General features: G+C 40.2%; 1 protein-coding gene across 5 annotated transcripts; it reads left to right on the forward strand.

Moving 5' to 3' along the window:
* The first annotated feature begins 14,920 nt into the window (after positions 1-14,920).
* Positions 14,921-80,958, forward strand: IGF1 (insulin like growth factor 1). Of its 5 annotated transcripts, none has more exons than XM_036492459.2 (5): positions 14,921-15,226; positions 20,259-20,415; positions 66,501-66,682; positions 67,786-67,837; positions 80,758-80,958. In XM_036492459.2, the coding sequence occupies exons 1-5, from the start codon at positions 15,164-15,166 to the stop codon at positions 80,781-80,783; spliced, it is 480 nt and encodes a 159-aa protein (XP_036348352.2). In that variant the 5' UTR covers positions 14,921-15,163; the 3' UTR covers positions 80,784-80,958. The 5 variants fall into 5 exon arrangements, with proteins under 5 accessions (XP_036348352.2, XP_004589655.1, XP_004589656.1 ...); XM_036492460.2 differs by lacking the exon at positions 14,921-15,226 and adding an exon at positions 16,979-17,062; XM_036492461.2 differs by lacking the exon at positions 14,921-15,226 and adding an exon at positions 19,311-19,457.
* Positions 80,959-144,179: the final 63,221 nt, after the last annotated feature.

A 144,179-nucleotide genomic window follows, 5' to 3' on the forward strand; every position in this document is an offset into this window, starting at 1 on the left:
TACCTGAAGAAGGATCTGAACAAAAAGGTCTTACTCGATTAAAGCAAAATGGACAAATGGTATTATATTAGCCAAGAAGTTTCTGCACTGCAAAGGAAACCCTCATAAAACTGAAGAGGCAGTCAGCAGAGTGGGAGAGAAGATATTTGCAAACTTTGCAGCTGATAAAGGATCAATATCCAGAATCTATAAGGAGCTCCAAAAACCCAACAACAACGAAACAACCCAGTTAAGAAATGAACAAAAGTTTTAAACAGACATTTTTCAAAGGATGAAATTCCGATGGCCAACAGATGTGGAAAAAGGGTTAGGGATCACTAGCCATCACAGAAATTCAAGTAAATACCAAATGAAGTTTTACCTCATCCCACTTAGGAGCCAGCAAAATGCAGGGAGAAAAGATGCCCTAATCCACTGTTGGTTGGAATGTAAACTAGTTCAACCACTAAGGAAAACATTATAGAGATTCCTACAAAATCTGAAAATAGACCTACCAGCCATCCTGCTCATTGGAAGTTACACAAATGAAATCTGCATACAAGATTATGTTTATAGCAGTTCAAAGCACGACAGCTAACATGAAATCAACCCTGATGTCCACCAACTAATGACTGGATAAAAGAAATGCGGTATGTATACACTATGGAACACTATCCAGCCTTAAAAAGAATGAAATTCCATCTTTTGCAACAAAAACGATGTAACTAGAAACCCTTATGCTGAGTGAAGTAAGACAGTCCCAAAAGGACAAATATCCCATGTTTTCAATGTGATATCTAAAGGTAGAGTATGAAAACGTAATCTGTATGAGCAAAATTGGCATTTTGAGATTTGATTATTGTTTGCATCCTTTGATTACACCGTTGAAAAAACAGTGTTTTTCCCTATCTGCTATTTGTTGAATTCCTTGCTTACTGGAGTATTAAGCCTGTCATTGTCAAGCCAACTGAAATCATGTCACTGTAAAAATATTTTTTAAAAAATCAGGAAAGAGGCAAATGGTCTCCGCGCTCCTTGATCTGTATTGTTAAATACATGGAATTTGTTGATCTTACATAAATAAAATATTTTTAAAAATTTTAAAGGTCTTGGTGAGTTAACCCTAGCTTATTACTATTACATCATCCCATTTGTCCTCGTATCATATTTTTTCATTAAACATAAAATATTTGTGTTTATCTATTTCTTTGGTCTTCACTTCTTCATAAAGGTTCCTTATATTAATCAGATGTATGTGCTTTTCTCTTGTTAATTCGTAAAAAAGAAAAGGGGTTTTTTTGCCATTCTTTATTAAGATCAGTCAATATTATAATGACTTCTGAAAGAAAGTCAAGCATGTCAGATAAAAATGGGTTCCTCTCCCTCACCAAAGGACCAACTTTGATCAATTCCATTGTGTCACCAAGCTAACCATCACCATATATATTACACTATTTGACCCTTCCTGTTCTAGTTTATTTGTTATACTAAGCACCTTTAAAATTAGAAATAATTCTTTATGCTCTTGTTTTCCATATTTCCCCCAGACACACAAATATATGCATCTGGCAAATAGAAGGACACAATAAATATGTGGCTAATAAGTACCTGATACAAGCCTGGTGCGATGGCTCAGCAGCTAAATCCTTACCTTGCAACCACTGGGATCCCATATGGATTCCAGTTTGCGTCCTTTTATCCTCTAGCATCCTGCTGTGGCCTCGGAAAAGCAAAGGATGGCCCAAAGCCTTGGGACCCTGCACCCACGTGAGAGACCCAGAGGAGGCTCCTGGTTCCTGGTTTCAGATCTCTCCGCTCTGGCCATTGCAGCCACTTGAGAGTGAACCAGCAGATTGAAGATCTTTCTTTCTCTCCTTCTCACTACAGATGTGGCTTTCCAATAAAAATAAAATAAAATAAATAGATAATACATAAATGAGTTAAAATCCAAACACTCATTCATGTTATTTTTTTTCTTAATGTAAGAAAGCCACCTTCATTGGATCCCTGTGGAACAGCTATTGAGTAAATATTAACTTAAGAATTACAGATAGTTAGGGTGCCAGTGTCCTGACATAGAAGGTTAAGCATCCTACTGTGGTGCTGGCACTGATTTGAGTCCTGGCTATTCTGCTTCCTATCCAGTTCTCTACTCATATGCCTGGGGGGAGCAGTGGAAAATGGTCCAGGTGCTTGGGTTCTTGCATCCACATGAGCGATCTGAAAGAATCTGAACAGCCTAGTTCCAGCCACTGCAGCCATTTGGGGGAGTGGACCATAGATGGAAGGCCTATCTCTTTGTTTCTCTCTCTCCCTCTCTCTCTCTCTCTCTCTCTCTCTCTCTCTCTCTCTGTTTCTCTCTGTAACTACATTTCAAGTAAACATTAAACAAACTAAGAGATCTACAAAAATATTGTATGTTCTCTCTAATATAAGGCAACCTTCACGCAAAATACAAACCAACCAGATATATAGACAAAAAAGCATATGCATATATTTTTATACTGTCTGATGGAGACTAGCATACCAGGAAGCAAGGATACATTGCAATAGGTATCTCTGCTCCCAAATAAAATGAGGAGTCAAAATGAAACAACTAAATAGAGCTTGACAATATGATATTAGATTTTCTGCCTTTGTCTATACTTACAGTGCTATAATGCACTTTTGATAGCTGAATGTGAAACTTATAAAGTACTATATTATGCTAATAACACAGGGAGAATTCATGGGAGGGAAGACGGGAAGGGAATAAGAGTAGAGAAAGAGAGGAATGCCTATAGCTACAAAACTGCATCGTAGAAAATCATAATAGTAAAATATTTTTAAATAAAGATAACTAAATTCTTTACCTCTGCCTCTCTGTTCCCTTTCAGTCCATACTTTGATGAGATACATTATTTACTCCCTTTAAAACAGCAAAAATATAAGAAGCAATTTTCTGTAAGACACAGAGCTCAGTTTATAAGTGTATAGCCATTTAAAATTATTTGATTAATGCATCCTTCATTATATGATGTTCCATGAAAGGAGAGATGGTGTATGGTTTTTCCCACTATTAGATTTCTAGTTCTCAGTGTATTGTGTTATGCTCAATAAGGGTTTTTAGAGCAAAGGAATAAATACATGCATAAAGGCATATCATTCACGTGTATACATACATACAAAAAGAGAAGATGTGGATGAAGTTGCAGGAAGCTCACAGGGATGTGTCATCACATGAAGCTGGTGCAAGGACGGGGACACACGAGAGCAGGACGCCTGACCAAGAACAGGTGGTAAATGTGGCAGAATTTTCTACCAAAAGAGTCGGGGTCAAAATGGTGGTGAAGCTCCTGTAGCAACCACAAAAGTCAAGCAGGACGAAGATAATTGTAGCAAAATAAGTAGTATAATTTGGCCAGGACAGATGAAATAATGTACTTCGTGGTAGGTTTTTTTTGTTTAGTTCAGTTTAAGCTGAATTGTCAGGGGATTAGAATGTTTTATGGATTCTGTGATATCCCCTTCCTCCCCCCAAAAAATGTATGATTCAACACATCAACGTCTATGATAAAAAACATTGTGAAACAGATTCCTACAGCGTGAAGGTCTGACTGTTTTGTAAAGAAACCCATTAGAGCTTGCTTAGAATTAATTCTTTTTGAGATTTTGAAGTTTAAGCAACACAATCAGTAAGAGCATCTTTTTTCTGAAAGTGGAGATCGTTGGATAGCCTGCTTTTGTGCAATTCAGTTTCTTACTAAGCTGGCAAACTAATCTGCTCCTGCATTGATTTATTGTGTTCCCGGACCATTCTAGCATAGGTTGAGTTGCAGGTTAGGAACGAACAAGGGGTAGTAAGGCTCAACTGGAAAGAAATGTCTCAGAGTGGAAGGTCCTATTGTATTGTGCTTGTTTGGTTGCTTGTTCTTTCGTTTCCTTCTCAGTCTTCTTTCATCCCATTGCTTCTTTGTATGTTTGTTTTACACATGCCCACTTACTTAATTGGATGGGTGGAACTTGGCATGATAATTCTAAACATCTTCAAGGGAGTTTCTGTCTCAATGACTGAAAGCAAACACCTTGGGCAGGGAGAATGCTGCCACTTTGCTCTCAATGAATGGCTGGGATATCGTGAATGCCTGGAACATACTCAGTTGCTTTACATGATCACTAATAAACCCAATCCCATTGCGTTCTCTCAGGACTATGAAAAAAAGTGTTGACATAATCAAATCACACTTTTTGGCTGGTTTGTGTAAGGCATAATTTCTCCACATGACAATGATTGATTGATATATAATCGTCCCATTTAAAGGGATGATACAGTTCAAGGCAGCCATGTGAGCTCAGCCTACCATTTCTTGACCAATTTCTTGACCAATTTCTTGACTTTGCCAATTTGCTTGACACTGATTGAGTTGCATGAATCTATTCTCTAAGTAATATAGATTAGTAGTTCCTAAAGAATGAGTTTTCTGTAGCTTGGATGACCCCAGCTTCAGTGGGGGTAGTTGGATTGGCTCACTAGTGAGTTGATTCTTGCAGTCATTCATTCAGTAATGGCTTTCCATTCCCACAAAAAGATTCTTCGGTGAAGGACAGAGCACTGGGCCTGTTTGGGACACAGGTGTCTTTGAAATGGCCCTAAAGGACGCAGTGGAGATCCTGTAGAACTGTTCTTTATAAACTGCAGAAGTGCGGGTCTATCACCACTGACACTGCATGCTGAGGACCGCTATTACCTAATTATCCCTGACTACAACTGGCATCTGTTCCAAGTTCTTCCCTCCAACTATAAAAGTTCTCCTCATTTCCCAGGAGCTTTGGGTTTTATGTCTTGTTTATTTTGAGTTCTGATCCTAAGATTTGCTTGGGTTTGGCTTACAAGCATTCCTTGCCCCAGTATGCCTGTCCATTGGGACAACACCTGGTGAATAGCCTGTGGTCCGAAAACATTTGCTTTACCTTCCAAACCTCCAAGACAGAGGGAGTTAAGAAAGGTCAGATGTTAGGAATTTTGGCCTAGATAACCCTTACTTGGAAAGCCTTAGCTTTCCCCCAATTCTACAAATGCTGCCATTGCCTCTGGATGCTTCCTTGCTTTCCAAAGTAGTCAAGTGAGCTTAATAATTTTAGCACTTTGCAAAGGTGCTCACTGATTCTGAAGGTGGGACTGCCACCTTGATGGGAACCCAAGCTGGGAGGGAACCCACTTGGGCTGGCAGTGTCAGGGCTCCAACAAGGCACAAATCTGAAGTCACTGTTTTCCTGGTAAAGAATTGGGATTGGGCCAGGCATGGTATCCTAGAAGCTGAAGTCCTAGCCTTGAACATGCTGGTATCCCATTTGAGTGCCAGTTCTAATCCCAGCCACTCTGCTTCCCATCCAGCTTCGTACTTGTGACCTGGGAAGGCAGTCAAGCACAGCCCAAGGTTTTGAGACCCTGCACCCATGTGGGAGACCCAGAAGAAGCTCCTGGCTCTGGGCTTTGGATCAGAGCCCAGGTCCAGCCATTGCGGCCACTTGGAGAGTGAAGCTGTGGACAGATCTTCCTGTCTATCTCTCCTCCTCTCTGTATATCTGACTGTCCAATAAAAATAAATGAATCTTAAAAAAAAGAAGCGAACATCATGCTGAGAGGAGAGATGCTTTGATAAACACTAAGAAGCCATTCTGGGCTGTCACAAGAAAGGCAGGTGCTGCAGAAGAGTGTTTTGGATGGCAGGATGTGAGCATAGGCCTTTGAGGAGACAGACGCTGGATGCCGTAGAGGAAGCATGAGACGCAGGATAGTGTCAGAGAGCCGACTCCAGCCAGCAAACCACGGGTGGATCACCAGGAGTGATGACTGGGGGAGGCCAATTCAGTCACCAGGAGTTCATCAGTCTAACATGGAACACTGCTAGGCCAATGGAAAGGAAGGGTATGAATTTTAAAGATATCTTACAAGAAGGTGGAAGAATGGGAGTGATTGTAGCATAGGAAATCATGGGAATGGGAAGTGATTGTAGAATGGGAAGAATGGGGAAGTGGATCGTAAACAACAAAAATGCAAGCCACAGACAAGGTGACACAAAAGCCCAGTTGCCTTGAACTGTGAAGAAGAAAACATATTAAGTATGCATCCACACGACACACATGCTCCAGTTTTAGCTTGCAATAAGGACAGATAATGTAGTACCCATTGATGAGGAGTTTAATGACTTTTTGAATAGTTCTCCTGACTTTAAAATATAATACCTGCTCACTGTATTAAAAATGCAGAAAAATGTGAATAAGGTTAAAATTCACTTACATCCTGCCAGACACAGAGTGGTGCCTCGGAGACCTAAGCACTTGCAAAACTTCCCTCTCTCCATTTACTGCAGGGCAGATCACCTACAGACACCGCCTGAGAGAAGCTTCTCCCATTGGCCTAAACAGCAGCTGTTCTTAAAAGAGAATGAACTTTGTGAATTAGTTATCACAGGTTAGGGAAAGGATTTAATGTTTTATCTTTTGAGGCCTGCCTTATTTCACTAAGCATAATGGTTTGCAGTTACATCCATTTAATTGCAAAAGACAAGACCCCATTCTTTATTATGGCCAAGTAGTATTCCACAGCATACAACCTCTATTTATACATGTGATGAGTGGTAGATGTTTTTACATTTTATACATGCATACTTACACTTTTTTTTCTCTGTTCTTTGTTACTGTTAACTGTTTTCTTCCTACCTTTTATGGATACTGTAACTTAATAAAGTGTTAAATATAGGAAACAACAAATAAATATAGGAAAAGAGAGAATGAATGCAATTCTTACCATCTGGAGACACCAGATATGTGCATGGGTTTCAGTTGCATGGTGTGTGTGTGTGTGTGTGTGTGTTCTATACATGCTTGTTCCTCTTACTGAAAGGAAAAAAAAAGCAAAACCTGGTTTATTTTCTTGCTGCTAATCAGCCGTCTTTTGTGAAATATTGCTGACATTGCTGAGACAACTGCTCCCTGATTTCCTCTTAGCAATGTTCAAGAAACAGGAAGTTTGGGAAACAGAGGCTTCATAAAAATGCACCGAAGGATAACTTAGAAATGGAAGGCATCACCCATTGAATTGACTTGTCTTTTTTGCAATTGAGAAAAAAAAACTGCATTACTCAGTGTTCATGGTGGAAGACCAGCGAGGACGCCTTTGGAGCCACTGGCACAAACGGCGCAGATATGTGTTCAACCACTATCTCAAGTGCTTCTTTGAGTTGTTTGTACTGAGATTAACATTTACATCTGTAGTCTTCGGGTAAAGCAGATCACCCTCCAAAAAGCAGTGGGGCTTCACTCAATCAGTTAAAGGCATGATCCAGGGAAAGACAGATTAGAGGGAGGAACCAGGGCTTCTTCCAGGACACAACCTCCAGATGCCAACGCCAGCTCTTCTGGGTCATCAGCCTGCTGGGCTCTCCATCAGATTTTTGACTTGTTAAGCTACCACAACCATGTGAGCTAGTTTTATGAGGCAGACCCCAAGAGAAAGCAGACTGCACCTTTAGAAGGCAGCCACCTTTAATTTGGACACCGAAACTGGAGGCTGTGCACCCTGCTCCCAGGAGCCCTGCTCTCAGGACTGCCCTGCAGGGAGATAGCAATGCTCTGTTGAACCATAGCACCCACAGGAGCTTCCCCAAAACAAGCCCTCAGTGCCTCAGCCCCTAAGGGGAAAATCTCAAATAAGTATTACCTTTTCCTTAAAAAAATAAATAAAAGTAAAATCTACTCCTCTACCCCGAACCCCCATGTAAACACTAAAATTCAATCTTTCAAAATGGAGAATCTGGCAAGACCACAGTATGCTCAGCCTGCCGTTGTGGTGCTGACCCAAGACTGGGCAGATGGACCTAGGTTATAGTGGAAGAAGCTCTGCCAGTGCCTGTTGACCCTGCAGCACCATGGTGTTCCCAGGGCTAATCGCAGATAAGGTAACATATAAAACTGGGTGTGCAAAGCAAACAGGAGGGACGTAAGACTGGTTTCCAGTCTTTTAGGATGTAAAGGAGGGGGCTGAGGATAAAAAGGATCCACCGAGTGCATGGTCCAAGTCATGCCCCATGTTCCTGCAACGCTGACACATCCCTGTGTAACTTTCCTCATGCTGTTCCCTCTGACTGGAACAGAGTTTGCTTGTGTTAGACCATCTTAGAGGTGAACTCAACTTCAATGTTTAATTCCTATGCTATTCTCTTGGGAAAGGCTTTTGGAATGTCTCCAGGCCTTCTGGAATGTTCCCAGGGAACAGAAGGTCCTCAATCACTAGAAATATAGCAATACATTGGATGGAGGCATCTTGTAACAAACAAGAACTTTATTCCAGGCTTTTCTTTCATGGCCATGTGTTGGCTTTCTTAACACAGTAACATTTACCCTGCACTGAATCCCATCATCAGACTTGCAAATGCCACTTGCGTGTTGTTTTCCATAGCTGTTGGCCACCTGCGATATTATTTGCTTGCCTTTAATATGCTCTCTTACACTGAAATTTTTAACACTCAGAAACATATGTTTTTAAATTCAGTTTTTAATATATCTATTTTAATTAATTGCCCTATGTGGAACGTATCCTTAAAAACAATACCATAAATGCAAAACAGTATTGTTAAGCTATATTACTAGGTTCCTATTTATTATTGAACAGAAACTGCCACCTGCAAAGATTTGGAGCTTAGTAAATGCGAGAGAGACATCAAAAACAAACTAGTATTGAAATGAAACTTTCTTCCTCGTAAATTCAGGATAGAAAGAGAATTTGAGACCCTGGTACAATGGCTCAGTGGTTAAATCTTTGCGATGCAGGTACTGGGATCACATATAGGTGCCAGTTTGTGTCCTGGCTGTTCCACTTCACATTCAGCTCCCTTTGCGAGCTGGTAAAGTAGTAGAGGTTGGCCCAAAGCCTTGGGACCCTGCACCCACATAGGAGATTTAGAAGAAGCTCCTGGTTCCTGACCTCACAGAAGCTAAGCTCCAACCACTGCAGCCACTCGGGGAGTGAACCAGAAAATGGAAAATCTGTCTCTCCTTCTCTCTGTGAATCTGCCTTTTGAATAAAAATAAAATCTTAGAAAAAAAAGAAAGATAATGCCAAATGGAGTTGTTTCTGTGCCTAAATGATACTTTAACACGTCATAGCCTGATGGTAGATGTTCGAGCCCACATTGGAATGGAAGGGTGGACAGGGAGAAGGTACTTGGCCCTGGACTGTCAGCACCTGTGCTTGTCTCCTTTAATGAGCCATCCAGTTTCTATCCACCAAACTCCATCTCAGGCTCTTTTTTTTATAAAGATGGGTGTATTTATTTGAGAAGCAGAGTGACAGAGAGAGGGGGAGAGAGAGAGAGACAGAAAGACAGGGGCAGAGTCCTCCATCTGCTGGCTCACTCACCCAGTGTCTACAACAGCCAGAGTTCAGCCAGGCTGAAGTCTGGAACCAGGAACTCTATCCTGGTCTTCCATATGTATCATAAGGGACCAAGTGCTTGAGCCATCACCTGCTGCCTTGCAGAGAGCACATTAGCAGGAAGCTGGACCGCAAATGGAAGAGGAACTCTATCCCAGACAGTCCAATATGAGACACAAGTGTCCCAAGCATGAATTTAACCCATTATGTCACAATCTATTATTGACTGATTTGAAAGGAATATTCGGATCATTTTTCTAAATATGTAATGATGGAATTGATCACTTCACTCCAAGAGGTTTTATGATGTTTTTAATAGTTGGCCTTATCCTCACTTATTTTTCAGACTTTCAGTCTCTCCATAAAAGCTCACACCCACACGAGGAGTTGAGCATCATGTATAAAGAAGACGTCTGTGGCTTTAAGATCTATCTTCCTTTATCCCAATCCTGAAGACTCCCAGATCCTCACCAAGGAGCACCGAGGACTACAGCCCTTCTGCCAAGGAGACCACGGGGAAATGGAGTGCCTTCGGAGACCAAGAACTCTGAGGTCAACCACCCCCATTTGGATCTACCACATGGGATGAAAGAAGCCCAAACCCTGCCTAGCAGGTTCCAAGGTCATCGGAACAACAACCAGGATCCCTGAGCGGTCCACAGAAACAGAAGAACAGTAAACTTCCTTCGGGACTAGAGAGAGGAGCTTTCTCTGGTCCTTGCCTGCTTCCAACTTTGGGTCCCCACCCCCCTCTCGTAATAACCATCAGGAGCACTCCAGAAACCCCTCAAAACAAACAAACAAACAAAATGAGAATAGATAGACAGAGAACAACAAGGAAAGCTTAGAACCAGACAGGAAACGGTCAGCGGGGATGCACTTATACCTCACTGGGTGGGACACAAAGATTAGTTCCTCCTAACTGGGGTATGGAAGATTTCTCTGCACACCCCTCCTAAACATGCTCACCTAAACTGTTGACATATATCCTGTTAGAATTATAGAGTTAGACCACCCGAAAAATAGCCAGGTTCAGCGAAATCATGCTTCAATGCTATAAACTGCTAAAGACTAAAATTAAAATAGGCATGAGACAGCTGAATAGCAATCTAAGCCATTTAAGGTGTATAAAATACGGTTGAATGTAAACCAAAACTGAAATGTCTATGAAGAAGTCACAGGTTGTGATTGAGAACCTGCATTTTCCTATTAACATATTGGTTAATCAATACCATGTCAATTAATGCCACAATGTTGTAAATGGTTGGAAATATTATGTTGGGGCTTTTAATTGATTGGAATGATACTCTGCCGGCTCTACCTTCAGACCAGAGATGGTCTCACCAAGAAACCATTGAACTTACCAGGACAATAAGATGCTGGACTTTATGCATTGGTAAATACCTCCAATGAAAGAATGTCAACTGAATTTGAACTATGGAAATGCAACAAGGTGGAGCAATCCACCGTGGGGGGAGGGTTTGGGGAGGGGCGGGGGAGTCCCAGTGCAAAAAAAAAAAAAAATGTATCACATAATGCAATGTAATTAGTTTTAAAAAAAAGGAAATGCAATAAAAATATATGTTAAAAAAAAGATCTTTCTTCCCCCTTTATACACTTTATGCTTTCACTCTTTGTAGGATAGAGTGAGTCTAATATCTGCCTTACCTATTTCACAAGACTTGATCAGTTTTCAAACGTATCTGAACAGAGCTTCCCAACACCCCCTACCCACTCCAGACTACACAACCCTCAGTTGAGATTGCCTGACAGTTTCCCAGAAACCCACTAGAGGGCGCGCACATTTTTCAATTCCCAAAGAAGGCACCTACGTGGGTTGTACCCCTGAGGTTTGGAAATGATTGTCTCCTTTTCCCACTTTGAATTCAACATGGTGCAAGTGTGGTGAGCTCTCAAGTTCTCATTCCACTAACCCATCTTTACCCCAGGCAGTGACTTCTCCTCTGCCATAACAAAGAATTCTTTTGCTCACAAAACCACAACAATTTCGTTTGTTTCCAGCGTTTGTCCTTTTGACATTTTAAAAGAAATAAGATCCAAGTCTTGCGTTGAAAAGAAAGCATTGATTTCTTTAGTCAGAAGAGTTTTCTCTCCTTCCGGTTACCCTAGCTGTGGGGCAAATGATTCTTTGAGCTAAGCAAGATCTTTTGGGGATGGGATGGGGAGAGGGGTGGGAATTCTCCCGGGGCAGATCTTTCTTAGCTAACGTCAGTTCTCTTGCTGGTGGTTGGCTTTTGAGGTCTAGCCTTCTCCTATCACGTTTACATTCTGGATGGACAAGCTGTTGACCTCAGACGCTGGAGAATGCTACCAGACGGTCCCCACCAACCACAGTCCAAGAGAAAGAGCCAATGATTTCCCCAATGATTTTCCCAATGATTTCTTTGCCTGGTAGATTGCCCTGAAACCTTAGGCCTCGCGCTGTATTTGATTCCAAAGTCCCCTTATCTTCAAATACCCATTGTGGGCTTGCAGGTTGTGGAGTCAGCAGATATGTTCATGAAATAAATTTCTGACAAGTCCTGTTATATTGGATATTACGTTGCCTTTACGATGAGTTCCTCTACAAGGAAAAAGGGGAGGCAGGAAGCATGATTTGACCAGATAAGGTGGCACTGCGGTCCCCTTTCCCGGAACCTCAGCCAGCCTTCCCTTTAGGGAAATGAACATCTTTTGTTTGTTTGCTGCTGCTTGTTGTTTTTTTAAAGGTGTCAAAAGTCTTCAGAGGCTGCAGCTTTTATGCAAATAAGCTAGTTAGGAAGGGCTCTTGGAGAGTTATTTATGTCTCGGAGACATTACACATGTAAAAGGTGAAACTGTGGATCCGAATTTCCAGGAGTGGGTGTTCTCGCAACGAGCGCATCTTTGCCATTCGTTATTTTGGAGCCAACCAACTCCCATCTCTAATTGTCAGATTTTTCCAGGCAAGAGACTGTAAGATGTTTAGCCATTGGAGAAGACCCTAAGCATTTTCCATCCAGGGGCACCTCCTGACAGGAACTTCACTCAAGCTCTGCATTTCCCGGCACCTGGGACTCTCAGGGAATACAGGCAGTTGTTTCCTCCTAACCAGGTACAGCTTTCCATCTGTAAAAAGTAATCACGTGGCACGTTTATCGCCCTTGCCTTTCATGTTGCCCTTCTGGAATTAGCCAAGAAGACGGCCATTTCTCCAGGAATGACCACCCTGCTTTGGGGCTGGCTCCCCTCTGCAGAAACACAAACCCTGCTCCAAATTGAAATCTACATTAATCACCTCAAAAAATGACTTCCTCTGTTGGAAACAGATAGCCCACAGCGGCTTGCTTCCGCAGCACAGCTGAGGACAGTGACCACCCACTGGCATTTCAGTTTCTGTGATCGTGACAAAAACTGGAACACACATTGAAACCCAATGACCTTTTAGAGTAACTGGGGTGATATAAAGCGAACAGGGTCTGTGTATCAGTGTTGCTGGTGTCATGGGATGGCAGGTGTTCTGTCCCCCAAGCAGCCTTTCTTACAAATGAGTCCAAGGATAAGATCATCTGTGCCCAGTGAGAGCACACCAGCCAGGTGGTGAGCTTAGAGACATGCCATGGTGGGGCCAAGTGCTGGTCTGTCTGTCCCTAGGAAGGTACCCAGTGGGAAACAAAGGACTCAGAGCCAAGGTTCTACCAGTCCCCGACTCTCCATACCTGGAAAGCAAAGTTCTTTCTCCCCTAAGAGACAAATGGGATGAGCTGTTTGATTTTGTGCACGGTGTCATCAAAGCCCCTTCAGAAAAGGGCCTTGCTTTTTGCAGAGGGTATGATCTATAAAAGCTGCAAACAAGAAGGGTTTAGGATCAGTCAAGTCACAAATTAAGCATGCGATGGGAGTTTGTTCAAAGACTCCTTGATTATTATTTAATGCAGGGGTTACTCACATACCTACATATGCCCAGACGGCCAACTGTTGATGATTGGATTTTATATACTCTTCCACTCACCATTGACATGTCACAACTTTGTGCCACAAACTTCTTGTAACATAATCCCTCCTTCCCTATCTTGGATTTTCAAAAAGGCTTCACTTGCCCGTCTTCTCAGACAACCTGCCACTCCCTCCTCCTGTGTACTGTTCCTAGAGCGAAACGACCACGCACTCACCACACGACAATTAAATTTTCCTCTGCCATTCAGCTGAAAGCCCAAGGAGTCTGAACCACGTCTGCCCCTATTTCGTTTCTCTGAAGCCCACGGAGGAGGTGGCACAGTCACAGATCTCTGACCTGTATTCCTGAGAGGGGAACATTGCTATAAGGTATTAACCATGCAGAAGATGTCATGAAACCCAACCCTCCGTAAAACCCAAGAAGTTCTCCTTTGAAAGCATCCCCTCCACCCATGAGCCTCTGCCAGCCGGGGACAACAGAAGCAGCGAATGTGCCAGAATTGTCAAGTGCCCTTTCAGTGACAAACAAGACACAAGATCCAGGGAGTCCCACCATCTGTGAAACTGTGCCTACGGAGACATCCAGGGAGAGGACTATGCCTGATCTGGGCTTTTGCAACCCTGTTTCATAATCCACTTTCTTATCAACTGCCTCACAAAACCAAAGAGAAATAGGTACAAATTGTATTGACTAAAGATCAGAACTTGATTCTCCCTGACCAAGGCAATATACATCAGAAATAGCAAAACAGCTGTCTTGGAAGATGCTGCCAGCCACTCACCCGGAAGCAGGATTTGAATGACATCATAACTCCTGAGAGGGCAAAGCTAGCCAGCTTCTGTTGTTTACAATGCACACAAATTGGAGAAAGAACACACATAAATACATAGCACATACATACAGAAAAAAATTGAATATTAACTTTCTCTTCCAATGCTCTCCCACACCCCTGAAGTTTTGAAGGTACAAAAATGAAGAAACAATTTTAAAAACTAGTTCACTTTACAGCTCAGCATAATCTTTGCCTCATCATGGGCAAAAAGCATGGGCCAGTGTCCTGAAAGAAACCAAGCCAATGCCAGCTGCTCTCTGTATAAGTGGGTTCTAGGAAATGAGAACATTTCCCTTTCCTGGCACCTGTTACAAGGGGTCACCTGACCTCTGTGTTCCAATCGAGTTGACCCTGGTCATTTCAGGTTATAGTTGTAGCACTTGCTAGAGGTGGGTTTTTTCTTCCTTACTTACTTCTATTGCAAAAAAAAATTGCCCTAAGATTAAAAAAATTGTTCACCCATCCCCCACTTAAAATGTTTCTAATACTGGTAAGCTGTGTTAGCAGACATGTGTGTCTCAGTGCCCAGTATAAAGTTGTTCAGAAAGCAGACCCTTATTTTCTATGGCAGCCTAAGTGTTTTCATGCCTGCTAACCGTGTCACTAACACACATTCTTTTGAGAGAAAAAAAATTCTTCAGTGCTCTAGTTTTAAAATGCAAAGGTATGATGTTATTTGTCACCATGCCCAAAAAAGTCCTTACTAGATAACTTTGCCAGAAGAGGGAGAAAGAGAGAAGGCAAATGTTCCCCCAGCTGTTTCCTGTCTACAGTGTCTGTGTTTTGTAGATAAATGTGAGGATTTTCTCTAAATCCCTCTTCTGTTTGCTAAATCTCACTGTCACTGCTAAATTCAGAGCAGATAGAGCCTGCGCAATGGAATAAAGTCCTCAACATTGAAATGTGACATTGCTCTCAGCATCTCCCATCTCTCTGGATTCCGCTTTGCCTCATTATTCCTGCTAACCAATTCATTTCCAGACTTTACTCTTCAGAAGCCATGGGAAAAATCAGCAGTCTTCCAACTCAATTATTTAAGTGCTGCTTTTGTGATTTCTTGAAGGTAAATATTTTTTTTTTTACTCTTTGAAGTCATTGGGGGAATTTAAATTGGGTCCTGTTTTTCTTCTGCCTAGAGCGGGTCTTCACTTTAAATTTTTCATTGTTTCGGAACTGAGAGTTATTTATAAAATGCTGAATGTGCAATTTCATGGAATCAGAAGAGACAGCTCAGAGAGATGGATGCATTCACACAGATATCTATGAATAGAAGCTAGTGCAAGGTACTTATGTTAAATCCGCCACTTGCGCAGGGCTCCGGTGCTGTCATTGTGGAAGATTTCTTTAAATCTCATCAATGGCTAAGGGTTACAGAATGTGCAGAGGAACTTTGGGATCTCCCCCCCCCCCTCTTTCTCTCTCTCTCTCTCTCTCTTTTTTTTTTTTTTTTGCAGGTGCAGATGTTTTATTTTTAAGATCTTACTGGGATGTGTGTGTGAGAGAGAGAGAGAAAACTTGTCAGGACTTTATTTTACAAGACATGCCTCATGTAAAGAGTTATATTTCAGATGATATTAAAGCTTTTAAATACGATCTTTAGAACTAAGGTCCTGGAAGTCTCTGCGCTTAGTGCCAGGAGAGTCAAACTTACAATGAAGTTCAATTTGCTCTCGTGAAAAAGAAATTCTTGACAACTCTTGCTGACCGTGCATATCCATACGATCTAAACAAATGCATACTGTGTGTGGGAAGCTCACGCTTTTGTAGCAGCCGCTTGTCCAGCTTTTTTTCTCCCTGGAGCGGACTTGTCATGGGCAAAGTTTGGACTGAGGGTTTGTGTGTTGCAAATGTCTGATTTTATCTGCACTGCCAAGTCTCTTTAGGTAAATCTGGCTGTCGTTTTCAGTGCACTAACTTCTCGTTTCCGATCACTGGCCCTTGTTCAAGTTTCCATTCTCAGCAAAATTATATCCTTCATGACTTGTGTTTTTCCAATTTGCAAGCACTTTAAAGTCGCTGTCACTGGCTCCTCCGAAGCGACTGCCTGAGGGCTCAATTCATAAAACGTCCCAGCCACTTAGTGCAGCATTCATTCGCTGCTCTCACAGACCTCATCGCTCGGATCTTAGCACAGAGAGTAGCTTGGGAGTTGAGGATACCCATTGTCAGGCACCTGACTGCCGTCTTGGAGATGCCAACGCACACTCTGGCCACCTTGGGTTGCAACAAAGGCAGTCAGTACATATACTGCCTAGGGGATCTGACAGCTGGGGGGTTTGCCTGTCTGCTTAGTGGTCAGCAGCCAGGCTGTGGAGTGTTATATCTATATTGACTACAAGTTTGTGAAATCATCTCCAAATGAACTTTTTCATGCTGTGTATGCTGAAACGTTTCAGGAGTGGTGGTGCTGACAATAAGTTGCTAACTTTTGACTGGACTTGCAGCAGGAAGTGGCTGGAGTGAACTGCGTGTTTTTTCAAATGTAATTCAATCAGCAAAATTGTCTAGAGACAAAACTCAGGAGCTAACCAGCTGATGGTCCTCTCAGTGTCAAGGTATTTTCAAGGAAGGGAAGAAAGGAGCAGGCTGGAGCTGGGGTCGCCCTGCTGGGCGCCTACAGGAGCCACACAATAGAAAAGGGTGGTTTGATGAGGGTGGAAGGGATTGACTCATTTCCCAGCTGTGCAATTTGTTCATGGTTGAATGGACAAAAAGCAGTTTACTGGGGTTTACATTATACCTGCCTGGGTGTCCAGATATAACTAGATGCTTGCCCAAACCCCACCCACAACACAGCGCATGCTTTTAAGTCTTTCGTTTTCTATTCGCATCAGCCTCATAACACCCACCCTAACCTGCTGTGAAAGACCAGGGACAAACAAAAATGATTGCACCTACAGTGAGTATTTTCTTATGACTATTGCCCTTAAATGTTACTGGGCATTTGTACTGCAGTCCAGACATCTGGACTCAATTGATATTCTATTTATTTAAGATTGAAAGAGAAATCTCTGGATTAGTGAATGATTTTTGAGAGAAACAATATTCATTTTTTTTCCTCTTGCTGGCTCTTCATTCTTTTCCCCTTTATCATATCTGCTACTCCTCTCTATCAGCAGGCCTTTTATATTTGGCAAAATAAAAGGCCAAATGAATGAGGAACATATGGGGACACTTATTTCAAACTTTTAACTTTCAAGCAAGTTCATTATTATTTTCTTTTGTGGGAACACGATGTGATAAATTCTCTGGTTCTCTGTGGGTGGACTGGACTGTTCCCTAAACCAAAGGAAAATGCACTAGAGGTTCTGTCTGGTGCTAAGACTCTAAGTACTGATATTTATCTGACAATATAACTCAGCAAGAAAAAAAAGGAGAGATGAAAAACCTAAAATCTTAATTTGTTAATGGAAGAGATGTACAGGATTTCTGGACTTTCATCTGTTTTACCAGAAGTAACTGTTACAAATAAGGATTTGGCACCTGATGACTAAATTTACTAGTGCTATGTGTTGGGATGCCCCACCCCCATCCGGGATGTCACAAGAGCTGAAGAACCTGAAGGCATCCACCATGGTAGGTTCTTAGCTTTCCAAATGATTACAGAGTCCACCAGGAAGGGAGGGATGGAGAAGCAGGACTACTGACATGACATATATTCTATGGCTGGCGCATTGCCAGAGTGTGGGGCATATGCTGTAAAGTCAGATGCAGGTCTGCTCTTTTGGAAGGGGCCATCAAATATAGTTGAGTGGATCTGTTAAAGTTCTTTCTGCAAAAACTCAAGGGGAAACCTCCAAAGACTTCTTTTACAGCTAAGACAAATGAACACTGGGTTATAACTTGCTTCTTGCAGCCCCAATATCTTTGGCATTATGGGGGAGAAGGGCTTCATGCTGAGGTCCTACAGTGAAAATCAAGGAAATGTCCAGTTGAGCTTTTACCTACTCTTACATTTTATGTCCATTATTTATGATGATTTGCAAATAGTGGGTGCTTTTCATCTTCTACTGTTTTACAAGCATTAAGTAAATATTTATACTGTGTTAACAAGATATGGAGTTGGAGGGTTTTTTTTTTTTTCCCAGTTGCTGGGCTGAAGGGCTGGCCACAAAAATGGAAATCTTAATTAAAATGATGGAGCAAACTTTACCACCAGTGCAGAGCCATTAAGTTCAGAGTTCATGCAGGACAGGCAGGTGGCCAGAAAATAAATGGCTGAGTCTGTTTCTCCAAAAATAATGGCATTGAATGGACCTGTCCCTATGGGGAGGTTCGGAAAAATGGGGGGAGCTTAATAATTATGGCTTCCAGCTTTAGTCAAGAACGCTTTTAACAGGGTACTTGCCTCACTTCCTGTCAGGGGTTCTTCCAGTGCTACTGGAAGTAGTTGCATCTGAGAACAGTGAAGCTGCTCACCTTGGGAGCTTCCTGGAAGAAAACATGTCTCTGTGACAAGTAGCAACATGGAAAAATTTAAGGCTCACCTTAGCTCTGTTTGACTGCTTGGGGGAGAGGGGGGTGACTGGAGCCGGAAGAATCTTGCCTTTGGCAGGTCAGACCAAGTCAAGTAGATTTTGCTATAAAATGGATACAGTGACAAGCAAGTCCCTCCAAAAGATGCAGTCAGAATTCCTGTGCATAAAAATAAAATTAAAAAGAGGCTCAGGTTTTGAGCCCAATGTTCATACAGGAAAGAGACTTTTTGCACCTGTGTGCATCTGGCATTGGACTTGCAGCAAGGGGCTCCAGACTGCAGGAGCAGCAGCATTTACTGAGTGTGGAGGGTCAGAAGCAATATCCTAAAGTGTGGCTCCTGGACACACTCTCTACTTTGAACTAAAAGAAATCCAAAAGCCTTGGAAGCCAAGTCTCTTTCTGGCTTTTTGCAGCCAGAAACTCCCAGCAGACCATAGAAACTAGAACCCCTCCTCCTCACAGCCAGACACTAAACCTCCAAGTGTTACTCTAACCTTTGTTTGCCTTTCTGTGTAAAAACTGGCAAAAAAAAAAAAAAAAAAAAATACCTTCTCTGATAGTGGGTCCCAAGCCACTCCCTTTAGAAAGGCTCATGCTCCCCACCCAGGGATTAGGACTGTTCCATGGGGGGATCACGAGAAGTCAGAGGGAACAAGCATTGCTGGGTTTCCCCACCTCAGTCTCCTAGCATTAGATCATACCCTTCTGTCCAATCACAGCTCTACATGACTGTCCATGCTCCATTGGACCTAAGCATAAAAATCAGAGAGCTCCCCTGGATCTTTGGGTCTTCACTGTGAAGTCTCCTAGTTCAGGTAAAACTTTGATTTTAAAATGTTGTGTTTTCTCATATTTGTCTTTGGTTATAGGAATTGCTTCCCATGACCTTTGTGGAGGGTGCTCCTATGGAAGTATGAGTCAATTTTATTTCTAAATCCTGATTTTTCTTTTTTCTTTCTTTCTTTCTTTTTTTTTTTTTTTCCTGTTTCTGCTTTTTCCTTCTACTTGGGGTTGGATTAATTGCTGATATTCTCCAGCTAAGATTTCTCTGTCTTTATCTCTCTCTTGCTCTTACAAGAAAATATAATGATGTATAGTGTTTTGACAAGTTCCTTTTTAACCACAGTAAATTCTTTTTCCTCAGTAGCATGGGCATCATGTCCTGATTAACTTCATACTCTGTTAAATAATGATTGCATATGCTATGTGTGGATTGCCAAATTTTAGCATATTTAAACTAATGAGCATGTATGGCTTCAAGTCAGTTTTGCTGACAACATAATTCAGTCATTCAAAAGTTTTAGCAGGATTTCTGAGCTAGAAGTGGTTAATACAGGCATCTTTCATTTTTTCATGTAAGTGTTTCAAGCTAGTTTATCCCCGTTAGTTGTAATCAGAATGTCCGAAGCAGGGGTTCGGAGCGGTTTGACGCAAGCCTGTGCGCAGCCCGTGACCCCCAGCTGTCGCGCACACACTCGGTTGCACTTGGGTGCCAGGTGGTTCCGATCAGTGTCAGATTTGGAAACCCGGGAAATGCACAGGCATCCGCCTCCCACCCTCACGCGCCTCACAAGGACCCAGGAGGAGCCCTGACCCTGCTTCTGTTTCCTTGGCAGGTAAAGATGCGCATCCTGTCGCTCTCGCATCTCTTCTACCTGGCCCTGTGCTTGCTCACCTTCACCAGCTCCGCCACGGCCGCACCGGAGACGCTCTGCGGGGCTGAGCTGGTGGATGCTCTTCAGTTCGTGTGTGGAGACAGGGGCTTTTATTTCAGTAAGTAGCCTTCTCTGCCCTGCGCTGTTAAAGTCTGAAGTAGAAGGCTCTGTGGATTTACAACCGCAGAGCGTTGTGTGAAGAACTGAATGACTGCCGTGGCTGGCAGCCACCCTCAGCCTCTGAGATTCCTCACCTTAAAGTAAGCATAGAGTTTCAGCGAGGCTGTGGCAGGTTTTGCAGATTTACGATGGAATTTTCCTCCTTAACAGTTTGTCTTTATTTCTCATGGAGCCTTTTCTCAACTGTTACCATTTACCCTTGCTCTTCATGCTTTCATTAAAAGATGGGGGCAGAATGACGCTGGAGTGTTGAGTCTGAGAACTCGGTGTGCCCTTCGAAATCTGTGGAACACGTTTAGGGCTGTTTTTAAGTGTATGGAATTTGGAGTAACATGGTAAGAACTTCCCAGTCAGTGAGTGCACCAGGAGAAAGAATAAAGAAGACACATCCCAGGTTTCTGTGTGTCCTGTGAAGTCACCACGAACAGCTAGACGGTGAACTTCACTCAAAGGCACCTTTGCATTAAATCTGCAGGTTCTCTCTAAAGACATGCCAAAATGTCATATTCCTTTTCCCCTCTGTGCTAATTGCCCTGGATGTGTTTGTTATTGTCGTCCTTTGGCACAGCTCTTCTCTGGACTCGCCAGGGACATCTCCATCTGGGCAAGGGAATCTGACAAGTGTAACATCACTTATCTCCCCAGCAGGTCTCAGGTGATTAGGAAGTTGACGGTGAAAAGTAGACAGCCAAGCCAAAGCCTGCAAATAACAAAACAATAGCCAGTGATCCCTAAAGGAACTGGTTGCTTAAAGAACCCACCTTGCTTCACCATCTAGAATAATTCAGTGGAAGAGTTAAAGCCAGATGCTCATTCTGTATACTTTGGAATTGTAAAGGGTTCCAGGAAATGGAGCATGAATCATCTTTAAAGGTTCATATCACTCAAGTGTAGACAGCTTACCTCAGCTACCCACTAAGCTTTCAATAGCGCCTGTGATGACTCACACACTTGAAGTTGCTCTCATTTCCCCAAATATGAACCCCTCTGTGGACAGGTGTGTGTGTGTGTATGCTGGGGATGGACAGTGTGCACACCAGTCTGGAGGTCAGTAGGGGGGATGTGAAGGAAGAAGCTGGTAACCGGCCTGATGGTCTGTGCTGGCCTTGGATTTGGCAACAGTCTTTAAATGACTAGTGACAGGCAGCCAGAAGCACTTTCTGCCATTTAAATGAGCAATTCTCACTCACTGCTCTGAGCCAGCGCTTTAATTAAATGAATTCATTTATTTTCTGGCAATATAGCAATTCTATCCAGTTCTGTCTAGCAGGGCAGATGAATGAGTTCATTGGGTGGGTGCTTTTCCAATAGCATATTTGCTTTACTTTTTAAAAATCCTATGGAAGGTAAATGTGTGATATCAACCTGACCCAACAGGGATTTGTAACTCCTCTATAATTTGCTGCTACTGGTCAGCATGTTGTTAATGAGTAAGTGGCCCTCACTTATTATTCACTAAGGGATTTTTTTTTTGGCATTGACAATCTGTAAGATTTCTTCTCGTATCCAGTTCAATAGGTAATTGCCAAGCCCACAAGTGTTCCCTGTTATATGCCAGATTGACCCCTGAGGCTCAGCATGACATGCTCCAGGATTTGCATGCCTGGTGCATGGAAGTTAGATGCCATGCCAGTAATGTTTGCAGTAGATGATGAAAAGTAAGAATGGAAAGAATGACTTGGTTTTAAAGTAATGCTATGATCCTTGTGTATGCTCACACAAGCATTTGAGAGTATTAGACAACTGTCACAAAAAGCAGTTCCAAGGCACTGAAAGGGTTCAACACAACAAATGTCAGCAAATATTTTTAGTTTTATGTTAATAACTTGAAAGGAAAATGTATATATAGCCATTTGATGTTTAGAGTATGCCTTTGGCTAGAAAGCGGTTTTGTAAATCATGTGTTATTGCCATGAAGAGGATATGTTTCAGATGTTCTGCGTTACAAGAGTTCCTTGATTTATGTCAATACCCCGCCTGACATAGACTCTCATGAGCAAAGCTCTTCTTGTTAGCTTTTTAATAGACTGGAAAATCCTCCTTATCCAGAAGTTCACTATTTAAGTTATTCTAATTTAAGTCAAAACATCTGCTACACAGAAGAAAATATCCTAGAAACAAAAGAAAGGTTGGCCTAAACTTCAAGGAACCTCACAGTCTAGTTGGGAGGTTAAAAAAATGCACGTAAATATTACTAAGTGTCATGAGAAAAATACTCTTGGGGAAATAGGTGGTGTACTCTCTGCTTTCTCTGAATATTCTTTTCCGTTTTTAGCTTCACCTTACCAAGTTCTACCCTCACATGAATAACACCTCCTCAATGGACTCTTTCGTGCCAAAGGCCATATTTTTTTAAATACTTTTGAATACCAGTATCTAGTTCAATGCCTGGCACACAGGGTAGTCATGCATATTTGATTATTCAGCTGACAGAATTGGATTCAATTTAATATAATGGAATTACTTTGGGGGGGTTGTCATAGGAACCATCAAGAATTAGGGTTATCAAGTACTTTCATGTTTGCCCAAGTGTTTGATACAATGATCCTTTTCTTAACTGAATAGAGCACAAACTGACTTAGAGGCTATATTTTGGTTATTGTCAAACTACATTGATGGTCTGTTTGTGTCTGAGCCAATCATTGTTACTCTTGTCAACAAATTATATTGAGTTTCCTTTTGTCCCCTGAGATTTACAATGTGTAGAGAAGTCAGCTCTTGGCACTTGGAGTCTTTGAAATCCTCTTTTTGAAGAAAGAATTCTTCCCCACTTTCATTGCCTGTTTGGTGACACATTTTTTCAGCTTTGTTTTCAAATATTTGTGGTAGCTATGCCTTCTATTGTAAACTGCTTCAACTCTTTCAGAAGTATGGATATTTCTTAACAGTAGGAAATGCTTTCTGATCCTGGTTTGAATTTTCAACTCCTCAAAGAAAATTGCTTCCCTCTGAATTTTTAGTCAATCCAGAATTTTCAACAAGGAGAGTTTTCCAATGCCACTAGAAATATTCTAAGTAAATATTTTGTTCCTAGCTCCTATTTTGACAAGATTGACAGTGCTGAGAGTGAGCTCCTTCTGTTCAAGCCCAAGCTCCAGCAGAGCACAGAGGAGCAGCCTGCTGCATGGCTGTGCTCTGCACATCTGCCCGGCACACGTGGAACAGTTCATCTAGAACGAATGCAGCTTCCCCTCACATTTTTGTGAAATTAAATATCCTATGTAGAGCTAATTAATGCTTCTTCTCTGAGTCTTTGAGCAAGAGAGCCTCTCAACCAGCCTGGTGCTGTCCTAGTCCTTGGGGGGGGAGGGCGGACAAAAAAATGGTGATTTAATAGAGGTGAATGTACATTGAGAAAGAGCTTGCTGTTGTCTCACGCGATGCATGGAGCCCTTGCAGGGCTGGCTCCCTCTGAGTTTGTTTTGCATGAAACACAACATGAAGTAAAATGAAATAGGAGAAGTTAAGCTTGTCATGGACATGAATTTTGACAGCCATAACGATTAACCATTTTGACAAGCTGTTTAGGGGCTTGTAGAATTTCTCTCCTTGGAGATACTTGAAAAAAATGATGGACAACCAGCCTTCTTGGATGGTTTCAATTAGGAGCAACCAAAAGAAAGAGAACTTCTGGGGTCTTTTTTAGTTTTAAGAGTCTATAAACAATCCTTTAAATAAACTGTATATGTTTGACCTCAGTGGTCTAGGAAAAAGGAGAAGTAAATCAATTAGAAAGGAAACTTGGATATCCCTCTAGCTACTCCAGATCTATAGATTTTGTAAAACATACTTCCAATGTGTAGTTATTAAGAACACATTTAAATAAAAGAATGATGTTCTTCCTGTGTTAAAATATATTGTTTTTACAAAGAGTTTAAAATGCGGTAACTTTTCTAGTTTGAGATTATTATTACTAACTCAAGCTTCTGTCCTTAAACTGCTCGCAGACTTGTCATTCGTCAGCTGTATGACTTGTTAGCAGGTATTTACACTTCCTGGGTCAAAATGTCTTTGTGGAGCAAGGGAATTTTGTCAAAGTAAATGAGCTCTTTTAGCTTTAACAAACCAAAAGTCTAGGTGACAATTAACAAGGATTTGTTTCTTTTCAAGAAAGAGGAACCTTGGATTTAAGCCGGGACCAAAGAACATTTAGGCTCCATTATCTTCTGTACATAGTTTCTGTTGGTCCCCAAAGATAGGAGATTCCACCCACTTAAAGAGCAGGCAGCTGCTTTGTTTTATTTTGCTTTAAGTGGGATTTAATCCTTCAAAGATACAATAGAAACTTGGAAATAATGAAATGCATGCAGGTCAGCTGACCAAAGGAGTGTGCCACAATGAACCCACACTACCAGGTTTTGTTGTTGTTGTTGTTTAACTTTCTTGGCAGGGAAGACAGTGAGTAGGCTCATCTTATAGCTTCCCTTTACTCAATTAGAACAGGAAAGTACAAACCTCTTGGTTTTTTTTTTAACCTATTGGTTCTTAAACCTATTCTAGTTAAAGAAGGGTGTGTGATTTTAGGCACCCAAAGACACCTTCATCCACTAAGAGCATTGTTTTGAGTAGGACTGAATTTGACTGGTAGCAATTACATTCCTTTTCTTGATATTTGTTAACTGCCAGTCATTCATTTATGTAGTTGTTGTTGAAAGTTAGGAATATAATTACAGTATGATAAAGCACTTTGAAACTAATTGGCACATGTAGAGTTTGCCCTTATGATCTTGGTCTCTTTAGTGCCATAAAGCTAAAAATGCAGAGACATCATTCAAGAAAGCTATTCTTACCATTGATCTTTAAATATGGCCAGGAGGATTAGTATATACAACCAAGGGACCACTAAGGAAATAATCATTTCTGTGCCAGGTTAGAAAATCTATTGAATCTTTTCTGGCATGATAATATCCTTCCAAATCCCTTCTCCCAAGTTGAAGAATTATGAGCAGGAAAGCAAAGAATTCAAGACCAACAGCAAGATGTCTATTGCCAATTGCCCAGGGCTTGAACCCCAGTTCTACAACTTTCTGGATCAGTGAATTGGAGCAAGTTATTTAATATCTTTATTTCCTCAATTTTCTCATCTATAAAATGGGAAAATGGGATCTGCTTTACAGAGTTGATGTGAAGTTTAAATGAGTTAAGAAATTAGAATATGTTCACTTGGAATGCATTCTGACATTTAGTAAATACCATACACATGTTAGTTATTATACTTATTCTCTTTTGGGATCCATTTCAGAATGTGTAGCAAAGGTTGAGGTATCTGAACAGTCCAATTAGTTATATGTTCATTTTCTTTTCTTGGCAGCAGCTGATGAAACCTATTAGTTGTATTAGCAGTTGTGTAGTACTATTAATACTAATAACAAGAATAATGTTTTGTGTTTATCCACAACACTTACTTTTACAAAATCCAGTTGTGTCGACTTTATTTTATCTTTACCCAAGTCTTGCTTCATTTAGCAAATAAGAAATAGGAGACTTGGAGATTTTCTGAATTACTTTGCTGGATGGATCCCAAACCAAAACAACAACCCTTGTCTCCAAGAAGTGTGCCCGTTCAGCCCTTCATGTGTTTAGCAGCTCAGTATGTTGCAGCATAAAGAGATGTTCCAAAGTTCAGTCCAATCCTTTGAGAGATCAACAGCAGGAATACCAGGGTTACTCAGTCGATTTTTAACACTGACTTAAGTGTGAGATTAAGGAAGAGACCCATGCAATAACCCTACCTCTTTCTGGATAAATTCAGGAAATGCTAACAGGATTCTTTGGGGTTCATAAGAAAAGTCTTTGATTACAGGCTACTGATGTGCAAGATTCCTTTCAGGTAGAGGCTTGGATCCCACTCAGTAGAACACTGCAGATCACATCTGAGTACCAGAATAGGCAGTGTGATCTTGGGAAGGCTGTCTTCTAGACAACTTCAAATTCTGCTCTTTCTGTGACAGTGAATCTCAAGTGCTTCTTTTCCTGTAGTTTTGTTAATCATTTTCCTTCTCCAAAAACATACGGAATAAAAGCTGCTCGGTTGGGTAAAATATCTTTCTTTGGATGCTATGATAATTGTGATAAAGGAGAGGGGGTGACAAGGCACCAAGAACCATATAACCAGCCAGGTGGAAAGACTCTTCCCTACCTAACCATAACAAGAGCTATGGACGTAGTCAGGGATTTTAGTCGCAAGTCTTCCACCTGTGCAGGTGTCACTTAACCTGTTGTTTGAAGACCACTGGACTGAAATGCATCCTATATTCAGCAACTAGTAAGGTAGACATCTGAGATCCAAAAAAAAAAAAAAAAAAAAAAAAAAAGAGTTCTAGCATTTTGCAAAGTTGATTGACCTCCAAACACCTTGTCCAGGCAGCATGCACCATGCCAGCATTTCTCAGGACCTCCATTAAACCAGACTCCTCTCTCTCCAGAAGCTGTGCTTCTCATTTCATGCCCCACACCAAATAATTAGACACACCGGAAAAAGCACAATGTCTCTCCCAAAGAGATTTTTCATTGTTCTCAATGATGGACTGCAAAGTGTTTGCTCTTTTAGGCAGCCAGACATCTTTGACAACAACAGTGGCAAAAAAAAATCATTTTTGTGCTGAGCTGCTGCCCTGGCCGAACTCCACCTTACACCTCTCCATGAACCATTAGCAGACTCATACATACCAAATAATGACTTTTGGTTGCCTAGAAAGTTCAAACTCCCAGCCCTTATTAGCTGTTAGTCTAAAGAGATGACAACATAGCATTTTGTTTTTCTTTGTATGTATGTGAGATTGTGTTTAAAACATAGTAAGGAGCTGTTATTTGACATACAATTGCTGAACTACAGTAAGTTGTATGCCTATTTAATGCATTGTTTAGTCTCATATTGGCTAAAGTCACTGAAAGAACACTTGGCAAGCTTTGGTTTTTCATTCTTGGCATAACTACCCTTCTCTCTTTTTTTTCACTGAACTTTAAATAACAAGAAAAAACCCTCCACTTACTTTACATCTGGCATATTGCTTTATGCAATTGGTCAGAACCTTTACATGTGACCTTCTGCATTTGTCCTAAGGTAATTAATGGCTTTGCAATATTTGATCAGCAAAAGCATGGACACAAAGAGAAATTGTGAAATCAGCAAAGACCACACAGTCTTTTAAATTAAAACCTTTTGCATTAAAAGCTCAAACTTTCTGCAGAGATAAGGGTTTCTAAGCCAAGAAAAAAGAAGACACTCTGAAACCCAGGGAAGACACCCAAGCACCCGGTTATTGATTAAGTATACATATCTCTTATGTCTCCTCCTTAAAGCTATCTCACTGTTGGAAATAAATAAAACTGAGAGATGTTACAAGTTTGGAAATCCCTAAAAATAATTTTATCAAACACCAAGACTAAAATCCAGATAGATGTGGTATATCCTATTCGTGGTAGTTAATTAGTAGCAGAAATAGGAGATACTATTGATTCTGTTTTCATATCCCAATGTAGTATTCTTTCATCTTGCACTAATTAACCCTGTCCTGTCAAAGAAAGTCACCTGGTAAATCATGTAATCTTTAAAGACCTCCATTCAAGTTTATCCAAATGGCCATAAATCTTGGTTTATCTTTCATTTCAATAAACTCACCTGGGACTTAACACATTTTCCTTCCTTGCTGTTGAAATTTGAACAGATTAAAGTGACTCTATGTCTGACTCATAAGTGGTACACAAAGCTTTCACATATTGTATGTTATACGATTCTGACTCTCTGGTCACTCTCTCCAATGTCAACTTGGTAAAACTGCTTTGGAATGACTTAGCAAAGCTGTACTCCTGCAAAATCTGAAGCAGTCTGATGAGTTATTGGATCAACTTTTTTCTGGAGATTTCCCTAATGGTCTTAGACCAAAAGAAATTTACACCTGATTGCTTTCAGATTTCTTAAAAAATACTCCACCCATCTTTTCTCATTTTCTTCTTTTATCTGCAGTCTTCCTGAGGTACTGGAGAAGCTGGGTGAAGGGCTTTCAGAGAGTTGGCCAGGAATAGAGGTTATTCTGTGAGTCCTGCTGGAAGATGGTACTGCCTCTGTGCATTTACTCTGATGAAATGGCTCTTTCCTCAGAGGCAAGCTATTTAGAAAACCTGACCTGAGCCAACCGCACATTAGCCAACTCCTCAGCATTCCCCTCAGCAACTGGGGGAAGGAGCACCACGAGTTAGAATTCTGGATTCAATTGACTTGAGAACATTGTATACTTCTTTGCTCTCTCCTCCCTGAGCCTATCTCCAACTCCTTCATATGACTCAGTGGCTTGTTTCTCAGCCCTACTTCGGTCCTGTACTGCCTACTCATGCTTCCCTTAAGTGCCACAGACAGAGGCTCTCAACCTCAGCATTATGGGGGAGGGAGGAGGGAGGAATGGGGAACTGTCCTGTGTATTAAAGAATGTTTAGCAAGATACTTGGCCTCTACCCACTAGATGCCAGTAGTCCCCTGCTCTTAGTTGTGATCATGAAAACTATTTCCAGGCATTGCTGAATATCCCAAAAGGACATAATTGCCCTCAGGAGATTTTAAGGACCACAGTACTAGATGAGCATCCAGCAAAGAGGAGAGAAATTGTAAGTGAAAGTCACACACCAGCTATCGGTTACTGATTAATCAGAAGTCTGTGATTGCTTACCCAGCATAAGCAATGAGAAGAGTCATTGGGGTTTTGAAACTTTTTCTCCAAAAATAAAAAAAGGCTCTTCCTATAAGCTATGCAAAGATATTTGAAGATACCATCTCTAACCTTAAAGATTTGGAACTCATTTATGTTAGTTCGAGAAGTTAAGGCAGGCAGAAACATCCAGAGAAAAATTGTGTGCTTAGGATTTGATTGTGACCATCTGGAGCAAATGAAAAAGAAGCTGGGTGTCTTTGACCTCAATATTTGTGGCCATTCCCTTCTCAGTCACATAATAAATAAATGCTCAAATCCTTACCCACGAAAAAGTCTGGTTCCAAGGTAGTAGCCACAATTTTCCTGCTCCTTTCTTGTGCCTTTCCTCTCTGAGTATCATCAGAATCATTTTGTTGCCCAGTGACAGTCAGAAGTTCCATGTTTGGGCCTGACCCAGCTTCCCTCCTGGAAAGCTCAGTGACCTTGGAGAAGCCACTTCACAATGTTGGGGCTTTGTGAATGGGAATAAAAACAATTATATCTCAGAGTATCTCTGATGCTTGACTCTACAAGGATGTGGAATTGAAACAGCTAAAAATTGAATTAGAAACTTTGCCTTGCCCCCTCATCATGGCCCCAAAATTACTTAAATTTTTTGGCATAAAATGTTAATTATAATCTATATAAGTTAATTAGTCACTGTATCCTAACATTCTTAACTAAAAAGAAAAGCAGGCTAGGAACTCCTAGTCGTTTGTCACTTTGTGTTTAGACCACCTAAGAGTTAAAAAGTACATTTTCAGAACATTCACTCAGTATTACCCTTCCTGTGTTCTCACTGGACAAAGAGCAAAAGACCACTTTCCCATACTGAGCTTGCTTAGATCATTTTTCTCCATGAGGTAGCTAGTTAGTCACTGGGATACCACACAAGGACCAAAGATTCCTGTTCTTTCAACTCAGCTATTGGTGAATTCTGCTGAGCCTCCAGAAAGCAGTGCTCAGCGGACGGAATATACTCACTAATCAGAAATTTCTATTTGTATTCTCAAGTTGCCGATCTAGACTACTTCCTTTGCACCTGACTTAGGGGAATTGGATTTTTTGTTTCAGCATGACTTTGATGACAATGAAACGGAGTTTTATTTCCATATGGACCAGGGACCATGTGGTCTTTCTATCTCAGGAACGTCTCATCCCATGGTTCCTAGACACAAGATTTGATGCAATAAGGAAACTTTTGAACCACACAATCAAGTCCTGGTTTGTGCTATGAATTTTATTTCTGTTTTATTTTAAGCTCTTTTCCAAAAAGAGGGAGTACATTTTAACATTTTTTTTTCTATTCACCACAGCATGAAGCACGGGGAACTTAATAAATACTTTGATTTGATATTGACAAAATCATTCCAAAACTGCTTCCTTCTTTCCAGAGCCTAGAGTATAACCCCCCGACTTTCTGTTTGCTTCTGCCGTCATTGAAAAATGAGGGGCAGGAGGAAGGGGGAAGTCTACAAATCTACTTCAGATGTTGTCTGTTGGGATCCCTTCCATGCTGTCTCATGGAAAACTCCTAGCTCCATAGGAAACTAATGCTAGTTAACAGAGAAACTTCAAAGGCTACATTTAGTTTGGCGATCAGAACTTCCACTCAATTCCTCTCTTATTTTATTTATTTGGAAGGAGTTGTGACAGGCAAGAGAAGGTATGAAGCAAATAGTACCTTCTGGGCAAAGAAATCCTGAGGTAGGCAAAACAGCTAGAGCACTAGCCTTTAGAAAACACTACAAGCAGTTTCTATCTGCAAAGCAGAACTGAAGAATTCAAGAGCTAGAAAGAACTATATTCAGCAATCTTGTCCAGTGGTCTTACTTCCCAAATGAGAGAACCAATGTCTGGAAAAAACCATGATGTACAGGAGGTCACAAGGTATACTTGCGGGAAAGCCAAAACAGCAATTAAGTCATCTCACCTTCAGTGGAAAGCTCTTTGCTTCTAATATTTAGCCTTGATGAACTCACATAAAGGCAGTATTCATAGCTATAGTCCATAAGTTGAGAGTGTCATGTTCTTTACATATAACACATAGGAATAGTCTTTGAAAATTCAAGCACTTAAGCATTCATAAAAGCTTCCTCCGCCCAATTTCAACCACTCATTGGTTACCAATCATAAAGTCTCTCTTTCTTAAATATGATCAGATTAAAATCCATAAACCCTAGTAAATGGATCGGAGACTCTTAAAAAGTAAGGACCTGATTTCTTTCTAGAGCTAATTTTGATTTGAAATTATGTCAGCTGGCTGACTAGTTGTTGCATTTTATATTATCTATTATTAACTCATAATTACCCAAAACAAAAGGTATTGTTGATGCGTGATCTCTGTCTCCACACATTCCTAATGTGCTAGTCTTCCATAAAGGTCTTCCATGAAGAAGCTTAAATTTTCCTACGTATTTTGAATTTTATGTTTCTTTCCATTAACGTTTCCAGCCATTCATAGGCATATTTAGTTTGGCAGAAGGTAGTGGTGACTCATGGAATGAAGAAATTTGAAGGCAAAGCTACTGAAAATGGATCTAATTTCTCTTTGGGGTAATTTGGGAGCGAGCAATTGATAATTTGTCTAATTTTTCCTGGTTTCATCAGCTGCCACGCTGCCAAATATTTGTTCCATATGGATGTTTCATTATTCCTGAAACACGCAACACATTTCAGCTGCAACTATATCTAATGTGGTCAAAGGGTGAGACTATTGTTGGCTTATTTTCTCATTGTTTTTGGCTGAACACCCTCAATCAATGGCTATTGAGTGAAAAACCAGGATCATATTGAAACCATTTTGAGTATGTTCCTTCCTATGGATCCAACAATTTGTGTGTCTGTCACGCATGGCAAATGTTCCCTATTAGAAGAATGAGTATGTTTTCAGTGTACACTCAATTGCCAGCTAATTGCATTTACCTTATAATTCCATTTTCTCGATGAAGTGTAGAGATATATTTGGCAAACCAAAAAGTCCTTTTTTTTCTGCTGATTTTTGCCTCCCAGGATGGAACAAATGTTAGAGGATGAATTCTGAGAAGATGAAGAAAACACCCATACAATAAGCATCATTTACGGTTTCCTTTAAAAGGGACAATCTGTGGACCCTGACTCATAAGAACTTTCAGACTTGTGAAAGATATTAGTGTCACAAGTCTGGTTGGCATTTCTGTAAATTATTGGTCCTTTGTGTGCAATTATTAAAATCTCCCCTCCCACATAAGACAGATGAGGTTTCACTAACGTTCAAAAGCTCCATAATGTGCAGGCTAAAGACACTGAGGACTTCTGAATGGTTCTAAAGCACTGGGGATTTAATGTTGTAATGTCACTCAGGGAGAGAGAGACTTCAATCAATATAATTATGTCAATGCCCCCTCATTGTTGCATCATTACATTAATACCAACAGCAATAAAGGACAGAGAAATCTCTCTCCTAAAAAAACCTGGATTTTGTTGATGACTTTGGCAACCAGAATCTTTTGTTTATAATGGGCATTTCAGTTTAATTGGTAGATGCTCCAAGGAGGTGCATGCCAATGTTGCACAGTAAAAAAAGAAAAAAAAAAGCTTAGTGTATGGAGATGTATGGATAGTTAAAGGAGCACCAGGGTTCATCAGAAGCATAGCCTCAGAGGACCCAGAGACCCCAAAGCAGCTCATCAAGTGCTAATCAGATCCCTAGAGGCTCTTAGGACCCCTGGGCTAGAGAACAGTTAATGGGCACATGTTAATTAGTGTTTCTCATCTGATAACAGAGAATGCAAAATAGATAGCATTGAACTTTCACTGAAGAGTTGAAAAATGATGTCAAGGCCAAGCTTTCTCCTGGTCACTAACAATTTAGAGGCTGATGACCTGCCTCACACTTCAAGTTGGGAGAGCTTTTCCTCAGAGGAACTGTAGACCTGCTCTAAGGATAACCCCATGGCCTAACTTTCTGTGAACTGGAAATTGGAACTCCTAATTGCTGTGACTGCAATTTCCAAACCCATCCCTGGGGCCAGGAACTGAGCGCCAGTGCTTAAGACCTTGCCAGTTTTTTTTTTCAATAGTTACATTTTTCAAGAAGAGCCAAGAAAGAGTGCTTAAAAAAAAAAAAGCACCACACTTCTAATTGTATTCAGTGGGCAAGCACATTGCTTTATTTTTTCATTTTCAACCAGGTCTTAACATTATTTATTGTGAGCTTGATTTTATTCATCCCTATAGGATTCCTATTGCAATCTATGAGAAATCGTTTTAGGGCTAGAAAAAAAATGCATGTCAAACACTTGTGGGGAGGTTTAAGCATAAACACCAAACTGGTTTGTAAAGAGATACAGTTGGCTTCCAGCCTTCGCTAGACCCATTCTGGAGCTTAACAAATTGCCAGACCTACTAAGGAAGGTCTAGGGATCTGGAGGACTTGCTTTGCAAAACAAGATCATCTCACGACATAGCAGGTCACAGTGACTGAGGGCCAAACACCAGCATAAAGGGAGGGATTTGAATTACAGTCAGGAAATCTCAGGTTTACTCCGAAATCTGACACTAAATAATTTGGTCAATTTGATGACTTGCCCTCTTGATCTCAAAACCTGTTGCCATTGAAATCATATGAAGGTGAACCAAGAAAGTCCACCTCTGAAATGCGATTATTGTGATCTCTCCTCCCAGTTTTTCAGGGGAAAAACAAGCCATCGAAACAGTAGTCACATACATTCCCCTTGAACTTTGGGTACTTGCCACTTGTTGTCTATTTTCAAATCCAGAATAAGCTGGTATTAGACCCAGACCAAAATTATGCATTTAATACATTTAGAGCTAAGTTATTTTAATACAATGGTATTGGTAACTCCTTATGACTCTATTCTATTCTATTCTATTTCCACCCTAGCAAAATATGTGAAAGTAAAATTAAAAAAACCAACCAATTTAATTATAGAAACATCATCTTGGTCACCTATTTTGTGCTACACATTATCCAAGGAAGAAAAAGCCACACCTTCAAAGAGGTTTTACTCAAGTGTGCAAGGACCCAATCAATATGAACTATCCAACCTCAAGCTTGAGTCAAATTTCTCCTGTCATTCAATTCATACCGTCTAATGGATACTTTCTGATCAGGCAAATATTCATGATGCAAAGGTTGACAAACACACAACCCCTCTGCTTGGAGAGTTGATACTCTAGAGCAAATGTCACAGGACGGGTTCAGTCCCTATTCAAACCCATCTGAATACAGCCTGGAAACATTTTGTCCCATTCACCAATTTAATGTCTGAATTATAAAAAGATAGAAAGACTAATGGCTTCTCTTGAAAAACAGAGCAGCCAACCTGGATTTCTGGGTACACTGCAGAGCCTTTCATGTAATGTGTGCCCTGTCAGCCTGTATTCTCTTGTTTACCCCCTCTTGCTTCAGCATACAGTGAGTGACCCATGCCACTCTGGTTCCATATATACATGATCTTTCTGGATTTACTTCTTTATCTTTCTCTTCTATTCAATTCAGCACACAGTCTTTGTTCTGCCATAGGCCCTCCAATAATCACTGCATTTTATATGAATAAGACCCAAACCTTATCTTCTTAGCTCTCCATAGTTACCCTCAAACATAGCAAGAATACAGCTCAGCTGAAAAACAAACAAGTGCACAGTTGAAGGCAGAATCCAGGACTGAATAAATGGACATTCAATAATTTAGAGATCATCAAAGGGGTATTTCTTCAAGAGCAAGTAGAGATTTTGGCCAGTGACCTTGTAAAACAGCCAAAGCCAGATTCCCAGCTAATGTAACGGACAGGTTATGCAATCGCCCAGAGTGTTTAAGACAGTGGAGACCATCAAAACCAACTCCTTAGACAAAGCAAGTTGTAGCATTATAGTTTGTTTTGCACCAAGATCCAGAGCAGCTGTTACCAATTCCCTGGAAGATGACACATGTGTCCCTCCTCCCAGTCCCATCACTGGGTCCTCCTCATCACTCACCAAAAGTATTGCAACAGTCTCCTCAATGATCGCTCTGTGTCCAATCTTGCTTGACACCAGTCATCCCACCCATGAGATTAATCTTTCCAAAGCGCAGTTCTAATCACTTTATCCCTTTTCTAAACAACCTCCAGTGACCATCCATGGCTAAGTAAATAGAATCCAAACTCTCCAGTTTGACAGGAAGGCATTTTTTTAAAGGTCTCTATCTGACTTTCCAATAATATTTCCTAATGTTTCCCTACAGCAGTGCGTAACAAACGGTTAGTCTGTAGGTCGTATCCAGTCTTCATAACTATTTAGTTTGGCAAATATAATGTTTTTATAAAAATTTGAGTTATCAGCCAATATTTACTAAAAGGCTCTTTTCTTCATATTGGCACAGGCAATTTGTTTTATTCAAACTCCTACCACTTTTTGTTGCTTTGCTCTGGCCTACATCATCCCTCACACGACTTGGTGTAGTCTTGACTCATTGACTCAATTCGTTCTCTGAGTTTACAAATTCCCCCTACATATACCATCATCCAACCCAGATTATATATTGCTGAATGAGTTATTTCCCTGGACTTTCCCAATGTTCCTCTCTCAAATGTCACCTCCTCTGTAAAATCTTCTACCAGATGTCAACTCTTTTTCCTTTGAAGAGAAAATCAATCATACTGCCCTTCCAGCATGAAGAATCTGTTCAAGTTTGTGTTTTTTGGTGAGTGTTCGTGCCTTATACCATCTGGTTGACTATAAGGTGAAGGGTACACTTTATTCATTGCTGTCAGATCCCATTTAGTCCTTCATACACAGTACAGTCAATGTCTGCATGGAATTAAGTTATCCATTTTTCTTTTGTCTTACAGGCCTATATTAGGCATGTGTGCCCGTAAGAAACCAGTAACTCATTTCAAATGCAGACATGACTTAGGAGGAAGGCCCCCATGGACCTTTAGGCATTTTCAAGCAGGGAGTGAGAAATGTTGCAAAACATGATCCTTTCTGTTGGAAGCTGGCTGTGATCTACAGATTAAAACACTATTGTATGCCTCACAAGGAGCATCAACAGTAAGACCTGTGGAATATTCTAGTTGTATTAGAATTGCAGAAGTCAGTCTATTCCTGGGGACCCAGCTAAAATGGTGATTTGAGCCAATGCCAGGAAGAGTAAAAATGCCCTAGGAGAGAAAACAATGAAACACGAGTAGCTCTGCATGCTGCTTTCAAAAGCATCCATTTCTAAACATCCTGAGAACCTGGGAAGGGGCTCTTGTTTCTGTTCGCTCTGGCAGAAGGACTCTCAACATGTCACAAAGAGTCCAATTTTAGGCTCCAAAGCAGAGCCAACTTAATGAATTAGGGTTGGAATGACCAGCTGTAAAATGCCAGCCTCTTTCAAGGGAAACTTAGCCATGATTTGAGAACTACTGTACACCCAGCAAAGGGCTAAGAACCAAAAGAAAGCAGCAATGAGACAGCTGGAGAATACAGCTGTATTAGCAAATGTGTACCATGTCGCCATAGCATATAACGGCGAACCTTAAGGTAAACTATAAACTGATTCAGGAAGCAAACGTAAATATACGTAGCAATAAACATCATAAACCTATACATTAAGTAAACAAAAATGTGACAAAATAGTATTCTCACTTTTTCCTAGTCCTCCTAGACATGGAATGCCTCCAAATGGGTTTACTGAATTTCGTAAGGTGTCTCTGAAACTGTCACTCTCTTTCTATGTGCACACGCGCGCGCACACACACACAAACACACACACACTGAGTCCTGTGAATTCTCCTGATATTTAGAAGTGGGAAGGATGTTGTCACCTTTAAGCATTCTCCGCCTGCCTGGTCCTCAGATGGGTAGAGGCATGAATGTAATCTGCAGCATGAGAAAAGCCAGAAACATTGTGTGGGGGGAATGATGCTTTCATTTTGGATTGATGCAAAGTTCATGAGAGCTGCCCTTCCCTTTGGTAAAGAAGCTTCCAGTCCAGTCTTCCCAACCCACATTAGCTAACAAACACTAATTCTACCAGGGGCATCAGACTGACCTTTCTCCTGACCCTCTGTAGGCCCAAGTGCAGATAGGCTCCAAAGCAGAAACCACAGGCACTGTTGATTCCTTTTCTTTCACACACAGATTCCTCAAAATAGAGACTTTTTCTGAATTAAACCAAAGTCTGATTGTGAGTGTCCGGGCATATTTGAATAATATTTATTTTGCTAGTCGAAAGGCAATATGGGATCTAAAAGAGAGTTCTGAGAATAAGGTAAGGAGAGCTGGACTCTCTGAAGATCTTAGAATTAGTTGTTTATAAGCTAGGAGCCTTTGGGCAAGTCTGACCATTGTAATTGGGTACAAACTGCCCTGTCAATCTATTGAAAGGAGTTTTTGTGGGCATCAGGAGAGGTAACCCCTGTGGCTTACCACAAAGATCTTAGGGAACCGAGGCCCACCATAGGTTTCAAGAGATAATCTGGATCAATTGTTGTTAGAATGCAAGGAGTTGTAGGCTAGAATACCTTCTGAAATTGAAAGTGGGTTAGTCAAGATGGTCTTCACACACTTTCCACAGGAGCTTGGGGACTATCATTTATTTTGGGGTCACTTTTCATTTCTGTGCACTGCAATTGCAAGGACAAAAGTAGGAGTCACTGTATTGCTGGTCAGTGTTTTGCGGAGTCTGGCTTCCCATGAGTAGGGATAGGAGGTTAATTAAATACATCTCTCGGGCAACAGAAATGATCAAGGCTGCTCCTGGCACACAATTGTTACAAAAAGTAGGCTTTTGTTTCAGGAAAAAAAAATCTCCCATAGAGAAACATGGAACACCAACGAGAACTATAAATAGGACTATCATTTATGTCAATTATAAATAGATTTGCTCTCTTTTGATCAGACATAATGCTAGCTGAAAATCTGTAGTTGAACAAAAATGAGGAAAAACTCCCGACAAAATATTATTACATGGTAGTAGATGTGATGCCTTCTCTTCCTAAGGAATTATCTCCACTTTTCCCTAAATGAACACCTTCTTTCTATTTGCATTTAGACTTCAGTTAAGTTTTTGAAGTCCAGATTTTGATTTTCAGTTAAGTTTTTGAAGTGCAGTGTTCAGACTTCATCAGTGCCTTAGGCTCTCTCCTTCCTTTCTAGACAATACATACACCTTTCTCTAGTGGAAAGTTTGAAAGGATGGAATATCCATGCTAAGAATTCAGGGAGGGCAAAACTTTCTCCCAAGACAGCCAGCATGACCCATTACACAAGATGCCTTTTTGCTGAAGGAGAGAGATCCTTTCACGAGTTACTACAGGCATGTGGACCCCTAGTAAACGCATGTCAGCAGCAAGCTAAGTACCAAAGGGATAAAGGAAACCCTTAGTAGAGAAAAGGCCCCACTCACAGGCAGGTGCTACTGAGCCCTATTCAGAGAGGGAACCATTTTTCTGTAGCTCAAGAGCAAGGGAAATTACCCAGAAGGATCCCAGCTCTTTGACTCTGGCTAGCCAACTTCTTGTCCTCTGCTGGTATCCATGACTCATCTCTTCCTGGGGCCAGAGAGCAATGGCAGCTTCCCATCAAGCTGTCTGCTAGGTTCATCCTGGGACGAGGGATTGTGGATGGAGCGGCACAGTGCTCCAGGCCTTTACCAGGCATGCTGGAAAGCAGTGGAATGCATGTCTCTTCGCTGCTAGCAAGAAAGGATGGGGAGCCTTGCTCTAGTCTACCCAAGTTGCCTTGGAAGCTTTCAAGTTGGGTTCTCCAAGGCCTGCCAGTGTGAAGGAAAAAAATCATGGGTAGAGATGGCTGGAAGCAGATACGATGAGAAGGAGCTCCTCTGGGAAGCTGCTTTCTCGATGAAATGGCTTCAGTGGGGGATGTTTTTAAAGAAACTTAACTTGTCAACTGGAAATTCACTGCCTGACCTGAGATTCAGGGGAGATTTCTGGAAAAATACTAAGCAGGGATTTGGAAAGCCTAGGTCCCAACGCATAAAGAAATATATTGAATATTTTTAAAGATATAAAATTCTTAGAACCGCTGGACAGGTTTCTGTGTGTGACCGCTGTCTTCCAAGCGGCATTGCTCAACAGCCCTACTCCCATCAGAAGATGACATCATGCTGTTGTGCAACTCATGGTGTCACTTTGCTAACTGCACTTGCTGTGCATCTGACTACTGAGAAGCCAGTGGCTTTAAGTTTTGAGTCAGAAGTTCTAAGCAGAATCATTCCCGTGAAACTTAAACCCTCCATTCTAAAAAGTCAAAACACATTTGGATCTTGCGAATTGAGAATGCCAGGGCCAATATTTTACCCCTTTAATCAAATCCCAGGAATGGCATGGTGGGTGGCTGAGGCTATGTTATCCCTTCTCCTTTCTTCTTCCCCCAAACTCCTAAGCCAAGGTTCTCCAGGCTTGAAATTGGGAAAGTAGCTCCCAGCCTGTGTGTTCAGCCCTAAATCTCATTCATGGTGGAGTCAGACACAGTGATACCAGGGGGGTATGAGCCTGAAAATGCCAATGTGCTGCCAGACTAATAGATAAATGGCAAATAGGCAAGGCTGCTTCTTCCCAATCACCTCTGCATTCCCAATCAAAGACTTGGAATTCTATCACAATCTGATTCTCCATCCAACACTAGCCTCTGACAATTGCCTCCTTGATGGGTTGGATCACTCCTCTGGCTGCATTTAGGAACAATTTTCAAAATTGAAGCAATGAAATCCTTTTCCATACTTTAATAGACTGGCCTGGAGTGTTCTTGGGAGCTTAAAGAGGAGTGTTGAGTCCTGGATTATTCACAAAGTGGCAATGGCCTTCATTCAGTCTTGGTTAGGTCAGACACTGGCACATGCAGGTGATCATCTACTGTTAGTATTGATCTTGTTCATTCTGTGCTTCTGTCATCCTTCAAGGAAATCTAAGAAAATCAGACAGATGAATTCTCCTTTGCCCCTGGTGCATGTCCTCTCCTTGAAGGAGAACGAGTGAGCAATATGAGTTAGCTCCAGTATTCCCCAGGCTTCATGATGTACTCTAGAGACTCAGTAATAACCGGTCTTAGTGCTCGGCTTCGGGAGGGGAGGTTTCAAAAATTTGATGCCATGTTTGTAAAGTGCCATGAGCACATGCACATCATGGCTGGTGTTTACAGTAGGCCTTGACAGGTAGAATTTTGATAGATTCATTCTAGACAGGGAAACTACCCCAGTGAAAAAGCACAGACTACAGGGTGCAGAGTGTATTTGCAAGCATATGAGACAATCTGTAGATGCTTGCGTACTATGTTGGCAGAGAGTAGTGGTAGATAAGCTCAGAAAGATAGGTGCCAGGATCCACTGCATGGGTGACCAGGGCCCCAGCATTTAGACCTTCTTCCATTGCTTTCTCGGTGTTTCTTATGTGCATTAACTTTTTTCATCATCAAACTGCGCTGTAAGAAGGGAGTCATTGTCAGCACTTCACAGGTAAGGCTCATGAGGCACAGAGAAGCACACAATGTGCCTGATAACAATTTGTTTTCAATACAGCAAAACCAAGGTTTTAACTGGGGCAACTGACACAAGCACCCACACCTTTGCAGCCCACTGTCCGTAATGTGCCTTTATGTTTTGCTTTCTGTTCATCTCCTCTTCGCTAGTAGTGAAAATACTGGGTAACTGTTAGGCTATGCTCATTTGTTCCTTCCTTGGGGGGAGATCTATTTCATCTGCAAAAACTGATCTTTTCCTACTGCAGTCCCCTCTTTCTTTGTATACAGAGTGACTGTCCCAATCATGGTTATAGTAAAGTATGTTCATCTGTGCACTCCTTCAGGCCAGAATTGATACTGTAATCCTCTTTAAACCTTCAGAAACTGGGACAGTGCGTTGCATGTACAACATGCTCAATTAACATTGACTGAACTGATTTGAATACAAGGCCACAAGCTGAGGCATGAAGAAATGTTCCTGATCTAACCATACCTCTTTCAGATCATCTTTCCAAAATCTAAACAAAACAAAACAGAAAACTAAGAAACACTGAACCCCACAGGGAATTCTCCCCACTCCTAAAAACCTAAAACCCATAACAAACAGTTTGGGAAATCATGATGCAGGCAATCTCGGCCACAGACCAAACCCGCTATTCCAGGTTTAGCCTTGCTTGGCTGCAAAAGAATACTGGTGGCAACAGAGCTTCCAGACGCACAAAATCGGGCCATGCATGGCTGATGCAGCTTACCACAGGCTGTGAGGTTCCAGGCTTTCTGAGAAGGCTCCCTTCATCCTAATAAAGTTCTCAGCTTCTCAACCCCCAAAACTCAGACTTCCTGAGGGAGATTCAAAAACACCCAATTTAATTAAAACCTTTTATTTTTCACATTGAAGTCACAGGTTTTCACGGGGTGCAACGTGTTGCTAACCCAGCAATTTCCAGGCTAGACTGTTCAGCAACACAGGTGCTGTTTTCCTTTTAGGGCCCATGTCCTTAAGTTGCTTTTCTGCACAGATGTCTCCAGGGGCCAAACTTCCCTGGGCAGGTTCCAGCCCAAGATCTTTTCTTTTCAGTTAGTTCTTTTCTGGCCCAAATGATTTCTTTCTCCCATAGGTGAGGTTAGCTAAGAGGAAGATAACACTATCTTTTTGTTTGTCTGTTTGTTTTTCTTCAAGTATCCTTTTAATATTTACCATTAACTTATCTCCAATGTCAAAAGAGTTAACAATAGCAGTAAGAACAATAGAATGGTGTCAAATAAGCATATGTTGTGATCTACATTATTCAATGAACAAGATTGACTTAGCACAGTTTCAGCACTACAGATCTGCAAAGTTTAGTACTACATTGCCATTGGTACATATACAGATACATACAAATATTTACTGAGCACCTATTCCAAGACAAGCTCTCTCTTCTATAATAATATGATGTTGAAGCAGACTGGCAGGGTTCCTGTGTTAGCTACTTAGAGTTTAGCCAGAAAAGCGCAGATGGATGTTACTGGAAAAGACCAAGCAAGAGAGTAAATGTTGTGCTCTAAAAGTACCTGAGAACTCTATGGTATATTCTACAGGCTTTCCTCCAGCTGAAATGTGTCTCTCAGCAATCTACCTGTTTCTGCTACAGTGGGCGTCGTTACACACTCACTTCTAGAGCAACTAGCTTTGGATTCTTTATGGCAAAGAAACACATTAGGTCCAGGTTGGGCTCCTGATTGTTTTTCCTTTTAATCCCAGCCTGTAAGGCAGGAAACTTCAATGGTGTGACTTTTGGGCTTCCAACTGTTTTCTTACACATTGAGACAGTCATGTGGCAGGTATGCCACATTCTCTTGTCTTGGGAAGCCCCACAATTCCTCAAGTGTTAAGGAAAGGAAACCATAATGCATCTGTGGTCGTGGATGTTGGCACCTGGATCTCAAATTTCTGGAAGTACTGGCTTCCTGCAAGTTCATTACTCATTCTGTATAAACAAACAAAGCAGACAATAAGAAACATTCGGTCATTATCACATTATTTGCTTGAGAAATACTAAAATGTTCTGTAGAAGGAAAATTAACAATCTCTTAGAAAATCAAGTGCATCAAGATGTCATAGGTTCTGATACAATTTTACTGATGAGACCAATCTCCACCCATGGACCAGTTGGTCTAGTCATAGAAGAGTATGAAGTAAACAGACTAAAATAGGTGTAGGGAACCATGGGTCAATTCTATATATGACACTTGTGACTCATTTGCTATAGCATTGATATATGTTTTGATATTTGCTTATTTTCTCAGCAGTAGCCTGATTTTCCAAAATGCATCTTTCTATTCCCTGATGTCATTAGATAAATCTGCTAAAATAAGATCTTCTGAAACCTCTTTCAAGGCTAAACCTTCATGACTCTTTACCCCTAGATCCCAAATCCTGACTCCAATTAAGAGATTTAAGAGAAATTATCCAGACAGTCTTTATAAAACTCCACACACGATGCTACTGTTGTCCTATTAGAACTGAAAAAAAAGCAAAATTAGACACACAGGGGCAAGTGTTTTGTGCAGTGGTTGAAATGGCTGCATCCTATAAGTAATGCCTGGGTTTGTGTTCCATGCCTGCTTCCAAGTCCAGTTCCTTGTTCATAATAAGCCCTGAGAGACATCAGTTGTTGATCAAGTGTCTAAAGTCCTGCTATTCATGTAGCCAAATTGTAATTCAGACTCCCAGATTCAGCCTGGCCCAGATACGGCTGTTGCAGGCATTTGGGATATTAAATCAGTTAATGGAAGACATCTCTGCCTGTCTCTCTATGTGTCTCTGCCTTTCAAATTATTTAAGAGATGCACAGACAGAAGGATACTAATGAGCAGCATGTAGATGCTGAGGACGTGAATTCAAACTTGCAAGAGAAGTTGTATATATATATATATATATATATATACACAATGACATATATATACAATGACTATATATATACAATATATACTATATATATCAATGACTTGAAGTGGGTAAACATCAGTATGCCCCTTGCCGGTGATTACTCTTATGAAACAGCCACAGTGGCCAAATTAGGTGGTGCACTGCCTTGGCCTTCAAACAGAAGGTAAAGAAGATATTGTCAAGTGCAGATTGGCAGTATTTTATCAGGTCCAAGTCAGCTACAGAACCACCAGGAGTCCATTTGTCTTCAACTGGAACATTGTATAGAAGCCACATTTCCGTTTGTGCTAGAAAGCTGCTGAAAGAATCAGAGCAAGAGGGGCTTTGCAGTAAAAGTTAGAGAGACAAAAGGCAGGTACAGCTCCCAGCACACCCAAAATTCACTTAGCTCTTTGTGCTACTCTTGCACTCTTTGTCATGGAATAATCTCCAGAAAAGTTTTGTGAAAGTAAAGAGATTATTTTTAAGGCTTGAGCAGCAAATGAATGAACTGGGCAAGGAAAGCATAAAATTTAGCAAGGAAAAAGCTAAAGGGTGACAGGGGAATAATATAAAAGCCCTGGAAAAGAGTGCTTCTTCTTTAGAAAAATCTATGTGAAAATTCACACCTGTAAAACAGATATACTCTGGATTAATCTTCTCAAAATAAAACAATTTTAAGTCTTCAACTGGTGACCTCACACTTGACTTTGTTGAACGTATTATTCTTGGGAATTTGTCCTCTATTTACATTGCTGGATGAGATAAAAAAGGAAGAATTCGGTGTTCCTTGGAGGTCCCTCTACTTACCTACATTTGTGCTTCACTTCTATCAAGTGGCTATAAACTAAGATCTGGAAAGTTCAGGTGATCCAGATGGTATGAGATTGTGCCAAGAGTAGACAAAGAGTAACTACAGAATTATAGGGTTCGAAAAGACCTTTGAATTCATCAAATCAATCTGCTGAGAAGGCAGTCTCTTTTTTGACATCCTAGGGAGGCCTGTGCTTAAATCCTCTAGGTACAGGGACAACAAACAACTCCCTCCCCTGTTCTGCAAACAGAAAATCCTGGCAAGGCCACATCCTGCCAGTCTGTGAGATGTCTGTCTCCCTCACGAAAGGAGAGCAAACTGCAGTGACTCCTCACCTAAAGCTTCTTACTCTGTACCTACTAAGGCACTTGACCTCATTCTGTTTTGAATTATAATTATCTATGAGTTATCTCCCTACTGGATCATAAACTTCTTGAAAGCCACACACTGTATTTATCCATCCATTTTCACAGACTACACGGTCCTTAAGGAATTGTCTTGAATATGGCAGGCAACTCATACTTCTCCCTGCTTTTTAAAGTGCATTATTTTCAAGTTGACTTTCAGTTTAGTTGTGCAAGAAGAGTATTTAGATTAGAAATCACATCGTCACAATTCATTTAAATATCTGGAATTTTCAATCTATAAAAAGAATGCTTGACCCATGGTAGACAGTAAAAAAGTTTCTTGAGTGAATTGATGAGTGGCTGAATCAAGGAATGTCTGCTCACAGAGTGCTCCTCTCTCTCCTGTGCAGTTAAGGTGGCATTGGTTTTATTTATTTGACCCCGGCTCTGTTGTTACAGCCCAGTATTGCTGAGCTACAGGTATCATCATCACTTTTAATCCAACACTGATGTAACCTGTACTTTTGGTCTTTGTAATCACAACTATGGGGGCATTTCCTAGAAGCGAAGAGCTGCTGGACACTTCGAAGTAAAACAAAACAAGACAAAACAAAAACCCTGCAAATTGGGCCTCTTCCATATTGTCAAAGCACAAGAAGGCTCAAGCTCCAAGCTCTGTTCTTGACCACTCACCACTCACAACAGCACTGAGACCTTCTCTAGAATTAAGGGCAGCTCAAGCTTGATGTATGCAATTGATCAAGTGGAGTTATGGTAGAGACATTTAAGATATCAGCAACATGCCAGTAATTTATTATATTGTTCCTTCTACAAGATACTATTACAAAAATACTTTGTGAATAAGTTCCAGGAATACATTGACTTAAACAATACAGAAGTTTTTTTTTTCTTTCACATAGTAGGCCCAAGAGACATAGTTCAGGGCTGATGAATTCTATGCTGTACAGAATATCTCTGTTCCACGAACTCCACAAGGATCCAGCTCTTTCAAGGTTTCTGTTTTGCCATCTTTTCATCATGGCCCTCAAACACATAGCCCAGAATGGTTGCTTGAAGACCCAATATTACACACAGCAAACAGCAAGGTTCTTAAAAAGCAAAGGAGATGTTTCAGTTGTTCTTTAAAGAAGAATAAGTTGAGGAACTAGATTGGACTATAAGATGTTGGACTCTATGTTTAGTTTATGCTTGCAAAGAGGGAATCTCAACTGTACTTGATCAGTGGATATGCAACAAGGTGGAATATTCCACATGGGGGGAGGGTGGGGGGAGGGGTGGGGTGATTCCCAGTTCCAACGAAACTGTATCACATAATACAATGTAATCAATGAATAAAAAAAAATAAAATATATATAAAAAAAGAAGAATCCTAGAAACTATCCAGAGATACTATCATTTATATCTCATTAACTTAGGCACACAACCATACACAGCTATAGAGTATAGTCAAGATCACAGTTTCTATTGTTGAAGAAGCAGAATGGATAACCATGAGCAATGACCAGGAATCCCCACCAGAAAGGCCATTTCTGAGCTCTTTCAATCATATAACTTAGATGCTCGAAAGCAAGACACTGCACAATGAAGTTGATCTAGAGTCAGACAGAGCCAGACATCAACATGTCAGTGTTACTTAATGAACTGTGTGATCTCTGAACCACCTTCTATGATATCAAAAATGGAACAATAACTTCCTTTTACATCCCTAGGGGATGAGATTAAATAATACAGTACCTGACACATAATAGATGCTCATTCAATGTGTATTATGATGATGATTTTACTTGTGTACAAGGATAAAAGAATGACTCTGCCCCAGGGTTTAGAACAACTTGTGCATGAAGCATTAACAAAGCTTCTGGTTGCCATATTTCATGAGCAATTTCACACCCCATCCATTACCCAGATGTGTTAGAGAAAATGAGCAAGTTCAAAGGACCATCACTTATCCTCAATTGCCCTTTCCTGTCTGTGCTTCTAGGATGATACTGAACAAGACAGAAGCAATTAATAAATTTCTCAGAGACATAAGGGGTGACAATTAGAATCAACAGACCTAAAAAGTAGTCTTACATACAAAGATCACCTATTTTACTTCACCCTTTTATCAGGTCAAGAAAACTAACGTAGAAAATCACTGTGGGGAAAGTAATCCCTTTGGTATCATTCACTGTTGCATAGCAGGTAGATGAATTAAGAAGTATACCAGGCTTTATTTTACATTGTTTCATGCTAAGTTTCCCCCAACCCCACCCCAACCCACCCCAAGAAAAAAAATTACACCAAATTCGTGATATTGGCTTCTCTCTAGGCAGGAAGTTGTAAAATAAAATGAGACACAACTCAGAAAGGTCTGAGCTCGAATTCTTTTTGGCCACATAGAAGGGTGACATGGAAAGAAATTTTTCAGGTCTCAGTGTTTCCAACAGTCAAGTGGGGATATCAGTGTCCATTGCCTAGAACTGTTATAACAGCTGGTATATACGTAAGCCAGATGTCCCTTGGTTCACCAGTCTCCTTAGGTTGTACTTTTGTCTAATGTCCACATGAATCATGCTTCTCCCAGGTTAGTCCGTTCCACAGAAGCTGCCAACTATTGTCTACTCCCAATCATTGCTCATGACTCCTGAATCTGACATCCAGTCATCTCTCCCTTTTGTTCTAAGTAAGCTACATTATAGGGAAAATCTGAAAAGAAGAGAGCCATGAGAATTTTGCAGAAGCAGTGGGCTTAAACATTAAAAGGTAATCTTCAACTGAGGTTGAAGATAGCCCTAACCCCACATTTAACTGAAGTTGAAGATAATGGAGAACTTGATTATCTCCTGGATCAAGAGGAAAAGAAGTGTAGACTTGTCAAAAATGATTGCCAGATGTTGAGTTCAGGGAAGCAGGAGAATAATAGCACTGTCACGGGCAAGTGCAGAGGGGAATTTTATTTTCCTTGATATTACGTTGACTGACAATGAAGGCAGAAGAGGTGGCTTTGGTTGTAGAGATATTGAATCATAGTGGAAAGTTCAGAAGAGGATCCTTTAGGAGGCTGCTTCAAAGCTCTCAGAGAGGCACACGGAATAGGCTTGCCAGTCTGCCAGTACAGGTGATCACTCAAGACTGACCTTTGCAAGATTAAATGTATAAATCACTTTTACACAGAAAGGAAGAAAGTTGCCATTTTAGAATCTCAAGAAGGCTAGGCATCATCTCCCTGAAAATCTCCTTCCTTTCGGTCAGCACTTGAGTTTCTCTTCATTGTTATTTCTGTAACCGAAATTTCAAATCACAGAAGCATAATATATTACAGTTGGCGTAAGACTTATATTGTTACTGGCTCAAATGCCCAACTTGCATATAGGGAAACTGACCTACTGGAGAGTCTGGGTGACCTCTCTGTGCTCATTCTAGTTCAATCATGCTGCCAAGAATCCTACTATTCAAATTTCTGCTCTCCCTTGCTCATTTTTTCATCTGCAGTTCAACTACTGAAAGTATGGTTTTGGACATTCTAGCCACCTTAAAAATGTTCATCTAACCAAAGTATAAACACAGTAAGAAGATAGTGTGGAGTAAGATGTCAGAAAACCTGCATTTGAGTTCTATGCAAAAAGAACTGACTGTCTGACCTGGATAGAGACATTGAATCTTCCAAGTTCTCAGTTTCCTCATTTGTGTAGCAAGAGGATGAGTCTGGATTAGCTCTGCAAGATCATTCTGCTCATGATTCTTGGAGGACTCAGCTATCTCCAACTGGGTCCACATCTTCCAATCCCACACAAGATGGAGAAACAGACCATCCCTGCATTTGGGGAGGCCTGGCAGGACAAAAGCTGCCCTTTCTCTGTGGGGGCTGGAGAAGGGAAGCAGCTGAAGCAACACTCTCCACTTCCTCCTCATTCAGAAGAGAACAATCGAGCTCATCCCAAGGGAAGACCTTCGGATCTGGACAATGTGGGGTCTGTCTAGTGACGGGAATGGAGGATTACTGTAGAACAGGGGTGCTTAGCGGTGGTGATTCTAAACACTGAATCAAAGATAGAAGAAAGGCCAAGAGGTCTATAGGTCCTGTCCCCTGCCTCTGTCTAAGCTTTCCAAGGCAGATGGTTATCATCCTACATTTATGGATCTCCAGGGTAGTAATTGCTCAGCTTCCCGCAGTGCCCCGGTCGGCATGCTTCTTTCTTATAATCAAGAAATTCTTCCTGATGTTGAAGTGCAAATACTTTCAACGCCACTCCAGTCTATTGGCCCTTGTCTAGTCCTCAGTGGAGATGAGAAAGAACACTGCGTAATAGAAGCCCTTCTTATACATGGTGGTGGTGATTAACTCACCTCTCAGCCTTTTCATTTTAGAGCTAGATCTTAACTTTATTTTCCACACAGTTAATCATCTTCTTTTTTTACTCCTAGCTGGACCCTTTCCAGATTTTCCAAATGAGTCTTAAAATAGGAGGATGAAATCTGAGTTCCCACTCTAATTAAAACCTCAGCGATGCCAAGTTTTGTGGAAAATTACTCTCTAGGCTTTCATTTCAAAATTCCCTACACACACTCGCTTCATATGACAACTTGCAGCTTCTCACTCATGCAGGGCCTGCAAATATTTTGCTATAGTGCTTGTTTTGTCCATTTCCCAACACATTTCTGTTTATAACGACTCCATTTCTAAATTGTGAAAGGTATTTTAAAATTTGAATCCTATTTTCCAACATTTGAAGATATTTTCCTGACTCAGCACACCCTGAGAGAACATTCTATTCTATTGTTTGTCATTGATGAAGAAATCTTGATTTTTTTTAATCCCAGAAGGATCTGAGTACCACTCATTTATTTTGACACCTAAAAGCAGAAAGTCAGAGCATGAAAAACAATGCAGAACACCCCCTCTCCATTTGCTTATTCTCCAATTATCCTGTGAGCATCCAAGAGTAAACACTAGGGATTCAGAGTTTGGCAAACCAACTTCTCAATCTGCCCATCATTGTGGTCCTACATTTAGACAAAAGGAATTCTTTACATCCTTATTCTCTACAGAACTATTGTCAAGGCTGTGGCTATAGCAGAGAACAAGGCTCTCAGCCTCACAGATTTCACATTGCAATGGGCATGGAGGAGGAAGAAGACAAAGTACAAGTCAGCCAATAAGTAAACAGGCTCATGCCAAACCTTGATAATGTTTTGAAGGAGACAATGGGATGATAGACTTACAGGAGGTGGCTACCTTAGATAATGAGGACACAAGCGGCCTTCCTGAAAAGACCTTGAACATCTTGTAGCTTAGCTGAGTTCTTTTATTCTGAACCAATCCCCTTTAGTAAACCAAGCTGCCTCAATCTGTCTTCAAGACCCAGAACAAACTTTTGCTTTGAAGTTAATGGTTGATAATGCACTATTCCTTGGTTAATTATTTGTATTCCTGAAAGACTTCCTCTTTGATGTTCTTTAATCAAAAGAAGAGATAAATGGAAGGAATTTCAGGATGTAATTGTCTTAATTCTTCAGAAAGTTAATCTACATTACTGAAAAACAGGAATCATGGTTAACTGAGTGTGGGAGAGTGGACTTTAGTCAAAAAAAATTCTTTATGGAGCTTCTTCACACCCTGGAATGTGCCAGTGAACTTTAACACTCCCCAGAATGAGATGATGTTTCCAGTTGTTTCCTAAGCTTTGTGCATGGAACCTCTGGAAGAACACCCTGACGAGCCCACCTGAGGAAATGTCTAGTGTTGTTGGACGTTGGAATTGACATTTGGAACGTGATTACAGATCACAAGCAGCCTCTATGTAGGCTGCCCCTGGATTTCTCAGAAAGGCACAGTTGAAAGAAGCAGGAGTCCTGAATTTGTCTCAGCTTCTCTGTGACACAGACCTGGACTTCAGTAGTTTTCTCAGCTCATAGAGCCTTCTGAAAATTTACTGAGTATCTTAAGTTTCCTTTTGCTCAGAAATCCACTAACACTTATAACTATATACCATACAGCTCCCTACCAGCACCTATCCATGGACTGCAGGCCTTCTAAGAACCCATCCAAGTGTTAAAATTTGAGTACATTTCCACCTTCAGATGATGTAGGTTTCTTGGTGCCTGCTTTTGACTGACATGCAGACTACTTGGCAACAGACCAATTATCCTTTCACTTCTCAAGATTTCCCTTCAGTCTAGGTGACCAGTTCAGTGCTTATACATACAAGAAGATTTAATAAGTTTGTGGGACAATGCAATTAAAAAAAACATAATGTGAAATTTTAATGAACTTTTTTAAAGCTCCCTCATATGTCTAAGCTGGTAGCAGACTTCTCCTCAAAGGGTCCTGATTGATAGAGATGGCAGGACAGGATGGGGGAGACATCTCAACACAGTGGGACCAGGCAACCATGAGGATGCCTGATGAACTTCTCCATATGCTAAACAGCTCCTTTTCCCTCTACTCTTTCCCAGAAATAGATAAATGAGGAATACAGGTGCTGAAATAACCTAGCAAAGCCACAGAAAGAAAGTGCCTAGAAAAGAAATAGTGGAAAACCAACCGTCTTCTTTAAAGGGAAATAGACTCCAGGTCCTGCAAGCATGTTACAATCAAGCCAGCAGTGGCCCTATCTACCCTCCTCATGTTCCCAATATGAATTCCCTTCCTGTTGGGCATCATTTGGTTTAAAGATAAAAGAACCTCTCATGCAATCTCACAACAAGGGCTTGAAAATTAAATAGGCCATCATTAATTATCTTTCTGTCATTTCTGCATGGAAGCAATTGGATTAATTTACCACATTTCCCTCAGTGAAAATTATCCAAACACTTGCTAGAGAAGTATTGATCATTATATATGCCTTGAATGCTACACAACAAATTATCACTTTTCTTTTTGAAGAATTGGGTGCCCTCTGGTTTGTGTAATACGAAGTCATCAGTGAATATACCACTGATACTACCCTTTCTTCTCCTTTGCCATGAGTTTTGAACGCTGTCTGAGAAAATACTGTGATGATGTTGTGCTGAAGGCGTTCTCAAAACCCAGCACACCTTTTTGGCCTCTCTGCATTACCCTAGGAGGCACAGAAAGGGTGAAAATAGAAAAAATAGACTTGAATCCTCATGAAGTCTGTTTTATCAGCCAAGTTCTACAATTGAACAAACTGGCTTGAATACCAACCTGACAATTTTCACAGCTTAGAATTAGATGAAACTAGTTACTTCAAAAAAGGCAGCTTTTAATATCAGAGGACGTCCCTGTGTTTCTAGTTTTCCATTTGGCTGGGGAATTAGCTAAGGCTCTAATTTCCTTCTCTGGGACCTAGCTTGTTGTCTTCAGGTACTAGCCGGAATTCAGAATGACACAGACTTTGCAAATAAATAAAAATGCAGGGAAGGGAAAAAGGTCACCATGTGTTTTTCATTTCAGTCAAATTTCTGACTTAGGAGGGTTATGATCATTTCTTTGTTTTTGCAATAAAAATGGTTTTGCTACCTAACATATGGATACCTTTTTTAGGCAGGTATCAGAAGATATGAAGTCTTTCTGAAGTTCTTAAGCTTTAAGAAGTCCTCAGAGGCTCTTTTCACTAGCGCTGTACTATTTGACATGTATTTATATATCACAAGTTGGCATCACACAGAGATACTAGCACTATCTGAGAACTTGGTAGAAAAGCACATTCTTGGGTCCAAACTTAGACCTATTGAAACAACAACTTGGCGTGGGGGAGACATAGAGGGAATCCACCTGTGTGTTAAAGAGCTCTCCCTATGAGAATAATGCTAGATTAAGTTTGAGAACCACTGATATGTTTCACTCACTCTACAACCACCTATCATTTGGGGTGCTGGTCCTATTGGGCATAAGCTGTCTCAAGAACTGCTCTCCAGACTCATGAACCTGACATGGGTGTGGAATCAGGAATGGAACTGGAAAAGGCTTGTTATGGGAAAACAAAAGAACTTTCAGGCTCATATGTAAAATTCTCAGTTTCCTCATCTATTCAATGGGAATACTTCCATATGACTCATGGGTTTGTTGAAATGGCTGAAGGACAGAGTGCACTGTGAACTGCTAGGTACTCCCTTGAGTTAGCCAAGAGCTGCAATCTGGATCTGTGTTGCTAAAATGATACAGTAATACAAAATATGTTATGAACAGCAGGCTCATGAAGAGAACATGGCAGAAACTATCTTTTTTGTCTTCCCAAATTTTGATCATACAATGACTAGTCACTGATTAGTTGCTGGATAAATTTAATTAACATTAGCTAGGTAATACTTTTTGGATAGTATATTTATTTATTTGAGAGTGACAGGAATAGAGGAAAAGAAGTATCATGAAGGAGAAAGAGAAAGAGAGAGGGAGAGAGAGAGAGAAAGCGAGAGAGAGAATGAACCAATCTTTCATCCACTACTTCAGTCCCCAAATGTCTGCAATAGTTATGGCTAAGCCAGACCAAAGCCAAGAGCCTAGATGTCCATCTGGGTCTCCCACATGGGTTGCAAGGGCCAAGTATTTGGACCCTCATTTGATGATTCCCAGGTACATTAACAGGAAGCTGAATCAGAAATAGAGTAAACAGCACTCAAGCCATTACAATACTGAATGAGGGCACTGCAAGTGGTGTGCTAACCCACTGTGTGATAGTGCCCACCCCTGCTAAGTGTTTCATCATTCTTTCATCGCAAACATCTTAATTAGCATGCCAATAATCATTTAGAAATGATAAACCCAATGTCTTGACAACTATTCCTTGAATCTCCCCGCCCCCCACATGTACTCTAGACACCTATGGGCTCTTGGTGATTTGATACTTGAAAACCAGGGTCTCTATCACCAATTTCATTTTCCTTGTACTTAAAAAAACCTCTGAATTCCAAGCCCTGTTTCCTTCAGAGGAAACTGTATCAGTAATTGAAAACAAAGAAAAAATTTTTTTCTATTCATGGGATATAGATAAGATTCCTGTCTGTGTGCTACCTTAACTATCTCTTTCTTAATCTTGCAAGAAAATCTGGGTATAATTCTCTCTGACTTTTTTTTATTATTATTAAATTCCTTCTGGTCTTTATGTAAAATGTGTGTTTTCATCAGAATAGGATTGTCTGATAAAACTCTTTGAGTCAAGAATTCCATTCCCAAGAATTTATTCTGACAATGATCTATGAGTAGAATGTTATCTACACAAAATTCTTATCGCTGCATTAGTTAAAATAATGAAACTGGAATTAGTCCAAAGATATAGTCATAAGAAATATGTTTTTTAGATCCTGAAGTTTTAAAGTTATTATAAAGACAATGAAGCATATGGGAAGTGATTTCAACATAATGCTAAGTGGAAAAAAGCAAAGGAACAGTAAATTTATGCTGTGGTAGTGACAGCTATGTCAGAATAATGTGTGCATATGAATGAGAATAAGAAAGAATCTTAAGAATGAAAATAAAGTGATTTGTTGGGCTATCATGATTATGGGCAAGATTTCTCTATTTCAATATCTGTTAAAATTATTATAGCTTCATACAATCAGGGGTATTGAGAATAGGATGGTCTGGATCCATATTGAGTACAGTTGAAACTGAAGAGTCACAGTTTACTGGTTGGGGCGTGAGCATCTAATATCCACTCATCCTTTAAGCTGCACAAATGCAAAACCTTTCTCAAGGGTAAAAGTCATGCCTGGCATTCTTGCTAGAATTCTTCAGAAAACCAGAATTCTCCCACTTTCAAGGTATTCCCAGTGGAGGTGAATTGGCTATAAACTAACTTCTTACATGATTTCTGGTACAGTTACTTAACTAGCTTCCTAATCTGTAAAATGAATGTAGGGTAATGCTTACCCCACATAGATGCTGTAAGAATATACCTGAGAGGACATGAAGAGCAGCAGTTGTTATAGTGACTTAATAGAGAGTCCTCACTTAAAAGGAAATTCTTGGTAGTGTATTATGGCAAAGGACTCAATTTTTCCAAATGTTAAGGAGAAAATTGTGTTTAATGGAAAGGTTTGCAACTTTATTTGGTTATATCTTTAAGTTATTTTATAATGCCTTCTTTTTTCACTAGTTGATCAGGATCTGCTAGTTTTGCACCTTCTTGACTAGTCTGATTCACATAAAGGCATTGTGTGCACCACTGTGCTTCGGTCATGTAAGGAAGCGTAATACTGCTTCCAACCAGGTAGCAACAGGTCTGCATGATGCCTGTGTCATTTAGAAAAATGCAAAACTTCAGGACAGGACAAGAAAGAGACACTGTTGGTGATTCCACAAATGACTAACCCAGATGGGGAAGATGAGAAAACTGGGAAGCCAAGATCCACAGCCAAGGACAAGGGAGGAATTTGGTCTGAATGGAGAGTGTTAAGACATCAACAGCCTGGAAAGAGAAGAACAGGGTGATTTGTGGCCTGTTGAGTACCAGGAAAGAAGATGTGGCAGAAGAAGGCACAGATGTTCTGAAGAACAAAAGGAATTTATGACAGTTCACAATCCAAAGGCAGGAAATGCCTGCCAAGGGCAAATCTCATTGGATTGGGAGAGTGCTAGTGCAACAAAATATGAGAAAACGAGGACTTCTTAAGAGGTCTTTACCAGTGTATCTTCTTGAATAAGAAGCCAAGAGGAGGAGGAAGAGGAATTGTTTGAGAAGAAAAATCAATTGGCTAGTCTTTAGAAACAGATTAAAATGTTCCTGAATCAACAGCTCCCTTTTTACTATTGTCCTTTGCTTGAATTTACAATTGAGGAAGACGGATGTCTGCAGCTCTTTCCGTATTTTCAGACCAGGACTTCTAGTAATCAAATATAAAAGCTTTACTTCTCTCTTCCCCTACCAGTTACATGGTTATGGTTGCAGAATCCTGAGGGTCAAGTCCTGCTAAAGTTTATGTGTGTAATTTTGATTCAAACAAACATTTGGCTTATATAATGGAGATTATGGAGACAATATCATTCAGTAGATCAATGAGCTTGGTATTCTTTCTCCCAACGGTGAGATGCTTCCAATGTAGTTAAAAGAAGCAGGTGATGGCTCCACTTTCAATGTAGGTAGGAAGAAGCAGGTAATGGCTTGAGGAACTTGCCTGCTGCAAGAATGCTTCAGGGGTTAGGTGTTGTGCCTCACCACATTAAGCTACCACTTTCGACACCCATATCCCATATGGAAGCGCCCAGGATGGTGTTCCACCTCCACCTCAACCCGGCTTCCTGCTAATGTATGGGGAGTCAAAAGACAATGACTCAAGTCCTTGGCTTTCTGCCATCCATGGAGGAGAGCTGAGCCCAGCCATGTGTATTGCAGGTATTTGGAGAGCGAATTCGTAAATGGAAGATTTCCATTCCCACCCCATTGTTTTGCCCGTGAAATCAACAAAATGAATGAATAAACATTAAAAAACAAAAAGACTATCAAACGAGTGTGTTTAGACCCTAAAGTTAGGCCTTTGTTTCCTGCTAGTACGAGAACAAATCATGCCTAAGTTTTAGCAACAGCAGTGCCTCCATACAGCTTTGCCAGACCAAAGTCAGAGCCAACGAGAGCAGACAGAAGACAAGTGTCAGGGGAAATAAAATGGCCCACAAGCAGTTCTCCTGGCCCTGTGTCCCTGCACCAAAGTAGCCTCCCCAGCTGTGGGTCACATTAGGCCTCATGTGGCTTGTTCTCAAAGAGGCCAACTCATTCTGCAACCACAGATAGATTTTGTGATAAATTGGAAAACGACTTCTGGGGCAACAGTCTCTGGTTCTCAGAAAGGAAATTCACAGAAGTGAGTGAGTGCCGCGCCAAGAGGCCAAGAGGCCATTCTTCACTCTGACTCCCAGAGCGTGGTGGTGTGACCATTTACAGCAGGTTTGAAGGTGTACAAAAGAAAAAAAAAAAAAAAAAACAGTGTGACTTCTCTAGGCAGTAACTCAAGCTGAAAGTATTATTCTTTGCTGAATTTCACAAAATAAATAAGAGAATCAGATTTTTCTTGATGAGTAATTATACTTGCTAAAAAGCATTTAATGAAATTTAGGGAAAGAGGGATGAGGTTGGTCCCACCTGAAATAAAGATGAGAACACAATTTCGTTGGCAGTTAAGCTATGACCTACCCACCTCTTTCTCTCTCTCCTTATTCATTGGTCACTTCTTCAATTCAGAAAATGCATATCTTAGGGTAAGTAATGCAATGATTAAAACCTAATGAGTTCAATGATTACCACAGTACTAAGAAATTTATTCCATTTATCTTGAGTTTTCCATAATCTTTAGAGCTATATGGAATTATAAAAATCATAATTTTAGGAAAGCACTTAAAGTTTCTTGGTCATATTTAGGTAAACAAATGCTAAGAGAAAAAGGAAAAAATATATGGTAGGAAAATTCTATAGAACAGAAACAAATAATGGTCAGATGAGTGTCTAGATTTTATTATAAATTTCCTAAAATATCATAATCCCACTCTAAATGAACCGTTCGGTTTCAGTCTACATACTTGTTTGGTATTCTGATGACTAATACTACCACTTGCTTAAGGACTTGTGCAGTTTTTCAATTTTTAGCAATCTTAGCATGGACTCATTTTACTAAGAAATGGGGTAGCATTTGACAAACCATGCTGATCATCTGTAGGTTTTGCTTCTGTCCTCAGCAGAGGTTGAATCACCATGGCACAAACAATGACTGGCCAGTCTGGACATTCGTTCACATTTTTAGAGATGAGGTCATACACAGTTGTACACAGTCCCTTGGAAATTATTCCTCTGTCTATCTAAATGGAAGGGAATGCCACATAGAGGATTCATGTGGATTGATAAGCAGCAAGGAAATTAGAAAATGAAGACATTGACCTACAATGAGTACTCGGAAGTTAAGTCTTCCAGTTAACGATGTTGACAACCCTGAGTCACTCACACATCTTCTGAAGATGCCACTGTGGAGTAATGGTAAAAGGGCATGCCCAGGGATTTCTAAAAATATCCCTCTTACTAATTCTCATTTCCAAGCACCCATCTCTCTTGCTTTGGGACTCTGGTTTTCAAAATGCTGTTTGGTTCTGTCTAGTGCTTCAACAGTTGCTACAAATTACGCTCTTAGGGATTCTTGCTTATCTTTTTCTTTTATCACATGTACCTTCTGCAATTCTCCAAGATGGCCCCATCTCTCCCCCCATCCACAAGCCCACTTCCAAATTAGACATTTTCCCATTGTTCTCCCCAAAGCTAATCCTGACCCCTCTTTTCTTCAATCCAGACCATAAATTTCATTTACACCAAAAAAAAAAAACAACAAAAAAGAAAATTCTGGTCTTCTTGTCAAAGTGACATTTTGCCATTAAAGCTCCCAGCTATTTAAAGAGAAGCACTCATATGCCACATGAGTGCATTATTGATTAAAAATCATAACCACCCAAATAATAGGATCATATTTGCATAGGGGGAACTTGATAATGCCCATTTTTTGCTGTTCACATGTGAAAAACATTGTTCAGAGTGTTCGGGTGATTTGCCGGTTCACACAAAGGATCTAGGACAGGAATACAGTGTTGTTTTCAATTATACCATTATTTCCGTCTTTCTTCTCCCTTGTTACATAGTGCTATAGAAACATTACCCAGGATCTTTGCAGGTAAAAAGAACACTGTTGACACGTCAGCCTGAAAAGAACACCATATACAACCCCGCTGTTATTCAAGTAACACCTCATGCAGTAATTTATATCATGCAATAGCCCCTTCCTTCTTCTTGCCCTGTGTTCGATCTGTCGCCAACCCTGGCAGCTTCTTTCCCCTCCATATTGCCAAGGGATGCTGTGAAGGCTGCCTTCCAGCAGCTGACTCTCTATGTGTGGCCAGTGCCTCTCTTCACAGGGTTCTCACCTGCCAATACTCTCTCTTCAAACCTGCTACATCTTACCTCTTCACTCTCCATCCTGACCATGTCACACTCCTGGGAAAATGACCAGATGTTCCCCAGCAATCAATCAATCAATAAATAAAAATTAAAAGAAAGTCTGATTGAGGAGACCAACAGAGAGCAGGGCTCAAGAGAGCATAAGGTGCCAAGTTGCGAAGAAACAATAGACTTTCGAGTGGAACTAAAAATAAACAGAAAGTTGTTTAACATCTCTTTGTCTGATTCAACTTTCTGTGGCACCAGAAAGAAGGGTGTTGCCCTCTGTTCATGAATGCCTTATGTTTTGCTTGCAAGATGTCTCTTCTCACAGAAAAAGTAAACTAGAAAAACAATGTAAGTGTAGGAGATAATGCCTGGGCACGGCTACAATCTCCAAGTTGGAGCCAGACTCAACTTACAATGTTCGTCACAGTCTTTCTTCAAAACACGAGATAACTGTGATGCATATATGTGATTCCTCAACACATTCTTATTCTCTCTTTTGTTTGCTCTACTGTTCAGATGTGGGTCTGTGATGGACTAGGGATTAAGTGGGCCTGGAACCATTGTGTGCTTTGTAACTGCTTATTCTCAAAACAGGGTTGGCAAGAGAGGGAGCCCTGGTTGTTAGTCAACCAGGAGAAGAAACTAAACTCTAATTTCTAGCCTACCATGAACTCAGAATGCACGAGCTTTTCCCCCTTAATTGCATCAGTAAGAAAAAAATAATATTAGTTATTGTCAATAGCAGGAAAGAACAGAATAAAGAAAAAAAAGAAAGGACAAGAAGGAGGTGAGAAATGAGGTGGGATGAAAGATGGGATATCCAAATGCTGGTTGAAAGCACCTGGGAGATTACTTCTGACCATGGGTTCCACCTACAGCATCACATGCTTTGTAGTATTATTTTGAAATAAGATGAGTAGGAGCTAAAACTAAGATCAGTTGGTTTAACCATTGGGTTACTGGGGAAAAATCAAAGATAACATGGGGTTAAGACAAGCCTTTTTGACTTTGTCTGTTTTGAATTGATTTGAGGATCCATTCCCACAGATTTATTCTAGATTTAAAAAAAAAAAACCCTCAGGATAATCTATGCAACAAAAAAGTTTGGCTATCCTCTTAAGAGAATGGCTAGTCATTTATTTTAATAGAGAACAGTCCTCCTCTATCTAGAAAGCCCATGTGTCTCAACCAAACTCTGGAAAGCGGGCATTTTTTAGAGTAGGGGCAGAACAAGATACCTGCCCAACTAGCTGTGTTAAGCAACTGACCTCCATAATATCAATAAGCAGCATTTATGTAGTTTGCTGCACATCAGACATCGTGTTTCTTTACATACTGGGCATACATTGTTACTTATTCCTCACAACACTATTAGGAGAGACTCTTACTATATCTGTTTTATATGAGGACTTAGATGATTTGTTGCCTTGCCAAATCAAAGGCAAACAGTGAATGCATGGTAGAATCCAGCTCTGAAACTTGTGCTTGTAACTACATTAATGACTACCTCCATCACTGACATGGCAGATGTCAGGGGGTTATCCTACCCAAACCCTGTAATATATTCTAAATAATACTAACTACCTAAATAGAAAATGGTAGTTGATGGATATAGCAGACCCCACTGGATAATTCAGGCATAAAATGGCCTCTTGGCACTTGATTATCTTCCACCTTAGACATTGATAAACCACTCCCTTAGGGTAACATTTCTGTCCAGCACAGCATTTCTCTTGCCAAAGCATAGTTTTGTTGGCTGTATCCATCTCCTTCAAACCCTGGAATCAGACCTAAGCTAGTAAATTGTGCTGTCCTGGCAAGATATTCGTCCTCCAGGGCATTGTATTAGGCTAAAGTAATACATCACATTGCTTCCCACTCTGTCGACCCATTTCTCCAAAGAGTCCTAAAAGTAATGGTTCTGCTTTAAATCTCCAGTTGTTCTCATCCCTTAGAATTCATGTCAACTCCCTGGATTTGGAAGCCAAGGTGGGATGAATAGCCCCCTTCTCATACCTGATCTTGAGTTGGGCTTCCAAAAGAAGGGAGATTCTCAAAAGAGGGGAAGCCCCAGAGAGCTTCACTTCATTCTTTTTAGACCCATAGATACACAAACATTGACTTAATTGAGTAACATTAAGACTTTGGCCTTTGGGGTCATGGCAATTTAGTAGCTGAGAAAGAGTTGCTGAGTGATGAGGCTGGTGTCAGGTCAGACAGGGCCGTGATTCCTAGAAAAGATGACCTCGTCCAATGGAGAGGCAATAGGACTGGCAAACATGGCCAATTAAAAATTAACATGGGCCAAAAGTGAAATCAATGCCTGAATTTGATAGGTTTTCAAGAAAAGTTTATAACACAGTTCATAGAATATAGGACATTTTCTCAGTGTTCACTCTTGCAGATGCCAAAAGTCAATCTTACTTGGAAAGATACTTCCACAGAAAAAAAGCACAAATGTACAGGGTTCACATGCAAAATATAAAGCAGGTCATATATGCATGTGTATAGATAAATATGTATCTTCAAAAACAAGTCTTATTTCAAAATATTTAGCAACAGCTTCAATACTGACAGTAAGTCACTTATTCCTTTGCTATGTGTTTGAGTGTATATGTTTACATACTTGTGTTATGCTAAATACCAAGGTCAGTAGTAAAATCTTCTGTCCATACGTTTACCAAGCACATGATGACACATATCTCAAAAGTTACTTTAAACCATGTATGATTTCCATACAATTTTTTCAATGCAAAAATATTGACTCTTAAAGATTTTAAATGAAGTGGAAATCCTATGGATATAAGGAATATCACTCTTCCAATGTATTACATATTGGAACTGGATAAAAGTCTTAGTACAGCTGTTTTTACACTAAGAATTCATGCAAGCCTAGTTTTCCATATAAACCTATCAGGTTGGAAAATGATTCTTCCTTTCCCACAAATGCAAAACACAATTAAAATGCTAATGAGGAAATTTTAAGATTACTCACACCTCATACAATTTTATACTAACACTCCACACAAAATTATGTCAACTGAATGTTTTGTTACTAGATAAGATGGGCAACAAAGAAATCTTGCACTAAGGAACTAATAATTTTGAGTTATTGTAAATTTCAATGTGTCAGGAATTCTGAAATGAAGCATTTGAATAAGAAGCCTAATTTTCTGACTTCTGCAGATCTTAACTGCAAAATGCATTACACAGTCAATCCTTAGTTAATCAAAATTGACTGGAGATAAATATCTCAATCACTGATAATCCACTGTTCTCATCCATTAGACATATAATTGGCAATTTTCTAGAAACATGCCCCAAAATTCCACTTGTCTTCACTTTCCTGGTTTGAAACAATTGATCCCTTTGGGAATCTCCTCCTGTTAGCAAATTTCTACAGAATAGTTTCATTACTCAGAAACCAAAGAGTTACAAGGTTATGAGTTCAGAGCCAGATGTAGCCCTATTGGAAAAATGTTTGCACTTCTGTTATTTAAACACTAATTCTTCAAATTGGTGTCTCCTCTCTCCAATGATGGAGTTAACTAGTTAAAGTAAAACTTTCTCAATACTAGCAGAGGGAGGTTTCAAAGGTAATTAAATTCAAGTACAATGTGCCCACTGTATTCTCATAAATGTATAAGCAAACGATCTTAGAAAATAGTAAGTAGAGGTAGTACCATGTTTACCACTGATGAATACTAGAGCTCTTTGCTCTACCAGAGCATATTTCTCTTCAGAGATGGAAGCGACAGAGCTCTTTGCAACTATAACAAAATGAGAATCAGCTAATTGGTGTGGTTTTGATGATGCCGCAATTCTACCCCAAAACCTTGTAACTAGCAAGCTTGCCCTAAAGATTACTGAATTACTACACTGACCATGCATTATTTAAAGGGAAGTGCTGTTGTTACAGAAGCCAGCTGTTTAACCATTGGAATTCTGTCTGTTGGCCAACTCTCAAGATAGAGCAGGGCATTATGACTAAACATTATGTCTACTTAGAGAAGAATCAAAGTCTAAGTTAGGTGCTGGCCAATTTGTCTGGTCAGCAATCTTTGGTCTACACACTATGAAACCTCTGAAGCAGAAACTATTGACAAAATCTGTATATAAGTATATGCATTTGCAATGTCAAAGCTTTGTGAGAAAATTTCTGTGGTATGTTATGCATGTCTGTTCACTCTCAGAGTTGAGTGAGTGTGTAGACCTTTCAGAGTGCCAGTAGAGCATAACTCTGGAACAGTGTCTCAGCACAGAAGAGGCGGTCCAAATCCTCTGACCTTGTTGCTGCACAACTCAAGAGATAAATAGAAAACAGATTTCTAAATCAGACAATATCTGAGTTTTATATTTGAAAATAAAATAACTATACTAAAAATTTGACCTAGATTAATTTTCTCTTCCATCTCTTTACTTGTTATAGAATCTTCAGATTAGAAAAGACCATAGCAATGAACCACTGTATTCAATACAGGAGTCTATCCACCCTTAGGTTCTCTATAAGCCCTTACCTACCTGCTTCCCACAGTGGAGAGTTCACGACTTTTCAGCATGTGTCCATTTTTTTTTCAGCATTCTTTAGCTCAGATGGATTTCTTATAGTAATCCAGTATATGTTTTCCATTTCCATGCCAAATCTGATTCTGTCCAGTGAAGCAAATTAATCAGAATTTTAAAGACATATTAGAGCAATCAATTGCATCTCATTTAAGAACTAGTCAAATGACAATGTCTTTAGAGATCACTGAAACTACTTATTTGTTTCAAAATTGATCCTGAAGCAAACTGTTTTATTGCTTAATAAAACAGTGTGTGCGTTTTCTTATTTCACCCTTTAGCATCTCTATTATGGTTCTAGAAAAAAAATATGAGGCAGCTGAAGATAGCAAACAAAACTTCGACCCATAATTGAGACATCTCAATTAATGAGAAATCACAGTTTTTTAAAAATATCCTGTAGTACCAGAAATCAAGTCTATAGAACACTGCAAAGGATTAATTAAACTTTAAAAGGCAATAGGTAAACACTTGTTGTATTCGTGTATTCCCAATGAAGTACAATGAGTCCATTATAGACATTATGAATAAACAAACAAAAACATCTAAGATTGTGGTAGCTAGATAAATGGTACTTGTATTTCTAGCAGAATCTAAGCCTGTGCACTACTATTTCAGTAGTATTTTAAAAAACAAATTCATGCATAAGATAAACTTTATGGGAAATTACAAAAATGTCCTAAAATTCGTGATTATGAAATCCATCAATCTACGACCTAAAAGAGACAGCTATTTCATCAACCATGCCATTTCAAACTGAGGTCATCTAATAGAGGTAACAAACCAGATGTGTGCTGTGTGCTATTATTTTTCACTGTGCTGATGATTGCTGTCTATTTCACAAGAGGAAATAGACCTATGGTGAGTTTCATGGCTGTTACTGGTCATCAAGGGAGGAATGTGCAATACAGAGAAATGTCCAAGGCTGATGTCTGTCTTCTGGAGCCAGCAGGGAGCTTTGGTACCTATGGGAGCTCAGAAGTGGGATTTTTTGAGAGTTGCCTGAAATGAACATGAATAACAGGTCTCAGAGTCACATAACTTACCCCTCTCCATTTTCAATCCATGAACATGAATTTTGAAATCTGTTGTTCCTGAGTTAGCCAAGCTTGAAAAATTTTGGAACCCTTCCTACCACCCCACCCCACCCCCAAACATCGAATCACTCTTCCATCCTCAACAAATAAATCCCAATTATGCCTCATTAAGAAATTTGTAGTTTCAACAAATAACAGCCACAACCTTTTGTGGATTACAAGGAAAATTACTGCAAAGAAGGTCAAGACCCCTTTCTTTCCTCCCTACCCCAGGAGAAAATCCAATGTCTATCAGCTATCTTTGGCTGGCTAGTCACTTAGTAAAAAGTATGTAGATGTCCTTTGTGGATTATGAAGAACCATTGAAGTCCATTTGTGTCTTTGTTCAAATTTATAGTCCCAGGAAAAAATTATAAAAACAAAAAAACAGAAAACATTGTTTACACTGCTCCGGGGACCAGCAGACCCTGGGCTTGCCAAGGTCTGGCTGGCAAGCAGAAGCAGAATGGACTTCTGTTCTAGTCAATCCTCCAATGGCAAGTGAAAGCACTGCTGAGGCTCCAACAGGGGAGAGCTGCTCGACCCTTCTCAAAGCCCACAGTTATGGGAGCAGCATAGAGAGGTAAACCCAGCACAGAGCTCTCACATGAACCTTCGCTGAGGGATGAACTCCAGCCACCCTAAGAATGACAAGAAACCAGCCTTACAAGAGGAAGCAGCCCCATGGCTCCTGTGCCAAGCATCAGGAAAGCATTTAGGGTTTTAGAAGATGCCATGAACAGTTGGCCCTTTGAGCAGGAAGACAGCCAAATGAGGCCGGTAGGAGGCCATTGCCTTGGGTTTCATCTCCACCAGTGAGGGAATTCAAAATATAGATGAGAATTTTGACTGTCACAAACCCATCCTCAAGTATGGTATCATTTCTACATACATGAAAACTTTCTGCTTAACCTATAATGCTTTCTTCTATCAGGAATTAAGATTGAAAAAATTAAGATTCCTTAAGTGGGTTCTTCTGGATCATGCATTCACTAATTTTCTTCCACAAAGCCTAGATGTCAGTGGAGAAAACTCAGGCCCTCTGTCTCTCAAAGGAGGCAAAGATTATGAGAAAAGACCAAGACTGATGGCCAATTGCCTTGTCTGAGCAAAAGGAGCTTGACTTTTTTCAGTTTGATGTGCTGGTGTATATGTGAGATCCCGTTTAACAAGACTGCTTTGAAAAAAAAAACTTTCAAAGAATTCAGGGACATTTTAAGTTCCATGTTAGATTATTTGCCCTCCCATTTAATTCTGGAGCCAGAAAAAAAAGTGCCCAAAATAAAACAAAACAAAACCAAAACCTACTTGCCAAATAAAGAGGTCTAACTTAAAAATCAATTTATTCATAAATAGCAAAAGAAATTTGATGCATGGTGTTCACTCTAAGGCAATCAGAATCACGTGAAAGAGGGCATTGATTTCCTTCTGCCTCAATCTAGGAGTTCATTTGTAAGAAAACAAAATTGAGTGTTCAGATCTCTCTGGAGTGAGAGTGACAGGAAAGCTTTCTGCCATTCTAAGCTCCAAGGTTTCTGGAAATATTCAGAAACAACATGACCTCTTCATGGACCAAGACAGGTCCCAGGATGGGATATTTAGAAAGAACAAACCAACATTTATTTAGAATTTATTAGGCAGCATTGTAAGTATGTCAACCACAATGCATAGCTTACATCTTATTGTTCTTGCAAGGAAGATATTAACCCCATAAACAAAACTGAGGCTGAAAGTGGTTAAGCGCTTGATCAAGGTCACATAAGAAGTTTGAATCCTGACTCTATTAATAAATGCATGAATGACCTTGAACTCTGAGGCTTGATTTTCACTACAGTAAAACGAAAAGCCATTTCTAGACTTACAACCTCTTTGATAGAAAATCTTATTTTGCCGTGGAGCCCATTCAATATAAAAGCAAACATCTGAGCTGTCCTGAACACAACTAGGCTGATTGCTTAAACAGATTTTCTTTTCATTAACATTGCTAGCATCTCTCAACTAGGACAGTACCTAAAGGAAACCTAGGACTGAGCATGGACAAGATCTTTGAGAGCTTGTGTAGAATTACCATGGAATGCACCCTGAATAAATGAACACTAGTAAGGGTGGTATCAACTATCAGAGACACACAGGAATCCAGAAGGTCTGCCGAGTCTGGAATTGTTAGGGAGGCTTCCAGGAGAGACTGAGCCATTGGCGGGTGTGGAGGTTGACTGGACAGGGGGGAGAAGCACCCTGACGAGCAAGCTGAAAGCAGATCTCCTAACATGCAGCTGCTCTGCATCTGATTTGTGCAGACAAGCCCATAGGGTACGGCTCCAGCAGTCGGAGGGCCCAGCAGACTGGCATCGTGGATGAGTGCTGCTTCCGGAGCTGTGATCTGAGGAGGCTGGAGATGTACTGCGCACCCCTCAAGTCTGCCAAGGCAGCCCGCTCCGTCCGCGCCCAGCGCCACACCGACATGCCCAAGACTCAGAAGGTAAGCCCAGGGGAGAACCTAGCCATCCTCGGGTGCTCTCCATTATTCTAAGATACTTTTCACACACCTGCACAACAAAGTAACTGTTGGACCAGTGTTAATATCTTTTATAATCATAATAGTAAATCATGTGACCCTTCAAATTCTGAGATTGTGCAATTGTGCAAAGATAAAACTGACAGGAACTATTCAATATTCACATTCAACAGCAGCTTTCTAAAAATACAGAAGTTTATGTTCTAATGATCAAAATCTCCAGGCATCTTTTTATAAAGCATGCTGTAAACAGAGCTTGGAGGTAACATCTATGCCATGTTAAGTGCATAGGACATCCAAGGCACATGAATTACTTGGCAGATTTTTGTTAAGTCAGTGAGTGAACAGATGCATAACAATGGCTTAACTCAAGTTTGGCACATTCAGTTGAAAGAATGAAAACTAAAGAAAAGGTGAAGGAAGAAAAAAAAAGAAATAAAGAAGATAAATATAAAAAGGGGGAAATCTCACATAGGTCTCCTTGGGGATTCTTTTAAAAATTAAAAAAGAAAAGAAAATTGCCAGGATGTAGCTGTAATCCTTGGAGCAAAAGATAATATTGAGAAAAAAATTCACAATAGGAGACTAAGAAGTTCCTAAAGACACCTTTGCTGTTTCTTTCCTAAACTACAACTGAAGTCAAAGAAAGGATTCAATAACTCAGCAGAGATGTGACCCCAGGGAGCCACCTCAAGTGATACAAAGACACTAGGTAGGGCCTGATGCTTGGAACATAGTAGCCAATGATATGTCAAGGAAATAGGACCCCAAAGGAAACTTCTGTGTGGACATGGAAGAAAAGTGTGTTTGAGAGGGCAGAGATAGGCACATACTTTCTGTTCCCAAGCACTCCTCAGTTTCTAGTTTGGGAGAAAGTGGGTAATAGAGATGAGTCCCAAAGTTTGGAATGTTGGATCCCATGACCCAGTTTTAGATCCTTTACAGCACCACTCCTGTCTCTCAGGTCATACAAGCCTGAACATTCTGGGTTGACTCAAAGGCTTGGTCTCCGGGAACACCACAGGAACCACCTGTTCTCAATGCAATTATTTTTGTGATGTTTACAGTATCAGCCTCCATCTACCAACAAGAAAACGAAGTCTCAGAGGAGAAGGAAAGGTGGGCGAAAAGAAACACCCAGGAGGGGAAGAGAAGGAGGGGACAGAAGCAAGTCAGCAGATAAGAGGAAAGAAGAAAGAGCAGAGAAGGGAGACTGGAGCTAGAAACTGAACACAGAGTCAAAAACAACAACAACAGCAGCAACAAAAACTGGAGGAGAGAATCACTAAACAGAGGCAAGGATGATTAGAGAGGAGTGAGCAGACAGCAAGTGGAAAATGAAGACCAGTAGGTCTGTTGGAGCTAGAGAGTACACTGAAGGAAATAAAAGTGACATCGTGGAATGTGACTAACACGTGTGGAGGAAACCGAAAAGGAAAACGTAATACCCAAGAAAATCCAAAGAAAGGCAGTGGCAAAATGAAAATAAAAAGAGAATAAAAACTATAGTAGGCATAATCTTTCTTTCCCTAACCCCCGCCAAAAAATAACCCTAATTAAATATAAATAGTACAGATTCTCATATTTACATACACATTAACATTTTATATGAATCTTTAGTTGAAGAAATGTCCATGTCGATTTATGTTTAGAGTTAAATATTAGCCCAAAATTCTCAGCAAGACTGAATTGTGTCAGAATTTCCCAGATTTCCTTTCCCACAATGTCATTGGAAGCTGTATTTCTGAGTCAACCCCAAGGTTTAGGCCAGAGGGCATCCAATATTTGCCTAAAGACCTGTGGGGTAACCTTTCGGAGAAGGTTATTGGTCCTCACCCTCACCTCTAATTTTTGGAATCAATTATAAAAGATGCATTAGTTCGGTAGGATGTCTTAACAAACTACCACAGGTTGTCTGCCTTAAATCATGTATATTTATTTTCTTGTAATACTGGAGTCTGAGTGTCCTAAACTCAGGAATCAGCCCCTCCCAGGTCTGTAGGGAAGGATCTGTGTCAGCCTCTCTTCTCTACTTACAGATGGCCTTCTGGTCCTCTCTCAACCCACTCTCTTCCCTCTTTTCTCCTTTTTCCAAGCATATTTTTATATCCAAACATCTTTGCATCAGATTAGTTGGGACAAAACCTAATGATCTCATGATAACTCAATCCAAATACAGCACAATCATATTTTGAGTTACTGGGTGTCAGAAAGGAACCATATTCAGTACATAACAGAAGACTTTTGATGTCTGATAGTAGCCTTTTTATTGCAACTCCACCACCCCATGTACACAGAGATCTGGAGTTTTAGATGTGAAATCCTGAGTCTCTGAGTTTTTCCTCCATAAAAACATTGCCATGATGTGTTAGACCTGGAGCAGGTATCAGGAAGCATTTGGCACAATTCCTTCATTTTAAAGACAAGGACACTTAAAGTTAGACAAGAGCAAAACATGCCTGTGTTCTAAGTTGCTCTCTGCTTCTGTCCACCAGACAATAGCACATAATCAAAGTGAGTTAACTAAGAAAGAATTCTGAAATCAACAGAGAATAAAAGGCCCCATGAAGTCTTCCACTAATTTAATATTCCACTAGGAGCAAGGCAGTGAACGAATTGAAAATTAATTGTTGCCTTTCATTGAGGATTCAGAAGAGCTAAATAGAATCACAAAATTGAATTCTTAGAAAACTTCTCTCATTTCCTTTATTCAATCAGTGGGATCAAGGTCTTCATAGATAATAAAGAAAAGTCTCAAGACCATCCAAATTGTAGATTGTAAGAACAGAGGATGCAAGAGAGAAGCACTCACTCAGCAAGCAAGCATTTGATGAAAGAAGATGGCAAACCAAGAAGTGAAGTACTTCATCCAAGTGGCCTGCCTGGAAGACGTAGCAAAAAGAAAAGTCTTTTCTGCCTAGTCCTTCAGGGCCCTGCCATTTTTTCTACTTTGGGACTATCCTTCTTTCATACTTCACTGAAAACCCAGCATCCCTTGCATATATATGTATATAATGGAAATGGCCGAGGCTATTCAGATCCAGGAGTAAAATGTCAATCAGAAGCTTGACAGTCATCAGTGAGAGCCAAGCTGCTGTTTTGGGTGTTTGTTTGTTTGTTTGTTTTGGTTGCAAAGTGGATCCCAGATTATCAGAACAAAAAGACAAAAGCTAGTCTGGTAGCTGAGCCCATCTAGACAACTGCCTTATTCAGGAAAGGCCACTTTTTCCTAAGAAGACATCGTGTATTGGGGCCAACCACAGGCCAATACCTCTGTAACCATCACCTTGGGAAAACTAATTATACCAAAGCATAAATGTCATTCAAAAAATAAAACAAAAGCAAAGGAATGAAGGAAGGCAGGCAGGCAGGCAGGCAAGAGAATGTCAAGGAATGCTTAACTTCTACACTGTGCATTAAAACACTCTTCTTTTTGGAAGTTGCTTAGTTCATTCTGAAGCAATAATTTGAATAACTACAGGAGATCAGTGAATAATACTAAATAAGGAAAGAGAAAAGATCTCTAGATCGTATTTTCTAGCACCAATATTCATTTAATGATGGATGAATAAATGGGTAGATTACATAAAGTAATATATACAAAAGTATAATGTTAGAAAGACTTAAAAAGTTACACAGCAGAGATTGGTGCCTCTAATTCTATTTAGGATAGTGACTCAATGTGTTCTGGAAGTAAAGTCAGTATTCATCATCACTTAAAATGTCAATCACTTAAAATTTCAGCAATTTCTCTTAGAGAAAATTGATGATGGCATATAAAGGTAATAGGAATGGAGTTACACTAAGATAAAATTGCTGAAAAAAGTAGTTGTAGTGGAGCAACTACAATGTCCAAATCTCTGTACCAGGCGTGAAGGAGAGTTATAAGCATCGAATGGGCAGTAAAACACAGTCAGTAAGATCACTAAGTGCCTTACCTGGATCCTGGATTTTCCACTTACTAGGTGCCTTTGGACAAATACGTAACTTACCTATGTTTCAGTATTCTCACAACAAGTGCACCTGCCTCATCCAGGTTTGTGAGTATTTATGGATAACGAGTGACGAATATTCATGCTTGTGTGTACGCATGCAGTACTTATAATGGTTCCTGACACACAGTAAGCATTATTAAAAGAATACCTGAGAACTTTTTACCTACTTTTGAAAATCAGAATCATATGGAAAATAAGGTAGTTTCCTGAAGTTGAAATGAATCCCATATCACTAAAAGCTTAGATCCCAAGCTTGCCAAGAATTTTGTTGAGCCAAAGTTGAGTGTTAGGCATGTGATAGGAGGAGAACTGGATGACCTAAGACCCCTGCCTACCCAGAGAACCTCTAGTTCCATGAATAATCCCCACGGAGCTGACAGGTTAGCCCTCCCACATGTTAAGCTGTTAACTTTTACTTCAGGATCACACAGCGAACTTTCAGAACACTAACATTTTTCTCAACCAGTTAATAAAATCAAATGTATTATGTGTTTTGATTTCATGGTGCCTGGGGAAAATTTAATTGTAGCATGAACTCCAGTTCTTGCTAGTATTAACTGAAACTGCCAAAATAAATAGAAATGTGGGTTATTTCCGGGCTCACACAGCTTCTGGGACACTTCAGTTTCTAGGGCTGTCGATTCAATGCCTTTCACAGGCATTTGATTTTCTTTCAAGCACCTCTTGAAAACAAACAAAACAGCTACGAATGTGTGTGCTGTTGGGATGGAAAGGTAGAAAAGGAGGCAAAAATAAATAAATAAATAAATAAATAAGCTCCCAAAGAGCACTGACCACCTCCTTGTCCAGAAAGAATATTTATGGTTTCTCAGGTCACAGGAGCCCAGTATCATGAATGGTGGGAAATGAGGCCTGGTCTCCCTCCTTGCCTATGTGAAGGCAACAGGGCATTTTGAAATCTTTATGCGATAACACAGAATTTACTACCAATTCAAGGGCAAAACTGATAGCCTGAATTTGAAATAGAAGAGTTTGGTGGCATTAACAATTCTAGATGAAGCAGGATTCCTTTATATAAAGTTCAGACTGTTCACCATAGAATTTTTTCAGTTGAAATTTAGGGCCCTCAAAACTTTCAGGGAAAAACAAATTATGGAAAAACAAGGATGGGCTTCAAAGAGGTTTTGCACCAAAATAAATTGATCTTTTCATTCTGCCTTTCCATAAACTTTATGACACATCTTCTATGTTTGTCTTGATGTTTAATTACTAATTCCATTGGCCTAATACAAAGTCCACTTTTTAATGAAAATTACTAATTCCATTGGCCTAATACAAAGTCCACTTTTTAATGAAGCTTTTTTAAAGATGTTTTTTACATTAAGGTGGCTATAATACAAAGGGAACAAATAACAACAACTCTAAGAATATGATTATATATAATTCCTACTTCATTTATTTATTTGTTATTGGAAAGGCAGAGAGGGAGTAAAAAAGGGAGAAGGTGAGAGGGAAGAAGGAAAAAGGCGAGAGAGAGAGAGAGAAGAAGAAGAAGAAGCAGAAGAAGAAGCAGAAGAAGCATTTCTATCTGCTGGTTTACTCGCCCTAATGGGCTGTGTCAGGCAGAAGCTGGGAACCAGGAATTCCATCCTGCTCTCCTACACAGACGGCAAGGACCCAAGCATCTGGGTCACCATCCACTGTTTTTGGCGGCAGATTAGCAGGGAACTGGATCTGAAGCATAGTAGTCAGAATTCAAAAAGCAGCACCTTAACCCACTGCCACGATGCCACTTGGAAGACAAGTCTACTTGCAAAAGAAAATCCAAGAAGCTGAAATTAGCAAAGTCTCCTCAGAGCCCACTAACGTTCAGGCCCCTGGAAAGTCCAGAACAACTTCTCCATCATCAACGGCCTGATTGAAGTCAGAATTTTTTCTTGAATATTTATGGAACCATGTTTAATGGGACTCCTTAATGACTGTACCCTTCTTTGCTTTTTAGCTAACAACCAAAAGAGACACTTTAGAAACACAAACTTATGTTTTCACTACAGAAAGAAATGAGAATTGAAAAACAGTGGAGAAATGAGGGCTATTGGATAATAGGTCTTTGAATCCATGTCTGACACTTCCAGAGAGTCCTTTAGAAAGTTTTCATCATTCTAGGAACTTGATTATAGCTCCCATGGGCTATAGTTACACCAACAATAAGGGCCAGAAAACTCATCTTTGCTTTATTAACTGATACAGTTGCGGTTTTCAGCATTGGTCAGGATACAAATTGTTTGAATCTTAGAGGTTTGGTAGAAGCAAAAATGCTAAGGTGCATCCAATTGACTAGAATACTAAAGAGTCTTGGCAGTAATTTAGAAAGCACAGTTGGCAACAGAGAGCAATTTTAGAGATGCAAGTATTATTTTCTTTACTGTGGGTATTTGTGTGTAGTCCTAGCTTTGTTGTACCTGTGAAGATTTTGAAGTGAATGGTTTTCCACACTTATTGATAAACAGGGGACCTTGGTTTTCCTTTCACTGAAGACAAATTCCTGGAAAACAAATCATTATTCAGGGGGAACTGCAAGATTTTTTTGTCCTCTGAAATATCCAAGTCATCAGTCTAAGTTAAATGCTATAGGGAAAATAAAGGCAACATTTTCAGAGGCACAGCCTTGCCTTCTCAGAATCCAGGTAACTTCCTATATTGTTCTTCTGTACATCTCAGTAACTTTGTCCTAGAATCAATTAACAGGATCACCCACTTCCAGGTTTAACTCATGATCCATTACAGGCAAGAGTCGTTGCATTCATCCGGTCTTCTTTCCATCTTTTTTTGTCCCCACTTTTATTTGAGACTGGCATGACTGACAAAATGATTACTTGCCTCCACTACCACTATTCTCTGTCTTAACCTTTGTCTTCCTCGTTCACTCTGGTATGTGATTCCATTACCTTTGAGTCAGGTAAAGTAACACATACTAACTTGAACAAGTACGTGCTATTGTCACTCTGTCAGGGGATGGGGTCCAGAGGGAACAAACGGCACTGGCAGTGTCTTCCTCTAACTGGCCATTTCTATAGGACAGGATGTTAAAAGCAAGGTGAAGAAAAAGTTGGGCAGTTCTTGTTTCCAGTAAAGCAGCTCTAAAGTTCCCAATGAGAAACCACGATCTTCTACATCAAACCCAAACCAGTCAAATAACCTAGGCTTCCAAGGGAGAATTCATATGTTAAAAATATTAAAATTTTATGTGAAATGTATAAATGCTTGCATGGCACTTTCTGTGTAGCCAACACCAAGAGGTCAGATAATTGAGGACCAATCAGAATAAGATGTGCTATTTTCACAATACACATAACAATTATGGCAAGACAAAAATTCCAGATGACTAGGAGTCAGACTACAGCAGGTCAAGTATGATCATTTGAATTTACATGGCACAAGTGTGTGCCTGGACAGTGCACGAGGCATTGCAAGAATAAAGAAGCGCATAGAATCCATAAATGCATAGCACCAGTATTGTTTTTTTTTCCAGTACTGTTTGATGTGGGTAACTTTTGCGTGCTCTGGGGAAATCTGTATAAGGTTGTTTCCTTCTTCAAAAGAATGCTAGGGAGGCGGTAGAGGCACTCTGGGCACAATGTAAGAGCTCTGATTTTAAAAAATGCTGTATGCATACAGAACTCTTCTTGCTGAATTTTCTGTTTTGGAAAAGCACTGGCTGGCACCTTGCATGTTGACTTTTATATGCTGAGGTTCCCATCAACGTCAAGCAGATGCAAATCACTTCAACTTGTCATAGTATTACTTTGTTCATCCTGAAAGTTCAAGAGAGCCTTCCAAGCTTCCAAAATTTCTCTCAATTCAGTGAGGAGGAAAATTTAGAATACAGAGTTTGAATGTTCTGCCCAGATTTGTCACACACGCAAAGAATGAGGAGAAGAGAGCAACACTCTTTCCTACTAACCGTATGAACTCATCACTATTGCACTGAAATGATCCCATAAGCCCCAGGCCTCCCATCACCCAAGGATACTGTAATATTAATTACAGCACACAATAGTTTAAAGATTCTAGCATCAGTACTATGTCAAATGGAGCAATCACATTTGGGTGTTTAAGGGAAAAAATAATCAAATCTAGTTTTTAGGTAACAATGTGCTGAATCCTCAGAATGTATCAGAAAAATTACTAGAACCTGGCATTTCACTTTTTTAAATAACACAGCATTTGAACCTTTCAGGAATCCCCCAAATTACTTCCTTCTGGGACAGATAGTACACTGAAATCCTTTTTAATTTAAAAACATAAGAGAGAGAGAGAGAGAGAGGTAAAGCTAACTAAATAAGCTGCTCATAAAAATCAAGAGTCTGAATAACCCTGAATTCTAACATATTTAACAATATCCTTTAAGGTTACAGGAGACAACATGAACACCTCTTCACAGCAAAGGAACATACCTTTGGGTATGTGTTTGTATGTGTTTCTTTTCTCTAGGCTTTTAAACCATTCTGGTGATAGCTTCCTATATCACAGACAGAAATATTTGAAATAGGGTCAGGTGGTATCTTTTGAAGAGGCAGGTAGTTGCTAAATCTGAAGTAATGGTGGGATGCATATATGCTCCCTAATTTCTGGAGATTCTTAGAGGTTCACCAGTCACACTAGCTACAAACAGTTCCAGTATATACACCCAGTGCTGTCCTGGAATTCAAACAGCTCCTCTCTTCCCAAACTCAGACACAAAAAGTCAACACTAGAATGAGAAGTGTTTTGACAACAGTAACTATTTTAAAAATTAATAAAGATAACAGCTGACATCATTAGGCACATTCTCTGCTGTAAGGGCTATAACAAATCACCTCATTGAACTACTATGAGCCTATAGGTAAATACTATAATTATCCCTATTGTATAGACGAGAAAGTCGGGCTGAGAAAGGCTAAATGTTTTGTTCTAACAAGTGGCCAAATCAGAATCCAAAACTGAGGTGGACTTCAGTGTGTTCACTATGCACTGCACTAACTCCAGCATTTTTCAGTTGGTATTTACCACACTACAGGCTAACAATTAGAATTTCCCAGGCAGGATGGCACTGGGTGCCACCTGTCCTCATATAGAGTGCGGGAAGCAGGTAGCTGGCACACAATGCTTGATGTGGACTTGAACCCTATTCCATCACTCCTTCAAGAAATATAAATCAATTTAGCAAGCCCTCCCTGGATTCTTGGGAGTCTAGAAAGAAAACAGTAGTAGGCAATCTGCCCTAAAGGAAACTAACCCCTGCAGAATTTACTCTCCAGTACACCAAGGCTGTAACAAAGGTAAACGCAGACAACTGTGACATGCACATCTGCCCAGATTCACACTGCTGACAAACTCAAAATTCATGCTGAAGCAAGAGCTCTTGAAACAGTATGCTCTCTTAAACACAATAATAGATGTTATCCTAGGCCAGCTACATGTGTAACGGTGATCACAGTCACTCATAAGAACACCAGGACGTAGGAAGAATCACTCCTCCCTTTTATATTTCTGGACTAGGAAACAGTGTATTGAATGTCAAAGGCCGCACAACTCCTGGTAGGTGAGGAGCTGGGGTACTTACTTCCCACAAGCAGAAGCCCAGGTCCTCCAAGAAATAGATGACAGGAAATTAAGTTAGCAAAGATGTTGTGAGCAGTCCTGCCTGAGTGAAAGAAAATAGGAAATGATACAGGAAGCATGGAGAAATAATCAGATTGCTAGTAAGTCTGACCCAAAGGAGAGAGAGAGAGAGAGAGAGAGAGAGAGAGAGAGAGAGAGAGAGAGTTGGTTGGGAATGTTCTAGGCAGTTAAAGTTGAGTATAGCTATCACTGACTTTGAGCCAAAGCATGTCAATAAAGGAATCCCAGACCTTCCATGAATGGATCTGCTTAGTATCCCCATCACACTCAGGCATTGGCTTGTAGTATGGCCCTGCCAACCTGAGCCAATCTACCACAATCAAAGGACAGAGTCATACAAGAGTAGGGAGTGCAGAGCAGGGGGCCATCCCCCCGTAACTACATAAAGGGAGTTTTCAGAAAACAACATTAGGATTGGCAGACCAATGTTGTGTCATGTTAACCATTTACCCTTCAGTCTTTCTTAAGGCAGACACACACACGAGCAGTACAGAACTCTCAAAATGTGTACTTTGCCCTCTTGTTTTAAAGTCACATCCCAAAGTGCTGCGATCACATGATATTCATTCTCTTTGGCTCCCAGAGATGAGAGGCTGACCCAATTCTCCTGGAAGTTAAGCCTGTGATTCCCTGAAGTAAAGAGATAACAAAATTGATACTGAGACATCTAAATCATTCTGTACAATTTCACATGTCCCCAGGACAAACCAGCAAAATAGCTGCTCTTTTTAAAGAGGTTAAGCGTTGCTATCTGGGCCAGTTCTCCAATCATCCACTGCTCTTTTTCCCATATCTTGCCCTTTTGGGGAGAAAATCAATGCTAAATTTAGCACTTGATGCTATACAATAGGCTGCTCCTATTCTGCGCTAAGCAGGTATTTTCCAAGTATTTTTATTGGGTGCCAGGATTTTCTTAGACTTTGTATCATACAGAGCTTAACTGTGTAGAGTAAGTGAAGAAGAAAGCAGAGTCTAAACAAAACACCACCACCTCCTCCATAGAATTGAAAGAGCCCATTATCATCTTTCTTTTTGCTTCAATTTCACAAGCAAAAATCTCATGAAGATGGGACAAAAGAAGGAGTCCTAATACCCGGGGGGGGGGGTACTTTTGCTAATTAAATACTGTGTTACTAAACTCATAGAAACAATTATAAATAGGGGTGGAGTTCACTCTGTAGGAAAGGAGCATGCCCATCCTCCAGGATTAGAGATTTCTATCCCCAAGGCACCGTCTTACCTTCTAAAAGAGAATTTACCACCCACTGGCATCATAAATAATTTGAGACATCATCAGCTATTGCTATTGGAAGGAAATTTAGGCTTGGAAGCCCCAGCTGTTGTTTTACCTCTTGGGGAAGCAAGATAACAAGGAGGCTAACTGATGAGTTCTGGGATCAGAAAAAACTGGTGCCATCCCAATACTTACCACATCTTCACTTTAAGAAACTGGGCAAGCTGTCAGCTCCTACCTTTAAATCCCTTAAAAGTTAAATGGTCTACAAATGAGTATCAGACCCTGAAAGAACGATGAGATTTAAATGAAAAATGCATGCAATTGATCATGCATATAGTCCCCCGCATGTAGTAAGTGTTCAAGCACTGGGAAGTGTGATTCCTTCAGTCCCAGATTCAGCAAGTCATTCGTATGCCACCAGGAGCACGTTACGGAGTCCTGTGGCGTCTCAGCTTGTAAATGAGCCTGATGTGAATGACATCACCTCCTAACAGGGCACTAAAGATTCAGTGAGAATCTACTCTGAAATGTTAAGCACAATGATCATTTTCACTGTTATTAGCCATCGTGATCTAAACCAAAATGTATATAGGCTTGTAGAGGAAAGCTTAGATGTGACTCATACCAGGAAATAATAGGAGAATGTGAATGCCTATTCCAAATCTTCCCTGTCTTCCCCAAAAGCTGGTTATGCATGCAAATGCAAAACACGTAATCATGCATGTCACAAATTAAGTGCTTCCCAACCTTGTTCCCCAGTGAGTGCTTTAATCTTTCCTTCAGAAGGATGCTTTTATTCAACCCTAAGGTCAATATGTTGGTAAACTGGATCAACATTTTTTTCATGCTCTTACCTTCTCTGATGTCAATAGGAAACAGTATTTACTCACTACTGTTTTCGTTTCAAAAAACTGTCTAGTTGCATACTAGAAACAGATTCGACTGGTTTGTTTGTCTTGGACAAGCCGTTGAAGTGAAAAGTTTTTGCTTGGCTGAATGTGGGACAGTTTCATAACCCTTCAAGAAGTGCACTGAAGGTGGGTGCCAGCTCTGATGACGGCTGCTTCTAAAGCTCCTTCACTTGCTGCCCATTGTCAAGGGTGGCTAGTGTCATTAAATTAAGATAATGAGCAAAGCAACAGATGCAACTAAGAGCGACTCCCCCGGGTGCTTTTGTTTTGTCACTGTCATTGTCTGTAACACAAAGAAGTCACATGTAAGAGCCTGGGAAGAGAGCCAAATGCAAACCAGACAACATCACAGCTGGTTTTGAACAGCCTCAGCTGCACCCATGTGTGCAGGGGAGCCCTGCTACTCAAAGCAGTGTCAGCTCTCCTCAAGGGAGTCTCAGCCACAGCCTCACTGTGATGCTGAGACTGACCCAGAAGACAGAGAACACGTCACATGTTTTCCCTTCTGCTGCAAGAGAGAAAAAATAGTCTCTCCATCGGGTGACAATGGAGAGGATCCATGCGGTTGGCCAATTTGACCTTCTTTCGCGATAGTCCTCCTGAACTTGAAGATGAAACATGGAAGATGATTGGTTATCTTCTAGAAATATGGGAGTACTTCATGAGGCTTTCCTTTCCAATTGTTATCATTTCATTCTCAAACGTTTAAGAAAGTTTGGGTATTTTAGATTCCTAAAACACTCTTTATCCTGGTATATGCCTTAAGCAGAAAAAAAATTAAAATTAAGGTCAATATGTTAGCTGATTAGCCGATTTTGGTTAGCAATTTGCCTGAGAGCTGGTTTCCTAATAGCTGTGTTAGGACTTTTCGGAGCTATATTCCCTCAGCAGGGTTCAGCAACTGCTTCATGGAGAATGATCAGTGATGATCATACTATTTGTTCTCATATGTCTGTCTTTCCTTTTTCTAGAGAAAAGTTATAAGAAAGAAAGCAGAGTAGGCTTAAGATTAATAACAGAAGTTTACTAGTGGCTTAGTGGAAACGCACAGCAATACATGTGTATTAACTGTGCTTGGGCTGGCATGATAATCTGCATGATATTTCAGGGGGAAATGCCATGATTTTAATCAGCTATCATTTCGAATTATTCTACACAAATGCCCAGGTTCTCACCAGCATTTTATTTATTAGTTTTTTGTTTTGTTTTGTTTTGTTTTTTGCAGTGGTCACTGAGCTAGTTTTAATAAGTGTTTGATCCAGTGGTGCCTCTTTCTCTACTAGGTCAGCGCCAGGTGTTGACCATCAGTTCACAAACTGAGTGCCATTTGTTCTCAATTTTGCTTCAAATTTACTTACATTATACACGTATACAAAGCAAGAAAAAGTGCAGGCAAACTATAATGACATGGTTCTACATGCCATGAAGGAACCCTTCAGATCCACTCATTAGTTTAACTCATTCTAAAGATTAATTAATTAATTGAGATATTTATTTAACACCTGCAATATACTTGATACTTTCCTAAGTTTAAGGACTTGAACCACAGACAGAGAGGACTCTGTTCTGATAGGATCTTTGTCCTGAAAAAAACTCAATATTCCATACTAAAGCATTATTTTTGGATAAGTGAATGAAGAACCCAGAATTTTTATGCTTGGAATGGTTAATTTCCAATGAAGTTGTCATAAGAATAATAACAGGAAAAATGAGCAAATAAAAATAGCAGCTATTGTTGTTACTAACATTACATATAAAATGTTTACCATGTGCCACACCTAGTGAAGCACTCTTACATACACTAACTTTTTCATTTTTAATCCTATAAGATAGATGCTTTTATTCCATTATTCTCAGAAAAGCCAAGGCCCAGGGTTCTTCTCTTTCAGGTTAACAGGTAAGGCGTAAAATGTAACAGCTTGGGCCACAATGTTGGAAAGAGCTGGCTTTACTTGCACGGACGGACTAAGCCCTATTCTATAGCATAAAAGGGTAGTTACAGATTATTAACTATAGTACAGATTGTTGTAAAGAATTAGAAGAGAGGAATTCAAAGCGTCCCTTAACATTCCCTAAAATCAGTGTTTAAGGGGGGAAATGCTAATTACCCCAGATTGATCATAGCACATTGTATTATGTGTTTGTTGACCACCTTGCATCCCATAAATGTCAAACTACATCGCTTTAAAAAGCTAATAAAGTGTTTTTAAAGAAATTCATACATAAAGCTTCATTGAGTTCATGTCATTTTTTTTTCTTTCTTGTTTCTAGGAAGTGCATTTGAAGAACACAAGTAGAGGAAACGCAGGAAACAAGAACTACAGGATGTAGGGAGAGCCTTCTGAGGAGCGAAGGACAGGCCACCGCAGGACCCTTTGCACGAGTTACCTGTGAAACACCGACCAAATATCAGTTTGATGACATTTCAAAGATGGGCATTCCCCCCAATGAAATACACAAGCAAACATTCCAGCATTGTCTATAGGAGTGATTGTTCAAAGCTTTGCACCTTGCAAAAAAAAAAAAAAAAGGTTCAGGAGTTGGTAGATTGCTGTTGATTCTTTATCAATAATATTCTATAGAATATTAATCCCTGCCGCTTGAGAGCCACAAATGCATGGGTGTCCTAGAGATCCAGCTGCACTAAATTGTCCTCCGAATCCTGGCTGCTGGAGCCACTCCTGCAGCAACCTTGTCTAAGTGGTTTATGAATTGTGTTCTTATTTGCACTTCTTTCTACACCACACAGGCTGTTTTACAGAATTTCGCAGTCTTCATCTATCCCTACCACCACCTTCATAACATTTTTATGTGCCAAATTTGGTCTCCTCAAAAGCAGTAGAAAATAGTCAAGTAGCACACCAATTCTTAACCCACGAGTTTCCACCTGTGGCATTTGTATCAAGTATAAGTTGAATGCATTTATTTTAGACACAAAGCTTTATTTTTCCACATCATGCTAAAAATGTAATGCAAATAGTTGCAACTTGAGGCCAACCATTTTTAGGCGTATGTTTTAAACATAGAACGTCTCCTCAACTCTCAGTGGTTCGCTTGAAGGATGAGTTAGCATGCAATCTGTTCAGTCACTTCTTTTTATTTTTTCCATATAGAGCACTATGTAAATTTATAATATCAGTAATACAGGATATATCAAACAGTATGTAAAACTTTGTTTTTTTTTTTTTAGTACAATGGTGCTATTTTGTAGTTTGTGATATGAAAGAGCCTGGCCAAAACGCTAAAAGGTGAAAGCAAATCAAAAGGGAAAACCTGGAGCCAAAGTTGGCACAAGGAGGAAAGAAACAAAAAAAAGTCCACCTATTTAGGAGGAAAGGCAAGTGTGCCCTCCCCCATCCCACCCCCTTTCCGTACACACGATTATGTTTTTCAAGAATCCACTAATGCAAATTTGATGAGTGAGACCAGAGAGGAAGCCGGAATGGGAAAAAGCAGAAGGCTGGGCATTTTAACAGCCTCAGCTTCCTTTTCTAACTGAAGAAACTAGCATCTGTCAACTCTGCCAGGGAATTGCCACTGTGTGACCTTGGGCAAGTCCCTTCACCCCTCTGTGCCTCAGTTGCCCCATCTGCAGATGAGGGCAATACATCATGTACCTACCTCAAAGGGGTGGCATGAGGACAGAGAGTGAAAGCTTCCATCTTGGACCTTGTGTCTCTATGAGGGGTTAACATCAGAGCCGTAGAGTGGCTAGGATGCAGGAATTTTTACATGACCCATTCACAGTCTCTCTCTAGAAACTGGCTAACTAAATCCTCTGATAGCACCATTCATCTGAGTAAAGATAGCCCACTAACTAGTTGCTGAAAGCTCACAGTTCACTCTCCTTGAAAACGCTTTCAAATGAGTGGGAAACATTTGATGCACTGTTTTTGAATTCTGTTTGGATTTGTGAGTACACAGATAGTTAAATAGCACAGTGGAAGAGAAAAAAGGAAGAAATCAAAAAGATCCCCACCAGTGGTTAGAAATTATTTCATGTATTAGCTCTCCTGAAATATGCAGGCAATTACTTTTTAGTAATACCTCTTCCTTAATGCTGTAAAAGACATTCTATTTATTTTGCAGCAAATAGGTTTTTCCTTTCTTTTTAGGCAAAAAATAAAATGGCCCAAGACTTTTTAAATATTGAAACAGTATTTTAGTTTTAAAAAGTCACAAAATTGTTTTTTTTACACAATCTTTACGCTTTTCTTTTGTTGAATCAAGATAACTTTGAAAATTTTACTGCTGTTGTTGAAATGTGCTGACCAGAGCTGCTTACTATAAGCAAAATTTCCTTTTCCCTTTGTATCTGTTTACAATGGTATTCTCTGGCTCTGTGTTGATATGTCTTAGACATAATAATGAGTATCCAGAAAATCCAGTATTGAGGATAGGTCCGGGATAGCCTAAAACTGTCATCCATGTATGGATCAAGATCTAATTAGAACAGAATCACCAGGCATCCAGATCTTTTTATTAGCATGAGAACATTTTGGCGAAAAACATCCATGCTTGGTAGCTTTATGCAAATTCTATCCTTTACATTCTTGGAAACTATATCTCAAACACAAGCAAACAGATCAGATCTTTAGCTTTCCCGCTCAATAATTCACCTCAAAGTGCAAGGGCCAGAAAAATGAAATGACTTTTCAGGATCTCTGACAAAATTCCAGAAAAGTCCTATTTAGTTAATGAGTGTTGAAATTCCAACCCCCAGCGTTTTTTCAGTTGGGCATCTTGGGCATGCTGAGCAGTGTGTTCATTCCAATGGTCTAAAGTCAAAGAAAACGTACATCACTTTTACTCTTTGCTTTGCATACTTACGTCTACTATTGAAGATGTTAGATTCCTTTTCCCGTACCACGTCTAGTGTTTCTTTCTTGTTCTCAGTGTGTACCTTTGAAAATAACTTATTCTAGCAAAGCTTTGCAGTCCGCATTCTTCAGATTAAGGAGTTTCAAAACAATTCTGCAAATATCTATTACTTACTCTCTTCACTTAATTTTATGAACAGTTAAAAACTCCCCGAAAAAGGAAAGCTTAAATAGTTGTTGCTATCCTTTTCCGCAACACATCTCTCCCACTGTATCTCAAATCAAACAATTAAAAACTAACTATTATTTTTACATAAATTAATACCAGACAAAAATTGATATAAATTATTTATAGTAACTGATCACAATAGAATAAAGCAAAATAGCCCAGCTTGATAAAAGGAGGGGCACTTAAAATTTCTCAACTTAAATCTTGGTAAACTCTGCTTTCAAATAACATTACTACAAATTTTAGAATGGAAAAATTACAAGAAGTTTTAAAAAAGACTCTAAATGTTGGTAAGAATGGCCTTTTATTTTAAAGCTTAGTTATCAATGTAATTGAAAGTACTCAACACTTGTCAAATTTCAGTTTCCACTTCCAAAAGGAGTCTAAAGTATTATCTGAATATTTAAGATGAAGCAGCTCCTATGAGAAGGTTAATACTTTTCTTCAATAGAAAGCCCTCTTCCAGAAGTAAAGAAAAATTAAACATCTAACCTACACACACACACACACACACACACATACACACATGCCCTTAGAAGTCACTGCCTTGAAAATCTTGTTAAAAGCAAAAGAGCCTGGCCTGCCTTCAGCATCATTCCCCTCCTTGAAATGTCAATGTCTATGTAGATGCACCCACCCCATGCATGAGGTTCCAGGGTTTCTGTTACTAGTTGATGCATTTGAGAAAACACTTAGAATGGAAAATGTAGCAAAATTTTGCTTTCCCATTTATTGTTTGGCCAGCTATGCTAATGTGGTGCTATTGTTTCTTTAAGAAAGTACTTGACTAAAAAAAACAGAAAAAAAGAAAAAAAGAAAGCATAGACATATTTTTTTAAAGTATGAAAACAACAATCCAATAGATAGATGGCTTAATAAAATAGCATTAGGTCTAGCCACCACCACCTTTCAACTTTTTATCACTCACAAGTAGTATACTGTTCACCAAATTGGAGTTTGGAGGGTACAGGGGCAGAAGACAAAAATTTTTTAAGATTAGAAGGCTCCATTATTTTATTGGCTCTCAAACTCAGCAAAATTTAGCAACATGTGATCTAATCTGAACACCCTGATCTAGAGCTTGGAGTACAAGGGGAGAGTGGGGAGACCTTCTAGGCCCATGGCAGAACTGAACAGATGGTTAAGTTGTTAGAGTGTGTGTGTGTGTGTGTGTGTGTGCACTCTGCTTTAAAATAGATACTCAGCAAGTGATGAAAATTAAAACAAAGAGGAAAAGCTACTAGAAACTGCTTCTTCTGCCACATCCTACTTGGGTACTCTGGTGTTTACTGGTTTGAAGAACATTCTCCCTGCATCCAAACATCTCAAAGAGCAGTAGCTCTCCTTAAAGCAATCACTGATCTCATTGGGAAATGTTGGAAAGTATTTCCTTATGAGATGGGGGTTACCTACTGATAAAGAGAGAGAATTTATAAGAAATTGTTGAAAGAGATGGCTAACAATCTGTGAAGATTTTTTTGTTTTCTTTTTCGGTTTCTTTTTTACTTTATACAGTCTATACAAAAGTCTTACTGTTCAAATATGACTTGGTCCTTTTCTTCTATATTCATATTGGATTGAAGTTTAATAAGTTAAGCCCACCTAAACTCTTTAACCTTTAGGCTACATAGAAATATATGTTAATTTGTCAAATCAGACTATTCTAAATGTTTTGGTATTTTTAGTCTTAAAAGATAATTTATTATAGCAAAACTTGTTTGGCTGTCCTTCTAAGAAAGACCTTCCCATTCAAATCATTTGGGGTTTCCTATTAACGTTTTCAAAAGATGAAATCTGACTTATACTACAGCACGTTTTATTTCAAAATAGAATGGTGAGCCTTTATGCCCTGCCCTTCAATAATCATAAAGTTCCAGAACTAAGGGGGGGGGGGGGACAAAAGGCAATTTCCATTGATTCTTTCTGTTTATTTTTTATTTCAATGCTAGTATTTAATCCTATAGTACATATTTGCTTATTGCTATTTTAATATTCTATAAAACTTTCTTGTTAGATATTAGAAACCGATACACAGATATCATTTTTGTGTGATTTCTATTTTTTAAAAAAATGAGGAGACAAAAAGATTGAAGCTTTAAGTATACATGGTACAAGATAAAGAAACCAATTTAAATAACCACATCCTATCTGAAAACATCCTTTTTCTTTATTTTTTAAGGCAATCTCTCATAGCTAAGACAGAGGCCCGGGGGGGTTTTGAAACATTCTTTATTCCTCACAGTCCCTGCACTTTTAGAATCTGCCTCAGTTTCTTATACAGGGTTGTCCAATCTAAAACCCTAAAATTAAAGGGATCTCTTTAAAAACATGTATTTCACACTATCACCACTTAATGAACAATGACATTGATCTTGAACATGGTCCCTTCTCCTTCCGCATTTTTCAGTTGTCACTGATATGATCATTCAAGAGGAAACAAAAACATAATTTTTTTAAATAAGAGAACACAAGAATATAAATGTTCCTGTCAAACTGAAATACAAGCTAAGGTGGAGATAACTTTTTTCCTACTTGATAATTTGGGCTGAATCACCTGTCACTTTCAAAATGACCTTTCTCTAATCTTAGACTTTACTTTCTAAAAAATTACTCAGACCCCAAAGCAAACAGTATTTTTGTTTTTTACCCAAAGTTCGCTGAGGCAAAGCAGCAAATAATGAAAACAGAACTCTACAATCCTTTCCACACCATCACTGACCCTGCTCAGAAATAAAGTTGTTCCTCTTAATCCTTTAATCTGATTTTGTTTGAATATTTATCTTGTACCTGCTGCTAAACACACTGCAGGAGGGACTCTGAAACCTTGTTGTCTACTCGTGTTTCTTAATTGTGTTTATGTATCATTATGTGTACTCAAAATATCAAAAACTTTCAAACATCATGTAGTTTATGTTCAGTTTACACAAAAGCTCCAAATTTCATGTCAGATCTCTTTTTGCTAAAAATTAATGAACCATGAGAATTGGGATTACATCATGCATTTTGCTTCATGTATTTTTATCATGCTTATAGGTCAAGTGTGATAAACTTACAGATGCTGAATTAATTTTCCCTGGTACTTTAAAATCAGAAAAACAATATTCATTATATACATGTAAGCTCAAAAGCATATTTTTGTTAAATTAATTTTGATTGTGTTTAAAATTATTACTCAATTCATTTATGGCAGAAAAATATCAATCCTAATGACTTCTAAAAATGTAACTAACTGAATCATTATCTACACTTACTGTTTAATAAGCATATTTTGAAAATGTATGGCTAGAGTGTCATAATAAAATGGTATATCTTTCTTTAGTACATACATTAAAATTAATCATGTTTGATTAACTGGTTATTTCAATAATGTTGATGTAATGTGTCATTTATTTAGAATTCTATTGTTATCCAGTACTTCTACTCATTAACGTCATTGCAACAAAGAAACATAAATGCATACCCAGAAAAATAAAGCCAATCATGTATCAAAATGGAAGAGTCTTAGGAATTTATACATACTTAAAAATCGATGTCTCAAAGGACTTAACACTTTGCACAAGAAATGTATGAATTATATAAGCATTGCGAAGATAGCAATCTAGTAACTCCACTACCGTAAAGCAGCAGTATGTTAAACTCCCTAACACAGTCTTTGGGAAAAAGATTTTCTTGCCAAAAGACCCAAACATTATAACACAGCAAACATCACTCAATATACTCCCATATCAAGAGAGTTTATAAACGTGATCTCTCAACGTTGAAGCTATGTTCAATAACCGATTCTTTACTAAATGGATGCTGAGACTATCAAATGACAGAATTTGTAAAAATACAAGGTGTGAAGATGAGCAAATTCTCTTTTTAGAAAAAGAAAAACAAAAGCATATGATTCTATTTTCCTTTTAAAAATTAACTATTTGAAAACTTACCTAAACATAAAAAAGAGCCATGAACCTCTGTGCTCTGTTTTAAGGAAATAAAGCTGGAAGTTTCCATTTGTGTTACCCAGGTGCTGTGGGGGTCTCAGCACTTGGTCATCTCCAACTTCCCTCCCTCAAAATTCCCAGGGATCACTCCAACACAAACATTCCGCAAACTCCTCTTCTTCCAAAAATTCATGCTCCTAGTGTTTCAGTGTTCTGTGTGGTTTCTCTGCAATGCCCAGCCAGAACAATACCTTTCTCCATCATTACTAGGCTAATCTAGTGACATTGTCACTAGAAAATTCTACGAGATTCTAATTCATGGTGTTCCTCCATCACAGCTTTCCAGAATGGGACATTGCTGCCTCTCCTTTTCTTACTGGACACATCCTAAAAGTATTTTCCTAACTAAAAGAACAATCCTGTTAAGGGGAATTCCATCTCCCTTCAAGGTCCTCCACATCAAACCACAGCCTTATTTTAAAAAAACAAAGGAATCTGGCATTTTGGTGCAGATTAATATGACACTTCACTTTCCATAACAGAGTGAAGGTTGGAGTTCAGGATATTCAACCTCCAATCTAATTTCCCAGTAAAGTGCCTGGACCCCTGCCACCCATTTAAGAGACCTGACTCCTGGCTTCAACCTGGCCCAGCCCTGGATCTGGGGGCCATCTGGAGAGTGAACCAGTAAATGAAAGATATATTTCTCTCTCTGCCCAACTCACCTCTTCTGTCGCACACATTAAATTCTATCTGATTAAAATTCCTGGAAGGGTTTCTGCTCTGCTTTCTGGACCCTAATTAACATAATCGGGAATGATAGAGTAAGAAACAGGGATGCTGAAATCAGGCAAACGTGGTTCTTTGCTGTTACTCTAACACTTCCAGCTGCATGTTCTGGGCAAGTTCACACAGCTTCCATGGGACTCAGTTTCTTATTTTGTAATATGATATTAATAATAATATTTGCCTCAGATTATTAAACATTGTCATATAATAGTTCCTAAATGTCTAGATTTCTCAAAATAGTGAAATTTCTAAAAACAAAATAAAGAACTGAGGAAAGCTCTGAAACCAACTGCTAATATCTTTATTTGGCTAAAATAGTTCATAAAAAAATAACCATCAATCATCACCACTGAATCATAAATAAGAATGAAATTTTTTAAATGACAAGAAGATAGCCTCAGAATAAGAGTTCATTCCTTAAATTGAATTAATTGAGCTTTGTAGAAAACTCATTAAGAGAAAATTCTTTTCTTTTCTTTTTTATTTCTCTGTAGCTAAGTGAGACCACAGGCATGCTCTTCTTATATGTGATTTATTATAACTGTGTCTATTATTATAATTAAGAATGATAATATTAAATATAGCTCTAACATTACCAAGCTACAATTCTCTTCATCGGCATTGTGATACCCTTTTCCACATATGCTCTGGCTCATAGCATCAACTTGTCTGACATTGACAAGTGGCCATCTTTTTCCTAATAATTCTGTAAAATGTACTGGTACAAACCCTTGCACTATAAAGCAAATATACATTTTGAAGTTTAACATATTCATTTTGTCCTACTACATTTTTTCTACTTCTTACCTAAGCATAAGCCATACTGCAGAACTACAAACTTCTAATATAACAATTTTTTTTTAATTTTTAAAATTCATTTTCATTTTACTTTAAAAGAGGAGAGAGCACGAGAGAGACCACAATGGTGGCAGATCTTCCATCTACTGGTTCACTTCCCAAAGGCCCACCACTACCACGGCTATACTTAGAATGCAATTTGGGTCTCCCATGATAACTGTAGGAAGCGCAATACTGGAGCTCTCATCCACTACGTTCCAGAGTTCACAGTAGGAGGAAGCTGAATTGGAAGCAGAACAGCCAGGACTCAAACCAGGCACTTTGAAACGTGTTTGGGGGTGGGGGGTGTCACAAGCAGCAACTTTAACCACTGTACAAAGCCCACCCTTTTTAGCTATTTTATAATTTCAGACATAATGTCTGAAATAATGTGAAGTAATTACTCTTTTCAACTAATTCAAAGGAACAACACAAATGTATTAGTTGCTTGTCATTACGTTAAAAAAAAAAACACCAATCATACTAACACTCATTTGATTGTACTCTTTAGCATGGGAATATAGTTCTGTGTTTCATGCCTTTGCTTTTGGTCATATTTACTCCACAGAGCACTCTTCAAATATATTAATATTACTCTAAGAAATCTATTATATATTATTTAATGGCCTAGTTTCTTACTCCTCAGCCATTTAAACTTTCCATCATGTTAAATAATAGAAGCATCCCCATTGTGGCGAGCTCTGATTCCCTGAAACAAAAAAATAACCTATTTTCAAGTCCTTCTTAAGACATGAGGATTTATTTTGAATCTTTCAGTATGTATCCAACATTGTTCCAGATCCTTTTGGGGGGTTCACTTCTGCAGAACCCAGAGTGTATCAACTGCAAAAGCCAACTGAGGACCTCCAGCATTGCTTTTAGAAAATGCAGAAACTGCAGAAACAGACTTTAGATACTGTCCAAGCACGTCCTCATAGCCCTGTCCTTGTGTGGAACATGACTTTTGTGGGTTTGTCCAAGGGCTCTTGCATGAATACCATCACCCTTTTAAAGACACCACACACTTTGCAAGAATTCAGAGTTTAGAGTTGCATTTCTTCTTAAGTGTATAGAGTGAGCTAAAACTGAAGAAGCCTGATAAGATAAGGAAAAACTGTCAGTGAAAAGTTTGATTAGGGAGTATTTTGGGTATATTAATGCTCTCTACAGTTTATTTATCCAACGTTAGTAAGCCAGTTCTCACAATCAACTGACAACACTCCAACAAAAGTAAACGTTTCACCAAAGAACCACACACTCCTAGATATCACACAGCTTGTTGGCAGGCAAGGAGAAGATGATGAAATGGCAAATTAAGAAGACATGTGCATTAATCTCAACTGAACTTGAACTGTGGTTATACAGCAGGGTGGAGGAATCCACCAAGGTGGGAGGGTTTGGGGAGGGGTGGGGAGAATCCAGGTACCTATGAAACTGTGTCACATAATACAATGTAATTAATGAATTAAAAATAATGATAAAAAAAGAAGACATGTGCATGATCATTCCATGTGCACCTGGTGGTGACAGCAGCTGAAAATGTGATCTTTGTCCCAGGAGCTGAGAGAGCAAGGCAGATGAAGCGTCTCAAAGAAGCAATCCACATCACCCACCGAGAACTATTCTCCAAGTCATTTTAGTGGACTGCACACAACCACTCACACTTTCTCGCCACACTCCTTTGGGAAAACTGCATAGTTTGGAGACTAGTCAACAGGATTAAGGGAAAAGTCTGCGAAACATGGAATTCCATTTTCCTTTCCATGAAACTAACAGGTCTTTTGGGGGCTCAAACCCACAACCTTGAGCTTGTTAGCGCTCTACTCCAACCATGCCCAAAACAAATACAGGTTGGAAGCCAAAGGAGCTTCAAACCACACTAAAGAATGTAAGCCATCAAGCCACAGGGAAACACATAAAGTAAACACTTTCTATATGGGCAAAAATAACAGAAAATTTGGAAAGAGCCTACATTCTCTGAATCCCTTAGTCATCTGAAAGCTTACTGGAAATTTCCATTTGGATATCTTCCAAACTTTGGCTTCAGCATTTTTCCTCTGTCAGTCCCAGCTTCTAAAAGTCATTTTCTATTTGGAATCTTAGTTTGCAGCACCATTACTTAGTCAACCAAATTCAGAACCTTAGATTGTCCTTAACAATGCATCCCACATCCAACACACATTTAATCCAAAACAAAGACCTTGGAGGCCATCATTCAAACAGCTCTCCTTTCTCTCATCCTGACCATTCTCACAAAGGTAGCCTTAGCCCAATCTCCACAACCTTCTGAACAGTCCACAGTAACCGCCTCTCCACTCTCCTGTTTCCAATATTTCTCATTTACCACCAGGAGCATTCTGCTCAGTTCACCTCAAAAACCGCAGCAACCACCGTAACTATTTGATCTCTTTCTTTTCTCCAACTAAACTATTCACATGCATATCAAAACTGTATGTCATTCACCTACCTAGAAATATCCCTCTTTCCTTCCAAAGAAGAGAAAGCTAGCCATCATTAAAGACACAGTTCACGTTCAAGTTCTGTCTTTCTAGTCTGCTTTAAACTCTCTGGATCTTTCTATTAAACTCCTGGGTCCCACCTCATAGTATCATTCATTCAGAATTTAAGACTAAATTAACCTACCCTAACTTTATTTTTCCTCTGTGGAATGCTTCTCTCTCAATCAATTTGTAAACTCTCTGAAGGCAAGGATTTGATTTTTGTCCTTTAGGCACTTATAAAATCATCTATGTTAAGAGCATTATTCCTGAAAATACAGGATAAGTCATGAGGAAGATTTACATTATATGGGAAAGAAATAAACAAATACATTAACTAGGTACTTACAAAGGGAAGGATAAAGAAAATAAGAGAGCAATAGAGTTCCTCTTTTATCAGTCATAAAACACTGCCGAACCATCACCACGACCAAGAATTAATTTTGTTAAATAGAACAGTCACTGAGCGCTCAAAATACTACTGGCACAAATCAAATTGCTGTATTTATAGAATACTTACCACATTTCCAACTCTTCATGTAAAAAAGAACCCAACTGAAAGATCATATAAACTACATGCTACCATGGAAATATTTTTGTCACAATGGGTTAAATAAAATAGATGATTAAAACTAGTTTCATGCTTTTCATTTTTTCATTGTGGCTACTAAACATTTAAAGTATACATGGCTTGCATCTTTGGCTCTCATTCTATTTCTATTGGCTATAGCTGAACTAGAATATTTACCAACCTCTCAGATAACAGGCATTTATCTCATTCGCTGGTGTTGCTTGGTGCCCAGCTTCGCACACAGCTAGAACTCTGACTTGGTGGACCTAGACTCAGTGTGGCCTTTTTCTTTCTATGATTGATCTACATCGTGAATTTCCTACTTTCACCTGTAATGCATTCCTGCTTTCCAAAGTTAAGGTGTCGGACATCTTTATCTTACTCACTTCTCTTCTTATACCAGGTCTGTGCAATTCTCTCTGTAACGCCTCTATTTCTCACTCCTCTCTATCCCTGTATCAATACCTCTGACACCTCCTCACACCAAAATGTAGCAGACTCTGTGCCTTCTTTGACTACAGTCTAACTTATATGCGATTACTGTATCAGTTTTCCAAATCTGTTGCACTGAAATTGGAGTTAAAACATTGTACAAAAAGGTCTTAAAAATTCTTGCAACCTCCTTTGAAAATTACAAGAATAGATAGATTTATGAAGTTTTTCCTGCATGTATCTCACATGCATAATTATATTTAACTGTCCCAGTGATATTATGACAAATACATTATCATTACACTGATTCTGCAGATGAAATTTTAAGATTTGGGAAAATTAAGTTGGCATACCCCAAAGCACAACTCTATTTGTGCAGCCAGGACTATCCGACCCAGCGGGTGTGCTCTTTTTAAAAGATTTCTTTTAATTAATTAGAAAGGCAGAATGATGGGGAAGGTAGGAGAGAAGGTGGTGAAAAGAGAGACTACACGATCTCCCATATGCTGAGTCATGCCCCAAATGTCCATAAGGGCTGCATCAAGCTGAAGGCAGGAGCCCAGAAGTCCATCCAGCTCTCTCATGTAGCTGCCAGGCATCTAGGCCATCATCAGTAGCCTTCTCAAGTGCATGCACAGGAAGTTGAATCAGAAACAAAGCAGCCCAGCCTCAAACTCACATTTCAATATGGGATGATGGTAGAGCAGACAGAAGTTGAACTTGCTGCATCAGAAAGCAGGCCCTGGGGCCTGGCTAGTAAGTACTACGTTTTATGATTACAGTCACCAATGGGGAGAAAAAAAGTCTTCACTATCCTTTCCCTCAAAAACTTGTTCCTCTTTAGAACAGGGAATAGCAGCACTACTTACCTAGTAGCCCAGTTTAGAAAAACTCTGTGTCATTTTGGATGTCTTTTCCCATCTCACATTCTAAACTGAATCTACCATCAAGTCCCATAATCTCTCTCTTAAAAATATATCCCTAATCTAGGTTCCCACTATCTTAATAAACATTTTCTCATACAGGCTTCATCAGTGCTTATTTTAAAGTTAAATTTTACTTTTTTTATTACTGTATCCCTCAGAAAGATATATCCAAATCCAAACAGCTCCTCCCCTTCAAAATGTGTGAATGCAATCTTATTTTGAAAGCCTATACATCTGTACAGATGTAATCAGTTAAGAATCTCAGGATACAAACATCCTGGACCAAGAGTGCACCTTAATTCAGTGACTGGCGTCTGTCAGAACAGGAAGAAGATAGTTTTGGCACTGAGACAGAAACCAGGAAAAAAAATTGTAAGAGGAGGAAAATGAGACCAATGAATGGGGCAGAACAGGCTAATATTGTATCACTTCATGTCCTGTTTGCTCTGCTTCTGATTCTCCTCCCTGCTAAAGGCTTTGGAGAGTGTTGGAAGATAGCCCAAGGCCTTGGGGGAGACATGGAGGGAGCTTCTGGCTTCCAGCTGTGAACCAGCTCAGCTCTTTGTGACCTGTTGAAGAGTGAACCAATGGATGGAAAATCTCCTCCCACTCTCTCTCTCTCTCTAACTCTGACTTTCAAGTAAAATAAATAAAATCTTTCAGAGAGAGAGAGGGGAAGGGAACTGGAATGAGGCTCCCAAGAACTGAAAATGGAAAGGATGACTGCTCCCCTAGAGTCTTTTTTTTTTATTTCGTTTTATGACACGATTTCATAGGCTCTGGGATTCCCCCAACCCCTCCTCAAACCCTCCCCCCCATGTTGGATTCCTCCACATTGTTGCAGTAGAACAGTTCATATCCAGTCATACTTCCTTCATTGTGGGCATGTATCATGCACAGAGTGCAGCATCCTATTGTCCAGATAAATTCAACAGCTTCATTGGGAGACCATCTCTGGTCTGAAAGTATAGCTGGCAGAATATCACCCCCTCCAATGCAAAGCAACAGCATCCCCTAGAGTCTTGACAGAGATCACAGTACTGGCCAGCACCTTGATTTTGTACTTCTGGTTTCCAGAACTGTGGGGGAAAACATAGTTTTCTGTTGCTTTAAGTCACCCAGTTTATGGTAGTTCATTATGGTATCTGTAGCAAAGTAACACATAGTACTTTTGTCTCCTCAACTTGTTTTCATTTATTTAAGATTGACTGAGTTGATTGATGTGAAAGATAAAGTGAAAGAGAGGGAGACTCACACACACACAGATCTGCTATCTACTAGTTCATTACCCAAGTGGTTACAATAACAAAGTCTGGGTGACAGTGGCTCAGTGCTCAGTCTGTTCTCCACTGCCTTGCCAGGAGCACCAGCAAGCATCTGGATCAGAAAGGGAATAATAACCCTCCCTAAGCCTGTTTTCACACAGAAACTACTGGTTTTGGGTTCCTCTCAAAAGGATCTTGGAAATCAAAACTCCATCCTAATAATAAGTAACAACTCCAAGTAGATGGAAAAATCGGCAACTTTTCTTGGATCCATAAGGGAGGTGAGAACATGAGCTAACAACTGACCCCAAGATTGGAGAGACAGACAGGCAAATGCAGCGAGTCATGGCTTACTGGAGCAAGGGCTTCGTAGTGGAAACTGTGACAAGGAACAGAGCTGGGGTAGGAAAATCTGGTCTGTTGTGGGTGAACTGTTGGAGGCTGTGTGCAGATGAGTCTGAATTAAAAATAACTCCAAAGGGACCTAGTCTTCTTAATATGGGAAGATCTGCCTCCAGGAACTTAGGTCCTCAGTATTAAGTCTCAGAGACAAAAAAAAATTCATACACCCAAGGGGAACATAGGAAAAGAGCCATTCTGAGACATACCCATAGCACTCTGTTCTTCCTCAGGAGGCCTGACCTCAAAAGAAGTTATTGAACCAGAGCCTAACCTACTACAGTACAATCACAGCCTAACTGACCTGAGGAGAAGGGCAATACTCAACCGCAGTCAGCTCTGGTCATTCTGCCCCACCTAACAAGAAAAACTAAGAAATCCTTGTGGAGACGCAGACTCACTGAAAGACTGAGAGTTATTCATAGGACCACGAAGGGCTCTGCTCCTCCATAGGTTTCTGCCACAATACTGAATGCTTAGTTACAGCTCTTCTTAACCTGGAACATCATGTTGTCTGGGAAAAAAAATCATAAACCATAACAAAGGACCAAAAAAAAAAAAAAAAACCAAATTTGAAGAGCTCAAGCAAGCATCAGAACCAGACATGGCAGGGGTATTTGAATTAACAGAACAAAAATTTTAAATAACCATGATTAATAGGCTAAGGGTTCCAATGGATAGAGAAGGCAACCTGTAAGAACAGATACATAACATGAACAGAAAGACAAAAACCCCAAGAAAGAACCAAAAATCAATGTTGAAGATCAAAAACATTGTAACAGATCTAAAGAATGCCTTTGATTGACTTATACTGGTAGACTGGCGATAGCTAAGAATAGAATCCCTTGGCTTGAGGATATAAACAAAAACTTCAAAAACTGAATAACAAATAATAGCTATAAAAGAAAAGCCAGGGACCAGCATTTCATTACAGTGTGTTAAGCTGTCGTCTTTCACACTGGCATCCCATTAGTGCCTGTTTGAGTGCTGACTACTCCACTTCCTATGTAGCTCCTTGCTAATAGGCCTAGGAAAGCAGTGCATGGTGGCCTAACAGAATCTTGCTACTTCTGTGGGAGACCTGAATGGAGTTTCAGGCTCTTGACTGCTTCTCCCTGTTAACTCTGGAGGTCAAATAAATAAATACATAAATTTAAGAAAGGAAAAAAAAGGGAAGAAGGAAGTAAAGGAAAGAAGGAAGAAATACAGACCAAGCAGAATATCCAAGAATTTGGCACAAATACAAATGAATAGCATATACATACTATGAATAACAGAAATCGAGAAATAACAATACTGATACTTTCCCCAAAATTCACAGGTCTAGGAATCTCAGAAAATACCAAGCAGGATAAATACAACACACACACACACACACACACACACACACACACACACACTAGAAAATCTAAAACTAACAAAAAAATCTTGAAAATTAAAAGCTTAAAAACACCTACAGAAGAACAAAGAGTGACATCACATTTTCCTTTAGAAATTATGTAAGTAAGAAGGGAGTAGAAGGAAATATGTAAAGTGTAAAAAACCAATATCTCCAGCAAATTACAATTCCATACTCTGCAAAAGTATTAGTCAAGAGTGAAGGGAAAATAAAGATTCTCAAATAACACATGGGAGTTTGTTATCAGTAGATTTGTCTTACAAGAAACATGCAAATTATTTTGCAAGAAGGAAAATAAGGTAGGTCTGAGTCCCTGGGTCACCTTTTCTCTTACCATTAGCAAAGGTTCCGAGTGGCTGGTGATAAGTGATGCCTTAACCTACTGTGCCACAGCACTGGCAGCTCTTACTCTGCCAACAGAGCTCTTTATCTGACCGTGTCAGATACAGACACTCTGCTCTTGATCCTCAATCCTGTGGTTCCTCATAACAGCAGGAATCAAATCCAAAGTCCCTGCCGTGGGCTTTCCAGGCCCAAAGTGACCTGGTCTCCGGCTAGCCTTTCACCTGCTGCTCCCTGTCCACTCACTCTGTTCCAGTCTCTCTGGCTTCTGTCTGCCGCCCAGATAGAAGCCTCCTTTCCTCCTTCACAGCCTCTGTGTTTGTTGCTTTCTGTCCACAGGAGGAGTATTCTTCATGCTATTTCCAGGGATCTTCTTTGTTTCGTATAAAATTTTCCCCCACTGGAAAGGGAAAGAGGAAACTGTTGGCCACCTAATCTAAAATAGTGTGTCCTGTTCTGGATCTTCTCATCCCTTTCCTTGCTCCATGGACCCTCAAGTTGTTCTGTCTTACATATATTTTTGTGCACTTGGTTGCTTTCTGTCCCTTCACCTCACCAGTATGTCAGTTCTCTGAAAGCAGGGATTTCGTCATGAGGAATCTACCACCCAATACAATCCCTGATACATAATGTATCATCCACAGGCCTCATACAACAAACAGATCAGAATTAGCACTTGGGCCTGGCATGGTAACATATTGGCTAAAGTCTTCGCCTTGCATGTGCTGGTTTATATCCCGGTTGCTCCACTTCCCTTCCAGCTCCCTGCTTATGGCCTGAGAAAACAATAGAGAATGGCCCAAAGCCTTGGGACCCTGCACCCACGTGGGAGATCTGGAAGAAGCTCCTTGCTCCTGGCTTCAAACTGGCTTAGTTCCGGCCATTGCAGTCACTTGGTGATTGAATCAGTGGACAGAAGATCTTTCTCTCTGTAAATCTGACTTTCCAATAAAAAAATAAAGAAGATCTTTTTTAAAAATGAATTAGCAATTTAGTAGGATTTTGTAAACGGACTATGTGCCAGGGATTATGGTGAGTATAACAATACATAAAATAACAACAACTACTCCTTGAGGGATTCACATGTGCCAGGTCTTACATGAAGAGCTGAGATACTGTATCTCAACTAATTCTCAGAATGAATCCATTAGTGTGCCACAACTTCCTGCTAAATAATGAGAACTTAGGAAAAGTAGCTTCAACAAATATAATGGAATACAGAAACTATACAAGAATTCTTACACTGATTCCTATAAATCAATATAAACCCACAAATAATCCTATAGAAAAATGGGGAAAGTTATGAACAGAGATTCAGGAAAGAAAACATTCAAATTGTTAACATTGGTATAAAAAAGGCACTAACATCTTTTATAGTCAGAAAGATCAAAGCTATAAGCCATAATAAAATAATGCTTTATCCATAATACTAAAAAAATTTAACATTTAGCAATAGTAAATGTTAACAGCATATGAAAAATCAGGTTTTCTCATGTACTTCACACACTTGGGTTTATATTCTGGCTCATGGGAGTGTACTTAGAAAGTAATTATCAAAATTCCAAATTCCCATATGCTATAATCCATCAATGAAACTCTCACAAATATGTACAAGGAAGAAAGGACTTCGTTAAAACAAAACCCTGTCACTCACTCAAGGTCAATATTCTCAGTAGGGGAATGGTGCAAAGAGCTGTGAATGTGTTTTTCTTGGTCTAGTTTTATTCTGATAAACCTGAATACCATAGGCTGGATAATATACACACAATACATATGTACTTCTCTTAGTTATGGAGGTGGGAAGTCCAAGACCGAAGCCCCAACAGGGTCAGGGTCTGGTATTAACTGCTCTCAGTACCTTGGATGGCACCTTATTCTTACATCCTTTGGAGACAACAAATGCCACATCCTCACATGCTGGAAGAGGTAGAAGAGCAAATGGAAAGCCTGTAAACTAATTTCCTCTACATTTTATACGGAATAATTCATTCACACAGGCAGAACCTTCATGATTTAATTGCCCTTTAAAATGCCGCATCTGTTAATACCACCCCAATGTGGATTGCATTTCAATACACAACTTTTGGGGAACACTGGCACCACAGTGATATTTAAATAATGAATAAGCAGCTAAATAGAATTGGGTAGATCTCCATTAACCACAGGGTTAGAATCCCCACCCCCTTTTTATCATAGAAGCTTTTTTAAAAATTTATTATTTTTTTTTTTGAAAATCAGATATACAGAGAAAAGGAGAGAAAGAGAGGAAGATCTTTCATCCAATGGTTTACTTGCCAAGCAGCAATGATGGCCAGAAATGAGCCAATCTAAAGTCAGGAACCTGGAGCCTCTTCTGGGTCTCCCACACAAGTATAGGGTCCCAAGGCTTTAGGACATCCTTGACTGATTTCCCAGGCCACAAGCAGGGAGCTGAATGGGAAGCGGGGCAGCCAGGATTAGAACCAGCACCCATATGGGATCCCAGTACATGCAAGGCAAGGACTTTAGTTGCTAGGCTACCGCACCGGGCCAGAATCCCCTGTTTTTAAGATTTATTTTTATTGAAAAATCTGGCATACAAAGAGGAGGAGAGACAGAGAGGAAGATCTTCCATCCGATGATTCACTTCCCAAGTGGCTGCAATGACAGGGTTTTTTGGTATGTATGCTTTTTGTTGCTTGTTTTGTTGTTTGTTTTGCTGTTATTTCATTAACAGCCATCCTGGAGGGACAAGCATATGGTGCAGTGGGTTAAGCCTTCACCTGTGATTCAGTGAGTGCTGAATCAAGTCCTAGATGCTCTGCTTCTATAGCAGCTCCCTGCCAATGTGCCTGGGAAAGCAGTGGAAGATGGCCCACATGATTAGGCCCATGCTTCCTATGTGGAAAACTCCAACGCAGTTCCCTACTCCTGGCTTTGGCCTGACCCAGTCCCAGCTGTGGTATCCCTTTGGGAAATGAACCAGTGGATGGATGGATGTGTGTGTGTGTGTGTGTGTGTGTGTGTGCGTGCGTGTGCGTGTATACGCGCACACATACACAGAAGGGGGTAAAGAAAAGGGCATTGCTTCTGTGTCTTTCAAAAAAATAAATCTGAAAACAAAAAGTAAATCTTCAGAAAAAATTGTTCTGGAAATTTTCCCATCACTAAAATGAGCAGTATTCTTTCTGATATTACAAATGAACCAAGAAAGAATAAGTATGCATGGATTCTCTTCAACTACTCTCTCCCCTACCTCCTGCAGCTAACTGTAGCCTTCCAGCCCCACCCATTCTGTTTTTCCAGGTAATTCATTGTGACTTTTTGCTTCACTTCCACTGTGATCATCCCACCAATGTACACCAGTAGGACCACAGTGGGAATCCTCTCAATGTCACCCAGATTGAACCAAAATTCCTAGAAATTTAACTCTGAAATCTCCAATTTTCTAAAGTTTCCCCAGGGATTGTATTTTAGCCAATGTATGGTCATATTTAAAGCACACTATAGCATGTGTATCATGTATGCAAGAACTTTAGAAATTTCAGCACAATGCATATTGTGAAAAAAGTCATTGATTTCAAAAATTTTTGCACCAAAATAAACTTACCTTTTCACTGCATTTTTCATCAGTATCCTGAAATGTCCTCCTGTTTTGACCTTTCTCGACTGGAAAGAAGCAGTCTAACCTATGACAAATGCAAAACTGAGGAAGCGAAAAAGCATTTCCAGTTCTGAGCCACTCAATTATCTTGTGAGATGATCACTTAATCAAAAGTACACAAGGCAATTTGAGACAGAAAAATGAGTTGTGGGAAGAATGCACAGGTAGATAACAGTGGAACATACAGCAACAGGCAAGGACATACTTGGCTCAGTAGTAATCTACAAGACTTGTTAAAGCCTTTGCACATCCTATGTGGAAGAGCTGCCCAAGGCCAAGGAAGACATACCCAAGGCCAAGGGAAAAAAAAAATGTGTAACAAAGAAACTTAAAGAGGAATATGAACGCTTGGAAGTAATCACATATGCAATGAAATGTCACTTCTTCGTCTCTAATCACTGCTCAGTTTAATGAGGATATTTGGCACAGAGGGGACCCTTGTTAGAATAAAGATGCTCTGTTAACTAGGGAAGCCAGTGGAGATTACAGTAGCCAACTAAACTGTACTGGCCTTCCTTCACTTACCAGCTGTTTCTTTCTGTTGAATGGAATTAGAAAAATTAAACTTTCTAAACTCAATATGAAAATCACTTTTTCAGACTCTAGAGAGCATGATCAGGTCCTTTACAAGAGAAACGATCTAACAGTGACTTAATAACGCATCTCCAGACTACAAATTGGAGGGACCAGACATGGAATGTGCATCAGCCTTTCTAATGACATTCGCAGAGTTATTTTTATGCTTAATCAAATGAGTCTCAGACAGCTTTTGAATATGGAAAGGATGATACACAAGTGTTTGTGCCAATTTCTGGTTATGCACTTTGCTTAAAAATTGACTTGGACTAGCTGAAATTTTGGCTGAAGTGGGTTCTTGGTGGAAACATAACAAAAATATGCAGGCATTTCATCCAAACTGAGGGAGGTGTCACTCCACTTAGAGTGTCGGGGTTGTAAAAGGTCAGTGAGGTGACAAAGTGACAAATTCTCATTATGCTATTTAACAAGATTTTATAGATTACACTGTTGAAATGGATCATTTCTATTACATTTTCTGCATGCTGTATGTATTGAAATCCTCTATTAAAAGTATTATAAATGATTACAAACATAAAAAATAAAGTGTATCTCCTTCATTTGCTTTTGTGCTAATGATTCAAGTTTGTAACATAATATAATAGTTAAAATGACCTAGGAAAGTTTCTACCTAAAAAACAGCTGCTACTAAAAGGTGGAGAAGCTGTTAAATTTAGTTCGAAAACACAGCACCTGAAAGGTGACCATGATGTCCAAGCTAATTTGGTTGGTCTGAGACACTTCTTTCAACTTTCCACTTATGCTATATAGTACGAGTAACAATTTCCCCCCAAATAATCCATGGATGAGTAGTCTCATTTCCATCAAATTCCTTGTCTCTGTATGTTATTCACAGTGTTCAGTTTTCTAGGAAATACTCAGTTAAAGCAGGAAGACCCTAGCAAAATCTTAAGAAAACTAATTCATTTGAAGAGGAAAAAAAATTACTTTTTCCTTGGCTAAGGTAATTTGGTTTGGCTTTCCACATGACCCAAATTCACCAGATAATTATGAGTTCTCTGTTTCTCTTCGTACCATTTTGGTCTGGCCTTTGAATCCTGGGTGTACCCACAGTCCAAGGGATTAACTGAACATTTCCCCTGACATTATTAAACCCATATACCATGCACTTTATGGCCTGCTGCAGGACCCCAGTTTGCCAACACTAAGAAACACACTCTGGAGATTGTTCTAGGCCCCCAGGTCAGATAAAGGGAAAAGAGCCATTAAAGCAGCCTAGTTGGAGTTATGAATTGCATGAGCTAGAAACATATTTTACAAGCCTCTATGTCCCCAAGAACTGGCACGCACACAGAAGGGGCTTAGCAGTCATGCACATACTTCAGATAGTTTTAGGAAAATTGCAATAAAATGTAAGTATATTTTGGTGCAAAAAAATCTTAGAAATCCATAGTTTTTTTCATAACATGTATTTCCATGAAGTTCCCAAAGACCTCCTCATACTTCTTAAAAGGCTATTCAAAAGAAAATCACATGAACAAACGGAAAACCAAAACATCAAAATAAAACTTACTTCATGGTTATTGTAAAGGAAACTGTCAGAATTTTTCAGCTCTGTAGACAGAACCTCAGACATTAACATATATACAAATACACATACACACACACACATAGACACACACAGGTGACTTTGCCCTGTTGTGTCTGAGCACTTGCAGTAAGAACTACAAGATCTACAATTACCAACTACTGAACACTACTGTGTACCAGGCATTGTCCTCACTAAGTCTGTATTAAGTCATCTAATCATTGCAAATTCATGTGGCAGAAATTATGATGATGCCATCTGGCAGACAAGTCAAGGCTTTGAGAATTTCATAAACTCCTCAAAGTTTCCAAGCAAATCAGGGGAGAGAAACAGGATTTCAGGCATTCAGCTTGACTCCAGAGATCACACACCCCAAATGAAGCCAGATGCGTCATCTAGCACAGGTGTCGGCTGCAATTTACCCTCCACATGTGTTTCATGGTGCATATCAGTGTCCTATATATAATTGAAAAGACAGATCTCAAACAGGTAACTCATAACATGCTTAGAAAACTCTGAGAGCATTGGATAGTTTCTATAGAAAACTTCTTGCATAGAGATGCAAGCTGATGTTTACAGAAGTTTCTTCACAGAAAAGATCACTAGCAAGAATTCATATGGCATCCCCGTCAATGGCAAGGCATGACACAGTACACAGCATCCCTCTGTTCCCACCAGCTCTCCTCCAAGTGGTCCGTGCAGATTTAATCTCCTCCCTCAACTGGTGGCCACTCCCTGCCAGCAAAGACAAGGGGTGGAGTAAACTGGTTCTTCCCCGAGGCTCTTTGTAGCATCTTTTTCTGTGCTTTAGTCTACAACCTTCTTTCCTAATGATCTTCCCTTTTTGTTTTCTTTTTTTTTTTCTTTTTATTTTTTTGGGGGTTCTCCCCACCCCTCCCCAAACCCTCCCACCATGGTGGATTCCTCCACCTTGTTGCATAACCACAGCTCAAGTTCAGTTGAGATTCCCCCATTGCAAGCGTATACCAAACATAGAGTCCAACATCTTATTGTCCAGTCAAGTTCAACGGCTTCTTAGGTATACCCTCTCTGGTCTGAAGACAGAGCCAGCAGAGTATCATCCCAGTCAAGTTTTCAAGAGCTTTTTTTCCTCCCTCAACAAAACGTACCCCCATAAAATCAAAGCTTTGGCTTTTAGATCCATGCTTTTCTTGTAAACGTACAATAACTCATTAATTTGTGTCTAGTTTTCCTAATCTAACAACCCCAACTCTTCTCAATGTGGATGTCTCTGACTGAACAGGACAGAAATGCTATCACCGTAAACAGAGATTAATATTTCAAAACTAAAAGTTTTCCTTTTGTGCCAGTGAACAAGGCCCCTTAAAGTAAGAAATCACAAAATCATAATAATTAATGTTTGATTTTGTTATGTGGGCTTTATTGCCACTTGTCCAAACTTGCTGAAGCATTCTTGGATATGGCCTCCTTTGTAACATAATAGGAGCTCGGGGCCTTCGCTCCTGCCCTAGTCTATCACTATTGCTGAAAAGCTTGGAAGAACCACTTACCTGTCCTGATAGATTCTAACTGCAGAGTCTATGGAACAATCATCTCACAACATCTACTTATGAGGCAATCATGTGTGCCAAGCCCTTTCTGGAAAAGTATGTATGTGTTGCCTACTTTGACTTTCCAAGAATCCTGAGAATAAAAAAGGTATTTTTATCTCCATTTTACAGATACTGCAACTGAGACCTGCCATCCAGGTACAGTAATGGATTAGATCCACATCCAGATTTTCTGGATTCTGAATTTGTTTCCTACACTGCCGTGTATATGTCAAGCACGTCCCTATTATTGCAAAACCACACACAGAAGTTTAATGAGAAAACACAAAATCTAAAGTAGATCCATGTACAATATTGGGAAGAGAATATCCCATAGTTGAACATTCTAATCAGGCAAGGCCATGAGATATCCTTGTCTGAGAAGATAAAGGCAACAAATGTTAGTAAACAAATTTCCTTTGGTTGGCCAGTCTTGGTTGATTACATTGATGGGACAGTTTTTCACCCTGCTAAGGCAAGACCAGAATTGCAAAATCCTGAGAAAGAATAAGGCAGGAACCACAAGCATTCTGGCAAAATTCTGGTTTGCCGTGGCTGCTCATGCCGACTGCCGTGGCTGCTCATGCTGACTGCCGTGGCTGCTCATGCTGACTTCTTTTTTGCTGAAATGATAAGAATCCCAGGCAGGCTGTCTGGGCAGTAAACTTCAGTGTCTTGGGAGGGAGTCTAATTGCAAATGGACAACGAGCCATATGCAAACTCTCATATCCCTGACACAAAATGAAGAGAAAAAAAAATCCCTCCTTTTGCTCTGGATGGCAAATTTGTTTTCCCACTGTGCGTGGGAGAGAGATGACGCATTCTATGACAGTAACTGTGAACAGGTGGGGGAAAAAGCAAGGGTCAGGTCCAAGAGGTCTGGTAAAACTTTCCCTTTTCAAAGTCTGAGGGAATAATAATGTGGTTGCCCAAGTGAAAACCTATCTGTTGCTATGCGTTCAGTATACACCTTGCTTATCCATTCAAAAGTCTCAATTAAAATTACAGCTGTTATTTGTGTGTTGGGTTCAGATGCTCTCCCATAGTCATGGCAAAGGAACAAAGGAGAAAATCCTTGTTGGTTGTTACACCTGCAACTGGGATAAATAGCGGTTGATGTCAGCTGCATTTGTATTGTATCTGGAATAATAATAAGGCTTTTCATTTGCAGAGAGCTTTATAGTTAATGAAATCTTTTGATGTGCATTTCATGGATTCATCAAAATTAAACATGGTGCCTTCTTTACCAAAAGCAACACAAAGGATTGCTTTTTCAAAAATCCGCTTCTGAAGTATGTGGATGGCCAAACATTGCTGAGTATTTGACAGTATTTGCTACATACTTACAACAATGACTCCAAGATTTTCCACTCAACAATTTTTTCTCCCTTGTAACAAGAAAAACACATACACTCAGTATTTTGCCCATTTTAATTGGATTACATGTCTTTTTTGCTTATTAACTTACAGAAGTCACTTACACATTCTTGGCGTGAGTTCTTTGTCAGGTATGTGATCAGTGAATGTATTCCATTTGCTTATTAAGTCTGTGATTCATTGGCATTTAAAGCTAGGAAAATTGTTGGTGATTTTTTCTTCATTTTTCCCCTTTATTTGAAAGGCAAAGAGAGATCTTCCATCCACTTGTTCACTCCTCAAATAGCTGTGCCTGGGCCAGGCCCAATCAAGGGGCCAAGAACTCAATGTGGGTCTCTCACAAGAGTGGCAGGACATAGCATTGAACCATTGTCTGCTGCCTCCCAGAGCGTGCACTGGTGGGATGTTGACAAGAAGCAGAGTTAGGACTTGAACCAGGTACTTTGATGCGGGATTTGGGCATCTCAAGCAGTACCTTAACCACTGTACCGAGTACTTACCCCATAAGTGATTTTTTATTTTATTTATTTATTTTTATTGCAAAGTCAGATATATATAGAGAGGAGAAGAGACAGGAAGATCTTCTGTCTAATGATTCACTCCCCAAGTGACCACAATGGCTGGAGCTGCGACAATCCAAAGCCAGGAGCCTGAAGCTCTTCTGGGTCTCCCACATGGGTACGGGGCCCCAAGGCTTTAGGACATCCTTGACTGCTTTCCCAGGCCACAAGTAGGGAGCTCGATGAGAATCGGGGCAGCCAGGATTAGAACCAGCACCCATATGGGAGCCCAGTGCATTCAAGGCAAGGACTTTAGCCGCTAGGCCACCAGGCTGGGCCCTCATACGTGGTTCTTTAACCCAACCCCAGAATTCACAGATAAGGAAAGTGGACCTATTTACTATGTAGTGAAATTAAGACTAGAACTGAAAGCATCTGGACTTTTTCCTTCTCGGCTGTACCTAATATTCTGTACTGATGAATTATCATATTATGATCATATAATTAACATGCAAAAATATATAAACAAAACCAGAAAACAACCTATGGACCTGTATGTTTAACATGGTTTAACATGGTTATACCTCAGACACAATAGGTTATATACTGTATGACTGTATCCCTATAAGGCTCAGAAGTAGGCAAAACATGACCTTTAGTGAAATAAATTCATCTCTATTCCTTAGATAGAGCAGTATAAGGAAGAAAGAATTGAGAAAATTTTCTCCAGGTATTAAAATGTTTTATATCTTGTATTCTTACCTAGTTGCATGAATGGATACACATGTGGAAATTCTCCAGATGTATTCTTAAAATTAGTACATTGCAATGTATATAAATTATACATCCATAGAAAACCAAAATAAAAATTGAGATTTAGTTATCCCTCATTTATGTGATGGAGATTGAGAAAAAGAATAATTTTGGTCCTTCAGTGATTTTATCTGAATTATTCCTTTTGGCTGACTTTCACTATTACACAAACAATAATGTTGCCAAATTTCTACTACTTTGAATAATCTGGCTCTGTCTTGAACAAGCTGTGGGTTGGACTAATTGACCTTCACAGTCTCTCCAAGGCCCAAATTTCTGGGAGTTTGAGGGAAACAGATGTCAAAATATATACAATCTTTGAAGAGTGGGAAGGAGCATCAGAAATTATCTGGGTTTTGTCTTTTAGCTAGTAAAAGAAAGAAGCAAGCTTGCAAAATGAGAATGACTTGCCCAAGATTGCAATGATAATAACTGGACGCAGGTCTGCAAAATTCACCTCATTGCAGCAAATCACTCTTGTGTGCCAGGTACCTGTCGAGCATGGGGTTAGACACTGCACTGGGATCCCATTCCCCATAACATCAGATAAAGACATCAGTATATTACTTTGTGAAAGAAGCAATGAGATCCTTATCGCCTGCAAACTGACATGAGGGCACCAGTAGTCAGTATCAGATGACTTTAAAAAGAAGCCTGGCAGCATCAACATGCCAAAGAAATACACCACATGATATCTTTTCCTGAACTCAACCTCAACATCATCAGATAAACTCTCCTCACCCTAGGGCAATGGGTTCTAGGCCTCGGCCTTATAATCATGACAATGGAAAATAGCAATATCAGGGTCTTCTAGTTTGTACATTTTTACTTCCTTTCTAGAGAAACATATTTTTAAACAAAGTATTTCACTTTTGTAACAAGTTTAGCCAAACTCATTGCTATAACCTGCCTGCATGATGTACCATTTACCTCCGAAAGCAAGCAAGTTGTACAAATTCACCATTGCAACAACAGAACAGTTCGGTGTACACACGCTCAGCGACAAAGTCAAAAGCATGGGTCAATTGCAATTCTACTTCTGAGTAGTTAGACAAACTTCTGTTTACTTTGCAATCACTTCCCTCCTCAAGGTTTCCATCTCCTCCTTTACCAATGGGGCGGAACTAAAAAATCGCCAACATTGTTCTCTGCCAACAAAGGTTGACAATCACAGCTGGTCAAGAAACTGTTGATTCTGTTGGAGTTTTCTGGTGTTTCTGGGAGTATGTGCAGCAATAACAATAAAAAGGGTTAAAGAGGAAAAGAGGAGGAGAAAGGATAAATAAGGAATAAGAGAACATTGATGTCACATAATGCAAAATAATTAAAAAAAAAAACAAATAAACTGGGGATGGATTTGCCTGTGCATTGATAGGATGAAGAGAGCAACAGAGACTTGCCAGCTGCTGTAGGGGCCTCAGGTGGCCTCCGTGGCAGGTTTACCTCATCACCCTTCCCGACACACCTGAACCCATGACATACACATCTGTTTCCATCCTGGCAGGGCTGCCCCACTGAAGCCCTAGGATGCCACCTTGGCTGTATTCCTGTACTTTCTCATTTGATCTCCTGTATTTCTTTTTTCTGTGCCATTGTGGTCCATCCCAAAACTACTTCTCTGTGCTCTGAAGGCACCATAATCTATATATTCCTGAACCTCAAAGGCTTGAAGTCCTGAGCCCCTAACCATTGCTAATGGAAATCATATGAAGGTTTACTAACCACCAGTCTCCCTGAAATCTCATCTCCTTGAAACTTTGCATCTCAGAATTTACCTGGGTTATAGATGAGGATTTTTCAACAGAGAATACAGGATAGACCTTCAATGTGTTTCTAAAGAAAGCAACAGGAGTAGTCAGCACTGAGTTACCAGAGGAGCAGTAATTCGGAAGGCCAATGGATCCCACTTCAAGGAGATGCTATGCATTATCCCTTTCTCCAAACCAGGAGTGTGCAAACCACAGTTAGTCATGTTTCCTGACACCACCATCTCATGAGACCATAGAAAATTGTAAGCTGTAGGCACCACCTTCCTCATCAAGTCTCCATTATCCACAATTTAAAACCCAAATTATTAGTAAAGAGCATTTGGTACAGTGGCTAAGATGTCCCTTTGCATTCCTGCATGCCACATCAGGGTTGGAGTTCTGGTTCCATGACCCATTTCACCTTCCTGCCGATGCCCATCCTGGGAAGCAACAGCTAATAGCCTAAGTGTTTGAGTCTCTGCTAGCTACTGGGTAGAGCCAGATGAAGTTATAATCTCCTGGGTTCTGTTATATAAAGAGCAGGAGGATTCAGTCCAGCTCAATGGCTCAACTGGTTCACCCTCTGACTGGACGTGCACCAGCATCCCATATGGGTTCCTGTCCTGGTTCCCACACTTCCCTTTCCACTCCCTGCTTGTGGGCTGGTAAAGCAGTCGAGGACGGCCCAAAGCCTTGGGACCCTGCACCCACGTGGGAGACCTGGCTCCTGGCTTCAGATTGACAGCTCCAGCTGTTGCAGCCATTTGGGGAGTGAAGCAATGGATGCAAGATCTTAGTTTCTTTCCTTCTCTCTGTAAATCTGCCTTTCAGTAAAAACAAGTAAATCTTAAAAAAAAAAAAAAAAAGGAAGCAGCTTGTTGGCCCCTGTCCTGCAGCCTTGGTCAAGCTGCAGCCCCATGTCCACTGCTCAAACTAACTCCATCTCCTCTAAGCAGAGGACAGTTGCTGGGTATTGCTGCATAAAAACCTGCATGGGCCAAAAATATTCAATATAGCTGCTGGTTACACATCAGTAATGACCTATAGTTTATTATACTATCCCTGTAATAAAACTACCATGGTAGACAGTCCCACCCCCGTTATGTTCCTGATAGCATAACACTTCAGAGACATCCAAAGAAGAGCAAGGAAGGGCCAGCATGATGGCTCAATTGGCTAAATCCTCAGTGTGCAAGTGCCAGTATCCCATAGGGACGCTGGTTCATGTTCTGACTGTTACTCTTCTCATCCAGTTCCCTGCTTATGGCCTGGAAAAGCAGCAGAGATTAGGGTACATAAAAAACCTTGGGACCCTGCACACACGGGAGACCCAGAAGAAGCTCCTGACTCCAAGCTTTGGATCAGCTCAGCTCTGGTCATCGCAGCCATCTAGGGAGTGAACCAATGAATGAAACATTCTTCTGTTTCTCCTTCTCTCTGCCTTTCAAATAAAAACAAATCAATAGTTCAAAGGGGAGGAGCAAATGGTTGTCATTCAAACCCTACCCCAAAACTCCACCCCTTTTATATTCAATTATGCCTCGTTTCTACTTCCTCTGTTCCTCCCTCCCCACCCAGGTGTACAGAAGGATGGCTCAGCCTGTTTCATTCCTTCTTTGAGCTTACCCACACTCGTTAGTGAGTATTTCTTTTTTTTTAAGTAATTTTTGCTTTTTCTGGTCACCTTTAGGCCTCTTCCTTGAATTTCTTCTTATGTCAAGTTAAGAACCTGCACCCAGCCAGACAGGGGCTACCCACAACAGCTTCAGCATAATCCAGCTTCAGCTGTTAAGGGTGTCTGAGAGGTGAAACAGTGAACTTCAGACTCTTTTCCCCACCACCACCCCTGCTACTTTTTCTGCCTTTCAAATAAATCCTAAAGAGGTGGGGGACAGCATTGTGGCACAGAAGGTTAAGGTGCTGCCTATGAGGCCAATGCTCCATATGGGTATAGGTTCAAGTCCTGTGCATTCTGATCCAGCTTCCCATTAGTGCTCTTGAGAAAGGTAACACAAGACAGCCCAACTATGCATGTCCTGGCCACCCACATAGGAGCCCTGGATGCTGTTAAAAGCTCCTGACTTCAGTCCGGCCCAGCTCCAGTCACTGTGATTATCTGGAGAGAGAACCAGCAAATGAAAGATTTTCTCTCTCCATTCTAAATAAATAAATAATAACAAAAAAGAACCCTAACATCACATGAAAAACTTCCATGAACTTAACTCTCCCTCTTAGCTTGTAGCACGCCATATGAGCCTGCTTTGCCTCCTTCATCTGGTGCTGTCATCACAGGGAAATTTGAAAGATGCAGCTGGCCAAACCACACCCCAGACCCATTAAACAAGGCTCTGTAGGAATGGGGCAATGATACTTTATGAAACCTTGGTAACTAGTCCACCCTGGTTGGAAAATCATTCATTCGGTCAAGCATCACCAAGGATCTGGTGAAGAAGAATGGCCCTACTCAGGCTATTCCAAATCAGCAGAAATCAGGGACTCTGAAATGTCTGTTTCCAATAGTCTTCTGAAGAGAGGAACTGTGTTGCCGATGGCCTGAGGACTACCCTTAGGAAAATCGTGGCTCTGGGCAAACTGTGCTTGGTCCTGGTTGCCTGAGTACAATCGATCACTCTCGCTCTCTTTGGCCTTGCTCTAGCTTCGCTCTCTGCTTGGAATGCCCTCTCCTCCCACTGACCTTGGAGAGAAATTTTGATCACCTTCCAAATGTGAAATTTTCTCTGACACTTTTCCTGACCCTTCCCAGGAGGAATTAATCACTCTTTTGAGTTTCTGTAGCACTTTGTGCAGGCTTCTGCTAAAGCATTTATCACACAAGGTATCATGGTTATTTCTTTATGTGTCTGTCACACCCTTTAAACTGTATTTTCCTTTCTTCATCTCGCCAGCACCTAGCACAGTGCCTGGGACATAACTCAAATTGGCAAATGTTTATTAAATTAAGTGAGGTTGTTTGTGGAGTGGATCATATCAGCTATTCATCAGTGTGTAGCAGAACTAGACGCCAGGATAGGAAGCAGGAAAGATCTAAGAGCCAGAGAGGAGAGTTGGCCATGGTGTGTTGGGCAAAGAATTGCCAGGACCCAGGATTAACATAAGATTTCTTTAACACCCACAGTATACAAAACAATTTCAGGTTTGTTTCCTAACTCGAAACAAAAGAAAATACCTAGGAAGGCAATTGAAAGTTAAAGCGGATATGAAGCAGAACTCCAGGCAGCTAATTGTATTGGAAAATAAGAGGCACTTATTCAAAGCAAAAGACTCCCTGAGCCAAAACCCAGGCCTGCAATCAAAACCTTCATGAGACATATTGAGAACCTGAGCATTTAACAAGAGCTCCAGATGATTCTTAAGATCTGTCAAGTTTGTGAAATATCAAGCTAAGCCAAGCTCAGTGCTGGGAGTACTTAGAATTTTAAAAGTTAACAAAAGGAAATCCAGCATCCTCAAAACACCTAACGAACTGTGTTGTTGTCACCAAGCTCAAAGTCTGATGACAAATAACAGAAGTTTGGAGTTGAGGGAGCAATGGCAAGGAGTCACTCCCAGAGTCCCCGGAGGCACAGTTGACTTTTGCGAACCCATCCAACTGTTCGCCTTGCCAGCTGAGTCTCAGCTCTTCCAATCTGTCCTGCACAAATGAGGCCTAGAGCTGAGGTAGGGATGAATACAAGATGAGAATCTGGGGTTGGGGATTGCGGGGGGGGGGACAAGAAGTGTAGCCAGCGCTGACATTGTGGGTGGGAAAATAAATTAGGACACGGGCAAAGGTCTGTCCTGTCACTCCCAAATGAGAACAACATAAAGTTGGGCTTCAAAGGAGAATATGGGCGGCTGTGCCATTACCTGGATTGAGTCAAACTGCAAAGCCTCAAAGCAGTCTCTGACTTTGCTCACTTCTGACATGAACTGCAAGCTTGAAGGAATCTTCAGAGAAAACCCACAGGTTTGATAATTCCCTAGAAAGATTCATAGAATTCACTGAAAACTGTCACACTTAGTTATGATTTATTATAGGGAAATAATTAGATCCAGCCAAAGAAAAAGGGCACATAGGACTGAGTTGGAGGACTACACAAATGTGAAACTCCCATTGTCCTCAGAATGCATTGGTGGGTGACAGCATAAATGGCATAGTTCCATCCTAGCACACCAGGGATGGTATCCAGGGTTTTTAAGGAAGCTTCGCTGCACAGGCATGACTAGCTGATTGCCCGTTTGGCTGAACACTGCCTTTGGCAGCTTGCTGCCTTACCCAGAACTTGAAGGTTGGGTTCAAGGAGGTGCCCCTGGTATTTGCCATCCTCAGATTAATGCCCACACAACCTAAACTGGATTACTTCCATGGAGCTCTAGGGCCCTCACCTACATTGAGGTCAGGGGATCAATGCAAGAAGAAATTAGAATGAGTAAAGAAAGATTTACTGAAATTTTGAAATGAAGGTAAAAACATTCACATACATACATCCTCAATGACTCACCTATACAAGTGTTTTGGTAAAGATAATACCTCAAATCTGATTGAAATTATCAGTTGTTCTCTGTTAAATGCATGCCCACTGCATGCGGTGCTATCTCAGGCATTCATCTACTATTTGGGGGAAATATTATAAAGTGGGATATTCACAGGGGCTGTCATGGTGGTACATCAAGCTAATCCTTCACCTGCAGCAACAGCATCCCATATGGGCACCAGTTCGAGGCCCAGCTACTTTACTTCCGATCCAGCTATCTGATGATGGCCTGGGAAAGCAGAAGAGGCTGGCCCAAGTTTTTGTGCTCCTGCACCCACATGGGAGATCCAGAAGACACTCCTGGCTCCCAGCTTCAGGCTGACCCAGATCTGGCTGTTGAGGCCATTTGAGGCAGATGGAAGATTCTCTCTCTCTCAGTATATCTTCCTTTCCAATAAAAATAAATAAAATCTTAATAATAGAAGATATAATAAAGGAATCCAGAAATTAAAACCTTGTTGAGGAAGATAATCCTGACAAAGGAAACAGCATTTTTCAATGTCTTTTCAAATAGAATGTAATGGGGCATATAAAACTCTGATAATGATTGCTGCCGATGAGATGTTGGTGATGCAGATGTGTGAACATGACTGTGAAGGCAAAAATAAGTTTTTAAATGCTGTTGGAATAAAATATCTAGCAGTACATAATTTAGGGCTTAAATGTGAAGTACAAGCTATAGCTGTGAAATGAGCTCAACAGGAAAAAGAGTAAGGTCTGCAGAAACATCAAGAGTTTCTGAAACAACCTTGAGGTAGCGGGATGATTTTCACATTTACATATATGCCTAATATTACTATATAGTCTCCAGTTCTTTTGTAGAAACTAAGTATAGCCAATGGGGAGAGTGAGGAAAAGGGTAATACTATTGTATAGAATGGAAAGAAAACAGGATATTCTACTCTGCTCTCTTTTCCATTAACCACGAGGGGAAATGAAGTGAGCTCAAAGCCAAGCCATTTGGGTGAAAGATTCTAGGTGGGAGCCACAGCTAGTGCATACTCTGAGGCTGGAAGGAGCTTCACCTGTATTCTTGAACTTGCCAGGGACTGGGATAACAGGCAAGCAGGGGCCAACATACACAGCTTTTCAGAAGCCAGGATGAAGTTTGGATCTTATTTGATTTCAAAAGGAAACTTCTGGAGGAGTTCCACACTGACCTTATGTGCTCAGTGGCAGAACTGGTTAAGCACAGATGTTTCCTCTTTTCACCTCTGCTATCAAACCACAAATTCTCTGGTGAAGAGACAAGAGTGAATATTTAATTCTACCCTTTCCTCATCCTAAATTCCTTTTACTTTCTCGAGACCACCAGTGTTCCTACTCTGGAGTGACCCCCTCATTCTGAAGGAATCCTGCTTCAGACACTTCTTCCAGCTTTCCTCAAGTTGCCACTACCCAGGAAAATCCCAGCGGATTCCTCTGGACTTCACTCAGATTTCCTTGCTAAACCCCACCGTGCATCAGAATACACCTCAGAAACTTGTAAAATAAGAATCCACCACCCCAGTCAGTGCTCAGGGAGGTATGGCTTACATCCAGTCCTTATTCTCATCAGTTCTCATGCCCAATCTTCTATTGGATTCATGGAGGGATTAGTGGCTTAACCCTTCTTGTAACCAGGATTCCAAAAGGAGCTCTGACGTTGGTAAATGAAACAGACCATTGCACGTGCCAATTTGGCTATTCTAGAGAAACCTTGTCATGGGAGCTGCATCTCTGAAAGTCACACAAAACTGGTTCACTTGATCTGTAGACAAGAGGTCTTAGGATTGCTTAGACAACAGAGGTTAAATGCATCCAGCATTATGAGAGAAAGAAGACATTTATGGGACAATTTCTATGTGCCACATGTAGCCTTGGTACCTCTCAAATAAGCTGTGTTCATACTCTTCCTCTGAGGTTGCAAGTACTATTCCATTGTGTAGAAAAAGAAAAATCAAAATATGTATAATTAAGGCAAATGGAACAATTAAGAGCCTGCATTTGAGGTAACAGCACCCAAGCCCATCCTCCTAGAAACCATTTGGGAAGACTCGTGCAAGCAAAAGATAAGAGGCAAGTCAAAGAATTCCAGATCTAGTAACCAAAACTCAGACAAAGTTCCTTGAGACTAAATCGGAGCTGATTCCATGAGTCAAAAGACTGCAGAATTATAGAGAGGAATTCCTAACATTGGGTCGATAGCGGATTCTGGGGACTTTCTAACATTGCTTATATTTACTTCGGATTCTCAATGACCAATTAATGTAACCTAAAGAATGAAAATAACTATAGGAAATTAAATAAGAAAGTAATTTACTTGGCATGATGGATTTACTCATCAGAGGGCTTAAGACTCACTTCATCCACAAATTGGGAGAAGAATGGATTTTCCTCATGCTCATTGTTTCATCAGCAGAATCCCTCTTTTGCTTCTTCCCATCTCATGCAGATCTGACTGAGCTTCTAAGTGGTCCACCTCACTCCCGGGGCCTCATCAGTTAATTAAGTAGGCACCAACCTGGAACCAGGCAAGGACAGTTTAGGAGTTCAACTTTCAAGAGTTGAAATAGAATGCCAGGTTGGTGTCAAGCTCAGCCCAAGTTTTACACTTTCGAATGCACATGCCCACATATTCTATAAAAAAAATATTTTAAAAGTATGAGACAATCCCTTCCTGGCATGGCCAGACACTGATGTCCCGTTTCTATGCTGGTCTTCCTGCCAAGCCAGGCCTGGCAGTCTCTCATGTTGCGAACTCTGACTTTCTTCTTTTGGGCAGTTTCATTCCCATCTCCTACTCTAAATGAAACCACAGTCTCATGAGAAGGCTTAGGACAGAAATAAATGGAGAGGGGAAGTTGGATCAGGTATTGCTGATTCCCTGGAGAAACCACCAGGTTTTTTCCTGTTATCTATCTTCCTTGCCCCACTTCCAGCTCAGAATCTAGGTACTCCAAGAGGATGTCCTTTTTCCTGTCTCCAGACTAAACAAGCTGGGATTCTCTCTGGCTTTTGGTCCACAGGGCTTTGTCTGTCACCCTGCCTTTATTCTGTATCCTCCCTGATCTTGACTCCTCTACCTGCTAGAGATTTTCTTCCTCTACCCTGCCAAATTCCACCTCCAAAATCAAGCTCATTTCTGCCACCCTCAGTTCTTCCCTGTGCTCTGATCTCTTGGGTTACTGTCCCAAGAATTCAATCATCACCATCATTTTATAACTAACTTTGGCCTTACCTGTTCACACATGACATAGCTAAAGGTTTCAACCTCTATCTCCATCCTAGACAAGGCCATTTTCCTCACACAAAGCTTCAAGCTTTACCATGCATGTCCGCATTTTAAAGCTATTGCTATTGATTCCCCACCACATTTTTAGCCAATGATTATTACTTCTTCAGAAGTTGGTGTATTCTTTCCTAGACTGAGCCCAGGCAAACACACATAACACATGAGAAGTATTGTCACAAACATTTAAATACACAACAGTTTTAACATAAGATCAATATATTTTCTAAGAACAAGTTTTTCTCCTCTTCTCTGAAAACACCATCAAAGTCCTCTACAACGTCTTGTGGAAATCTTTCTGACCCATTCCTGGTCTTAAGTATTAACGTTCAGGCTCTTGAAAAGGAAAACTTATGTCATTCAGGGTCAAAAGCCAAAAAGGAAAATATGTTTCAGGATGAGGAAAGAAGCAAGCAACTACGAAGTCATAAAGTTCTGGAACAATTTCGAGGAATGATACGGCAGGAGAAAATTGAGGCAGATTCTTTTTCTCAAACTAATTAGTAGGAAAATATTTTTTGTTGTCTATAAGTATGTTTTTTGCTCATCCAGAGAAGCTAGCATTAATCTCACCTGTATCACAAAACTCAAGCCACTAGTTTAAGCTACCCTGGGGAAGTTTAGGGACCAAAAGTAAGGTCTTCCACAAAAGCATCAAATTTTAGAGATGGAAGGAACTTTATAGATGGCCCTATTCAAACAAGTATATTATAAGCTAGTTTTCATAAAGTCAATACTGATATAGGACAGTAGATTTCGAGTTAATGCTTGTTCCAGAGACAAAGTTACACCCCTTGAGCCAGGTGCCTTTTGCACATTACTGTCACTTCACCATAGCTCTATGGGGTGATGGTATTACTATTAACTTTGCAAACAAGGAATCTGAGATTCATTCATAACAGTGAACCTGGTGTGCAAATGCAGACACCCTGACTGTACAGGGGTTTGATCAATTGAAACCCCAGGTTAAACTACTCACACTAATAAAAGGACATCCAGGTATGACATTTTGATTTTCTACTTTTCGGATGCCTAGGATCTGTTTGTCAGGAAATCTAGGTTGAGCTACATTAACAAACCCATCTCAATGGTTTATAACAAGACAGGTTAGCTTTTTGCTCACACTATGTCATTAGTAGTGAACTGGGCTTCTTATTATACTTATTCAAGACACAGGCTAGCAAAGCCTCAATCCTTTGAAATGTTGTTGGTCACTGTGGCTAGAAAAAAGAAGATGTAGACTAGTCTATTCACCCACCCTGGCATACTTACTCAACTCTCATTTTATTGGCAAGCAAGTTACCTGGCCACACCAACAAATGGAAATGCAGTTAAATGAGAATATTGGCATTAGAACATTGTAGAAGGAAGAAATCTGGAAATAAAAAAGAACAATAATGCTAACTACACCACTTCCAAATGAATAAATTTATCTTGTGAGTTCACTTGACACACTTGTGTTGATTATCCTAAGTCTAATTTGAATTTATTTAGATTTGATTATATTTATACTTCTTGAATAAGAATAATTCTAAATTTTCCACTCCGGCTCTTTTTCACTGGTAAGTGCATTCCTTCAAGTTCAGAACTACAGTCAGCTCTTCAGGCAGTTAGTAAGAGCAAGATTTAAAGAAAATCCATATTACAACTAATTAGTGAGAAAACAGAAACTTTATGACATGACACAGCCTATATGTAAGTTACTTGGATGCCACCTGGCACAACACACTCAATTAAACATTCCAGATTACAATTAACCTTTCTACAAAAGACACATCTATCTCCATGACTGCCAGAGACTGTTTGGTTCTAAAAGATGGACTATCAGATCCTGACATATTATACAACTATAGAAGCAAATATAAATGATTTGAGATGATGATGTTCAGGACAGCATCTCCCAAGATATTGTTGAAGTTAGTTTTCTGGCCCACAGTTATTTTAACATGAGCTGAATTTCCTAAGGCAAAACTTTCAAAACCAACTAGGCCAGTCTTCGAGTGCTCTCGACATAGGTCGGTCATCACCACCACCCTGTTTGTCACACAATTACGTATCAGCACAGAATGCAGGACGGCAATAGAGGTGTTTTCCACAGGAGGAAAAAGCAAAATTGCAACCAAAATACTGGGATTTTCCTCTTAACTGCTAGATAGATTTGGATGCCCAAAACTAAAAATCAGGAAACTCCAAACGAAGGGGGTCCATAGTAGTCATCATTGGAGATCTTGGAGGAAACCTATGGAAATGAAAACAATTCCCTTCTAGGATTTAGGGAAAAAATGGGTGTACCTATTGCATAAATCCTTTTCTGATTAAAACTAGGGTAAAAGGAATGTCAGTATGCTTTCTACTGGCCTCACCCAAGATGAAAACACATTGATGGAAGATCCTCCCATCTCACAACTTCACTCTACCTTACTCGACCCCAGACACGAATATTTTCAACTGAATTCTTTTTCATTCTGTAATATGAAGAAATGCTTGCTGGGGGAACTTTGTAGCTGGGTACCCTTGAATGCACTTCTGGATGAAGCAGGAGATGTGCCAGCTGCCACTACAGATGCTGAAAGAACGGGGAACAAGTGAAGCTGATTGTAATAATATGTTTCACCGGCTGAAGGAGCTAAGGCAGTGGAAAGCTTCATAGAGTACAAGCATCATCCAACTAAACAAAGGTAAAGCAAACATTTGATCCATTACTCTAAAATGTCTATGTACATCACTTGCTAATATGTTATATGGCATGGAAACCCTGAAGAACTTATTAATCTTAAAAAGAGTTTATAGTAGAATCTGGGTGAAACTGAAAATTTTTTGTTCCTAGAGGTTGATTGGCAATTGATAGAAGTTGTATAGGCCATGATTTCACACAGAAGGCTCACAGACTGCTTAAATGCTTACAGGTGCTTTTATTTATATCATTAGAGATGTGTTTCTTTGACTGAAGTCTTTTCTGTCATTAAAATTAAAAATTCAGACCACAGTAAACCGGCATCAACTACTTACATTTACTATGAGTCAATTATTGAAATCTTATCCTAGAGATTTGCCAGTGCTTGAAGCAAAATGGAAAATAGTATTTCATGTCTGAATGGGATTTTGCAACAAATAACAGATTAGAGTTTGGAAGTTAGTTTAGATATTGAACAACATGTATACAAGAGGAAAAAAACAGATGGGAAGGCAATTTTTTCCCTTTATTAGCATGTTTCTTCAAATGGTTCAATCAATTGATTGAAACAAATTCTAATCTTAAGAGATGCAAGGGCTGACACCGTGGCACAGTGAATTACACGCCAACTTAAAACACCAAATCCCACATTGGAGAGACAGTTTGAATCCTAGCTCCACTGCTCCTGATCCAACTTCTTGCTTATGTGCCCAAGAAGGCAGCAAAATATAACCCAAGTTCTTGAACTCCATTCAATAGGAGGACCAGAATGGAGTTTCTGGCTTCAGCCAGGTCCAGACCCAGATATAGTACTAGTAACCCCTTTGGGAAATGAATCAATGAATGGAAGATTAGTTCTCTCTCTCTCTCTCTCTCTCTCTCTCTCTCTCTCTCTCTCTCTCTCTCTCTCTCTCTCTCTCCACCTCTCTCTCTCTCTCTCCACACACAAATAAGTAGTTTTTAAAAATAGTGCTTCTAGAACAAAAAGGGAGTTGTGAAAATAGCATTGCCTTGCTCTTTTTACTGTTTGTAACTGCCCCTTTCACTGCCTGAGGAAAACACTTGGCATAAGGCAGATATTTTCCATAAAGGAATAAAACTAAAGCTTCAATGCTGAATAATGTTGCCTTCAAAGGTATCAATGGGAGATTGTGTAGTACTCCAATCCAACCCTTTTTGCCCAAAATGCATCCAAACATTAAGAATCATTGGAGCAAGTGACAAAGTGAGTTTAAAATCAGCTAGTTTGCTGCCAGTCTGCTTCTGGCAATTCATTTTGTTTCTACTTTTTAAAGTCCAATAGCATGTAAATTTTCAAACTAGTCAATCAATTCAAGTTTTAAGAAATCTGCGGGTCAACTAATCACTCCTCCTCCTATGGGGCTACTTTGAAAGGTCAGACTTCGTTCAATATCTAAACTTGAGAAAGTTTACTACAAAACAAATGAACAAAGTGAATTCAAAACATTTTCCATCTATCTTTTCCGTGATGTGCTTAAGGGATAACATACTTTAAAAATATGCTGAAATGGTCCGTGTGGCATAACAGATTGACCTACCGCTTAGAACATTCACATTCCATACCAGAGTGCTGGGATGGAATCCCACCTCCACTTCTAACTTTCAGCTTTCTGCCATTGGTCCTGTGATGCATCAAATTATGCTCTGAATATGTGGGTTCCTGTCACCTATGAGTAAGACCCAGACAGAGTTCATGGCTTGTACCTTCAGTCTACCCAGTCATACTTGTTGTGGGTGCTAGAGGAGTGAATTCTTAGAAGGCTAGTGTGTGTGCGCGCACATGTGTGTGTGCATATGCATGTGTGTGCGTCTTCCTGCCTTTCAAATAATTTTATAAAAGCTTAGACACTATCCAAGTTTATTTTGTAGTCGGTAGAGCAATGATATTTCTTAACATTGCCATATCCCTTCACTCATTCAAGACCTTGGATAGCTACTATTGGACACAGTAAGGACTCCCGTGCTCCTAGCTCCAACTGGACTATCATCTGAACTCTAGAATTTGTATATTAGTTTTCTATTTGATCTCTAGTTGAGCACAACATATTTAAATCTGAAACTCAACAAAACTAAAAATGTCCTCCTGTATCCCCTAGTCATCATCATCTCATTTAGTGGTTCTCCATCCCCTCATTGCTTATACAAGAAATCTAGGATTCAGTTTTGATTTCATTTATTACTTTAATCATCAGATTCTACATTAGCAAATCCTGTGCATTCCAGGCGAAGTCCAAGTATGAAGACCTGAGAACCAGGGGACCTAGTAATATAACTCTCATCTCAAGGCCAAAGATATGAGAACCTTGGTGGAAAGGAGGGTCCGGTGCACAGCTAAGTCCAAAGCCCCAAGAACCAAGAGTACCAATGTCTGAGAGCAGGAGATGGATGTCTTAGTTCAAAGGAAATCAAATTCACCCTTCCCCACCTGCCTTGTTGTCCCTTGGTTCGCAACAGATTGCGTTATCCCCACCAACATCCGTGAAGGTAGTTCTTTTTAATTCAGTCCATTGTTGCAAATGTTAATCTTTTAGAAATACCCTCCCAGATTAACCCTAAATAATGGATTTCCAACTACCTGGGCATCCCTCAAGCAAGTCAGTTTGAAGCAGAACTGATATGATTCATTTATAACAAAAATTTAGAATTGGATTACACCCTTCTGAAGGGAAAGAATGGTAATGGATAGTAGCTGCCAGTTACATAATTTTTTTGAAAAAAGTTAATTTGATTTAGAGTAATGTCTTCACACAAGCCCACCTGTGTTACCACTTTTGTAGCTGGTACAACGTACTTGCTGGCAAAGTGAAAGAAACAGGATGTTTTTCATTTCACATTCTTCTTAGAATCCTCAAGTGTGGTGGAAAATGCTTCTTTGAACAGGTGGAATGACCTGACATAAAATAGGTGAATTCATAGAGCATTCTAGCCAACCCTGACAATGTACAGAAAATGATCAGTGGGCCCGGCGGCGTGGCCTAGTGGCTAAAGTCCTCGCCTTGAAAGCTCCAGGATCCCATATGGGCGCCGGTTCTAATCCCGGCAGCTCCACTTCCCATCCAGCTCCCCGCTTGTGGCCTGGGAAAGCAGTTGAGGACGGCCCAATGCATTGGGACACTGCACCCGCGTGGGAGACCCGGAAGAGGTTCCAGGTTCCCGGCATCGGATCGGCGTGCATCGGCCCGTTGCGGCTCACTTGGGGAGTGAATCATCGGACGGAAGATCTTCCTCTCTGTCTCTCCTCCTCTGTGAATATCTGGCTGTAATAAAATGAATAAATCTTTAAAAAAAAATGATCAGTGCTTGCTGTCCTCCTGTGCTCTCTCTGCTTTGAAGAGTTTGCAGCCTGTTGGAAAAGAAACATCATATGAATTCAAAGCACTGTCTTATCAAATCCCCATAATTAACTCTAACGATGAGGCACAAGCTGTGCATAGCCAGTGATTAAGAAATGCCACAATTATAACAATACCACGAGACTAATCACAAAAGAGCTAAACAGACTGTGCTGTCTTCCTCCTCAGTGTCTGGATGCTACATAGAAAAATATAATTCTTCTCTGCAGACACCACTAAAATCTTCCAACATATTTTTAAATCCCTGGCTGTCTGAGGGTCAGTAGTGTCAGGGAAGGATGGGTGGTGACAAGTGGTGGGGAAGAATCCTCAATGAAACTTGGGATTTGAGATAAGCCTTTCATTGTGAGAGGGGGAAAATAACTAAAAATGATTCTTTGGGAAAATATTTTTTTCTTTTTATAAAAGCTGTCTAACCAGAAAGCCAGATAGCTCCTGTAGTCCAGCCAAGTTATCTAGAGGACACAAAGATCTGGCTGATATTTCCCCATTTTCACTGAGGCTGCAATAATTTTCCTACTCAGAGTAGCTGAGGAAAAGAAGACTCCAAGAGATAGTGTAAAATTAATCATTCCACTCTACTATCTACACAATGGCTAATGGCATAAGTACATACATGAGTGAATGCATCCCTATGTAAAGGACAGGCTTGCATGTTGCTTTTATTTGATTTTTATTGCTATCAAGTAGAAGAGGCAGTCCATAAGGACACAGCTTGAAATGCAAAGGGAATCTGGCACAGAAGATCTGATCGCTGAGAAATGGCTACAAATAATTTGAACTGATTTTACTTCAGTCCAAGGTTAACCCTAACAAAACTGTACAAGGAGAATCGCTTGGTGGCGGGAGGGTTCTATAAGAGACTAGAGGACTTAGAATTGGTGGAAGGTATGCTGCAAAGCTTGCATTAGTTCAGCTGGCCCTAGTTCATCTGCCTTTTTTTTCCCTGAGACTTCCTGAAACTACAGTTTATAGAATTCTAGTCTGGACTGCTGACACAGGAAGTCTGGGAGTGGGGCCCACTCATCAGTGCTGTACCAACATCTCCAGATAATTCTGACATTTGTTCAAGCTGAGAGCCACTGACTCTGAGTCTCCTCCGTCATCTCTTGAGAGAGACTTGTGAAGATCCAAACATGTCACATCCGGGTGTTCCATGCCTCTCTTTTGTCCCTAACTTTATAATCAGGAATAGTAGTTAACTGCCAATCTCCTCTACAGCAAGGGGGAAATATGAGTAGACCCATCCACATATCAAATCAGAAAAGGGGAGCTAGAATAGCATATCTTGGAGTAGAGTGATGTTATTTGAGGGGGGGAATACTTTAGGCTACCATTACACATTGACTCTTAAAAAGAGAATAGATCATAAGCTTCTTGATTCCTATTCGCCTTGAACATTCTTCAGCCTTGGCACTATGCTGTGGTTCATGTGTTGATATCATATACATATTGGTTCAAATGAACAAAGTATCACACATTACCCTGCCTCAGTGAGGCAGTCCTCTTTGAACCTACTGTCTCTCCACAGTGTCTTCTAGATCACTGTCTCACCTGGCTATTTGTATCAAACTGGAAATAGTTGGAAATGTCCACTTCCCACGTCCCTAACTTAAAAATCAGATCTTATTGGAAAGGCAGGAACCTCATTTATTCAATAAATGTTAAAATGTGCAGCTATCAGGTGTTAGAAAGCTAGAGAAACAAATTTGGGTATGACATTGCCCTACCCTAAGAGCACAATTTAGTAGAAGGCAGCACGTTCATGTGAATAACTAAACACAATAGGGTCTGCTGGTATTTATGATGGATGTGAGCACAGGATAAGGTAAATATACACTTGTTACTTTCAAATCTACCTCTAAGTGTTCAATAGTATTGTGTCTGAAAATACTCTCTATACTTCTAACACTGTCAACTCTGCAAGGATGAAGGACATGTGCTGGATATGGGAGTGGTAATGGCTAGAATTCATCAGTTTGTAGTCAGCCAAGAACTTGAAAATCCAAAAAGTAAACCCTTCCGTTACAAACATCTGAATATACTCACCTCAAAGTACTTTAGTTGGGCTGTATCCTGAATCTGTATGGCAGCTCATTTGTGCCTCCTTGTCGACCGAAGTCAAGACCCAAAGCTTGGCAAAAGTAATTCCAGCAGTATGCCATCCGCTCCCCTCTTTGCTACCACAGTGACTCCAGACTTTGTGCAAATCTACCCTAAGTAACTAGGAATCATAACCAGAAAAATTGATTTCCTTAAGGAGCAAATGGAATGGAATTGCCAAAAAAGTTTCTAGGAGGATATGCCTGGAATTTGGGACTTTTGATTTGTGTTTCTACAAACTCTGGGCAAGCTGCCCTACTAAAATTACCATTAAGTTGAATTTATAACCAAGTAATGGTGCATTTGCTCATTAAAGACAGATCTCTATCTGTCTGAGCTCGAGTGTGACCTGTGTGGGAAAACAATAAATCATGAGCCCTGAGCTGGTCTTTTGTGTACCTTGGGACTGGAGGGGAGATACCAAAGTGGCTAAGGTCAGCTCTGTGACTTGTGTCTTATGAGGGCAGAAAACTCAGCCTGAGGATTTGCTAAAGGATCGAGGAAATAATTGATAACCAGTGCACTGGCATGATTCTTCAGCTGGAATGCCTTTGAAACAGTTCCCAAAGGGCACCAAGCATTAGGGAAGATTCTTGAACACAGAATGTATTATGTTACCTGGGGTGTACTTTACTCTGCCTGCGACCTGGGTGTCTTTATGAAAAACACTTGGCCCCAGCAACCTTGTCATCCATTAAGTAGGTGAGATAAAGGCTGCAACCCGGATGGAGCATGCAAGACACCAAGAGACATCCTCCCAAAGCTGTTAGTGACTTTCAATGAGCTTCCTTAACTTTTTTATTACAATCAGAAACAAAAACTAGATGAAAGTAAAGCCTGACTACAATCCTCAATACCAAATTATGGGATGCTGACGGTGGATATTCTTGCTTGGACTTTCCAATGCTATTTCTCCTTCAGATTTCTGCCCGGAAGAGATAGTAATTTTCATCTCTAATATTCAGTAAGTGCTGCAAACCTCAGACCAAGTAACTGTATTAAATCCTTTACTTATTCTTGTGATCCTCCTTACTACTACAAGAGGAGCGAACTTCTAAGTAAATTACTGGTGAGACCTTTGACGTTTAGAGAACCAATCCTTTGGTTGGTGGTGTTGAGACTCAAGTCCATATTGGGCTACATCTATTTCTTGAGCACTAATAGAGGCAACAACATAGACAAGACTTTCAACCATTCCAATTTTTAGAGTAGCAATAAAGAGTATTATTTTTTATCTTCTCTAATCTCGGTGTGTGTCACTCTGCCTTTCAAAGAAATCTTGAAAACAAATACCCAGAAATTCGTTTTTAAAACTATTAGATTAAAAACTTCAATATTAGAGACCTAATAGATTGCTTGGAAGTTTCCCTTTTCTATCATCTCCATGATACAGAAATTCATAAGATAACTCCATTCATTATTCTAACTCTCCCCACTTTTTGTTACAGGTTTCATAAATTTTGTATCATAATGTAAAGCTTTTTGTCAAAGAGATAATGACATGTTATTTGAAATTCTATTCCTTTAAGGAATTTATTCCAACCATTTCCTGACCTAAATTATGAACTTCTTTATAGTTCACGATCCTGTGAGAGAGTTTATGCTTGTAAGGCTTTCTGTAGACACAAAATAAATCCAGACTTCTGGTGCATTGTAGTTTGGGGGTCTGTGTGTTCTCTCTCTCCTCCCAGTGTTGTAAACTGTTATTCTACACGCTGTCAGTGTGGCCTCCCTGCTTATAATCTATCTTGTTTTATAAATAATTATCAGGATAAGAGTCTGAGGGCAGATCCCTGTGTCTATTACAAAATGTACAGGCTTTATGACATGTATTTTCACATTATCATTTGGTTTACCCTGAGTTCACAACAGTTTTCCCAACAGTTATGTTTGAACAAAGACATATTATGAACTTAACTTTGATATCTTTTCCAAGTTACACAAACATATATAGAAATAGATGGATGTAGATGATACAGAACCATAAGACGTCAAGCATGGGTGTTTACGGAGACTTCACAGACCAATTAGAATGCTAGGAGAAATCATGAGCCTCCAAATTAGAGACTGTTTTTTAAAGTCTGCTCAAATCCTAGAATTCAAGTTTGAATATGACTTACCACAGTGCTTATTTAGACTACAATGCTTTATGCATAAAAGTTGCTTGATAAAAGCTAACTAAAATCAACTTTACAAAACAGACACTCGATGCCTAACCCTTGAAAGGCTTGCTAATACTTCTCCCAAAATCCATCTAGGCTAATCTTTCGGCTTAAAAGTTAGTAAAACATTTTACATGTTGAAAACTTTCTCTTTAAGACCATCGCCAGGCGCGGTGGCTTGGCCTAGCGGTTAAAGTCCTCGGCTTGAATGCCCCAGGATCCCATATGGGCTCTGGTTCTAATCCAGGCAGCTCCACTTCCCATCCAGCTCCCTGCTTGTGGCCTGGGAAAAGCAGTCAAGGACGACCCAAAGCCTTGGGACCCTGTACCGGCCTGGGAGACCTGGAGGAAGTTCCTGGCTCCTGGCTCCGGATCGGCACAGCACTGGCTGTTGTGCTCACTTGGGAAGTGAATCATCAGACGGAAGATCTTCCTCTCTGTCTCTCCTCGTCTCTGTATATCTGACTTTGTCATAAAAATAAATAAATCTTTAAAAAAAGACCATCGCCAACATTAATAACATGAAAATATATGTCACACCATAACAGAAACCATTTTCAGATTATATATGTAATAAGGAATTCTATTTAGATTGTATTTTCCAAATACCTGAAAAAATCAAAAGTTAAAAGTTGGACAACATCATTTCAACACATTATCAAACAACTACAGATCACAAATAAGCACATAAAAATACTTTCAACCCTCAAAAGCCCCCACCAGGCCCCACCCCCAGCCCTGGTTCCTATGCTTGCTAGTAGTGCAGCAGACTGGTCCAGTCTGTTCCACATACCATTCAGCTCTTATATACATCAATGGGCATTGGAACTTGGTTCAACACAACTAATCCCACTATACTGCCCATACCCATTCCAGCAGGTGCTGTCAAGCCAGGCCCTCCCCGTTCCCTGGTTCTCATGCTCACCAGTGGGAATTGCAGCCCATCAGAGAATTGCCCACAGTTTCCCTACTGGGTCCACCCCTAGTCCCAGATCTTGTACTCTCCAGGTGGTTATACAGTCTAGCTTGACAGGATTTGCTCCAAATCTCAATACTTGCCAACCAATGCTGCAGCAAGGCCCAACTAACCTGCCCTTACTCTAGCTCATGCTTACATCAGTAGATACAGTTGGTTAGTGCAGCCTGGCTCTCTGCAACCCTGCTCACATGCAGGCCAACAGATTTGTATCCCTGCCAGTCTGGTCTGCCCCTGGTTCCAGTACTCACACTCAAAAGTGGGAGCAGTGGCCCAGAAGCTGACCCAAAGGCTCAGACTGCCCCTTCCCATCACGGTTTCATACGTGTTGGGGGTGCTACAGCCCAATATGACACTTTGGCATTTGCCGGTGGATGCTGTAGCTTGGCCTGGCTCTGTCTGCCCTCAGTTCCAGCTCATGCTGGTGGGTGCTGACACCCAGCCCACCCCAGCCAGCCCCGACTCCCAGCCCTAATGTGCACTGACTGGTGTTGCAGCCCAACCTGGTCTGGCCTGCACCCCATCCTGGTTCTCAAATCTGCCAGTGCATGTAATGAACTCGTCCAGTCTCCACAACTTCTAAGTGTCTTCCTATTACTACATTTCTAGGAATGTCAAATGGCTTGACTGGGCTTGCCCCATAAATGGCAATACAATAACTTGTGTTCTCAGAGTCTCATCTTGGGACTCACTGCTTAGAACACATTCACAGAGCTGGAAGAGAAACCTAGCAGCCAGAGAATGAGATGATCATGAACTAAAGTCACTGCCCAAATGAGCCCTGCAGAAACTGCTTCGGGATGGGATGTTTAAACTTTCACTGATCAAATATGCTCAGCTTGGGTTTTGTCTGCTGCCAGTAAGAGCCAAAACAGACACAAAAAATCTATGCATGGCCTTCCAGAGAAACAAAGAACCAAAAAGCAGCTAAGAGCTTCTCCTCATACAGAGGGATTCCTAGCCATTTCAGGTTTCTGCTGTGGCATAGTGAGCCATCCCAAATCACAGTGACTGAAATAGTAACGACTTGGCATAAAAACCTGCCGGTTAGGCAGGTCTCAATGGGGAAGAGTTCAACTCTATGTCTTAGGAGATTTGCTGTGCTAGATTTCTTTTTTTCTTGATCTGGCGAGCCAGGCTGAAGCCAGTAGCCATTAACCTCTTCCAGGTCTCTCAAATGGATGTAGGGACCCAAACAGCTAAGCCTTTTTCTTCTGCTTCCCCAGGTACATTAGCAGGGAGTTGAATCAGAAGTGGAGCCATTTGGACATGAACCAACACCCGTATGTGATGCCAGCACTCTAAGCAGCAGCTTAACTTGTTATGCCATGGAACCAGCTGTGCCAGTTTCTCATGTTCTTCTGGTCAAGTAGCTATATACCCAAATTAAAGGTGAGAAGCTATAGACCATTCCCTTCACCTATGGAACAAAGGAGTTTCAAGGCATTTGCAGGACATATTTGAGAGCCATTACATCAGAATGCCACACAACCACTATAATCCAAAAGTACCTGAACATTTTGGACCCTGTTTTAAGTCCTTGCTTTCTGAGAAAGCAAAGTTCTGTGTGTACTCACCTTGACCACAAACCTAGTATTATGAACAAAACCATCCTCTGCTGTCATGTGTGATTTTTGGCACCCAATTTGTTTGACTACCTTATAAACAGAACTGATGACACTGCATTTTGAAATCAGCCAACAATGCCAACAAGGCCTCTGCACACTGAAACCTCAGATCATACTGCCCCAAACTAGTGCACACTTAGTGATACTGCAAATTGGTATAAGCCAACTTATCTCTACATTTTGCCAGATTTTCTCGGTTAATTTTTTATTGCAATATTTGTATGAAACAAGTTAAGTGAAAGCTATGACCGCTTCTCTTACTTAACCATTAGGTGGCAAGTATAACAAAAGTAAATCTAGGACCACGCTCTGCTACCTAGAAATATTCATTAATAAACAAGCTCTAAAATAGTTTTAAAACCTATTCCTGGGAGTTTGAGGAAGCTTTGGAGTCTATCTTTCAGGCATTCGAACAGGCTTTTTAGTGACGGTCTAACAAAACATCAGCAAAGCTCCAAACTGAATCAGACAACTAAGATTTAATTATGTAGAGGCACAAAACCAATATTCCCAACACAGGAACACTCTGAAGATATGAAGATTTAGGGCTTGCTGGGTTCTTTAATTTTTTTTCATTCAAAGACTAAACTGCCCGTGTGCTCTTTCAGACACGTATCTTCTGCACCCTGCATTTTTCCCCAAGAGTAGTTCTATTATCCCTTACATTCATCAATGGAGCCTATAACACAGATGGAAATAGCAACACATGTTGAACACTGGGGTTTGGATTTCTATATAGAGTGCGATGGGAAGGTGCTGTGCAAGAACTGGTTTGTACTGTCATGTAAGTCAAGCAGATGCATCAATTCCAACTCAGCCTTTGATAACCTCATCCGGGATCCCTTGAAATCAGCCATGGTAGGACCAGTTCTACAAACCAAGCCTCCTCTCTTCCCAAAAATGACTGTCAAATATACATGAACCTAGTAGTCGGAGTAACCTACTCTACCATGGGAGCTAAAGTCACTATTAACTGTACTATTTGTTTGGAATATTCTAAAGTACCTTACTAACAAATTAGGTAAATATTGGAATTTTGCATATAGTTCACTTTACTGAAATATGTACTTGGGTATATGCGTATGTTAATCCTGCCAGATCATTGCATTTTTTAACTTTCAGGGTGGTCATGTTGAATAGAGTATAAAAACCAAGAACACTAGCATGTCATCATCAGGGTGAAGTAGATGACAATAAATTTGTTGTTAAGACTATTCCTTCATGATTATGATTGATGCAGAATGACATATTAATCTAAGCTTAGCTTTCATTAAGCTCTGATAGTCTTCATTTTTAAAAATATATTTATTTTACTTTCATTGGAAAGTCAAATATACAGAGAGGAGGAGAGACAGAAAGGAAGATCTTCTGTCCATTGAGTCACTCCCTAAGCAGCTGCAGTGGCCAGAATGATACCCATCTGAACCCAGGACCCTGGAGCCTCTCCGGGTCTCCCACACGGGTGAAGGGTCCAAAAGGTTTGGGCTGTCCTCCACTGCTTTCCCAGGCGACAAGCAGGGAGCTGGATGGGAAGTGGGGCTGCCAAGATTAGAATTGGCACCCATATGGGATACTGGCATGTCCAAAGCAAGGACTTTAGCCGCTAGGCTACAACACCAGGCCTTCTGGATAGTCTTCCAAATTAAGGCATGGTCCATAATTTTAAGTGCAACATAATGATTTTGAGTCTCAACTTCAGAGTGCCTCTTAGCTATATGACCTTAGGTGAATAATTTCTGAGTTTCAGTTCCCTTATATACAAAAAGGAGGTCACCCACGTAAAAGCATTTGTACTTTAAGATTGCTGCCAAGTGCTGGTGATGATTATGAAAGCACCTCACAAAGAACTAGCTTTCGACCTACTAGGAATAAGCCAGGAATGCACGCTTCTGCTCATTAAAAATCAGTAAAGTGCTTATGTAACTCCTTTTGAAAATTCAAGCTTTTTTAAAAGACTGGGCTTTTTTAAAAAAAAAACCAGAGTTGAAGAGAGACGGAGAAACAGAGATTTAACTTTCATCCACCGGTTTACTCTCCAGATGGTTGTAACAGTCAGCCCTGGATCAGGCCGATGCCAGGATTTGGGATTTCAAGGTCTCCCGTGCCCAACAGGTCAGCCAACTTGCATTGTTTTTCCCAGGTCATTAACAAGGTGCTGGACTGGGCCCGGCGGCGTGGCCTAGTGGCTAAAGTCCTCGCCTTGAAAGCTCCGGGATCCCATATGGGCACCGGTTCTAATCCCGGCAGCTCCACTTCCCATCCAGCTCCCTGCTTGTGGCCTGGGAAAGCAGTTGAGGACGGCCCAATGCACTGGGACCCTACACCCGTGTGGGAGACCTGGAAGAGGTTCCAGGTTCCCGGCTTCGGATCGGCGCGCATCAGTCTGTTGCGGCTCACTTGGGGAGTGAATCATCAGACGGAAGATCTTCCTCTCTGTCTATCCTCCTCTCTGTATACCTGGCTGCAATAAAAAATGAATAAATCTTTAAAAAAAAAAAAAAACAAGCTGCTGGACTGGAAGTAGAGCATCTGGAACATGAGCCATTGCCCTCATGGAATACCAGCATCGCAGGAGGCCGCTTTGCCCGCTACAACACGAACAGCGGCCCAGAAAAGTCAAACCTTTAGTGAAAGAATAAATGCGATTTTGCATAAAGTTTTAGAAAATAGCAAAGGAGGTAGCACAACTGACTTATAGTAAGGTTAATTTAACCTGACACAAACCCCTAACTATAACATCAGCGGAATCCTGGGAGTAACAAGTCATTCAGAACGTGAGTACATTCAGTGCATTAGTCAATAAGTTAGCAGCTTCAATCAAGCAATACAGAAAAAGGCCATGTATGTGAAAGCATGAGCCAGTTGGGTTGCTCCTAGAAACTAAGATTCTTGAAAAAAACAAAAAGCCAATGACATGACCGTATCAACAGGTTCTGAGAAGACAGGTGAAGAGGAATCCATGACTCTGACAAAGCTGACAAAACCATTGAAAAACTGAAAAGCTGTGCAAAGGAAATAAAGAAATTGAATTGGGAAGCAATGGGCTTCTTGGCAGAAATTGACAATATGTAAGCTAAATATCACTTCAAATTTGAAACTGAAGTTTGGACAGTGATGCCCCTCTGTCTGGTCTGATATGACCACATTCCTGTCAATGCAGTAAAGAAAAGTAGAGAAACAGACTCCACGGAAATAAAAATGCTTCACTGGGATCTGATGCAGGAGCCTAGTGGTGAAAGTCCTTGCTTTATACATGCCAGGATGCCATATGGGTGCCAGTTCTAATCCCAGCAGCCTCGCTTTGCATCCAGCTCCCTGCTTGTGGCCTGGGAAAGCAGTGGAGGATGGCCCAAAGCTTTGGGACCCTTCACCCGTGTGGGAGACCCAGAAGAAGCACCTGGCTCCTTCAGATCAGATCAGCTCTGGCTGTTGCAGCCACTTGGGGAGTGAATCAGCAATCCTCCTCTCTGTCTCTTCTCTCTGTGCATCTGACTTTGCAATAAAAATAAATTCTTTTTTTTTAGATGCTATCACTGGCGATCAAACAAATTGTGCACACGTGAAATCCAACATCTCAAAAGACATCGGAGTTGTTCCCATTCACCTTTAAATTTACTAGCTTTCTTTCCTCTATCTATACAACTGTTATATAGTGAGTGTGGAAAGAGTATTTGTTTTTGTATTACTGTATACATACAAGAAAAACATCACTGCTTGATTCATTATTGCCCTAGTGCACTATAAACCTAATAAGATTTTTATTTTTTCCATTCGCCAATGTGTCCCATTAAACCTCACAATTACATGATTCTAGTGTATTGTTAGCTCACCACCTGTAAGTGGCACTTTGGGGAAAGGGTGAATTTGTGTTCTACAGAAACATGCTAGAATTTCCCAGTGAGACACATTCAGAGTAGGATGAATGACCATGTACAATTTCAATCAACATCCCACTGGACTCTCTAGACTCTCCGAACTTTGTGCAAACACTCTCCATCAGTGTTGAGGAACTGCAATATTCCCACAACCTACTCAATCAGAAGAAAGCTATTTTACAAAAGGAAGTAGGCCTGTATGTCATGTACCCAAAAACATACACAAATACGCTTGGCTCTGCAAGTTAACACGTATGCTGTTATTCACTTTAGTTAAAACATAGCACGAATTTTGGAAGCACTGTAGCCCATCTGTTTAGTAAATGATTTATATTAATTGAACAAATTTCACTTCTCATTCCTTGTTGGTTTTTTTTTCAGTTTTTATTAGGGTACATTTTCATTTCACTTCACAACCAAAGGCCTAGCATTCTATTACATAAAGATGTTGACACACAGCAAGTAGGTCCTATGCAACAAAAGTATGAACAAAAGCTGCAAACAATAATCAAGTCTCAAAAAGTCTCACTCATCAGACCAGAGAGGGTATACCTAAGAAGCCGTTGAACTTGACTGGACAATAAGATGCTGGACTCTATGTTTGGTATACGCTTGCAATGGGGGAATCTCAACTGAACTTGAGCTGTGGTTATGCAACAAGGTGGAGGAATCCACCATGGTGGGAGGGTATGGGGAGGGGTGGGGAGAACCCAAGTATCTATGTAACTGTGTCACATAATACAATGTAATTAATGAAAAAAAAAAAAAGAAAACAAATAAGATAAATCTTTGAAAAAAAAAAGTCTCACTCATATAGATTAAGCTCTTTTGTGCTCTGTATTGGTTGTTACAGATTAAGGAAAACATTTTTTTTCTTTGTGGAACTGGTTTATTTCACTAAGCATAGCAGTTAGCTCTAGATTTTGAGACGAGTGCAAGATACAGAGTGCTAGCTTTGTAACTGCCTGTTTTGCTTGAATTGTAACAGTTTATATTATTGATAGTAAATTGTATCACAGAGCAAATCTGATAGATAATATAAAGAACACTGTATGGATTAGATGCTTTTATATGAAACACTCCATGGCTTTGGTCTTTGAGGAGTCACTTCCCGTGCACCCACAAAACTGACACATCCAGGTGGGCAGTGCTAACTCATGGGAGTCAAAATGCAGCCTAAGTAGATGTTTAGGTTGGCCTGGGAAGGCTGATACAGTTGATTTTTTGACAGATGATCTCACTGTATCCTTAGAGTGCAATAGCCGGCTCTGCAGCCCCTTTGGAAGCTCCTGCCTTTTAAGGTATGGAGGACAGACCAATATGGCAGTTAGATGCCTTCAGTGAGGGATTTGGTAGGAATGGCCAGTCCTGGAATGTCAGCCTCTCTTGGTTATGTTGGAACTCCGCTGACCTTGAAATGGGAATGGAAGTTAGTCCTCCGCTCCAGCTGCTGCACAAGGATGGGGTTGGCATACTGGTTTCCCTGTCTCAGACCTATCCTCTCAAAATATTACAGAGATGAAAAAAGATGAAGTTTGCAGGACTGTCATTGGGAGAAATTTTGCTTATTGTGTTACTTTATTCTCCCTAGGACAGTTTGGTTCCTCTTTAGTGGCTGTGACCACTGAGTCACATGACCATTGTGTTCACTGGGAACCTCCCATGTGTCCCTAGCAACAGCAAACAGCTCCACACAACATAGTATTCCGAACATGAGAGGCAGTCTGCTCAGTGGTAGAGCTGGAAGGCTCTGCCCATGTATCCTACAAGCTTACCACTAAACAGCCTTAGAACTCATGCATTTCTTGACAGTAAATACCCCGTGCACATCTTTAGCTGAGAGTTTGGCTCTTTTACTTTTAGAACCAGGTTATCAATTATACACAAATGACACCACACTTGATGGGCCAGTTCTTCCTTGGTTGTAAAGTCAGGCTAAAGATTCTGTCCAAACAAGTAAGTATCTGTAATCCATCCTTCACAAATTTATATCATGGTTTTCCTTTTCCTCTTAATGTGTGGCACAACTCTTAAAGTACAACATGTCAGGAATCCCTCCTGAGAGATAAAATAATGAACTCTAGTCCAGGTCTTTCAGAGTAACCCATAACATGTTTTTGTCTTGTTTTGTTTTTAAGATTTTTCTGCCAAAATCAAGACTATTAATGTGGTCTCTGGCTCTCTGAGATTACAAACAAAATTAATCAGACTCCCACTCCTTAACAAATCAAAGATAATTGTATTCTTAAAACACATAAGGACTGTTCTAGCTAAATTCACTGTCTACAACAATCTCAGACCACACAGTCATTGCTAGTCTAGGTGTACAGTGTTTTTCCCAGTGAATTGGATGGTCACATTTTTATTCCTTCCTACTTCTTTATTATAAAACACTCTCTTCCACTCCCACTTGTGCACATATTAGGAAAAATGACCCAGAAGTATCCTTACTTAACTCATGATTTTCCCTAAACACTTCTCCCTACCATCTTATCCCACCTAATAGGATGGAACATTAGTTGGATTCCATTTAGTCCTCTTCAAAATATTATCTTGAGAAAATTAATTGGGGTACAGAAATTTTAGAGACTTGTTCAAGATTCACACAGTACATCAATGATACTAACACCATCCTCTTTTTCCTTCCAAAAAAATCCCTCAGAAGTATTACATTAATCTGTTTTAAAAGGTATTGTTTTATGCACGATCCCTGTATTTACAATTAGAATAGTAAGCATTTATATTAACATTGCATGCCTAATACCTAAAACTGACACTTTCGTGGTGAAGAATCTTTCTTGGCGCTGGCATTGCTGCATCCCAGGTAAAGCCTCCACGAGCAACACTAGCAACGTATATGAGCACTAATTCATCTTCCTAGCTGCTTCACTCCTGCTTCAGCTCCCTGGTATCAGCTTTTGAAAACCATCAGCAGACGGTCCAACTATTTGGAACACTGTTGTCCATGTGGAAGGCCAAGAGGAACCTCCTGTTCTGGACCTAACCATTGCAGCCATCTGGGGAATGAAAAAGCCAATGGAGGATGTCTGTGTCTGTCCCTCCCCCTCTCTCTGCAGCTGACTTATAAACAACTTTTTAAAAAGAGGTGATTTTTCATCTTGGAGTTCCAAGGAAGTGTTCTAATACTGGTTCAAGGGGTAATCAATAAATACTTGTGTTGTGATGAAATATTCATTTCAAAAGGCTCAACCAAATAGTTCCAGTGACAAGGAAGGCACGGTGGAAACAGGAAACCATCAACTACAAGATTTTCTCATTTCAAATTATTTGGATAAGGAAAGGAAAAAAAGCAGAAAAAGGTAAAAACATAAAGAGGTAGGGGCCTCCCTTGACGCTATTTCCAAACAAGACACAGTGACCGGGAAATTCAGGAAAGACAGACTTACTGCCTCCTTTGCCCCAACTCAAACCACATTGCACTTGGTAATAAAGTGGATTTTTTTTCAGTCATAATTTAAAAGCGTACATGGTTTTCAGTAAATAGAGAGCTTTCACTGACAAGTTCACAAAAGTAATTCAACATTAACTATGAAAATTGAGTCAGTTTTCAAAATGACAAAGCAATGTCAAAAAAGTAAAGGTAAAACAAATTGCAGAACTGTTTTTATAATAACACTTCCATGCTTTCAATGTTCGTAGGTGCACTTCCTTCTCAGACATGTACAAGCTTGAGGGCTTCTCTCTACTCAACAGGATTCCTAGAAGGTCTTTTATGCATAAAAGCTTATGACACAATGCACCTACTTAGCTATTTCTAGTTTCTTGTCATAAGTCATTTTGCAATCCACTTACCTCACAATGTACCTGCTTTGTAACTTCACTTTTTCTATGGTGTTTTGCTTCTTTTCTCTAGAAAATTTATCAGGCCAAATGATTCAGATATGAATTCCAGAGCAAGTATTGGCTTCTAGAAAACTGCTTGACATTGACTAGTCTCCAAATACTGCTTTATATTCTTAAAGCTTCACTGTGTGATCAACGACCTGTTTAGTTGGTGACCTGATTCAGCAGACTCGTACATATCCCACAAGGGAGACAAGGGGAGTACCAAGCAGACTGGTGACTTTTCAAAGCATCTTGAAACCAGACCGCTGTGGAGCCCACAGTCACAGGGATTCTTAAGCCAATGCTCTCCTGTCTCTCAGACTGAATTCCGCTTCTCAACTTTTGTTTTGCTTTAACAGACACATAAAAATCACATCTATAGGGGACCACATTTTGATACATATTCACATCTTATAATGTCCATGTAAGATGCCTGTATCTCAAAGATGTAACATTCTTTATGGTGATAACTTTCAAAATTTCATCTAGGCTTTTTAGAGAAAACTAAATAGTATGTTAGCATTTGTTATACTTATCCTATTGGGTAACAGAACCCCAGAACACCTCGCTCCTATGTAAATGTAAGTTAGTAATTGTTAATCAAATGTTCCTCATTTCTACCCACCCCTCTTGCCTGCCCTAGTCTCTAGAAAACCTATTATCCTTTTAAGTTACATGTTTCTCCCCAAGTAAATGTCACACATTGAATTTCTTTCTCTTATGCGGATATCAGGAAATGAATCCTTTGCCCTTCATTTATTCCAAAATATAAAGAAACTATTCCACCACCCATCATAAGTTTCCCTGAAATTCTGAAGAAACATTTCAACTCGATCTTTCCAGTTAGGGCAAAAGGTCTTTTTGTATCTATTGCACAAAGCAACAACTATGTGAGAACTTCTAAAGACCTGTTGAATGAGGCAACAGCCTAACTTCAAACCCTTAAGATCAAGAGCACCAGGAGCCAAAATTATAGAAGGAGTTCAGCACCAGACCCTTCTGGGTCTACTGTTGATATCTCATGCACACACACACACACACACACACACTTTCAGTCTTGGGTCCTTTCCACACACTCTTTCTGAGACTAACCTTCCCCAAGTGCTCATCACTGGTTTCTTCCCAATAGGACTTAGAGAGTTTAGATTTAACTTCCTTAGAGGTAAATCAAGCTCCCGAAATGTGTTCCCATTCAGAGCTCCAGTTAAAATTACAGTTAAATTACCACTTGTAAAGTCTTAAACTACAGAAATTTCTAGGAATTTAGGCAGCATTCTTGTATGTTTGATGCAATATGCCCATCACCTACCTTGAGGCCTGATATGTTGATATACTAAATAACGTCATGCCTTCTGTTTTGTTAAGGACCCATGATCATCTAGTCTTTATGCTGGTAACTGAGGATACATTAAGAGGTAAACCATCATGAAGCTCAAAGGAGAGACATAAAAGCCAAACTTTTAGTGTCAGGAAGAAAATGGGATGACAAGAGAGAAACTAACAGGCCTTGAAGAGATGGAGAGGAAGCCATCTTAGGCAGAGCAGTAATGGTAGGCAGGTGTAAAGTGGCAACATTCAAGCTGAGATATAAAGAATGAGAAGTCAACACTGAAAAGTAGGCAAGAATTTTCAGATAGAGGATGAGCAGCAAGTGTAAAAGACCTTGGTGTAATCAAGAAACAGAAAGATGTCCCCATATCCAGATAGCAAGTGGCAAAGTAAGTGGCCTTGTGGAACCAGATCATTCAGAAAGTAGCAGGGCGTAGCAAGGAGTTGGAATTCTATTGAAAGGGCAATGGAAAGACATTGAATGATCATAAGCAGTTATTTCACATGTCCATATTTTGTTTTTACAATGAGATTTGTTTTCTATCTTGACAGTAGCTTCTGGGAGGAGGATGTAAAATAAGGAGATAAAAATAGAAACTATGAGACCAGTTTACTGGCTCACATAAACATCCAGGCAACCAGTGATAATCTGGACAATACTAGTGATGGCAATCATGGAAAAAAAGTGGATGTATTTGAATGTCTAGGGTAAAAGGGAGAAACATAACTCTTGGATTTCCAGGTATAATTTACAGAATTAGGTGTACAGGAGAATAAAAAGTGATTGGGAAAAATTGAAAGTTCCAGTGTATGTACATTAAGCATGAAACATTGGCTGGTACTGTAATATACACTTGTTGATTAAAATACTTGTTAAATCATTGAATATAGTTCTTCTTCCACTTAAGATGCAAAACTGTAAATAAATATTATCATCACCCAAACAGAACAACTTGATAATCTGCACTGTTAAATAAATGCTGCTTCAAAAAAAAATGAGGGAGTCATCTACAAAACACTAATGCTTGAGATCATCAGTGAGCTGTGGTTACAAAATAATCAGAAAACTAAGCTCCAAAGGGTGAAAGGTTCCTCTTGTGCAACATGGAGCACCCAAATATTCCACCCCCTGAAGGGAGAGGAGGAGAAAGAGGAAGTTATAAGAATAGGTAAGAAGAGAATTGCTGAAATGTAACGTAAGTTGAAGAACAAGTGTGGGATAGTGGAATTATTATAGATTTTCCAACAACTTCAAACACAAAGAAGTCTGCACCCACTCACAGGATTCTTGACAGACTGAGGACTAGTAAGAAACTGAAGAAAACCCTTCTTGGTGGCATAGATGCATACATTCTGCTCAGGTCAGAAAGTAGGGTAGGAGTGCCTATAGCATATTGTCCCCACATGGCATTCTGTGTAATACTGCATGTAGGCAGCTGTGACTGCCTGCAGTCCAGAATTTTCTCAGATAGAAAGCTAAGTCTGTATGCTGTTGAAGTAGTAGAAAATAACCTGCCCACACCCAAGGTATGACCATGCTAAGGACTAGAGGTGGAAAAGCAAAGAAGGCGCATGAAAATAAGCATTCTCAGCTTCATTGGGCTCGTCCCACACATTCCTATTCCACTTACAGGACCCTATTCCCCACCCAATCCTCTGATTTTAAGAATAGACACTCTATAAGGATGCACCACTTGCAGTGTTATTCAGACAGTTATGAGATTTTACACCTGATTTTTAAGTTTCAGCCCAGCAGCTCTAGGAGAGTAAGCATCTTCTTCAGGGTATGTATAGTTTTCAAGTCACTTATGCCAGCACATTTTTTTTAACTGCTGGAGAATATTGCATTGTATGATTATACAATACTTGTTTATCCATTTATCGGCTGAAGGACAATTGAACTAGTCTGCAGTGATAAAAAATAAAACTGACAAATATTCATGGACAAGCTTTTGCATGGGCATATGTCTTTGTTTCTCTTGGGTAAATACCTAGAGTGTGATTTGTGAGTCATATGTTAAATGGATGTTTAACTTCATAAGAAACTGAAAAGTATTTTCTGAAGTTGTTTCCCACTGGGCCACAGGAGTCCTAGCCAGGAACGGATGCTGTCAGAACAATTTATTTAATTTTACTCATTCCTATAAGTGTAAAGTTGAATGTCATTATGAATTCAATTTGTATTCCCCAATCACTCACAGTGAAATTACTTTCAAGTGCTTGTTTGCCATTGGTCTTTCTTCCTGTCAGTTTCCTTGCTTTATTTCTCAGCCATTTAAGATTTATTTATTTAAAAGGCAGAATTACAGAGACAGAGGAAGACGTAGAAAGATCTTTCATCAGCTAATTCATTACCCAAATATCCACAACAATCAGGGCTAAGCCAAGCCAACGCCAGGAGCCAAGCATTCCAGCTAGGTCTCCTACGTGCTAGCAGAAGCCAAGTGACTGGAACCACTGTCGAACACCTTCTGGGATCATTAGCGAGAAGGTAAATGGGAATGTAGTAGCCAGAATTTGGCATACCAAACAGTGGCTTAGCTCACAGCATCTGCTACATTTCAACCATTCTTATAGAGGCATAAAGTGGTGTCTTATGATTTTCATTTTCTTAATGATATTGGAAATCACTTCAAGTGCTTTTGTATCCCTGGTGTTTCATCCACAGTAAAGCACTGGTCCAGATTACTGCCTGTTGCTTTGTTTTCTTCTTTCTGAGCTTTTCAGGAGTTCCCGTTAGCATCAGGTTAGCTTTGTACCATAGATCTTGATGTCCTTATTCTAATTCAATTAAACATATTTCCCAATCAAGTTTACTTTTATTCTCACCTAATAAATTCTTTAGAAGTGTTTCTAGAGAATTTCTTACGAATTTCTAATTTTCTGTGGCTAAGGAACATACATTTTTGAATTTCACCCTGTTATGTTTGTTTATGGTCCAGAGTTAATACTGGCTGTATCCAGAGAGAACAGAGCCTGATGGAGTTGTCCTCGAGACTGTTCTGTTACTTATTGTTATCACTTTTTATTAATATATTTATCAGGGGCTAAGCAGCCATCTAAACACTGGTTTCTGCAGAACGGAACATTTAAGTTACCATGCCCCTTGCTTCCTTTTGGTCAAGGCAGGCCAGGAACCTGTTTGAGGTTTTTGCTGCCTGTTCCTGCTACCTCTGCTTATTCCCACAGAAGGTGAACTGCCCTATATTCTCAGCTCCTGCCATCTGCTGCTTCCCATTCATGTGTCTAGCTCTCATTGGGTTGCAGTAACACCTGTCTCTCCCCTTTAGGAGTGAAAGTGGGGATGGTTTCCTGCTGTTGCTTCTTCTCATGCTTTGATATTGCTGATTCCCTTAGTATGATCCTGACATAGTCTCTTCATCATCAGTTCAACTCTTCTAAGTGTGCCACACTCCTTTTGTCCTGACTGATCTACTCCAGCTTTTTGCTTGTGTCACAACTTTATTTCTGGGGCCAACATTATGGGTGGCAAATGAAGCTGCCTCTTGCAATGCCATTATCCTCTAGGAGTGCTCCACTTTCTAATGTACCTGGGAAAGCATCAGAGGATGACCTAAGTGCTTGGGCTCCTGACAGACCCAGGTAGAGTTCCAGGCTCTTGACTTCAGTCTGGCCCAGCCCTGGCCTTCGCAGCCATTTGGGCAGTGAGCCAGCAAAAGCAAGATCTGTCTGTCTCTCCCTCTCTAAAGTTCTACCTTTCAGATCTCTTAAACTCTATTTCTGCTTTCTAATTCTTCCCTATCTCTTAGATGCTTGGGTTGTTTATTTTAAAGGTGTTAAAGGAAGGCTAATCGGTTCTACCCCCTCTCCCATTCCAAATGCAACTCTACACAAATGGCCATACATTTCCCTTGGGCTATACTTCCATACTTCCTTGGCTATACTTCTAAACATTACCAGGCCTAGAACAAGATCAGCTTTTCTACAGAACTATTCCTATTCCTTTACCCAAAACCAGGTTTAAACCCTCCCTCTTTGCTACCGTCACATACTACTTATTTCTTTATAATACATAACACAGTGTTCTAGGATGCTTTTTGTGTCTCTCCACTACACTGTATTTCCCACAGAACTACTTAGTCAAGCTTTCTACCTGTGGTGCTTAACACAAGTCTGGTATGTAACCGTTATTTTCTAAGATAGTGATGAAAGGTTCAGACAGAAGCTAGATTTCTCTGTGACAATTCTAAGTAAAATCCAGGAACACTGAAGACCACACTGATCAACAGATCATGAATTTCAGTAATTATATGCCAGAAAAGGCCTTCTCTAATCCTGCCTGAAACACACATACATTTCTAGCTTTCTAGTTTCCTCGCCTCATTCATATTCCTTCATTGAATGCTCTGCCCAGCACAAGACCACAAAAATACAAATTTACAAATCTCCCATACAAGGTAAAATGCTGTGGTGAAGTGCATTAAGCACTACTTGGTACCTTCATATGCCATATAGAAATGCCAGGTCATGTCTGGAATACTCTGCTTCCAGCTTCCTGCTAAAGTGTATAGCAAGGCAGAAGATGATGGCCTAAGCACTTGTGTCTCCCACTTATGTGGGAGATCTGGGCACAGTTTTGGACTCCTGCCTTCAGCTTGGTCTAGCCCCGGGTGTTACAAGCCTTTGGAAAATAAACTTGTGCTGGAAGATCCCTGTCTCTCCTTCTTCCACCTTTGTTACTCTACTTTTCAAATCCTTTTTTTGAACTTGCAATGTACACAAGAGTACTGTTATTCTCCCCAGCTAAGGAAAACTTGCAGCAAATCTTTCCTCTAGGTTATCCATACCGGAAACACAGGTAGGAAAACTGCCTGTCTTGCACTGTGTGTCCCCTGTTGCCCCTTTTCCATGAAAAAACTTTGGAACTTAAGGCTTCAAGATAGAGTCTAATAAAACATCTCTACATAGCTGCTGTTTAAAAGGTTTTCCAAGGTTATGCTCTCAGAGGCTTGAGTGTATGCGCCTTCAGCTTCCACAAAACCCACATCAATCTGCTCTTCTCTGCTCCATATGGTCTGGCAAAGAACCCCTCCCTTTCCCACTGCAGGGAGTTAACACTACAGAAGAAACAGTGAATCCCAAGGACAAGAAGCAAATGATGTAGATGACCCTACCACAACAACTCAAGCTGGCATAAACATTGTAACATGGCAAGGGAATTAGAGCACGGCGCATCTTCCCAGACCTGAGTCACCTTCCTATGGATCAAATGCAACAGCAGCCAGCTTTTAGTTGAAATCCTTGAAGCAATGTCATTTGTTTTGTCCACTGTTTAAAACAAAGTTTCTGTCATAGAAGATGTTGATATAACTACACAAAGTACACAGCCTCATCTCCAACCAGCTTTAGGTTGTTACGATCATGCCAACCTGAACTAGTTAGTGACAAATTAGGTAAATCTCTCAAATGTGATACTGGTCTCCATTTGAACATGTTTCATGCCAAGAACATTCTTTTAAACCGGAAGATTACGAAAGTGTTCTAAAATTGCAAAGATGGCTCCCAAACTGAAACCTGCTGACTTTCATACCTTAAAAGAGTAAATTTACAGTGTGTGTTATCTCAACAAAGCTGTTAACAGCAGATGTAGCTCATCACACAAGTATATTAGTTTTCTATGACTATTGTGTGTATATATACACCGTGATGGATTAGAACAACATAAGTTTATTCTCTGTAAATTTTAGAG

Source organism: Ochotona princeps, chromosome 15 (genome assembly GCF_030435755.1).
Source record: "Ochotona princeps isolate mOchPri1 chromosome 15, mOchPri1.hap1, whole genome shotgun sequence".
NCBI lineage: Eukaryota > Metazoa > Chordata > Mammalia > Lagomorpha > Ochotonidae > Ochotona > Ochotona princeps.

Excerpts from the sequence above, each read along its gene's own strand:
- IGF1 (XM_036492459.2), top strand. The coding sequence starts at position 15,164 with ATGGGAAAAATCAGCAGTCTTCCAACTCAATTATTTAAGTGCTGCTTT. Across the intron at positions 20,416-66,500 it reads AGACAGGGGCTTTTATTTCA|ACAAGCCCATAGGGTACGGC; the intron begins GTAAGTAGCCTT and ends TGATTTGTGCAG. Across the intron at positions 66,683-67,785 it reads ACATGCCCAAGACTCAGAAG|TATCAGCCTCCATCTACCAA; the intron begins GTAAGCCCAGGG and ends TGATGTTTACAG.